The following is a 118,400-nucleotide window of genomic DNA, read 5'->3' as shown; positions in this document are numbered from 1 at the left end:
TGAAAGATGAGTGACTGAGTGAGCCAGTGAGTGAAGCAGTGAGGAAGGGACATGGAGGAAGAACCAGTACCAAAAACAGCATGATCATATGGCTGGGAGCACTTTGATCTGATTACCCCAAAAAGGTCAAGTGCCTGATTTGTGCTCAGGAGCTGACATACAGCAGCAACACATCCTCAATGCTGTGACACCTGAGCTCCAAACACCCAGAGACCACACCTAATACAGCAGCAGTAGCTGCTGCTGCTGGTGGAGACTATTATCATTGTCTTTTACATAGCTGTACACACAAATTACATTTGAATGTAAACAACTTCAAATAATAAGCAGGTATAGATAATGAATGAATACACTTCATTAGTCAGCACCAGAGGAAGAACCTGGGCCTGAGGCAGGAGTTCAGGACAACCTGTGGGATCTTTTGGACAGCCGAGTTTGTTAGTATTATTAACATAAGTATCATTTTGTTATGCAAAAAAATAGCAAAAAAACTTGCTTTTTGTTTTAGGTGCCACTCAAAAATCACATAGTGCAACAGCAGATGCAACTGTGGAAATCCAGAGATACAGTACCTGTCTGAGCCCTACCTCTCCAGAGGAGAAGACCCACTCCATTACTGGGCTGCAGCTATGTATCCCCCTCTTTTTTGGATGGCCAAGATATACCTTCAAATGCCAGCTACATCAGTGCCATGCGAGCGGGTCTTCTCCAAAGCTGGAGAGGTAGTGAGCCACAAAAGGAGCAGATTAAAACAAAAAAAAATTAGATCATTAAATTAGATTCAAACACAAATGCCAAAGTCACTGAAATACACCATTTATAATATAAAAAACAAAGTTGCATAAGAACCGGCATCAAAATACTACGGATACAATTTTACTATTACACATATTTGCCTCATCAAGGCTGCCTGTTGTACAAACATCTTTAAATATTGTATAATGCAAAGACAAACACAATGGCACACCTTTGACAAAATAACTTTTATTAAAGCCTCAGAGAAAAATAGAATGTGAGAGCCATTAAAAGTCACCAACGATCTTCTCTTAGCCTCAGATAATGGACTTGTTTCAATACTTAACCTGCTAGACGTTAGTGCTGCATTTGACACTTTTGACCACAGCAGAGAGTGGAGCATGTGACTGGAATCAAATGAACAGCGTTAAAATGGTTCCAGTTCTATTTATCGGACAGATTCCAGTTTGTTCATGTCCATGATGAACCTTCCACACGCACAAAAGTTAGTTATGGAGTTCCACAAGGTTCTGTGCTAGGACCGATTCTGTTCACCTTGTACATGCTTCCTTTAGGCAATGTTATTAGGAAGCACTCTATTAATTACCACTGCTATGCAGATGACACTCAGCTGTACCTGTCTATGAAACCTGATAACACAAACCAGTTAATCAGACTTCAAGCCTGTCTAACTGACATAAAGGATTGGATGTCCAGTAACGTTCTACTTTTAAATTCAGAGAAAACAGAGGTTATTGTATTCAGGCCTAAAAACATCAGAAATAACTTTTCTAAAATTGTAGCTACTTCAGATGGCATAGCCCTAGCCTCCAGCACTACTGTGAAAAACCTTGGAATTATTTTTGACCAGGACATGTCCTTTAACTCACACATAAAACAAATCTCTAGAACTGCATTCTTTCACTTGCGCAACATTGCCAAAATTATGAACATCCTGTCTCAAAATGATGCAGAAAAACTAGTCCATGCATTTGTTACCTCAAGGCTAGATTACTGTAACTCATTACTATCTACATGTCCCAGTATCTCCACAAAAAGCCTCCAGTTAATTCAGAATGCTGCAGCCAGAGTCCTGACAGGAACTAGCAAGAGAGATCATATAACCTATATAATCATAAGACCTGACTTTTGACAAAGCTTATAGTTAGGGCTGGCTTCAGGGAACCCTGAACCATCTCTTATTTATGCTGCTATAGACCTAGACTGCCCAAGGACCATCGGTGCACTGAGCTCCCCTACCCTAACCCTCTTCTCCCTTCCCTTCCCCTCTCTTCTCTCCTCACCACCATTGAATGTCACTAACTTTCTGCTTTCTCTCTCCCCTAGTTTGTGCTCTCTCACTCTCTCTCTGTACCTTCTGCAGGTGTCCCAGGTCCTGGAGCTGTACATTGATGATGTGCAGTTACTGGCCCCACCAACCTGCAGTGTCTATTTGTTGTTTATTGTTGCTGTTCTTTTCTCTCTCCTCTATCCACTCACCCCAACCAGTCGAGGCAAACTGAATTCCTACATGAATTGAATTGATCAATAAATTAAAAAAACAGAGTGCATTTTAATGTGGCCTAACTATTCACGCAAAGGTCCCCAACTATAAAGACTTGTAAATTGCATGACAGTAATTAGGTAAAAAAATAAAAATAATTCTGGTCAGTAACCTTAGCCTGATAGTCGAAACAAACTAATTGGCCAGTAAGTGACTAAGAATTTATGTATATACTTTGTATAAGCTAGCTGTCAGTGTTGCCAACTTAGCGATTTTGTCGCTATATTTAGCGAGTATTCAGACCCCTCTAGCGACACATTTATAAAAAAGCGACTAGCGACAAATCTGGCGACTTTTTCTGGTGTTACTGGAGACCTTTGGAGACTGATGTGTCTGCACTGCACCGTTCTTACACTTCTCAACTTGCTGCATCAGCTGCAGCAGTTGGCCCCTCCCCCGTCTCAAAGCACTCACAGGCGGCCCAGTCCTCTCGCAGCAGTCCCTCCCTCCCAGCTGCAGTCAGAGCAGGAGATGTTCACGCCTCCGCGTCCCGACTGCAAGTGAATCGCGCGTGCGCGAATCCGCCGCTGGTTGTAAATGTAAAATGTTATGTACTGATGCATGGCACAATAAAAAAATAAAATAAAATAAAGTGTTCTTTGTCTAAAATAAATCACTGCATTTTACTCAAACAGCCTCAGTCATTTACCTCATCCACTGTGTGGATGCTTCTCTGTGACATAAGCATAAACATCTAGCTGGCTAGTTCATCATGTCTCAGTCAAAACTGTACACTCAGAAATACAATTTACTCAGGCTGATGACATCAGAATTCTTTTTAGAGTATGTAGATAAATAGGTTAAGCAAGACAAATGTAATTATTTCTGAGAACTTATTAACTGCAGGCCGTCGTCCTACATTATATGGCACAGTAAGCCTACAAATATTTTGAGTGTCCCTTATTTCTTATAAAGAATCAAAATTGTCTCTTACTTTCCATCTCTGAAGTTGGCAAAAGCGTCCATCACAATTACATGCATGTGCCATGGACATTATGCAAATTACGCGATGACGCCATTTGGCGACTTCTAGCGACTTTTAGGACAGCCAATAGCTACTTTCCTTACTGACAAGTTGGCAACACTGCTAACTGTCTATAGCTTTAGATAACGCACGTGGCAACATAAAGACGTGTATAATAAAGTGTGGACAACTAGCATTACTTTTTTATTATTACAGGCATAATTTTAGTGGTTATCAACTAATAAAAGTTAGCGAGTGTAAAAGACGTTGTTGCCAGTGCGGATTTTTTTTTAAATGCCCACACTCCGTAATTAAAAAAACGTAATTAAAGTGTAATTAGCTAAACCTCACAAACGCTAATAAAAATTCAATACTAACTTGCAATCCACAAGTCATGAGCTCCAGGGGTAGAATGGATTTATGGGCAGAACGCTAAAAAGGCAAAGCATTACATATCGTAGAAGCCAGTGCTAAGTCAATACAAGAAAATACTCCCGTTAGAATGTCAAACCATGTAGACCTCTAGTCAATCAAGCATACTCAACAAGTAAAAGACAGGATTAAATTTCTTATCCATACACCGAAACAGAAGGTGGCAGTAATACATGCCAACCGTACTTAAAACACAAGAAGAAGAGGAGGAAGAGGAAGAAGAAGAGGAGGAAGAAGAAGAAAAAGCAGCAGAAAAAGCAGCTGCAGCAGCAGCAGCAGCAGCAGCAGCAAGTTCAGCCAGTGACGGTTAAATCCTGTTATCGTGCACGTTTAGAGCTAGGGCCATTTGAAATGCTAATGTTAGCATAGGTCAGTTATGTCTTCCCCCACTAGCGCTGTACGGGGCATTCATGGACTTCTTTTGAAACTCCACGAATTGCTGTCAGACGAGGACCCCCGAGCTGCAGCTTTGAGATGTCACGATATTGTCGGTGACTTACGACAGGAGTGCCTTCCAACACCAACGGAGAATGAAATTGGTAAGACGGTAAAGTTCAAATTTAATGTTAGTGTTGCTTCTGTTTTTGTCCAGAGTTAAAAGATGTTTAAGGATAATATTCTGTGTAAATTGTTAGAAGCTACTCATCAGTTCGTCATACAAAAAAAAATCACAAATGTCGGCAAGAAACATTGTTCTTTGATAATGAATAAAGCTTGCGGAAGTATGATATCGTTACTCCACTGCACTATTCAAAACAAAGAATTATGATCACGCTGAAGTTCTTTTGTTTCGAGGTTTCAGTTTCTGCAGATAGATGATGTAAAATTGTATCAAAAACACCTTTTGATATTACAGCCCAGAACTGACAACAAAGTCACAGTAAGTCTAAAATTTATCAGAAGACTGAATAGTCAGAGTAGTAAGATGTGCAAGATACTACTGTTCAGTACATTTTTCACTTTTTTCACTATAACAAGTTCCCAGGCTATGACGAATTATTAACTAAACTACCTGCCTTAGGTCTAACCTAACCATCCTGTGGATACTTTAAGTAGTATAATAGAATATCTGAATAAACCAGAAGAGAAAGCTATACAATATTATTCTGCTAAATAAACTCAGACTAGTTTTGTTCTGCCTACCTCTTTTCCCATAAGACATAACTTCAACCGCTTTTTGTATTGGACTGTGGTCTTGGCTCCACTCTGGTGCTTTGCTCCTCTGCTTTGTTGTCTGCACAGCTGCTGTATACCAGCATTTGGTTTTTAACTTCTAACTAAAGAATAAATAAACCCCCAAATGACTTTTTTCAGCTGAAAACCAGTGTACATGGGTATTTAGTAGGGCTGTTGATTGATTCAGGTCCAAAACTGGACATTTTAGTGCACAGTATTTTAAATCTACATATTGTTACAAATATGTACAGGAACTGACCTCTTCTGCCAGAAACCCAGCTACTGCAGTTTAATTTTGCTATTTGATGGTCTGGTGGCAGTTGATGGTGGTGGCAGCCATCACTAACCACCAACCATGCCCCACCCCCACCTCCTATAAAACTGACGTCTCCTGCAGATGCAAACTGTTGTGAGATAGGAGTTGGAATTTAATACATTCAGTACAGTACAGTAGTTAGATTGTTAGCATAAATTATTTTAGTGTAAATTTGTACTATTTAATTGGCTTGGTAGAAATTTTATGCAGTCTGGCTTTTTCCAGCTTCAGTAATTATAGGTTAACTTTAGCTGTTAGTTCAATGTTGTCTGTTTTAGGTACAGTGGGTACGGAAAGTATTCAGACCCCTTAAAATTTTTCACTCTTTGTGTCATTGCAGCCATTTGCCAAAATCAAAAAAGTTCATTTTATTTCTCATTAATGTACTCTCAGCACCCCATCTTGACAGAAAAAAACAGAAATGTAGAAATTTTTGCAAATTTATTAAAAAAGAAAAACTTAAAAATTTAAAGGGGTCTGAATACTTTCCGTACCCACTGTAACTTGGTTAGCACTGCCTTGGCTCCAATAGGTCCAGCTTTGGGCATTACTGGGGCTGGACCCAGTTGCTTGAATTGATATGGCTGGGGATCACTGTTGTCTTCCACTACACAACCTGCTTTAAGGTATTCTGGAGCAGAAACGTCCACCACCTGAAAAGATCTCTCTGTAACATACGTGCCCTGTGACTTTTCTGTCCTTGATGATTTTTCTCTGGACAGAAGATGTCACACTGCCCAGCTTCTTCTTACAAATCCACCCCCTTTCTGCCCTATGCCCACCTTATTGACATTTTTTTTAAAAAACTTTTTTTTTTTTTGTGCTGTAGCCCAGAGATAGTCAATTTCCTGTCATATGACATCCTCACATTTGAAAAGAAGCCAGAGCGTTTTTGGTACTTTTGCTTGACAAATCACTCAAAAGATTATGAAAATAGTTGCCAGTTAATTTTTTGAAATATCAGCCTATTGATTAATTAACAATCAAAATCCAATGTTCCATCTTGTTAATACCATTTTCTTAAAGCTTTACAGATATCTTTATTGTTCTCAAAAGACTATGGACTGCTCAGCTTTCTCAGGAAATCTAATCTGTCTGATGAGGTAGGTATTAAGGAAAAGTTGGTAAACAAACTGTGAAAAAATTTTCTGTGAAAAGTTTTTGTTCTGACAGATGTTTGTTTTTCAGCTCAGAGACACCAGAGTTGAGATCTTAAGTTTTTTGGAGACATTCTTGGACAGGGTTTCAAGAGTCAAAGGTTGGGAGAAGACTTACTCAGTTGACATAAGAGTAAGTTGTCTTGTTCTACAAGGAAATCATTTATAAAATGACATGGCAGTTAGGTACTGGTTGTTTAGAATGACAGATGTAAAAGCTGTCCAGATTGCACTAATGAGAATGAAATGTAACGATGGTACAGCTGAAAATGGATCCTAAGTAAGATGCCTCTGTTTACCTAATTTTTGTCTTCCCACTTCATGGGTGACCTAGAAATTGTTCCAAAAAAAAGTTTTCTTTTTCTGTTCAGATAACTGAATGAGTGAGAAGGCTAAAGGAATTAGATATGATTGAGAAAACAAGATACCATCTAGGGCAATATATATTATATAAAAAGGACATTATTTGTTTATTTATTTTTATGAAAAGTATGTTTATAAATATAAAAACAAGACCAGATATCTGTTTTAGGTCTGTGTTTTCAAAATAGTTCCATGTAACTGATACTTTTGCAACCAAATATTAGCTTTCATTTTCATATTGTGGCCAAAAACTAGCCGGGAATGCTTTGGTTGTTTGGTTTGATTGTTTCTAAAAGATTGAGCAAATTATGTTACTCTAGTCATAGAAAATAAGAACCATGTGTGCTTTGCATTTGTATCAAGCAAAAAAACAACCATGACATCTTACACTGGAAATATGTCTCACACGAGTACACAAATGCAGGTGCATCACCTGAAGCACAAGTACTGAACAAGAGCAGGCCAGCCTCTTCTGTTTGGGTTAACTTCCACTCAAGACAACCATAGGAATGCTTTGTGCCTCAATTGGCCAGTATTGCCTTCTGTAGACTAAGCTTGATTAATTTGAATGGCTTCATTGTTGTTGTACATGCTGTACAACTACATTAAAGGTGTTACATCTAAAAACAGTAAATGCAGAGAAAACACACAACATAAAAGCAATATATATTGAATTAAGATGTAGCTTATGGTGTATGCGACGAAAAAAGCTGCATCATACATTTGCATTCATGGCTGTGATGGTCCAGGGGAAGAAACTGTTTCTAACAAATAATGTACAATTAACACTTGATTTTAGTTAGAATTCCCCACTGCAGAATTTCTGTGAATAAATCCTCAGAAATAGTCAGACAGGTTCTATTTAAGTGATTTCTTGATTCAACAGGTCTGGCAGTAATCAGACCTGGGTGTGGCAAGTGAAATTTAAGTTAGCTATTGTAGCAGCAGAGTCACACACGCCAGCCCTAACTATACCCAGTTTGGGCGGCCACCTGCCTCGACCGGTTGGCGTGAGTGTTGTTTATTGTTGCTTTTCTTTCTCTTCTATCCTCTGTGTGTGTGTGTGTGTGTGTGTGTGTGTGTGTGTGTGTGTGTGTGTGTGTGTGTGTGTGTGTGTGTGTGTGTGTGTGTGTGTGTGTGTGTGTGTGTGTGTGTGTGTGTGTGTGTGTGTGTGTGTGTGTGTGTGTGTGTGTGTGTGTGTGTGTGTGTGTGTGTGTGTGTGTGTGTGTGTGTGTGTGTGTGTGTTAGTGTGTTAGTGTGTTACCAAATATATATACCATATATTACCAGCACAATAACAGGCCCTGAGCACAAGATCGATAGAGGCCGGGGTCTACCACACCAGGCAGGACCCCAGGTGCAGGCTGTGCAAAGATGCCCCTGAGACAATCCAGCACATAACAGCAGGTTGTAAGACGCTAGCAGGCATACATGGAACGCCATAACCAAGTGGCCGGCATAGTGTACAGGAACATCTGTGCCGAGTATGAGCTGGAGGTCCCAAGGACAAAATGGGACACACCTCCAAAGGTGAGGGAGAATGCCGGTCGAATGCCTTCTCCAAGTCCACAAAGCACATGTGGACTGGTTGGGCAAACTCCCATGAACCCTCGAGCACCCTCGAGAGTGTGTAGAGCTGGTCCAGTGTTCCACGCACAGGACAAAAACCGCATTGTTCCTCCTGGATCCGAGGTTCGACCACCGGCCGGATCCTCCTCTCCAGCACCCTGGCATAGACCTTCCCCCGGGAGGCTGAGGAGTGTGATCCCTCTGTAGTTGGAACACACCCTCCGGTCCCCCTTCTTAAAAAGAGGAACCATCACCCCGGTCTGCCAATCCAGGGGTACTGTCCCCGAACGCCACGCGATGTTGCACAGGCGTGTCAGCCATGACAGCCCAACAACATCCAGACACTTGAGGTACTCGGGACGGATCTCATCCACCCCCGGTGCTTTGCCACCGAGGAGCTGCCGAACTACCTCAGTGACTTCGGCTTGGGTGATGGATGGATCAGCCTCTGAATCTCCAGCCCCTGCTTCCCTTATGGAAGACGTGTTGACGGGATTGAGGAGATCCTCGAAGTATTCCTTCCACCGTTCGACAATATCCCCAGTCGAGGTCAGCAGCTCACCACTTCCACTGTAAACAGCGTTGGAAGAGCACTGCTTCCCCCTCCTGAGGCGCCGGACGGTTTGCCAGAATTTCTTCGGGGCCGACAGGTAGTCCTTCTCCATGGCCTCACTGAACTCCTCCCATACCCGAGTTTTTGCCTCCATCACTGCCTGGGCTGCAGCACGCTTGGCCCTGCGGTACCCGTCAGATGCTTCGGAAGTCCCACAAGCCAACCAAGCTCGGTAGGACTCCTTCTTCAGCTTGACGGCATCCCTTACCTCCGGTGTTCGGGGATTGCCGCCACGACAGGCACCCAAAACCTTACGGCCGCAGCTCCTAGCCGCCGCGTCGCCGATGGAGGTGGAAAAAATGGTCCTTTTGGGCTCAATGTCCCCAGCCTGGTAGAATCTGGTAGAAGCTCTCTCGGAGGTGTGAGTTAAAGACCCCTCTGACAGTGGGTTCGGCCAAACATTCCCAACAGACCCTCACAGTACGTTTGGGCCCCATGGGGCGAGACCCAGCCACCAGGCACTCGCCTACGGGCCCGAACCCCAGGCCTGGCTCCAGGGTAGGGCCCCGGCTTCGCCATGCCGGGCGACGTCATGGTCCTTGTTTGTCTTTCCATAAGAGGTCACTGAACCGCTCTTAGTCTGGTCCGTCACCTAGGACCTGTTTGCCTTGGGAGACCCTGCCAGCCCCAGACAACATAGCTCCTAGGATCATACGGGCACTCAAACCCCTCCACCATGATAAGGTGGCGGTTCAAGGAGGGGGCAATTAATAGAGTGCTTCGTAATAAAATTGCCTAAAGGAAGCATCTATAAGGTGAAGAGAATTTGTCCTAGCACAAAACAAATTGGAATCTGTCCGATAAGTAAGATTGAAACCATTTTAACGCTGTTCCTTTGATTCCAATCACATGCTTCAGTCTCTGTAATAAGATGCTGTGGTCGATCGTGTCAAATGCAGCACTAAGGTCTAGGACAAGTAGAGAGATGAGTCCATTATTTGAGCCAAAGAGAAGATCATTGATGATCTTTAACAGTTCTGTTTCTACTATGATGTACTATGATGTGATCTAAATCCTGATTAAAAATATTCAAATAGTTAATTTCTGTGTAATTTTTAGAAATAAATGGTAGGTTGGATATTGGTCTATAATTAGCCAAGACTCCTGGATCAAGACTAGGCTTTTTGAGTAAAGGTTTGATTACTGCAGTCTTAAAGGCCTGTGGTACGTAGCCTGATACTAGAGATAAAGTCTAATAAAGATGAGTTAATTAATGGCAGGCTGTCTTTAAGCAGTCTAGTTGGAATGGGGTCTAAGTGACACGTTGACGATTTCGATGAAGCTGAAACTGTTGACGTGAATTCAGAGAGATCTATGGGAGAGAAGCAGTCTAAACATAACTGAGGTCTTACAGATGATTCAAGAGCTACTGTAGTAGAAGATTATGGCAGGTATAGGAAGCATCTGCTGAATTTGATCTCTAATAGTTGTGATTTTATTTGTAAAGAAACTCATAAAGTCATCACTGCTGAGAGCCAAGGGAACACTGGGCTCAACAGAGCTGTGACTTTTTGTCAGCCTGGCTACAGTGCTGAAAAGAAACCTGGGATTGTTCTTATTTTCCTCTATTAATGATAAATAGTATGCAGTTCTGGCTTTACGGAGAGCTTTTTTATATGTTAGTAGACTGTTTTTCCAGGCTAGAAAAATTTCCTCTAAGTTTGTGGAACGCCACTTCCTTTCCAGCCTTCGTGATGCCTGCTTTAAGGTGCGAATACATAAACTGTACCATGGAGCTAATCTCCTCTGAATCGCTAATTTCTTTTTCAGAGGGGCCACAGTATCAAATGTTTCGTGCAGTGAGGCTACTACATTATAGTGTATCATACACTGTGTTGTGGTACAAATGACAAGCAGTTGTGGTGCAAGTGGGTAGAAAAGCTGCAGTTTGAACCACTACCACTCTATAAGTCCTTTATATGTGTGCTAAACTGTATTCTGTGCCATGCTGGGGGGCGGTGGCGTCTGGTGAAATGTAGAGAGAGATAATGAGTACTGGTGTGAAGTCACATGGTAAATACTAGGATTTATGAATAGAAATTGCTTCTAGCTCAGGAGAGCAATGGTTCTATATATCGCAGTGAGTGCACCTGTCACTGTGTACAAAAACACACAGACCCCCTCCTTTGCACTTACTGGTGTCACTTTAGCTTTCTTGCTCTTACCAATGTGACTAATGTAATTCACTCCTGTTGTTTTATGATCTCTTTTGACATCCTCCACTGCACTGACAGTCAAAATATATGTTCCATGTTCTGTTCATTGATTTAGTTTTTTGCCTCGATATAAGGTTTGTCGGTTTTCAGATAAACAAAATTAAAGCCCCATTATTTGTTTACTAAAATCTTTTAATTGTTTATTATAAAATGATAGCATTTTAAGAGTGTCATACAAGTTAAAAACGACACATTGGAACCTCTTGAATTATCTTGACATTTCGTACTGAGCCCTGTGATGGACTGGTGACTTGCCTTTCACCCAAAGAGAACTGGGATAGGCTCCAGCAGATCCCCGTGACCCTGGCTAGCAATAATATGATGGATGGATGGATTTCATACTGACTGTCATGTTAGAGGGCATCATATCTTTTTCTCTCATGTTACATGGGAGGGAGTATGAGGCAAGTACAAGAAATGAGAATGCATTTCAAGATGATGAGAACCTGACTATATATATAAATAATTATAAACGTTTGTCATTACAACACAATACAATTCCGGAGCAGCTTTGTGATTCCCAAAATTCTGTGTATTCTCCCAATTTTTATTTGTGTATTTATTATTATTATTATTATTTGTTTTGTTTTTTTAAATGTAGGACACATGCATGGCTATGTATACACGGGAAAAAGTCGCAAAATGTAGGACTGCAGTGCTGGAGCTTCTTATTAAGGTTGGTTGGTTGGTATAATTTTCTTTGTGTTTCTGCAACTCCACAGTCCAGTCATTTGAAGTTTTAGACTTAAAAATTCTTAAAATGCTTTGAATACAGTTTTGGTCGATTTTCAGAATACTTAAGCTAAATGGTAGTTATTTCTCAAATCTGCTCATATTTATGGTGCTGTAAAAAACTAAACATGCAAAAACTGGTAGCATCTGCAAACCTTGTCCTCTCAGAATAGATTGGAAAACACTCAACCAGCACGTGGTGTTTGATATAACATAGGGTCTCTTCAGTAAGTCGTTGTCTGTTATAAATTCAACCATGTGCAAGAAATGCTGAAATTATCTACTAGCTATTGGTAAAAAGCACTAGTGTCATATCAAGTCAGACAAACAAAACTGCTGTCAAACAATATTGTTCTATGTTAACACTGGGAGTTTCACCAAGGCCAGCTCCAGTGACTCACTCCTACTGCTCTACATACTACTGCCACTCTACACATACATTAAAAATTCCAAAAAAACACTTGCAAAGTATTTTTTTTGTATTCAGCATGAATACTCATCTGTATACTTCTCAATCAACATACATTTTTGCCAAAGTGGAAGTAAAATAGTCTTCTGAATTCAAAATGGTTTAAAGAGGTCTTAAGAGTTATATTAACTCGATGAAACCTTTAGAAAAATGAAACCTTTAGAAACCACTGCTCTGGCCTGGGGAAGTGATCCATTATTAAGACTTTTCTATTTCTATGATTTTGAATATGCATTTGCATATGTTTGATATTAGTGAATATGAACTTTTGTAATGAAACTAGATTACACACATTTGCTTCCATGTTGGTTTGATATTTTTCTTTATATTTTCCTCTTCATAGGTTCTCCAGATAACAAAGGCTTCCAGTGTTACTGCAGACTTCAAAGTCTGTGAAATATTCAAAAAATATTATGGTGAGCTTTGTGAGAAGAGCAAACTACCAGATTCAGGTGAGGGTTTATATGATTTTCAGCTCTGGTTTAACATTGTAAAAGGAATTATGTTATTAAGATGATTAAAACGTAAATCACTGAAACATCTTTTTTTTTTTAAATACTTTTGGAATAGTACTTGGCAAAATCTATGAGTTGCTGGGAGTTCTTGCAGAAGTTCACCCCAGTGAGATGGCTAGTAACTCTGACAGACTCTACAAAGCCTATCTAGGGGAGCTAAAGGAACAGGTTTGTATTACAGATTATATGACATTGACATAACTCATATAAACTGTCTTTATTTTTTGCTAAATAAGTTTAAAAAGGGGCAGAACGGTGGCTGAGTGGTTAGCACTGTTGCCTCACAGCAAGAAGGGCTCCCATCCCATCAGGGACCTTTCTGTGTGGAGTTTGCAGTGTGTGGAGATTGCCCATAGAAGTGAGTGTGTGAGGTTGTTTGTCTCTATGTGGCCCTGTAATGGACTGGTGACCTGTCCAGGATGTACCCCTGCTTTTCACCCAAAGAGAGCTGGGATAGGCTCCAGCAGATCCCTGTGACCCTGGTTAGGAATAAGCAGGTACAGATGATAAATGGATGGATGGAAGTTAAAAAAAGTATTTTTTTCAGAAAAAAAGTCAGCTTTGTCAATGTGCCATTAGCACTGTGTAACTCAAGGTTCTTACTGTTACAAATCTCGTCAATGGGATAATGGATTGGACAGTAATGCATGGAAGCACTTTTCCAGTCATACGCAAAATCAATATAGTACTGCTAAAAAAAAGTGGGAAAAACAACTATATTGGAGCAAATGTATAGTAATGTTTTAGCAGAAATATAAACTCTGGAAACATGTTATTATTCCAATGTGTATGCACTAAATATAAGATTGCAATAGACATTCTCAATAGATTAAGTACAATTTTCACCTGACAGCTACCATAGATACTATATTTAGTTCTTGCACAGATAGGCAGTAAAAAGTAAGTATCATCATGGACTGTTCAGATCAGCTTCAAAAATCATTAATCATAATTTTGAAATGTCATTATAGTGCATGGTTTGGAGAGAGCAAGAGAGACAGAGTTTGTAATATTGGTTATAAGTCAGAGTAAACACAGAATGAAATCATAATGAAAACCTGCTAAGAATTCAGTATGAATATGCAATTGTTCAGCATTCAATAAAACATCAAATCAGGTATCAGACCAGCTTTTTTTTTTTTTTTTTTTCACATAAAAAGTGAAAGCTATTGCCTTCTGGAAACTGTGGCTTGCAGTAAAATGTAACTGGTTTTAAACAGCTGACCCTAGTTGAAATGACCAGGCTAGTTTGTAGTAAATATTATGCTAGATGGGTCCTTTTGTTCAGTTTTTTGGTCTGTAGAAAAACAGAACAAATCTGTAAATTTCTTTTGTAGCCTCCAACTCTTGTTGCGTTGGTATGAAAAACTGTTTCTTTGGAAATTTGAATATGGCCATTGAGAAATAGGCTGGTTTATGGTTTTGACTATATATAATATATATAATATATTTCCTCAGATGACCTCTTCAACAAAGGAACCAAAACTTTTTGTCGTTGCTGGATGTTTGAGAGGAATCACTGCCCTAATGGTCAACTTCACCAAAACCATGGAAGAAAGTAGGATGTTGGTCATAATTTTTTGCTATATCTTTTTGTTTCATACTGACAAAAAAAAATCCTAGCTCTGTTTCATGTATTATAGTGAGTGTCTAATGTATGTTATCTGACTTGCAGACCCAGCGACTTCTAAAGAAATTTTTCAGTATGCCTTGAAGGCAATCAGTCCACAGGTAAATATTATCGTGGGTGCAAATAGTCCTTTACAATTGTGACAAGGGAAGTGTAATGTGTAAGGCACGGTAACAAAGCTTAGAACATTTAAGGTACCAGCTGAATGTGACAGTTGTTGCAGTGAAAGCTGATTTTTGTAGTAGATCTTGTTGTTTATGCATTATTGGGCAATGTTGAATCCCAATGAAACTGACACAGTACAAGTTTCACACTTATGAAAATAGTTCAATAGTCCAAAGAGAAATTGTTTTGATTGCATTTTATCTATTTTACCTCTTATAATTACTTGTTTTTTTGCATTTTTGTTATAGATGGAAATGACTCGCTATGCTGTCACATTTGGTAAGACCTGCCAGTGCTATAGCATAGCCGACTAAAGATAAAACTCCATAAAAAGTAATATATTTTTTGCTTCTGTTTCTTAAACAGCTGGGCTTAGATTATTTGCTAGACATGCATCCCAGTTCAGTAGCTGCCTTATGGACCAGTACAAAACATTGTTTGAGGTTATGTCTAAGCTCTGTGGACATATTAATGCTGAGATGAAGAAGACAAGTTACTATGCACTTGAGGCCTTCCTCAAACAGGTAAGGACCTCAAGTCTTGTCCATACAGGCATAAACACATAAACCATGTATGCCAGACTGACCAGCTTATACAATGATTAAAATAACATGGTTCAAATTTATTTATGATTTTTTTTTTTTTTTTTTTTTTTCTCAGGTTGCAGTACTGGTGGCGGAAAATATTGATGAACACAAAAACAAATTGAAGTTCTTCATGCAGAAGTTCTGCAACATCATTAAGACCATGAATTCAACACACAAAGAACTGTCAATTGCAATAAGAGGATATGGATTCTTTGCAGCTGTATGTTTGCTGTTGGTCTAATTGTCATAACAGCCAATATTTATCTAACAACAAATAGGCACATTGATTATTTGTTCTATTCTGTTGGTTCGTTGTAGATTACTTTTCAAAATAATTAAGTTTGGTTTCCTCTGGGTACTTCCTCCCATACACCCAACGAATGTAGTTTAAGCTAATTGGTAACTCTAAATTGCCCCTAGATGTAAATGTGGAAGTGTAAGTATTTTTGTTTGTGTCAGCCTTATGGTAGACTGCTGTTCTTTCCAAGGTGTACTCCACCTCTTTCAGCTTGGGTTGGCTTGAGCACCCCGTAGCCCTGGATATACCAGGATAAGTGGTAGATGATGGATGGATGGATGGCTGGCTGTTTGGTTTCAAATGCCATCCATTGAAGAATCTTTAATCCCCTGCTGTGGGTGTGAGTGTGGGCATGTGTGGTTGTCTGTCTATATGTGGCCCTGTGATGGACTGGTGACCTGTCCAGAGTGTACCCCTGCCTTTTGCCTGAAGAGGGCTGGGATAGGCTCCAGCAGATCCCCATGACCCTATATAGGATCATGGGGATGGATGGATCATGAGTGATTTCTTTAAAGGAATACTTGAGTTCATCTTACAGCTGTTCTTGTACAAATTAGAAATCACAAAAAGCAAATGTTTTCTTTTCTTGTTCCTCTATAGCCATGCAAGAAAGTTTGCCCACAAGATGTGGACTTGATGTACACAGAGCTGATTCAGCGATGCAAACAAATGTACCTATCTGAGTCTGACTGGGAAGAGGACAGCTTCTACCAACTGCCCAGCTTCCTGGATTCTTTAGCCAGTGTCCTGATTCACCTGAACAAGGTAACAAACTCATGGTCTTTTATTGACCTTAACCAAATGTTGATGAAAAATGGTACCAAAAATCAAGCTGACAACCATAAGATGGCTATCTCTTAATGAAGCATTTCACAAAATTTCAATGTGCTGAAGTAGCAAGAAAAACTAATTATACCCTTATTTTAATATTCATACTTGTGCTTTGTGCCCATCGTCTCAGATTCCAGAGGTGTACACGCCACTCCTGGAACGTCTCCTTGTGGTACAGATTGACAGGTACCCCCAGTACAGTGAGAGAATGCAGATTACTTGTTGCAGGTCTGTCCTTAAGGTGCTAGTGGCCATAGCCTCTAAAGGACCTGTACAGTGGAGCTTCATTAGTTCTGTGGGTATGTTGATCATAAACACAATGGATTTGTGTCAAATGCCAAGATCTTTAACAATGAAACATTGTCCTTATGTTTCTTTTTCTTTTCTTTTTTTAATGCACATTGAATCTAAGCATTGTAAAGCCCAGTGAGGCTGGAGCAGAAGTCAAAGGCTTCTTAAATGCCGTTAAACAATCTGATTATGACAGCATCTCCTACAACATTTATGTTTACTTCTTTTTCAGTGCACCAGGGGTTGATTCGAGTCTGTTCCAAACCAGTCATACTTTGTGAGGTCAGAGGCACTTTTTTTTTTTCAAACAAATAGTGTTTCATACACAAGTCTATTTTAATATGTGTGTGTGTGTCCTTCTATTCTCAGGACAAAGACGGTAGCAATGGTACCTCACTGCCTTCCGAAGTTCGTGCTGGAAAATGGAAAGTTCCATCTAGTCAAAACTACACTGATCTCTTTAAAGAACTTTTAGACTGCGATCAGTTAAAGGTAAAGCAGTTATTTGTAAATCTCCATCAGCACCTTTGAGAAATGGAATGTGTAGCATATGTAGCTTTAGGGTGGTTATTTAAATTTAATCTTAGTACTTATGAATGGTTTTGTTCACATTTATATTAGGTATCTCTATTAGTGCCAGTTCATAATTCTGTGAGATTTTGTTTCATTGTTATCCTGTTGCTCTTATCTAGCGATCTTCAACCCAATCCTGAGAAACCTGAGAAAGGGTGGTGGTGTTTCCATTTACATAAAGAGAAAATTCCATGCCACCATCATATCATCAATATCCCTTAGTAAACAATTTGTCTCCTCCAGAACTTCAAATTTCACAGCCAAAAACTCAATCGTGTCACCATTGTAAGATATTATAGACATCCCCTTAGCAAGTAGTGAGGCTTTGCCATCTTTGAGTTAAATATCTGTCTGCTATTAATTTTAAAGAAATTCTTCTTGTAGGCAGTTTTAATTGGGACTAGTTATCTGCTTCAGACAACTTTAAATTTCTTTGCGATTCTTTTAAGTTGATAAAACGATCGCCCAACTCGCCCAAATCTTAAATGTCCAGAGAGTTCTTCTCTTCTGGATTTATTTATTCCTCATAAATATTCAGATATTGGTATTTTTGCTAATGACATGAATGACCACTGTCAGACAAGCCAAACTCCCTAAGCCAAGATCACAGATTTTTAAGGCTTTTAAAGCTTTTAACTGGCAAAAGATTTTTCTCATAGATGAGGTTGAATTAGCTTGGAAGTACTTTCATGAGGCTTTTATAAGTATTATAAATAAGCATGCTCCTTTTTGTAAGTTTACAGTGAAAGCCCGGAAAAATCCCTGGTTTTCCCTGCAGCTATCCAGTCTGCAGAAAGACAGGGATGCTGTCTGGGTTAATATCTCCAGCAGATTGGCTGACTTTTAGACAGCTTTGAGATCGTTTTACTTCTCTTGTTAAGAAACCCTAGTCTGACTTTTATTTATCCAAAATCACTAGTAATCTAAATGATCCTAAATAATTTTGGAATACAATAAAGTCTTCATATGGGGACTTAATCATGAATGAGCTGCCAGCCAGCATTGTGAAAGACTCATGTTACTTAGTTGCTTTAATGAACATTTTATTTCTTCAGGTTCTTTGTTGCTGTTATTATATTCAGTCTCAAATCAAACAAATGATAATGAGCCTTACTTCTTTTCACCAACTACTGTAGGGGTTCAACACTTTGAGTTTACTCCCATTACTTTAGTGGAGGTTCATAGAGCTTTGAAACAACTGGATCTTATTAAATCTGCAGGTCCAAATAAGGTTGATCGTTATTTTCTCAAATTGGCAATGGACTTTATAGCTGAACCTCTGACCTACATTTTTTAACTTAAGCCTTTCTAACGGTGTGATTCCAATGACATGGAAATCTGCTTATGTGTTACTTCTGCTTAAAGAAGGCGATGCATCAGTTACCAATAATTACAGGCCTATTCCTAAATTATGTATCTTAGCTAAGGTTCTAGAGAAGTTTATTAATGAACAACTTAGACTTTTTAGATGTAAATGGTATTGTGTCACAGCATCAGTTGGGTTTTAAAAAGCCAACATCGAACAACTGACTTTATTAAGCTTGTAGACAACATTATTGAAGCACTTGACTGCAAAAAACACTGTGCAGCTCTATTTATTGACTTGTTTTTGACACAGTTGACCGGGTCATTCTGGTGAATAAACTTTGTAGTGTTAGCTTATCCAGACATGCCGGCAGTTGGTTTTCTAATTACTTGTGAGCTAGAACTCTGTGTCCACTTTGCAGGGGTTTTTTTCATCCTTTCTTCCTATATCAAAAAGTGGTGGTCCCCTATTTATCTTCACATATGTGTATAATTCAAAATCAGTATAACCTGCGCTATCACACTATACAAATGTCTATTCCAAACATTAGAGGTGAATTAGGTGAACAAGATCTTTGATATGCAGCACCTATCTCCTGGAAAGATATTCAGAAAGATCTAAAGCTCTCAGTTGGTTACACTGGAGGTATTTGTCTTTTAAAAGATCGATAATTAACCTTGGACAATGTCATTTTTTAAAATTTGTGTAGATTGATGTTTCCTTTTTGTTTTTTGTTTTTTTCTATTTCTACATTGTGTTTCTTTGATTGGTGTTTGTTTTTTTTTGTTTTTTTCCAATAAGTAGTACATTTTATTTCTGTCTTTTTTGTTCCTCTGCAGGACTCTGGATTTTTGGATGGAGCTTTTGAGAGCCAGAATGCTGCTCTTGTCTCTTTGAGCCATCTCCTTTATGATGAGTTCATGAAATCAATTCTTCGAATTGTAGAAAAATTGGACTTGTCTGTGCGGAAAGTGACAACAGGAGAGGAGGTGAGATATCACTATCAGGTCCTACTTTGACTAAAGTTAATTGATATTCCTTTAGTGACTTCCTGCTTCTGACGCTTTTCTGATTGCTCCTGCTTTTGCCAGCTTTACTTTGCTTTTATTCCTTTTTATTTTTATCCATTGATTTTATAATACACTTTTAAACATTATTTTTTTCCCTCTTTTAACTGGACTTGAACTTTTAGTGAGGATTTTTACTTTTAACTGATCTGCCTGATCTGATCTTGAATAGGAGGGGAAGACGATGCGTTCACATTTCCCACAGGGATCTGATGGGGGCAAGCTTGTCCTCGCTGTGACAAGCTAGTCTCTGCAGCTTATTGTCAAAGCACAGAGTTCTGCTGATTTTCTGAAATCTTAGTGGTTCATAGTGTTTCTGAAAATCGTACAACCACTGTGATCATTCCACAGGCAGCGTGTGGACTCCCCTCTAGACCTGTAGTCTCCAGCCAAAATCAGTAGCCTAATGTAGGCAGGGAGATCTGTGGAGTCCATCCCGGTCCAGTTTCTTTCTTACTGTGCAGCACCCAATCTCTGTTAACAGATTGAATGCAGAATCCACGTTCTGGACCCTCACGATGGTGTAATGCATCGGATGTAAAGTCACGCCTCTCTCAGGCTGAAAAAAGGGAGTTCTCTCTGTGTTGGTGGGAAACCACACTTTTCCTTTTCTCCCAGTCCACTCAGATTCAGGATCCTCTGAATCCTCATTGCTTTCAGTGGAAAAAGCTGGAGAGGATGATGAGGGTGCTACAACAAAATCAGGACTATCCTGAATCAATGGTGTGAGAGGGAAAAGATTCTGCAGCTTGCTGGAGGGGTCAGACTGTAATAATTTCCAAAACTTTGGTACAAGTGAAGCCACTACTCATGGTGCTTGCTGCTCTTCTCACCATGAAATGACCAGCAGGATGGCATGCCAGTGTTTAAGTCCACTTACCTTGTTTTTGTTCAGTCTGTACTTCTCCCCATCAGAACGCAGCAGGTGCAGGTGTGTTTCAACTACACTCGCTTTGTTTTTGTTTGCTAAGTGTCGAGTCTTTGTTCTCTGAGAGCTGAGGTACATATTCTGAGGCACCATGTTTGACACTGGGGATGGTGTTTTTAGGGTTGAAGGCTTCTCCTTTTTTATGCCAAATGAAGGCTACATCATTGTGGCAAAACAATTCAATTTTTGTTTCATCTGACCATAAAACAGAAGACCAGAAGTCTTCTTCTTTGTCCAGATGAGCATTTGCAAAGGCCAAGCAGGCTTTTGTGTGCCTTATCTAGAGAAGTGGTGTCCTCCTTGGTCTGCGTCCGTGGAACCCAGCAGTGTGCAGTGTCCGCTGCCACCAGCAGAGCCCAAATTCATCAGGATGGCCTTGGTGGTGATCCACAGGTGTCACTTTTGGCTTCTGACCACGTCCTCTGAGATTTTTCACAGTGCGGAACGTCTTGTATTTTTTAATAACACTTTGCACTGTAGCCACTGGAACTTCAAAACATTTAGATATGGTCTTATAGCCCTTTCCTGACTTGTGAGCAGCCACAATGTGCAGCCGCAGGTCCTCAGTGAGCTCCTTTGTCTTAGCCATGACTGTCCACATACCAACAGCAGAGAGCTTCTGTTTTTCACCTGTTGAGTTCATTAAAACAGCTGTTCCCAATGAATCAGGGTAATTAGGATGCTTTAAAACAGCTTGGACTATTTGGAATGGCATAGAACTTTGGATTTTCCTATAGACTGTGACAGTTTGGAAAGGGTATGAATAATTTTGAACATGCCACTTTTTGTTCAAATGTAAATAAAAGCTGAGAAATATTTTTTTTCCACAATGATGCCTCTTGTACATCGTCTTATCTTTTGGGAGAAGCCTGTGTCATTTCCGGTCAAAAAAATAAACTTGCTTTGTTGAGAGCTCCGATGTTGTTCTTGGGATCTGTTGGAGCCACTCTACCAGTTTGGGGGTCACAACCCGAGGGGGCCAATTACCACGGGGACCACTGTTGCTTTTACATTCCACATCGTTTCTAGTTCTGCTTTCAGCCCTTGGTATTTCTCAAGCTTCTCATGTTCCTTCTTTCTGATGTTGCTATCACTTGGGATTGCTACACCTACCACTATGACCTTCTTCTGCTGTTTGTCCACCACTACTATGTCCGGTTGGTTAGCCATCACCAGTTTGTCGGTCTGTATCTGGAAGTCCCATAGGATCTTAGCTTGGTCATTCTCCACCACCTTTGGAGGTGTGTCCCATTTTGACCTTGGGACCTCCAGCCCATCCTCGGCACAGATGTTCCTGTACACTATGCCGGCCACTTGGTTATGGCGTTCCATGTATGCCCTGCCTGCTAGCATCTTACAACCTGCTGTTATGTGCTGGATTGTCTCAGGGGCATCTTTGCACAGCCTGCACCTGGGGTCCTGCCTGGTGTGGTAGACCCCGGCCTCTATAGATCTTGTGCTCAGGGCCTGTTATTGTGCTGCTACGGTTAGTGCCTCTGTGCTGTCTTTCAGTCCAGCTTTTTCTAGCCACTGGTAGGACTTTTCGATATCAGCCACTTCTTGTATCTGTCGGTGGTACATACTGTGAAGGGGTTTGTCCTGCCATGATGGTTCTTGCTCTTCTTCTTCTGCATCAGGCTTCTGTTGCCTGAGATATTCCATCGCTTGGGGCCATCTTCCTGATGTACTCATGGATCTTTGCTGTTTCATCTTGGATGGTGGCTCTGATGCTCACCAATCCACGGCCTCCTTCTTTCCTCTTAACGTACAGTCTCAGGATGCTGGATTTGGGGTGAAGTCCTCCATGCATTGTGAAGAGCTTCCTTGTCTTGACATCAGTGGCTTCTATGTCCTCTTTTGGCCAGCTTATTATGCCAGCCGGGTATCTGATGACTGGCAGGGTGTAGGTGTTGATGGCTTGGACCTTGTTCTTCCCATTTAGCTGACTTCTTAGGACTTGCTTTACTCTCTGTAGGTATTTGGCTGTGGCGGCTTTCCTTGCGGCTTCTTCTTGGTTCCCATTTGCCTGTGGGATTCCAAGGTACTTGTAGCTTCCCTAAACATCTGCTATGCTGCCTTCTGGAAGTTCATCTCCTTCAGTCCTGACAACCTTGCCTCTCTTTGTTATCATTTGACCACACTTGTCCAGTCCGAACGACATTCCAATGTCGTTGCTGTATATCCTGGTGGTATGGATCAGTGAGTCGATGCCTCGCTCATTCCTGGCATACAGCTTGATGTCATCCATGTACAGGAGGTGGCTGATGGTTGCTCCATTTCGTATTCGGTATCCAAAGCCAGTCTTGGTGATGATCTGGCTGAGGGGGTTCAGGCCTATGCAGAACAGCAGCAGGGACAGAGCATATCCTTGGTAGATGCCGCACTTGATGGAGACTTTATGCAATTGAGGTTGAGGTTGGCTACTAGGTTTGTTTTCCACAGTCCCATTGAGTTCCTTATGAAGGTTCTTAGAGTCCTATTGATGTTGTATAGCTCCAGGCATTCCAGGATCCATGTGTGAGGCACTGACCCGTAGGCTTTCTTGTAGTCAATCCAGGCGGTGCACAGGTTGGTCTGTCTGGTCTTACAGTCTTGAGTGACTGCTTTAATTCAATTCTATTCAATTCAATTCAATTTTATTTGTATAGCGCCAAATCACAATACAAATCATCTCAAGGCACTTTACAAAAACTAAAACTAAAAACCCAACAATTCCCTTATGAGCAAGCACTTGGCGACAGTGGAGAGGAAAAACTCCCTTTAACGGAAGAAAAAACCTCCAGCAGAACCGGGCTCAGTTTTGGCGGCCATCTGCCTTGACCGGTTGGGGTGAGTGGATAGAGCAGAGAGAAAAGAACAGCAACAATAAACAGCAAATAGACACTGCAGGTTGGTGGGACCAGGAACTGCACATCAGCGATATACAGCTCCAGGACCAGGGACACCTGCAGAAGGTACAGAGAGAATAGAGAGAGAGGAAGAGAGCACAAACTAGGGGAGAGAGAGAGCACAAGGTTAGTGACATTCAATGGTGGAATATACATGAGGTGGGAGGAGAGAAGAGAGGGGAGGGGGAGGGGAAGGGAAGGGGGGGGGTTAGGGTAGGGGAGCTCAGTGCACCGATGGTCGTCGGGCAGTCTAGGCCTATAGCAGCATAACTAAGGGATGGTTCAGGGTTGCCTGAAGCCAGCCCTAACTATATGCTTTGTCAAAGAGCATCTACTAGTAGTTGATGTTTTGCTCCCCTGGTGTCCTTACTCATTCCTTTCTGGGCCCCGCTCATGTATTGAGCCATGTGCTTACTCATCCTAGCCGCTATGATGCCTGAGCTTCCATGTTGTGCAGAGGCAGGTTATCGGGCGGTAGTTGGATGGGACTGCTCCCTTTTCGGGGTCCTTCAGGATCAGGACTGTCCTGCCTTCAGTTAGCCACTCTGGGTGAGTCCCATCCATTAGCAGCTGGTTCATTTGAGCTGCCAGGCGCTCATGGAGTGCAGTTAGCTTCTTTAGCCAGTAGGTGTGGATAATGTCAGGCCCAGGTGCTGTCCAGTTCTTCATGTTCAGGTCTGCCAGCCACTGGGCATTGGTGTTATGTGATGCCCCCCTCTCCTATATGTTTTTCCAGTATTGTTCAGTCTCCAGCCTTGGTGGGTCTGTTCTCCTGTTACTACCCTGCCACTGAAAGTACACTTTGAACGTTTCGGTGGAGAACATCCTGTTTATGAAGCACCAAAGTCAGTGGCCTCAACCACTGAGCTATCCAGTCGCTTTTATGCATGCGATATGGCCTAAAAAAAATTTTTTTTCACATAAAATTCGATATACAAGTTAAATTGATTTGTTTTTTTGTTTTGTTTAGTTTTGTTTTTGTCTCTCTCTTTTCTTCCCGCTGTTAACTTGGGCCCTCTGACATTGTATCTCAGGCCACTGATTAGTAGTCTTGGCTTTAAAATAGATGCTGACTTTAAACTGGTTAGCCAAATTTATGCTCTGGTGAAGTCCAGTTTCTTTCACTTAAGTCACTTGGCCAAATAGACCCCAGGTGTCCAGGCAGGACTTTGAGATGGTAATCCATGCCTTTATCACATCTCGGCTGGACTACTGTAAAGTGCGCTTTATGTTGGTGTTAGCCAATCCTCTCGCTCACGTCTCCAACTGGTGCAAAATGCTGCCGCACGCCTCCTAACTGGAGCGCGGAAAAATTAGTATATTACACCGATCCTGGCCTCACTCCACTGGCTGCCTGTGTATTTTAGAGTTCATTTTAAAATTCTTTTTTTAAATTTTTAAATGGTCCTGCACCGCCTTACCTCGCTGAACTGCTCCACCCTGTCCGCTCACTCAGATCAGCTGATCAGCTGCTGCTTGACTACAGAAATCAAGGAGGAAGCTCAGAGGAGATAGAGCCTTCTGTGTTGTTCCCCCTGTGGGAATCAACTGCCTTTGCACATTTGACAGGCCCTTACACTCTCCATGTTTATATCCCGACTTAAAACCCGCTTTTATTCTCTGGCTTTTGGACTGGCATCACTTATTTTCTGCTAATCTTTTAAAGTTTTTATTTCTTTATTTATTCGTTATCTACTTTGCTTCTTTTATGTGCTTATTTATTGTCTTTGCTTATGCTGTACAGTACTTTCTGTCAGTTGTGCCTGTTCTTAAAGTGCTTTACAAATAAACTTTATTAGTATTATTATTATTTTAAACATAATTCTGTTACTTTCTCTGTTAATCTGTGGCATCTCCTTGTTTATCAGGCTCCAAATGATGCTGCCCATGTCCTGCCTTCTTCTGATCCCACAGCTCATCTGGTCCCTAATAAGATCAAAGACTTCATGGCTTTTATTAACCTTGTAAACTTCTGCAGGTGATGGAGACACAACATACATGCTCTTAGGCACAGAAAATAAACAGCACAGGTGTTCAACATCTGTGACAGTGTTTGTCCTTTTAGTAAGGAACTAAGCTAGTAGATAAAATCCTGACACATTACAGTCTAGGGGTCTGATTTCCTAAGAAGCCAAATAATGAGCACTAAATTGCATGTGCACTTTAACAGATTGCACTTTTACTTGGAAAATGTCTTGCGGGTGATCAACTAAAATTACTTGAGCAAATAACAACACATGCAAACCTTGTGCAGACTGCCCTATTTAAATGAGTTTGGAGCGCTAGAGGAAAAGTACGTTCAAACCGACTGAAGTAGATGTGAGGCAAATAAACATGCTGGCACATTACAGCAAAAAAAAAAAAACCCTAACTTTTTTTAAAAACAAAACTATATGGGATGGTGTCTGCTCAAAAGTAAATGTCGAATGTGGGGAAAAAACAGCAAGAACAACAGATAAACTCAAGAGAAGATGGCAAAATTTAAAGCAAAGGCCAAAGGAAAAATTGGCTTGTAACAAAGCATCGGTGAACAAAATGGGTAGGGGGATAGAAAATGCCCCTAAGCAACCTTGTGTAGTGGGTGCAGCTTTCACTGACCGATGAGCAGGTGATGGAGTATCTGGGTATGACTCCCTGGAGCCAACTGCAGAGCAAGTTTTGCCCTCAAAAAGCTAGACCTTCTTTCCTGAAAATAAGTTACTTATTTACAATAAAAAATTAATATGCCTTCAGGGGAAAATATTAAGAGTTGTCCAATTTAAACTCAAGAAAAACATTTTATTTAATGAGCAGTTTGTTCATCAGGCGTTTTACCTCTTCTACATCTCCTCCTTGCTGCAGCAACAGCAGCCATCTTTGTGCATTGTAACGCGGGGGCCAATTAGCACCATCTCTTCAGATGTATTTAATAGCAGACGCAAACAATGTCAGCAAAATTACTTTCAGGCTTGGTAAATCACATTGCCTGTACTACATTAACCAATTTGCATCTTCCCTGCCCATTATTTAGCACCATAGGGTATAAATGCCTCATATTGTATATGCATTAAGTCAAACGTACTAAATGAACAGCAAAACAGCAGGCCTGCTAATCATTTCATTTTAAACAGATGCAGTTCTGCTGCACGCTATTTTTTTGCTATCAAGCTTGCACACGTTTTTATACATGCAAATGTAGGTACTTAGGCACTGTAGTAAATCAGGCCCTAAATGTCATAAAAATGTTCAAATTCACAAAAATTTGTGTGCATACTATTCGTTGTATATACTTAATATTTACAATTTATTTTATGCACAAGAATGTAAACATCTTTTTTTTTTTTCTGCCTCTGCAGTGAGTTGCTGCTAACCAAACATGTAGAGTATTTTGAGTCTTGGATGTATCCCATTAGCAAGGAACTTATCCTCCACTCCATACAAAATCCACTTGTCAGTGGCTTTTACAAGTTGCTCTGTGTCACCATGAAAATTGCCAAGAAAATCAAGTATTACCAGGTAACATTGCTTTTTTTTTCTGTCTTACAGTTTTGTTGTTTTACAAAAAAATGCATTAGGTTGTGTTTTCAGCTTTTTTTTCAGCATGTTCAGAACACTTCATGTGTAAACAAGACAATGAATATTGTATCAAGACTGTAATTATATGATGATATGGTATGGGAAAAAAAATGAATACTGTGTAGTCAAACACGAGCATACGATAATTGAATGTTGAACAAACTGAGAGGAAAAATAGTGTCATGCAGTCCCTCCCCATAAGGAATTTAAAATAAAACTGAACTAATCTTCTTTTAAATAGGGAGTGGACCTGAGAAACTCTACATGCCCACAGAATGACACAGTAAAAATTGCTTGTTTTGAACTCCTTTTGAAGTTTGGAAAAGAGGTAGCTTTTTTTTACACATTTTCATGCGAATGTATTAGCTAAGATCGAAGATCACCATAATTTTTAATGTGTAGAAAACTTAAGTGAAATGTGGTTTTCCAATAGGTCTGTGTGAAAATGAAGCAGTACAAAGATGAGCTGCTAGCATCCTGCTTGACATTTGTCCTGTCCCTGCACCACAGAATTGTATCTTTGGATGTCAAAGCCTACTGTCCTGCTCTTGAGGTGGGATCCTTTTATGTTTGTCATGTATTTGTAAGCTACATGAAGATGGCTGAACACTGTGAAGGAACATTTTCCCAAAAGTCAAAGGAATATTCAAAATGAACATTTTCCAAATGAAAAATGTCTTTCATTTGGAAATGCCCCATTTTCATTTTCAAAGCGTTGTACATAAATTTGGAGGCCTGGCCTTAGTGTTGCAGCCTGCTGACTGGTCTGGCACAGTCTTAGGAGCCTTGTCTGAGTGTTCAAATTACAGTGTAGTTCCCTCTGATTCACTGAAGGCTAACAGCTACTTTGTATGAATGCAGATAAAATACCACCAAGTACTCTGTGTGTGTGTGTGTGTGTGTGTGCGTGCGTGTGCGTGTGTGCGCACGCGTGTGTGTGCGTGTGCGTGCGTGCGTGATCTAGGTGGCTCTAATATTGGGTCTGAGCCATGTTCCGTTAGCTAATGCAGCCCTAGATGCACTTGAGGACTGGTCCTCCCACATTCCTTTGGAGACTATGCAGCCCTGCTACTTCATTATCCTGCCTCTACTGGATGGTTACCTTAAATCCACCTCTAACAACAGTAAGACATTTTAGTGTTAGGTATTTAAGCACATTTGTTACTGAGATGGACAATTTTGTCAAAATTAAAATGCTTTCGAATATATCAAATATTAATTAATTAATGTGTTGGGATTTCAGACAAGAATGAGAGCAGCTGGGAGGTGATATCATCATTGTCTTCAAGAAGGGACAAAGGATACAGCAGAGTGATGACAAGGCTCCTGAAGCAATCCAACCAGCTGCCTGTGGTAATGATTGGGGAAAATGTAATACACACTTCATTATTCTGAAATTAATTTCTCACTTTAGTTTCACAGATTTTTGCATAGACCAGCCCATCTTCTACTATAATACCAAAGTTTACGGTTTGTAAATAATGTAATTTTACACATACTATGACAATATTGAGTAATTTAGAGTTATTTTGTGGGATGGTTATGTTCAGTTAAACTGTGAAGGAAACTGGATTCACTGCCCCTTTTCAAAATAATTACTAACAAAGCAAACTGAGAGAACTGACACACTGCATTGGTATTAGGAAAATACAGTGGGTACGGAAAGTATTCAGGCCCCTTTAAATTTTTCGCTCTTTGTCATTGCAGCCATTTGCCAAAATCAAAAAAGTTCATTTTATTTCTCATTAATGTACACTCAGCACCCCATCTTGACAGAAAAAACCAGAAATGTAGAAATTTTTGCAAATTTATTAAAAAAGAAAAACTGAAATATCACATGGTCATAAGTATTCAGACCCTGTGCTCAGTATTGAGTAGAAGCACCCTTTTGAGCTAGTACAGCCATGAGTCTTCTTGGGAATGATGCAACAAGTTTTTCACACCTGGATTTGGGGATCCTCTGCCATTCTTCCTTGCAGATCCTCTCCAGTTCTGTCAGGTTGGATGGTGAACGTTGGTGGACAGCCATTTTCAGGTCTCTCCAGAGATGCTCAATTGGGTTTAGGTCAGGGCTCTGGCTGGGCCAGTCAAGAACGGTCACAGAGTTGTTCCGAAGCCACTCCTTTGTTATTTTAGCTGTGTGCTTAGGGTCATTGTCCTGTTGAAAGGTGAACCTTCGGCCCAGTCTGAGGTCCTGAGCACTCTGGAAGAGGTTTTCTTCCAGGATATCTCTGTACTTGGCCGCATCCATCTTTCCTTCAATTACAACCAGTCGTCCTGTCCCTGCAGCTGAAAAACACCCCCACAACATGATGCTCCCACCACCATGTTTCACTGTAGGGATTGTATTGGGCAGGTGATGAGCAGTGCCTGGTTTTCTCCACACATACCGCTTAGAATTAACACCAAAAAGTTCAATCTTGGTCTCATCAGACCAGAGAATCTTATTTCTCATGGTCTGGGAGGTCCTTCATGTGTTTTTTGGCAAACTCTATGCGGGCTTTCATGTGTCTTGCACTGAGGAGAGTCTTCCGTCGGGCCACTCTGCCATAAAGCCCCGACTGGTGGAGGGCTGCAGTGATAGTTGACTTTGTGGAACTTTCTCCCATCTCCCTACTGCATCTCTGGAGCTCAGCCACAGTGATCTTTGGGTTCTTCTTTACCTCTCTCACCAAGGCTCTTCTCCCACGATTGCTCAGTTTGGCTGGACGGCCAGGTCTAGGAAGAGTTCTGGTCGTCCCAAACTTTTTTCATTTGAGGATTATGGAGGCCACTGTGCTCTTAGGAACCTTGAGTGCTGCAGAAATTCTTTTGTAACCTTGGCCAGATCTGTGCCTTGCCACAATTCTGTCTCTGAGCTCCTTGGGCAGTTCCTTCGACCTCATGATTCTCATTTGCTCTGACATTCACTGTGAGCTGTAAGGTCTCATATAGACAGGTGTGTGCCTTTCCTAATCAAGTCCAATCAGTTTAATTAAACACAGCTGGACTCCAATGAAGGAGCAGAACCATCTCAAGGAGGATCAGAAGAAATGGACAGCATGTGAGTTAAATATGAGTGTCACTGCAAAGGGTCTGAATACTTATGACCATGTGATATTTCAGTTTTTCTTTTTTAATAAATTTGCAAACATTTCTACATTTCAGTTTTTTTCTGTCAAGATGGGGTGCTGAGTGTACATTAATGAGAAATAAAAGGAACTTTCTTGATTTTGGCAAATGGCTGCAATGACAGAGTGAAAAATTTAAAGGGGTCTGAATACTTTCCGTACCCACTGTATATGCAAGTTCTATTCACTTGAAGATCAATCGATGGAGGGCTGAAACATACTGCATAAGTATGTAAACATAAGTGATTTGTCCGATTTTACCTGTGTCCAAATTTTTCCACTTTATTAGTTTACTTTATATGCTGCCACGTAAAGTCAAATCAAAAGTTTTATCATAGTTTTTTTTTTTGCAGTTAGAGTAAGAAGGATATCATACTGTTTTCGCTTTGGTCTACAGACTTATGTAAACTGCCATAATGTGTGCAGATATTTACACACCGCAAAAATGATGGGATGGTTGTTACAGGAGTCTTTTTTTTTTTTTTTTTTTTTTTAATAAATCCTTTAAAAAATGTTCCTCTAGTTCAGCTTTCTCAGGCTGTAGAGTAGCCCCTAGTGATAACATTCTAAGGAAATTCTTAGAATTATGGGTATTTCCAAGTGGACATCCTAGTAAACTTAAGTTATTCACAAAGCATCTTAACCCTTAGAAGAGGTTGAAAATTGTTATGAGGACAACTTAGGAGTTTCTTAAGCAGATGTGAAAACGCTGGAAAGGCGAAGAGGAAGAAGAAATGTAACTGAATAACTGAGTTAATCAAACATGACAGATCTTTTAGGAGTAATGTTTGTCCTTTATTATACATGCACTCATGTTACTGACTAATTTTACTACTTACTGTACTACCTGTTATTTTCTCTACCACACCACTTGAATTTCCCTTCAAAGATTAATAAAGTTTATCTCATCTCTTACCCCGCACAAACATGCCACAATGAGAGAAATGAATGTCAAACAGATATTTGGGAAAATGTAACAAGGCAACAGTGGTGACTTAGGTCCATCACAATCTTCCATCAGCAGTTATCACGCAAACAATTAATACAGCACTCTATGAACCCAATATCGTGACATAATTCATTTTGTTTCCACTAGACATTCATATCTTGCAGGCTCACAAAATGTGTGGAGGCATGCAACAGGTTCAGCCCTGCCTCTTGACTGAGATTAGAGTTTTTATCTTTTCATTGCTAAGAGTTGCTCTAAAATCACTCCTAAATCACTCTCAAGACTCATAGCTAAAAGTTTTTAAGCTAAGTTAGGAACTCTCTGTGATGATTCTTAGAATGTTTATGAATACAGCCGCTGAGTTCTTGTATCTGAACACAGGGTGATGCTCCACTTGCCATGGTCAGGCTCAGGGTGGTGAAATTGCTTGGTCGCCTGGGAGGAAAGCTGAACAGGAATCTTGTGACTGGTAAGCACTAGCACAGTCCTTACAATGACATTTTCTTTATTTCATCCATGCTCTTGAGCAGGAGTGTCAAACTGCAGTTCTTGAGGGCCATTGCTCTGCTTGTTTTCCCAGCTCTCCCTGCCATACCCACTGTTAAGCTGGATCAGATGTGCGATCAGAGTCTGCAAAGGCAGGGATAGTTGGAAAACAAGCAGGACAGTGGCCCCCAAGTACTGCAGTTTGACATCCCTGCAATTGAATGATGTTTCAAGAACACTTAAACAAGTGTCAAGTGTTGGGTGTTTTTTTTGTTGACCATTTGTTTTGGCATTTAGTGGCCTCATCAGAGGATGGTTTGAAGAAATGTGTTGCCTGGGACTCCGAGAAAAGGCTGAGTTTTGCAGTGCCATTCACCGATATGAAGCCAGTCATCTACCTCGACCCATTTCTGCCTCGCATTAGTGAACTGGCTCTATCCACAAGTGACAGACAAACCAAAGTATGTCATGTAACATGAGGTTTCCGTGTCAGTTGCAGTTCAGCCTTAATTTAATACAGAATTTTGATATAGATATAACATACTTTCACACAGTAGAAAAAATTATATTATAATTAAATGTCTTTGTTTCTTGATACAGGTAGCAGCTTGTGAGCTGCTCCACAGCTTGGTAATCTACATGGTTGGGAAGAGTGCTCAGATGGCTGAAGAGAAGGGTAGTTTGCCACCTATGTACAATCTACACAAAAGGCTGTTTCCTTTGCTACTACGTCTGTCCTGTGATGTTGATCAGGTGTGTCTACTCCATCAAGGTAGTTGCCATAGATACAGTTCCAACCAATCACTGAATGCCTTATGAAAAGGGTTGTGATGATGAGACACATTGGTTATTATATGGATAAATCCAAGGATATTTGTAAAAAGTTTACAAAATTAGAAGTTTTTATCTCTTATTACACCAGCTTCACATTAGTTGTTTATTTTAATTTTATAACAATTCAGGCTAAATACTCCCGATTCTCCCAAGTTACTATTTCACACAAGCAAATGTGTGAATGTGCAGAATGTAGTTCTTAGACTTAGACTTAACTTTATTAATCCACTAGGAAAATGTTGTTCTTAGAGTTGCTTGTACAAAGGTGAGTAATGAATACAGTTTTATGAATTTAATAATAAATGTAATAATTTCATAAAATTTAATTAAGGTAACAAGACAGCTCTTTGAACCACTCGTCATGCAGCTGATTCACTGGTTCACAAACAACAAGAAGTTTGAAAGCCAAGATACAGTAGCTCTCCTAGAGGCTATACTGGTAAGTGTTTAGAATTCATGTAGGATTTTATAGGCTTGGCATTCAAACGTCTTAAGATTTTGTACTGTTGTGGCCATTTGAAGTATACACAGTGTTTTAATTGAGCTTTCAGACATTTTGGCAGTAATTTGGTTTTGTGTAATATTTTCATTTTTGTCCAGGATGGTGTAGTGGACCCCAAGGACAGCACTCTGCGTGACTTTTGTGGCCGCTGCATTGAAGAGTTTGTCAAATGGTCAGTCAAACAAACCGACCCCAAGCAGCAGGAGAAGAGCCCTGCTAACATGAAGTCTTTGTTTAAGCGGATCTACAGCTTGGCCCTCCACCCCAGTGGGTTCAAGAGACTTGGTGCTGCCTTAACATTCAATAGTATCTACAGACTATTCAGGTATGACTGTTTTTTTTTTTTCTTTTTTTTTCTTCTTTTTTTTTCTTTTTCTAATTTTCAATTTGCGAACAAGTTCTGCAGATCTGTTTGTAAGAGCTCAAAAAGAAGATGGGAGATTCAGACTGGTTACTCTTGCTTAATAAGAATTGTATAAAAAGTTGGTCTGGCCAAGGCCACCTCTATCTTTGGCTGTAAGCAACTGCTTTTAATCTATGGGGTGACTGTTTAAAGCCTTAAACATGGGTTTCGATGCGAAGAGTAGAACAGATATAGGAAGCAAGGTAGGACTGTCATCTTACGTTTATTCAGTCAGCCATCTTGTAAAGTCTTTTGTGCGTTCCAGTAGTAGTTTAAAGGGGCAATCTATGAAGTGTGAAAGATTTAGTGTTGAGATCGTAGTAGTATTCAACCTTCTGAGCACCCCTCACACCCCACTCCAGGTGTGAGAAAGGGTTTAAAGCAAATCACAATTCCCTGTCTAGATCCAGTGTTTAGTTTGTCCATTCTGGGCTACTGTAGAAACATAGCAGTGCAACATCACTACCTCTGTGAATGGAGAGCCACTCCATATGTGCAATTTAAAAGGCTCAGTCTGAAGATCAATAAAATGCAACAATAGGTATTTTCCAGTGATGACAGACTAATCACATCATGATTTTCCACCGTTTACTAGTTCATAGTTCGGCTCTTCAGATCACAGGCCAACCTGTCTCCGCCCTGCCTGATGTGAGTTAAATATAGATTATAGATTTGAATTAACAGCCAATAACATAAATCCATTTTTTTTTTGTTCCCTAATTCATATTCAAGCCAGGGTCAGGCTTGACCCTTGTGCACTGTTTGAAAATGGAAGCATCCACTAAAATAAACTGCTGTAAAAATATATTTGATAAATATATCTTTTAATAAACTTCAGTTCTGATCAAAACTACTAAATGGATAATAAAAGGATTTGAACTCTTTAAATGCCAATTTCATAAGTGATGCCACGAATTAGGGGAAATAAAAACAAAATTACTTATTTTCAATATAAAAAGTGATTGAGACTGGATATTTTTTACCTTATCACAGTCTTGAATATGTCAAAGATTAGTACCAACACTGATGCATTGTTAGTTTTTGTGTAGCATCAGATTTAAATTTTTTGTGACTAATTTACTGTTGGTGGATGTTTTTGGCCCATTGACTGCCATTATAATGACATTTTTTTGACTGCACATCCATGACACTGTAATCATGCATTCTTAATGGTTGGTGGTTTCCCCTGTTGGAAAGAAGTAAAATTTGTGATTTTTTATTGTTGAAAACTAAGTGGCCCCATTAACCCTTTACACAGGCCTGTGCATAGAAAGCTTAGTTTCTGGCTTTTATATGGAGTTTTATATTAACTGTATCAGCATATTATAGTGTGTGTGTTCAGTCTTTCCAGCAGGACTTGCAGGATATCACCTCCTGCCCGCCACAACAGATGAAAGTGCTGGCTGTTTTATTTATTTTACTCTTTCACAGAAAACAATACACTGATTTAAATTTTCTAAGACACTTTTTGTTTATAAAAGACATATGTAGGAAGGCGTGCCTGATCAGGAATAATCATGTGATTTACCTGAGAAGACAAAAATCTGAATAATGAGCTGCATAATGAGCCTTTCAGTCAGGAATGTGGCTGAGAGGGAATTTGTGCAATGCAATGCAGATGCAAACGTTTGTCATCTGAGCCGCCTTTTTCCTCTGACGAGAATGTAAACTCTTCATTGCTGTCTGGAACCATACGAAGCGCTTCTTCACGTGCCATCATCCAAACACTCAGAAAAAGTGATTGTTTTCAACTTGAATTGTCTAGTACAGTGATTCTTAACCATGGGGCCGCGGCCCATTCTTGGGCCACGAGCACCAAATAGTGGGCCGCAAAAAACTTTCAGTTCTGCACCTGTGGGCAGCGAGGGCTGCGGGACTGCAATGCAGCTTCCCATCACTTGGTGGCAGTGAGTCGTCAGCCAGTTGTTTAACAAGCTCCAATAAGCAGCAGCAGAAGAAGTCAGTTCCAAACGTTTGGTTGAAGATATGGAGAAGTTTTTAAAACGGGGAAAAAATGAAGATGAAAGTGATGCCAACCCCTCTTCAAAGGCTAAATTTGTGCACAAGTACAACCCTGACTATAAAGTTCGGCTTTGTGAACAGTAGCGAGCCAGAGCCCAGTGTGTTGAGTGTGGGATAACGCTATCCAACGAAGCACTGAAGCCTTCAAAATTAAGGTGGCATCTAGAAACCAAACATGCAAAGCTAGTTGGAAAGCCGTTTTTTTTTTTTTTTTTAAGAGAAAAGAAAATGGGCTTCAGATACAGAGAAGATCTATTGTGTCACTGCCTAGCGACGCTAAATGTGCTTTGAAGGCCAGCTACCTCGTAGCCAGACGTGTGGCGCAGAGTAAGAAAGCGTTCACCATAGCGGAGGAATTGGTTCTGCCTGCTGCTGTGGACATGTGCCGTGAGATGATCGTTGAAGCTGCTGCAAAGAAGCTGAAGACCATCCCACTGTCAAACGACAGTGTTAGTCAACATATTGCTGACATGGCCTCAGACATACAGCATCAGCTTCTGGAGAGAATAAAAAATGGCCAATTCTTCTCTTTGCAGCTAGACGAGTCAACTGATGTCACAAATGCTTCACGGCTGCTGGTTTTTGTTCGCCATCGCTGGGACAGCAGTTTGCAAGAAGACATACTATTTTGTGGAGAGCTACCAACTCGAGCTACAACTGAGGAATGTCTTCGCTGCATGGATAACTACTTCTATCTAAATATTTTTGGAATTCTCATTTATGTGTTAATAAGCTTGAATTGAGCCTTTATATTTGTTCTTGTAGCAACTTGATTTGGTATAATTGCTAGCCTGTTCAGTGCTGTTGTATGTGCAGGTTTACATACACAATAGAAAATAAATGTCTTTGAGATGATCACAATGTATCATATTTATTTCACAAGGTTTTAGCTTGTTAAACCTCAAGTGGACTTGATTTAGTTACTAAATACAAATCAAACCAAGACTCGGATCAATTGAAATGAAAGTGTTAATATTTGAATGGGCCCTGGGCCACTTTGTACTGGGAAAATTGGGCCCCGAGCTCAAAATGAAACAAAAAGAACCCCTTGTCTAGTATTCGCTGAGATTCTGGTTGTTTTATTTACGTGTCTGTGAAGAGAGATGCCAGAGAAGACAGAGTGCACCCTGTCGGTTTTCTGTATTTAACAAAAGCACAGCATTTTGTTATGAATGTATACAAATAAAAGTAGACTCTACAGATTCGAATGATATATTGGTCTTATCTGTACGATCAAAACTGACAGAGTAATTTAAGTTTTTCAGCATTATCAGAAGATGTCACGAAACGTGCCAGCGTGTTCATCAACCCCTGACGGTTAAAACAGCATCTATACTTGAAAATAAAATCTTGGTCTGAGAGTTTTCAGAAATTATTTGAGAGAAATTTGGATTTTGCAGATTTAATAGCTTTCTGAAAAGTAAAATGGGATTCTCTAAGAACAATAAGGCACCTGTAGTTTGTCCATTGCGTCCAGTGCCATTTGTGTTCAGCTTGTATGCAGTTTTGCGAATGGAGTCTAAACCAGGAGGGTTTTTTTTTTTGTTTTTTTTTTAATGGTGCGTTTAATTTTCAAAGGGGTGATGTTGTTGGGAATGGTTAGGCAGGTGTTATTTTAAAAAAAAAGTGATGTATGTATTGGTGTCAAAGCTTGCATCAGACTGTTTCGTCGCTGAGAGATCATTGGCAGTCTTGTAGGCAGCAGCAAAATCCTCACAGGCCGTGCAGGTGACATAACGAACCCAATGGGCCAGAGCAGGTGTAATAGACGGGGCAATGAGGAGGAATAGTAGTGAAGGTCAGAGATTTATGATCCAAAAAACATGATTCTCGAATCTCCATGTTCAAAATAGTGAAGCCATGGGAAAAAAACAGGTCCAAGGTGTGGCCATGAACATGTGTAGGACTGTGCACCCATTGAGAGAAGCTAAAGGACTCCATGAGGTTGCAGTAGTCATTAGATAGCGGTTTACCAGGGCAGCAGATGTGAATGTTAAAATCACCAAGCAGTAAAATGTGGTTGTACATATGTTTCCCCAGGAGGTCTTCAAATTCACTTAAAAAGAGATTACACTGAGGAGGTTGATAGATGAGAACACACACAACTGAATTAGCCAGGTCAGTTAAAAAAGAGCAGTTGTGAGGAATGAGTTCAGAGTAAAGTTCCCCCTCTTTGGTACATGTTTCAGTAATAAACAGAAAGTCCAGGTCCCAAGAGACAAAAAAGTCGTGTAGAATAAGTCTTACTTATCAAGGAACGCACATTGACTACTGCCATCCTGAGTGGTAACGGATCGCTCTCTAGTTGAGGTCCTTTGTTCAACTAGTACTAGGATGTACTCCATACTGCCAAATTCATGGAGGCAGAAACACCATGGTTGAGAAAGCTAGGAACCAACAGGCTGAATCCAACAGCAATGAGGAAGTGTTTCCCACGTGTTCCGTATCGGATTACCGGTAGATTTGGCCACTCCAGTTCTTAATTGAACGGCAATGCCTTCGCGTTTACCACGTCTTCGGCAATGTTTCCTGCAGGAAATGGAGGTGAGTTGTTGGCATATGTGCTCCAGGATATTTAACCAGGACAGTGAATGGTGCAGATGAAAACCATTCTTTATACCATAGGTGGTAACTGAAGTCCTAATATCTAGTAGCATCTGTTGATCATATACAAGGGTAGTGGTCGACGTTTCAACCATAAAAAAGCAGAAAATACAGAGTAGGCACCCGGGCAAGAAGAGCAATAGATGGCCAGCCAAACACAGTGGCGCCATCTTAGAAAGTCTTTAATTATATAGTGTCATGGATGTGCAGTCAAAAAATGTCGTTTTAATGGCAGTCAATGGGCCAAAAACATCCACGAACAGTAAATTAGTCAGAAAAAATTTATTCTGCACAAAAACTAACAATGCATCAAAATCAGTGTTGGTACTAATCTTTGACATATTCAAGACTGTGATAAGGTAAAAAATATCCAGTCTACAATCACTTTTTATATTGAAAATAAGTCAGAACTGAACTTTCATGCAAAAAGAAAAAGTTGAAAAAAAAATTTATCTGATATATTTTTACTGCAGTTTATTTTAGTGGACATTTTCATCCCGAACATAACGAAAGGGTAGTGAATTTGCCCGCAGTGTATTACAAAATATAGATTAGAATATAGAAAATTTCTAAATCAGATTTTGAAAATTTATTTCAAATTAAGCCAAAAATCATTCCATTTGCTGAAATATGGTGAAAGTTATGGCCAAATTAAGAGTGAAAAATTACCCTTGGTGGATGAAAACATCCCCAACAGTACATAAGGGCTAAGGACATCATTATGTAACTTTTAGTTATACAGTTTCAGTCTGCTTGTAGTCTTATGCTGGTTTTCACAATCTGTCTGAAGCACTTTGAAACTTCATTCATAAATTAAGACATTTTCAGTTTATTGCCTAACAAAGCATCAAATGGCTAAAGTATCACATACCCCTGTAGTTTCAGTGATTCTCAATGACATTCTCAATGTACCTCAATTCTGCAGCACTGCAGTAAAGATTGAAAAATTATTCATATTCCACCAAGATGGTCAGTAAGCTACAAGTAAAATTTTATCAAACCAAGCCGTCAACACAGAACAAACTGGTCTCTCTGCAGGCGGTTGTGAGAATAGTGGGAAGGGACCGTCCTTGAAGCTCTTTTTGTGCAAAGCAATGATTACTGCACGTGTTGACTGATTTCAAGCACCACCCTCATTTTCTCCTTCACACTGCAAGGGTTGATCAGTCACTAAAACTGCTCTCCAGGGCAGACAGGGCATCCTGCAGTGGGTGAGACTCATGGTCCAGCATAGATGTTAGTTTAGCCAGGACCCTTCTGTCCCTCATCTCCCTCACTGAGTCCAGAGGACAGCCCGGGACAGAACTGGACTTCCTGATGGCCTTGTCCAGCTTCTTCCTCTCGCCCTCCGTGATGCTGCTGCTCCAACAGACCACACCGTACAGGATGGCTGATTCCACCACAGAGTCATAGAAGGAGTACCCCTTTCACCCTAAGAGACTGCAGTCTCCTCCAGAGACTGGCTCTTCCTTTACAGTGTGTCTGTGTTATGATTCCAGTCCAGTTTGTTGTTCAGGTGAACGCCCAGGTGCTTATAAGAGTCCACTCTCTCAATGTCCATTCCCTGGATGTTCACTGACGAGGGGAGAGTAGACCAACGTCTGTGGAAGTCCACCACCATCTCCTTGGGCAGTGGGGGAGTGTCAGGTGTCCAGGTGTCGGGGAGAAGGCATGCAGCTGCGTGGGGGGAGGAGAGGGTGATTGATCAAACCTAAGAAAATGCAGATTTAGATCGTTAACCCACTGCAGATCCCTCTGAGCTTGTGCATGGGGTGCTTTGAAGCCTGAGATGGTCTTTAGGCTCTGCCACACCCCACTCATGCTCTGCTGCTGCAGCTGCTCCTCCATCTTCCTTCTGTAGCTGGCCTTTCCCTATCTGATCTTCCTCCTCAGCTCTTTCTGTACAGTCCTCAGCTCCTCCTTGTTCCCTGATCTGAAAGCTCTCTTCTTCTCCTTCAGGAGAGATTTGATATCACTGGTAGTCCACGGCTTGCTGTTTGGAAAACACCGTACCGTGGAAAATACTATAGCCTACCATGTTGTTTGTTGTTGATATTCTTAGGCCCTGTTTTGCATTGTGTTTGCTAAGTACTACTATCTATTTGTCTCTGCAGGGAGGAAAATTCCTTGGTGGAGCAGTTTGTCTTTGAGGTTCTTGTCATTTTTGTGGAAAGTCTGGCTCTTGCTCACTCAGATGAGAAGTCTCTAGGTAATAGTTTATCACTTCAGCTTTATAGGCAGGACACATCTAGTCATAACTAAATTAAATGATGTCAAATGTATAAAGGAGTTTTTATCAGTGATAATTTAAACGTTAAAAATAGCCTTTTTTCTGCATTCCCAGTGTTTTGGGGTTTTTTTTTTCATGCTACATTGCAAAAACTACAGTGTTTTACTACTTGCTTGTAATTGTCATTTGAGTGGCATTTATTATTGGTATTGTTTGGGTCTTATACTGAGATAGAGGCATTGTTGTACATAACTGAAAGTTTTCTTGCAGCTCAAAATATATGATGTCTTCTTTCACCCTTTCATCCATAGGTACGCAGCACCAATGTGGCTGTGTCATTGACCATCTGAAAAGAATCATTACCCACAAGGCCCCCAGTCTCAATCAGCACAATCCTAAGCGACGTGTTCCAAGGTATTCTGTGTACATGGGCATCTGCAAACAATAACATATGTTTTAAAATGTATTTTTTCATTAAAAAGATAAAATTAAATTTAGCAGTCAGGTATATTAAGCATTATGTCATAAATAAATCATTTCCTTCCCACCACTACGGGTGGTGTGTGTGTCTTCCTTAATCTAAAACATAAAACTTTAAAACTATATCATTAAATACGTTTAAAAATTCCAAATGTTTTTTTTTTTTCCACTTTCTCTTTGTTCAGGGGTTTTCCGCCTGGTCAAAAGCTGTGCCTGCAGGATATGGTGTCATGGGTGTTGAAACAATGTGGCCGATCTCAGACTGAGTGTCGCCACAAATGCATGGTACTCTTCTATGAGTTTGTTCCTCTCCTTCCAGGTGAGCAATACTGTCAAGTCTCTTACCTGCCAGGGTTAATGCAAATTTTAAAAAAATGTTTAAAGGTGCAGTGTGTAAAATGTTAAAGGTTTATCAACATCTATATTGCAAAAGAGAGTGCCTGTCATCTTGAAAACAAAATGTGATTTCCCCATCATTGGTCAGCGTTTGGTTTTCCTGTTCTGGGCTACTGTAGAAGCATGGCAGCACAACATGACTACTGCTGAGATTGTTAAAGTTGGGAAGATTCCGAGGTCTTGGATCAATATTAGTACTGCCTTTTACAACTGTAGTAAGCCATGCAAACTATATCCAGATTTCATCAGAACTAGCTGTCCTCCAAACTGAAAATGATCCCTGTGAACTCATCTCACAGCCACTGCACAAAGAGACCAATCTGTCCTGCAGCAAGGATGGCTCAATTTGATGGAGAGTATTTTCACCCTGTGAGGGCTATGAGGGCACCTTCTTAACTGGTCACTGTGTGGAAAGATGGTATGGGAGGTGTTGGGAGAGAGGCTGGTGAAATCAATGAGCTTAATACCCAGTGTGTTTCATAAAATGAAAACGTATGGGAAGCATTAAGGCTGTAGATTGTTGCCTAAACGGTTAGAATGTGGCCAGCTTGTACTCATATCCTCTAATGCATTATTCCACCACTAGATGGGAATTACTTTTAATTTTCACTGCTAGACTGCACATAAAACTAGCTATATTAAAATTTACACTATAGTCAGAAAACTGATAATATAATAACACTTGATTTGCATTTGCAGTTTGTACATGTGTAGGGACTTTTAAAAGACAGTCAGTAGTTAGAGTAGTCCTCAACAGAAACAAAATGCATTTATTCATTCTCATTTAAATGCATTTGTCAAAAGTAAGTCACATCTTTTCGGTGGCTTTAGAAAATGTAATGGAATTCTTAAAAACATTAAACCAGAACTATTGGACAGGATTGAGATCACTGTTAATGGGGTCAGAAAAACATTTAGAGCTACAGTGGTGTGAAAAAGAAAGGAGACCTGTTTTTGTTTGTTTGTTTTTTTTTAGCCTGGTGCAGGTTACACAACTGCTGGAGCAGCGCAAACATACAGTAACATGGTAAAATTACTTATTTAAATTTTTTTTTTTATTATTTGAAATTTTTTGATGTGTGTGTGTAGGAAAGAAATCTCCATCTCAGTGGCTGGATTGTATACTGAAGGATCATGGCACGGATTTCCTGATCTCACAGTTTGAGGGTGGAGGTCTTCTCTCCCAACCCACTCTCAAGGACCTTACAGGGCCTTTCAGTGTCAGAGCCACCATGCAGTGGATGGACCTATTGCTGGCTGCCTTGGACTGCTACAGCACTTTCATCCGCTTACACATAATCAAGCCTCAGCACATTCCAAGTAAGTCCTAAATGTGCAAGGGGTGACATTTGTGCTGTTTTTAGCCATGATGAGATCTTACTGCTTATTTTTCTACATCATATACTTGCTCACATGATGTTGCCATGTAGTAATTACTGTGATACACAGTTGCAAAACCATTTTTTTGTCGTTATGACATTCTGACATTTTCCATTACCTATTGGTAATTAAGGAAATTGATCTTCTCAACTGCTCCCTGAGGCCTGTCATCATTTACAACATATACATCAGTGTTCTGTAGGTTTCTTTATTTAATAGTATGGAAAGTTGAAAATTGTTTTCACAATGTTTCCTTGTCTACGTACCCTGATGTAACAATCTGATTTTCAGTTTTATATCTGTTGTGATTATCTCTTCTCATCATTCTAAAATAAAAGACCTTTCAAAATTGTATTGACCGTTCTGTGTTCTCAACAAATGTTTTTTTTTTTCTCCCCCCCCCTTAATCACCAAGTCTCCAAAGACAAGTCAAGTTTTCTGAAAGCTGTAAAATTCTTTTTGACTGAGCTGGCATTGTATGAGCTGACAGCAGCAGAGAGCTGTTTCCCTCATAGTGAGAAGACCTCTCACTTAAGCCCAAGAGAAATGGATCAGTACAACTACAGCAAATGCACCATCATTGTTCGGCTGCTGGAGTTTGCCACAATGATTCTTGTCAAAGGAGACCAGGAGTTTTGGAAGGTATTACTGAATTTAAAAAACTCACACCAAGAAAGACATTTTTTTTCCTTTTGAAGGTGTGTTTTATTCACTATTGCTCTTGCTGACTTTATTCACAGCTTCTGGAGCAAGATATTTTTTGCGCAGCTTTTTTTGAGCTAACTGCGCTCGTGGTGTGTGAGCCTTCGGCTGTAGGTTTCAACACAGCAGATGTGGAGGTAATGAAGAACCTACCAGAGGTTTGTGTTCCTCTGCTGAAAGTCCTGATGACCTCAACATACCACAATCATATTGAGAGCAGCTTGCAGGCAAAGATCTCGCAGAAAAGGTATGTTCATTATCTTTGAGTGTTCTGCTTTACTGAAACAAGAACAAGCTGTTATTTAATTGAATGTGGTTATTCAGTGTTGCTTTTTTAATACATTCAGATGCATACATTCAGATGCATATCTGAATGTATTGTATCTGAATCATTAAGTATCTGAATCTTTTTTTTTTTTTTTTTTTTGCATTGTTTTTTAAATGTCATTCATAGTGTGGAGGAATTGTGTGCTGTAGACCTCTACCACTCTAGCACTCTGAACTGCTACTATCAGATGGAAAGGGTTCTGTTTTCTTGTAAGCAGATCAACAAAGCTGGCTTCCTCAGCTCCATTCTGCACAGCCAGGTAGTGGCACTGTTCAGAGCCGTTTGCAATACACACACTCATATCTATACATTTCACGGACTCCTTTATTTATTTCCAAACTACACAAATATGCACAGAAGACAATAGCAATTAAACAAATGAATATGCAATTGAATTTGCAATACCACCATCTACTACAGTGTTCATATGTGCCATATTTTAAGTGCAATATTGCAACTATTTTACTACCTGAACTGAACAGTTAACTAATCCGATCACTTATGTAATGTTTATACTCATTTATATTTATGCCTATGCTTTTTTTTTATGCACCTTAAGACTTAAATTTTCTGTACCCTGTGCAATAACAGTACAGAAACTATATATGCCTAATTATAGACTCAGATTTGATAAAGCATGAACTCATAATAAGCTTATTTGTGCCATCATTTATCAATTAATAATATGCCATGCAGTTATCATAATCATCAAATATCAAGTAATACATTAACTAAGTACTGATGATTTATTTTGGTTCAATATATAGATATTATTTAAATATTTTCATACAAATGCGTATTGTGTATTGTCCAATGTTTATTTTATATTTCCTGAAGGATTCAGGCTATGCCTTATCCCTTGGGTCCCGAGTTCTAATCACAGTATTTAAAGGCATAGCACCTGGTGAGGACAGGAAGGCACTTCCATCTTTGGACATAAATAGCAGGAGGGTAGCAGATGGCCTTCTTCAGCTTTCCTTTGCTCTCAGTCAACAGGTCAGTGCATAAAACCTGAAAAAAATGTAATTACACTTGGGAACACATTTCCGATGTATAGTTTGGAAAATAACGAAATGTACTTAGTTTTTTTTTTTTTTTTTTTATTAAATGAAATGGTTGATTTAATAAATCGCATTTTTTCCTTTATTGTGAGTTATCAGGTATCTACTATTGATCTCCTATTATTTTACAGAGTGAGCAACTAGTGGACTTTCTGTTGAACACTATCATGCTTTCTGTGCCAATATCTGGAAGTCACGGCCACAACTTCTTTAATTTTTCACATGGCGAGTACTTCTACAGCCTCTTCCAAACGACTATCAACACTGAGCTGCTGAGAAATCTTGACATCATAGTACCACGCCTCATGAAAGCTTCCTCTCAGAATCCCAGCATGGTAGTTTTTCCTTTTTTATCACACTTCATTCCTCCATAACACAATAGCCCCCAGCTAGAGACGTTAGAGACAAGATATCTCAAGAACACAATGAGGGAATTTCTTCAAATTTGTTTATCTTGACTCAAAGATGAACTAATTCTATTTTGGTAGTCAAAAGTCAAGATTACTGTGACCCATCCCCACCCTTGTACTTCATCCCATTCTTGTGAATGCAGTATGTCAGGAATGCATTTTGGGACTTTCTTAAAATTTGGCCCAATTGTATACTTGGGTTCAATGATGAACTGGATTAAATTTGATGGTTAAAGGTCAAGGTCACAGCTTATTCTTGTGGACTCAGGAATAACTTGAAGAAACTTCTTTAAATGTAGGGGTCTCATAGTCAGTCGTCTTGTACATCTATGTAAAATGTAAACCTTGGCTGGTTGGCCGAGGCTTACAACTGCAATACAGTAATTCTAGGTAAATTTCTTTTCTGAAGATGTTTTTTTGTTATTATTTTTTGGGGCAGTTTTTGCCTTTGATAGGACAGTGGACAGAGACAGGAAATTAGGGGAGAGAGCAAGGGAAGACATGCTGGTTATATGACGGCCGGCTCAGGGGTTGAACTGGCGTCCCCTGCGTATATGGACGGGCGCACTACTTCTACACCACCAACAGCCCCCTTTTCTGAAGATGTTTTAATGAAATTTTTTATCAGCAAAAGAACAGACTGTCCAGTATAAGTGCACACACATACAAAGGAATGATGTGTTTGTGTTTTTAATCAGGTGAGTGTGTTGTTGAATGGCATGCTTGACCACAGCTTTAGAGAGCGCTCTGTGAGAAAGACACAGGGAAAACAACTAGTTGAAGAAGTACTAAGAAGGTGGAATAGTCTGCAGATGTGGTGGGAAGGAGAGTCTTCCACTCCAGAAAGCAAATCTGCTGTTCTCTTGCTGCTTTCCAAGCTCCTACAGGTATAAGCTCAAATTTGTACTCCATGTTAAACAAGTCTGGTAAAATGTAATATGTTAACATTCAGAAAAAATATCATTTATGTGTTCTGATTGAAAATAAAAAAAAAAAAGGTTTTTAATACTTTCCTTTAATGTGTATTTGTTTCATGAACATGTTTTCCCTTTCTCTCATCAGATTGACTCCTCTATCTGCTCTAGTGTCAACCATGAAGTGTTCAGACTGGTGTTTTCCACATTCACTTTGCTGCTGGGTGACAAAAATCTGCCACTGAATCTTAAGGTAATGGAGCAGGTATATGTTTAGGCACAGTCTGTGCATTGGATTACTGAATGATTTTAACTTTTCCTCTTTGAGCTGTTAACTAATTTTAATTATTCTTAAGTATCTGAGTGCCTGATTTTCTCATCTGCACAGAGTCAGGCACTGTTGGTGCTGCCCTTCTTCACAACCCTCCCAGAGCAACCATTGGCTGAGCTGCAGAAAGCTCTTGATGCCTTCGTAGCTTTGAACTTTCCCATGCAGTCCGATGAGTTTACTAAGGGCACTCTTCAACACAGCAACTACGTAGACTGTATTCGAAAGGTGAAGTCAGTCTTATTACGGGCCTGTAATGTAGTTCTACTGTAATGAATCAGAATAAGAATAAAATACATACAGAGCCACCATTTTTGCTTTAATGTTATTGAGTGTACTCTCCCTTTGTTTGGAAAATAAATTGTATGGATGACGTGTATATGATGATGATAGATGGAAAAACCCTTTAGCTTAGCCATGAAAATAGGTATTGGTAGCAATTGCTGTTCAACAAGCTTACTTTTCTGTCTTTTAGTTGCTCGATGCCCTGGAGCTTTCTCAGAGCCCACTCCTGCTTCAGTTGCTGGCAGGGATTCTGTGTCGAGACAGAAAACACATCATGGAGGTGCAATTCCAATCCTGTTTCCAAAGAATTGCAAAGCGGTAAGTAAAGCTTTCACAACCACTCTTCATTCATTGGAGAAAGTGAGGTTATATATTAGGGATTCTGTCTTTCTTTGTTAATGTTTGGTGTAGTGTTTTGAAATTGAGGGGTTGAACATAATGTGTTTCATTAAAGTACAGTTATAGAAGCTATATTGTGTCCATTCCTTCTGTTGTTCGGTGTCTGATTAGGCCAAGCAATGAACGACAGCTACAGCTACTCTGCACAGTATATGAAATGATCAAACAGGGAGATGTGAGCTACATGCTTCAGGCCTTGATGGAGAGAGTTCTGCTGCCTCTGGCCTCTCACTGTTGTACCAGGGCCCTGAGTGACTTCCTTGTGGAAAATGTCTCTGGCATATTTGGCTTGCTGAGCAGTCGCTTCACCAAGGTTTGGTCCTTAACATTGTCACATTCACAGATGTATTGGTACTACAAGCTACAATCTGCACCCACTCTTATTTATTACATATTTAATAGACCAATGGCTTTTGATTTTGAATATTAGAATTATTATTTCATGTATTTTATTTTTATATTTACATGAAATAAGACATGTACAACAGAATCTGAGAAAAGCAATTATCTTTTTTCTTTTTTCTCTTCTCAATTAAGTTTAAGAAAAGGAAAAAAGGACTGTTACTGCCACCACTGTTTGGTGACCTGTATAGTGTTTTTACAAATCTGTTTTTCCTGTACACACTATAACATTAAACCAGCAATTATAGACTCACACACACTGCATTACAGCAATACACAATTTAATTAAAGACTAATTGCAATCAATTTCAGTCAAGTGAAAAAGAATTTGAAATTCAATTGGTGAAGAAAAACGGCTGTTACAAGCTTATGGAGCTCCTGTATTCTCGACTTGCCCAAGAAGAGCTTTACTCCAAGGAATCCCGCATTAATCAGGCCTACTGTCATTCCGACAAGACAGAGGGAAATGAGATGTCCAAGACCCTGATAAAGTAGGACTCATCGACATTAAAAAAAAAAAAAAAAAAAAAACATGACATGAAATTTATGTAAAATTTCTCTATTTATCATGAATAATTATTGTATTCGTTTTATAATAGGTCATGTTTTGAAGCCTTTACTGAGAACATGGCTGGTGAGACCCAGCTCCTTGAACTCAGGAGACACTATCACTGTGCTGCATACAATTGTGCCATCGCCGTTATCAGCTGCATCTTCAAAGAGCCCAAATACTACCATGGCTTTCTCTTTAATGAGAAACCAGAGAAGGTATTGGCAGGCTTCTATAATTATTTCTAGTTCCATTCAACATTTCAAGCTTCCTCTTGATACAAGGTGGAGCAACACATCGCTTATATTTATGTGTTTTCATGTTGTTTACTCCATGAGCAATGAGTGTCTTTTTCACTAAAGAAAGAACTTAATTGTTTCTAGTGTGTTCAACTTTTTCTTTTCTTGCCCAGAATCAGTTAATTCTGGAAAATATCATTGATGTTGACAGGACGTACAACTTTCCAATTGAAATTGAGGTATGGTTTAGTTACTTTTTCATTATACTAAGAATTGCAGCAAGCAATATGGGTTTATTGATTTTTTTTTTTTTTTTCTTTTTTTTTGTCAATATAGGTTCCACTTGAAAGAAAGAAGAAATACACAATGATTCGAAAAGAAGCAACAGAGGAGAATGAAGGTACCCACAAGAAAAAAATGTTTACACTTTCAAAATTTGTTGCAAAAATAATGACATTTCACTTGTATGCCTTAACCCTCAAGGGTTGACAAACGTGCAAACATGCGTTTTGTGGCGTCTTCTCCAGATACCACAGAAAATAACTTAAATTACTCTGTCAGTTTTGACCGTACAGATAAGAGCAATACATTATTTGAATCTGTAAAGGGTCTAGTTTTATTTGTGTAAACTCAATAACAAAATGCTATGCTTTTGTAAAATAAAGAAAGCAGACACGGTGCGCACTCTGTCACCTCTCTTCACAGACACATAAATAAAACAACCTGAATCTCAGCAAATACTTACCTCAAAGACATGAGAAATATATGCATAGAAAGCTTGAAATGTCTACTTTTAAAAGAAACACTTCAAAACAAATCATCTCTTTTTATGTAATACATATGAAAGTAAGGAGCGGTATGGTTTCTTGTCTCACCTCATTATAGCTAATGTGATCCCACCTCACACTGAGCGCACTATTCATATGGAAATGATCTGAGGTGAGCCAGGCACACCCCCAAGAAATGGCATAAAATGTCAAGCTTCATCATAGAATTTACTCACTTTTTCTGTGTGTTTGGATGATGGCATGCTATGCAGGTGAAGAAGCACTTTGGATTCTGGACAGTGACAAAGAGAGTGTACTTTGTCCTCAGAGGAAAAAGGCAACTCAGAAGACAAACATTTGCATCTGCATTGGATTGCACTAATTCCCTCTCAACCACATTCCTGACTGCAGGTTTTCTCAGGTCTTTTTCCTTTCGGCTGCTCCCTTCAGGAGTCGCCACAGCTAATCATCTGCCTCCATTTAACCCTATCCTCTGTATCCTCCTCACCCACACCAACTATCCTCATGTCCTCCTACATCCAAGAACCTCCTCTTTGGTCTTCCTCTAGGCCTCGTTCCTGGCAGCTCTAACCTCAGCATCCTTTTACCAATGTATTCACTGTCTCTCCTCTGAACATGTCTAAACCATCTCAATCTGGCTTCCCTGGCTTTTTCTCCAAAACATCTAACATGAGCGGTCCCTCTGATGTACTCATTCCTGATCCTATCCATCCTCGTCACTCCCAGAGAGAACCTCAACATCTTCAGCTCTGCTACCTCCAGCTCTGCCTCCTGTCTTTTTCTCAATGCCATACAACATACAAAACCATACAACATTGCTGGTCTCACCACTGTCTTGTACACCTTTCCTTTAATTCTTGCTGACACTCTGTCACACATCACACCTGACACTTACCTCCACCCATTCCAACCTGCTTGCACGTCTCTTCACTTCTTTTCCACACTCTCGGTTGCTCTGGACTGTTGACCCTAGGTACTTAAAATCCTCCACCTTCTTCACCTCTACTCCCTGTAATTCAATTCAATTCAATTCAGTTTTATTTGTATAGCGCCAAATCACAATACAAATCATTCAAGGCACTTTACAAGAACTAAAAACCCAACAAATCCCTTATGAGCAAGCACTTGGCGACAGTGGAGAGGAAAAACTCAGTTTAACGGAAGAAAAAACCTCCAGCAGAACTGGGCTCAGTTTGGGCAGCCATCTGCCTTGATCAGTTTTGGGGAGTGGATAGAGGAGAGAGGAAAGAACAGCAACAATAAACAACAAATAGATACTGCATGTTGGTGCAACTGCACATCAGCGATATACAGCTCCAGGACCAGGGACATCTGCAGAAGGTACAGAGAGAGAGAGAGAGAGAGAGGGAGAGAGCACAAACTAGGGCAGAGAGAGAGCACAAGGTTAGTGACATTCAATGGTGGAATATAGAAGAGAGGGGAAGGGAAGGGAGGGGAGGAGAGGGTTAGGGTAGGGGAGCTCAGTGCACCGATGGTCCTCGGGCAGTCTAGGCCTATAGCAACATAACCAAGGGATGGTTCAGGGTTACCTGAAGCCAGCCCTAACTATACGTTTTGTCAAAGAGGAAGGTTATAAGTCTAGCCTTAAAAGTACAGAGTGTCTGCCTCCTGAACCCAGACTGGGAGCTGGTTCCACAGGAGAGGAGCTTGATAGCTAAAGGCTCTGCCTCCCATTCTACTTTTGAAAACTCTGGGAACCACACTGAGAGCGAAGTGCTCTATTGGGGTAATATGGTAGTATGAGGTCTTTAAGGTATGAAGGAGCTTGATCATGAAGGGATTTGTATGTGAGAAGAAGTATTTTAAATTCTATTCTGTATTTTACAGGAAGCCAATGAAGAGAAACTAATATAGGAGAAATATGATCTCTCTTGCTAGTTCCTGTCAGGACTTTGGCTGCAGCATTCTGGATTAACTGGAGGCTTTTTATGGAGATACTGGGACATCCAGATAGTAATCAGTTACAGTAATCTAGCCTTGAGGTAACATTTGCATGGACTAGTTTTTCTGCATCATTTTGAGACAGGATGATCCTAATTTTGGCAATGTTGCGCAGGTGGAAGAATGCAGTTCTAGAGATTTGTTTTATGTGTGAGTTAAAGGACATGCCCTGGTCAAAAATAACTCCAAGGTTTTTCACAGTAGTGCTGGAGGCCAGGGCTATGCCATCTAAAGCAGCTATAATTTTAGAACTGAGGTTTTTAGGCCCAAATACAATAACCTCTGTTTTCTCTGAATTTAAAAGTAGAAAGTTACTGGTCATCCAGGCCTTTATGTCAGTTAGACACGCTTGAAGTCTGGTTAACTGGTTTGTGTTAACAGGTTTAATAGATAGATAAAGCTGAGTGTCATCTGCATAGCAGTGGTAATTAATGGAGTGCTTCCTAATGACATAGCCTAAAGGAAGCATGTACAGGATGAACAGAATCGGTCCTAGCACAGAGCCCTGTGGAACTCCATAACTAGCTTTTGTGCGTGTGGAAGGTTCATCATGGACATGAACAAACTGGAATCTGTCCGATAAATAGGGCTGGAACCATTTTAACGCTGTTCCTCTGATACCAGTCATATGCTCCAGTCTCTGTAATAAGATGTTGTGATCAATAGTGTCGAATGCAGCACTAAGTTCTAGGAGGACAAGTATAGAAACTAATCCATTATCTGAGGCTAAGAGAAGATCGTTGGTGACTTTTAACAGTGCTGTTTCTGTACTATGATGTGTTCTAAATCCTGATTGAAAGTCTGCTTAGCAACAGCTTTTTCTAGGATCTTAGAAATAAATGGTAGGTTGGATATTGGTCTATAATTAGCCAAGACTCCTGGATCAAGACTAGGCTTTTTGAACAAGGGTTTGATTACTGCAGTCTTACAGGTCTGTGGTACGTGGCCTGATACTAGAGATAAATTTGTGTAGTAAATGTAATAAAGATGAGTTAATTAATGGCAGGGTGTCTTTAAGCAGTCTAGTCGGAATCGGGTCTAAGAGACACGTTGATGATTTAGATGAAGCAACTACTGATGTGAATTCAGAGAGATCTATGGGAGAGAAGCAGTCTAAACATAACTGAGGTCTTACAGATGATTCAAGAGCTACTGTAGTAGAAGATTCATTTATTGCAGGTATAGGAAGCATCTGATGAATTTTATCTCTAATAGTTGTGATTTTATTTGTAAAGAAACTCATAAATTCATCACTGCTGAGAGCTAAGGGAACACTGGGCTCAACAGAGCTGTGACTTTTTGTCAGCCTGGCTACAGTGCTGAAAAGAAACCTGGAATTGTTCTCATTTTCCTCTATTAGTGATGAATAGTATGCAGTTGTCTTTACAGCAAGCTTTTTATATATGTTAATAGATTGTATTTCCAGACTAGAAGAATTTCCACTAAATTTGTGGAACGCCACTGCCTTTCCAGCCTTCGTGATGTAACCTCACCATTCTACTTGAGTCCCTCCCATTTACACACACGTACTCTGTTTTACTGCGGGTAACTGGGTCTTCTCGGGTGAATCACATGGTCACACATCATGATTATTCATGATCAGGCACGCCTTCCTGCATATGCCTTTTCTAAACAAAAAGTATTTTATAAAATTGAAATCTGTATTGTTTTCAGTGAATGAGTGAACAAGATGACTTTCACATCATTTTGAAACGAACACTCTATAAGCTAAAAGATGAAAGACTTAAGATTTTTAGTTTTTCACTAATCATGCATAAACGCTGTTTTCTCAAAAACACAATCATGTATGAACATGCTGCTCACATATTATTGTAGCCCAGTTTGTGCTGATTACAGTGTTATCAGACTTTAGCCATTAATATGTTTAAAAGCAACTGAAAAATGCACAAATGTCAGGACATGTCAAAACTTGTCTAGGACCCTAAAACACCCTAAGACCCCAGAGGGTTAAATCCAATAAAAATCCAAAATGATGGGTCTGACAGATAATGGAGGACTACAGAGATAAGTCCCACTCCAATGACTCATTCCAACTTTTTTAAGTTGATGATATTTGCTGATGTGATTTATGTTGTCATTTCCATAGAAGCTCCAGTTTATCTGGCTTCCCAATCATACATGGCTGACAGCAGTCTGAGTGAGGAAATGAGTCAATTTGATTTCTCTACCGGAGTTCAAAGCTTTTCCTTCAGCTCCCAAAACCCAGAAGGACAAAGACGTGTTGTTGCAAAAAGAGTTAGTCAGGTAATTTCATCCTATAAAACTAGTTTTTGTGTGTGTATGATGGTATTTACATAGTTACAACAATAATTTATAAACTGAGTTTGTTACAGACAAAAGGGTTTTGCTGGTATGTTAATCTAGGAGACGGAGGATACAAATCCCTCCCAGGAGGCAACAGTGGATCTGGAAATGGATGAGCTCAATCAGCATGAATGCATGGCAACCATGACTGCTGCGATTGGACACATGCATAGAAACAGGATAACTCCCCAAATTGAAAAGGTCAGTGTTGAAGATTTGATTGTCTCTTAATGAAACTGTTTTTAATTTTGTCATCTTTTTGTAAAAGGTTTAAAGCGTCCTTTAAAACCTGTTAGGTACCCCGCCCCTTTTTTTGCATACGGCCGAACAACACGTAGTCAAATTGAACTAGCTGTTGTTCTTACATTTTAAGAGTTATATTGACGACCTTGGTGTCGTTTGAAGCAAAATCGTCCTGGTTTTCTATCGGCGCGCTGGAAAATGTGAAATATGACTCCCCTCCCCCTCTAGCGTCGAGCGCTGCTTGCCCAGTGTTGTCAAGGCAACATTTACATGAGATGTTGCGTCATCTGGCACGAGGTATCATATATTGTTGTAAAGGTCTCATCATTGGCTAAAAGATGCGTCAGTCACCATTTACAAACAATGTGACTGGCTGATTCTACTGTCAATCGAAGTTGGACTATGCCCCCTGACTGGGATTTTCTCTGAGGATGTGAATTCTATTGGTTTTACCGTTAGTTACGCTGTGAAACGTAACAAACAGGTTTGATTGAGGCCTCATGCGATTCACAGAAGCTTGCTATGTCAAACTTTATTGAATAAATGGCGAAATAAACCGTAAAACGAAGCGGATTACGGCTTTTTATGAGGAGGATGATGGATTTATGGATTTACTGTACAGTATTACGTCTTTTGGACTAAAACGTGGGTGCACTTTGTTCTATGGATTCTAACGAACAAAACAATATGCAACACTCCATATTTGAGTACACATATGAAGTAATGCGACAGGAAGGTAAGGAGCAGCGTATTGTACTGTATATGTACTTTTTTTTAAATATTAAGAAACTGTAGTCGCTGTGATTATTCAATCCAAAATTGCTTTATGCCATTTGAATCCTAAAAGAAATCCTAAAACCTTAAAGTGAGACTTTAAGGTTTTATTAGACATAAAATTTATTAGACTGTATCCACATTTTCTGACGATCTTTTTGTGACATAACTGGACATACAGTTATCGGAGCGGATCCACTCCGGGGGTGACTAAATAGAAAACCTGACACCACAACCAGCTTATATCAAATATTTGCCTTTACACATAGTTAAATATATACGTTTTGATTTTGTGATTTAGTCTTTGTCTTTCTTTACTAGTATTATCTATAAATATAGCTGACTGTACCACATAAGATGTGTCATTCAATACTCTGTTTTGTTCAATGAATGAAACGCAGATAAACATGCCCAGTGAACTTCCTCCATGGATGAAATTTCTACATGGAAAACTAGCAAATCCAGCAACACCTCTGAATATTAGATTGTTCATCTCAAAGCTGATCATCAACACAGAGGAGGTGAATGATTTCATCTGATCTTTTCATCTACACAAATGTATAGTTTTTGCATTGCATTAATGAATAAATGAAAAGATAAATAATTATGCTCTTGTATCTTTTCCAGGTTTTCCGACCTTATGCTAAGCACTGGCTCGGGCCACTTCTGCAGCTCATTGTCTCTGAAAACAATGGAGGAGAGGGGATCCATTTTATGGTGGTGGATATTGTGGTCATGGTGCTCTCATGGACAAGCCTGGCCAGTCCCAAGGTTGCTGCTACTTTTGTTTTAAGAGCAGAAAATATATATCGCAAACCTTTTTTCTCTTGGCCTGTTCTCACACCAATATTTGTGGTGACGTTCTTGAAAAAATTCCAGCACATTACATTAAATCAGTTGCTATTGAATGTATATTGACAGGATGGGCTATGTAGAACATTTCTAAGGGTATTGCAAATTTTCTTTACTCATTCTTGCAGTGTATTATTGTATAAAATTGCTGTCAACCAATAGTAACAGTATTTTGAGGTTGAGTCATGGTAACTGGACTTCTAGTTTTAAGGTCAAAACGTTTCACTACTCATCCAAGTAGCTTCATCAGTCTTCAGGGACTTCTCCTGGACGAAAAGCCGGCCCTTTCATCTATTCACAAGAAATTAAGGAACACATCAAATGTCTTCCAGGGAGGACACACTCTGCACCCAGTTGGTGAATCAGAGGGGTCACATGAGCCTACCATTAGATCCTAACAACCCTCACCTGAGCTCACTTCGATTGTTCCAACTCAGGATGTGGGTCTAATGACTCTCATCCCATTTACATAGTTCACCTAATGAGCCTATGGGACTAGGGGTGGATTGAAACCAACCTGAAAGATAAAATGGAGTGTCCATAATAGCTTTCTCTTAGACTGATGTACCTACTCGGATGAATAGTGAAACGTTTTAAGTCCAGTTGCCATGACTCAACCTCTACATAACTTCACCTGGACAACTGAGAATCTTTACAGAAATAGTTACAGTAATTTGTTTCTTAGGGTAACCCCAGAGATGAAGTGCTTGCCAACCGGCTATTTGAGTTCCTGATGAAGCATAGCTTCCACCCAAAGAGGGCTGTTTTCCGACACAACCTAGAGATCATTCGTACTCTGGTAGAGTGCTGGAAAGACTGTCTGCATGTGCCATTTAGGTAGTACATACTAAACTGTCATATAACGCAAGCTCAGTGGAAATACCCAGTTCTTAACAGAATACAGGTCTGCAATACTAAGAGTCAATCATTGTGTGGTTATGTTAATAAATAATCTGGAGAATATACATCTGATAGGGTCTATACCAACATAACATATACTAACCTTGCCTTTTGATCTGAGGCATTCAAACTACAGTATGTTATCCTTTTTCTGATTGTATTGCAGTGTTCCAGAAATCTCTTATTGCCCTCATTTTCAGGCTATAAATCCCACGAGAGTATAAGTCACTTTTAGCAAAAACAGCCTTGTTGAAGAGAAAAAAACATAAGTCGCTTCAGTGTATAAGTTGCATTTCTAATTATACTAATTATAGTCTAAATTAGCCTATGAAGAATGTAGGCTAGGCATAACGACAAGCAGCAGTACAATGCAAAATTTATTCTTCTGTGTCAAGTAACGTTAAACAACTGCTCCAACATCGCTGTGCAGGAAATGAAACGGTGCCAAGAGTGCCACCTAATGCCTAGCGACCACTCATCAAAATGAATCTAAATACACACAAATAAGTCACTTCACTATATAAGTTGCAGGATAAGCCAGAGGAGTAAAAAAAAAAAGTGAAACGTACAGTATAGTCCGGTAAGTACGGTATATATCCATGAATAGATAGTTCTTATTTAAGAAGGGCCACTCATAAGTAAAGTATGTTTTTCATGATTTAACTTTTTTTTTTTTTTTTTAAGACTGAGTAGAAGAAAAATAAAATTGAGCCTTTTATCTTCATCCCAGTGTTATCCAGTTATAAAATGCAAAAGGAGTGCTGTATTTCAGCATTTTTTAAATTCAGCAAATGCTGTTTTAGCTTCCACTGTTTAACCTATCCATGGAAGAGGCACATTAGAAAGTGATAATAATTCTACCTTTTTTTAGCATATAAGCATAAATCCTGTATTTGCTTTTTTCACAGAAGTGTAATGGAGATGAAATGACTTTTGGCTTTCTCTTTTCTGGACCTTGTAGTGTGCTGTATGAGAAATTTTGTGGCACCAACTCAAACAGCAAAGACAATTCTGTTGGACTTCAGCTGTTGGGAATCATCTTGGCCAACAACCTCCCTGCTTATGATTGCACATGTGGGATTGAATATGACAGGTGAAACAAAGTGTGCAGTTATAAGCCAGTGATCTGTGTACTGATCTAGCAGCTTTTTTATTTGAAACCTTAATTCCACTTCTTTATACAAATGTAAATCTTTTAAAAAGTTAAAAACTGCATATTCAGGTATTAAGTAACACAACAGCCCGGAGGAGAAATAAAGTTTATACTTTCTTGACAAGTATGTGTTCACATATTGCCATCTTGACAAGTATCTTTTCTGCATTTTTTTTTTTTTTTTTTTTTTTTTTTTTTTTTTTTTTTGCAGGTACATCCAGGCTCTCACCAACAATCTGTCCTTTGTAAGGTATAAAGACGTCTACTCAGCTGCTGCTGAAGTTATCGGCCTAAATCTGAAGAATATGACTAACATGGACTATGTATGACCCTTTTCCTATTTTTGCTAACTATATTATTTCATTTTATGCGTATATCTGATGCAGACATTATCTGACATGTAAAGGAGCATTTATTTTCATAAGTCAATGCATAGATAAAGTCAACAGATGCATATCTCAAAGATTTCTTCAAGGGTTGTCTGTTGTTCACAATATTCTTAACATTTTGAACATATTACATTTGGTACCTGAGAATCTTGGATATAAAGAGGTTGCAGATTGGTTGGTGAACCACCTCAATTGGTCCCTCTCAATGTGGAGGAGCAGCAGCTCTACCCTAAGCTCCTCCAGAATGACTGACCTACTGATGCTCTCTTTAAGGGAGTGCCCAGCCTCCCTGAGGAGGAAACTCATTTCAGCTGCTTGTATCCAAGATCTCATTCTTTCGATCACGATCCAAAGCTTATGACCATAGATGAGGGTAGTAACATAAATTGACTGGTAAATTGAGGGCTTTGTCTTATGGCTCAGCTCCCTCTTCACCAAAATGGACCGGTACAATGACCGTATAACTGCAGACAGCACGCCAATCCACCTTTCAATCTCATGCTCCATCCTTCTGTCACTCATCAAAACAGACCCCGACATATTGAAACTCCCCCATTTGATGCAGGAACTCTTTCCTGACCCAGAGGGGACAGTCCACCCTTTTCCAGCTGAGAACCATGGCTTTGGACTTGGTACTTATTTTCATCCCAGCTGCTTCACACTCTGTTGCAAACCACCCCAGTGCAAGCTGAAGGTCCTGGATCAATGAAGCCAACAGAACTACATCATTCACAAACAGAATCAGTGACAAAGGGCAACCCTGGCGGCGTCCAACTTTTTAAGAAGGCTGGCAATGCGAGCCAGACTCTCACTCCAGTTTTACAGGGACCAGACAGCCCACAGCAGCAGGACTCGGACGCCATACTCCCACAGCACCCCCTACAGGAATCCCCAAGGGGCACAGTCAAATGCCTTCTCTAAGTCCAAAAAACATGTGGACTGGTTTGGCAAATTCCCATGGCCTCTCAAAAACACTGGCTAGGGTATAGAGGAAGTCCAGTGTTCTACGACCAGGACAAAAATCAACATTGTTCCTCCTGTTTCAACTATCAGATGAATTATCCCCTCCAGTACCTTGGCGTAGACTTTTCCATGGAGGCTGAGGAGTGTGATCCCCCCCTAAAGTTGAAAGCCACCCTCTGATCCCTCTTCTTAAAAAGAGGGATTACCACCCCAGTTTGCCACTCCAGAGGTAGTGTCCCTAACCTCCACATGATATTGCAGAGGCGTGTCAGCCAGGACAGCCCCTCAACATCCGAAGACTTGAGGAACATCATCCCCATCATCCTTTACTTCTGATCTCCACCACTGTGTTTGAGGAATGCTGCCATGACAGGCACCGATGGCATTATTCCTTATTCTTGACATGGAAAATTAAAAATAATGTATCTTTAGGACTGACAAGATGTGATCGGACTAACAAAAGACAGTCGCTCAAATAGCTCTATCCAGACAGTGCCAGTATAATAAGACTCTGCAGCCTATAGATTTTATTCTGAATTGAAGATAAATCACGAGTAGAGATTGCAGTCCTTAACGCTGACTGATTGATCTTAAAAACAATCATCAGTAAAGAAAAATTATTGGCAATTGTCAAACAAAGATTTTTATTTGCTACTCCTGATGCAGATTTTCAAATGATTGTGCTCCAATAAGCATTAACTGTATGAATGAGGAAATGAAAAGGCCTGTCTGATAGCTTCTGCAGACTTGAAAGGAGGGAGGAAACACAGAAAGAAAACCTGCATGCAAACAGTTATTCTGTGTCATATTTGAGTTTGAATGATCTCTATTTCTGGAACAGAAAACTGAGTTTCCCTCAACTCAGGGGCAAACATCTCTGAGCCTAATGCTGATTTGAACAGGTCTTTGACAGGGTTTAGAGAAAAAAATAAGTTAATATATTATAATAGCTAATTAAAATGTGTGATCTGAAATTTAAATGCATTATTTTACTGTGGGTGGATTCTAAGTGTCTTTGTTTACATTTTTATTTATTTATATATATTTTTTTGTCTCTGCAGCATCAAAAACTTCTCAGTCTTGCTGAAAGTCAGATTACAAACTTGAAGAAAAAGAATATGGATGACAAGTTCATTATTTGCTTGAACAAAGTGTCAAAGCACTATCCTCCATTTATGGATCGGTAAGTCTAGAAATGACCATGTGTATTTTTCAGTGTAAATGAAGTAATTTTAGCATTTTTATGCATGTTGTTCATGAACCTACCAGGGGACTAAAACTAACCTCTCCAATTAAGTCAAGTTGTTAAGTGGCCTTTCCAGGCAACAACTGCTTTATTTATTTATTTAATTTTTCAGGTTTGTCCATTATGTGCTCTTCCTCTTGCCAAAGTTGCATGGCATCTTAAAGACTCTTTGTTTGGAGTGTGTGCTGATCCGGGCTGATTTTATTCCGGATATCTTTCTGCAGCTGAAGACAACAGGTTTCATTCAAATGATGAGCCACAGGTTAGTCTAACTCTAAGACTGCTACAACTGGCAAAGTTTTAGTCTTTCTGAACTGATAAATGGTTGTCAACTTGTACATTGCATATCTTTATAAAATTTTCCTGATATATTAGGATATTAATTAGTAGAAATGAAAAACACGCCTTAATATTGTGCTGCAAACGTGTTTCTATACATTACTCTTCCTACATTCAGGGATGAAGTAAGACAGAGAGTATGTCTAGATCTTGTTCACAAGATTATTGGCCACCTGACTCCAGCTGAGCTTCAGGAGCTCTTAGGAGATGTGACAGCTTTTGTTTCCCATCCTTCACCTGCGTGCAGAGAGAGGATGTATGATATCCTCATGTGGATCCACGACAACTACAGGTACTGTGATTTATTTTTAAGTTTCTTGTGAATATCTATACTATTGTTCACAAAAAGTACATATACAACCAGTATAGGACCTGAATGCAGTAGTTTAAATTTATTTTCAGTAATATTGGTTTGAACCCATGAAATTATAATTACCTTGTTTTCTATAGTCCTTGGACTGCATTATTTATTTATAATGATAGACTTCCTTTACAACAATTATAAGTTCTCTGATGTAAACTTTAACTATATACTTTTTTTTTTGTTTATTCTTTCAGCGATGCAGAGACCATGAAGGATGTCACCTCTGTAGAGATTTTCAACACAGCTAAAGAAACATTACTTAAGGGACTGTCTGAAGAAAACCAAGGCCTTCAGTAAGAATCCAATATATCTCATTTCCAGATTTTTATTTATTTATTCATTTAATTTTATGCAAAATGTTATTGTATCTTATATTGTGCAGGAAATAAACTATTCACATTACAGTATGCTATAGTTTAATCAAACCAGCCATCCTTCTCCATTATGTTTACAGGCTTTATGTTCGTAACTTTTGGAGTCAGGAGAGGCGCCTTCCCACTGGAACCCTTGACCGAATGTTGGCTGTGCTTAATTCACTGTACTCATGTCAAATAGAAAGCCATTTCTTAAGCTTGGCTACCAATCTGCTCCTGGAAATGACCAGCCAGAGTCCTGACTTCAAACGAAATATGTTTGAATATCCTCTATCAGAGTGTACCTTCCAGGTCTGTGTGACACATCTGTTTTACTCTGGGTCTATTAAAAAGTATCTATGATGTGATTTTTTTTTTTTTTTTTTTTTTTAATTTACATACTATCTAATATAAGAGTTTTTATATATATATATTCCCATTATTAGTTTACATATATATATATATATATATATATATATATATATATATATATATATATAAAAATTTCCCTTCTCACCCCTATGGGTGGTGTGTGTGTGTCTTCCTCAATCTCGGGTCCTCTACCAGAGGCCTGGGAGTTTGAGGGTTCTTTGCAGTATCTTAGCTGTTCCTAGCACTGCGCTCTTCTGGACTGAGATCTCTGATGTTGTTCTTGGGATCTGTTGGAGCCACTCTCCCAGTTTGGGGGTCACAGCCCCAAGGGTGCCGATTACCACGGGACCACTGTTGCCTTCACCTTCCACATCTTTTCTAGCTCTTCTTTAAGCCCTTGGTATTTCTCCAGCTTCTCATGTTCCTTCTTTCTGATGTTGCTGTCACTTGGGATCGCTACATCTACCACTACGGCTTTCTTCTGTTGTTTGTCCACCACTACTATGTCCGGTTGATTAGCCATCACCTGTTTGTCAGTCTGTATCTGGAAGTCCCACAGGATCTTAGCTCGGTCATTCTCCCTCACCTTTGGAGGTGTGTCCCATTTTGACCTTGGGACCTCCAGCCCATACTCGGCACAGATGTTCCTGTACACTATACAGTGTACAGTTGGTTATGGCGTTCCATGTACGCTCTGCCTGCTAGCATCTTACAACCTGCTGTTATGTGCTGGATTGTCTCAGGGGCATCTTTGCACAGCCTGCACCTGGGGTCCTGCCTGGTGTGGTAGACCCCGGCATCTATGGATCTTGTGCTCAGGGCCTGTTCTTGTGCTGCTACGGTCAGTGCCTCTGTGCTGTCTTTCAGTCCAGCTTTTTCCAGCCACCGGTAGGACTTTTCGATATCAGCCACTTCTTGTATCTGTCGGTGGTACATGCTGTGCAGGGGTTTGTCCTGCCATGATGGTTCTCGCTCTTCTTCCTCTGCATCGGGCTTCTGTTGCCTGAGATATTCACTAAGTATTCCATCGCTTGGGGCCTTCTTCCTGATGTACTCATGGATCTTGGCTGTTTCATCTTGGATGGTGGCTCTGATGCTCACCAGTCCCCGGCCTCCTTCCTTCCTTTTAGCATACAGTCTCAGGATGCTGGATTTGGGGTGAAGTCCTCCATGCATTGTGAAGAGCTTCCTTGTCTTGACATCAGTGGCTTCTATGTTCTCTTTTGGCCAGCTTATTATGCCAGCGGGGTATCTGATGACCGGCAGGGTGTAGGTGTTGATGGCTTGGACCTTGTTCTTCCCATTTAGCTGACTTCTTAGGACTTGCCTTACTCTCTGTAGGTATTTGGCTGTGGCGGCTTTCCTTGCGGCTTCTTCTTGGTTCCCATTTGCCTGTGGGATTCCAAGGTACTTGTAGCTCTCCTCAACATCCGCTATGCTGCCTTCTGGGAGTTCAACTCCTTCAGTACTAACAACCTTCCCTCTCTTTGTTATCATTCGACCGCACTTGTCCAGTCCGAATGACATTCCAATGTCGTTGCTGTATATCCTGGTGGTGTGGATCAGTGAGTCAATGTCTCGCTCAGTCCTGGCATTACAGCTTGATGTCATCCATGTACAGGAGGTGGCTGATGGTTGCCCATTTCGCAGTCGGTATCCGAAGCCCGTCTTAGTGATGATCTGGCTGAGGGGGTTCAGGCCTATGCAGAACAGCAGCGGGGACAGAGCATCTCCTTGGTAGATACCGCACTTGATGGAGACTTGTGCTATCGGCTTGAGGTTGGCTACTAGGGTTGTTTTCCACAGTCCCAATGAGTTCCTTATGAAGGTTCTTAGGGTCCTATTGATGTTGTACAGCTCCAGGCATTCCAGGATCCATTGAGTCGTAGGCTTTCTTGTAGTCAATCCAGGCGGTGCACAGGTTGGTCTGCCTGGTCTTACAGTCTCGAGCGACCACTTTATCCACCAGTAGTTGATTGACCAGTAGTCCATTCTCGGCCCCGCTCATGTATTGAGCCATGTGCCTACTCATCTTAGTCGCTATGATGCCCGACAGGAGCTTCCATGTTGTGCAGAGGCAGGTTATCGGACGGTAGTTGGATGGGACTGCTCCCTTTTGGGGGTCCTTCAGGATCAGGACTGTCCTGCCTTCAGTTAGCCACTCTGGGTGAGTCCCATCCATTAGCAGCTGGTTCATTTGAGCTTCCAGGCGCTCATGGAGGGCAGTTGGCTTCTTTAGCCAGTAGGTGTGGATCATGTCAGACCCCGGTGCTGTCCAGTTCTTCATGTTTGAGACCCTTTCTCGGATATCTGCCGTTGCGATGGTTACTGGTTCCTGTTCAGGGAGGTTGCTGTGGTCTGCTCTCAGGTCTGCCAGCCACTGGGCATTGGTGCTATGTGATGCCTCCCTCTCCCATATGTTTTTCCAGTATTGTTCAGTCTCCAGCCTTGCCTATATATACAGTGGGTACGGAAAGTATTCAGACCCCTTAAAATTTTTCACTCTTTGTGTCATTGCAGCCATTTGCCAAAATCAAAAAAGTTCATTTTATTTCTCATTAATGTACACTCAGCACCCCATCTTGACAGAAAAAACCAGAAATGTAGAAATTTTTGCAAATTTATTAAAAAAGAAAAACTGAAATATCACATGGTCATAAGTATTCAGACCCTGTGCTCAGTATTGAGTAGAAGCACCCTTTTGAGCTAGTACAGCCATGAGTCTTCTTGGGAATGATGCAACAAGTTTTTCACACCTGGATTTGGGGATCCTCTGCCATTCTTCCTTGCAGATCCTCTCCAGTTCTGTCAGGTTGGATGGTGAACGTTGGTGGACAGCCATTTTCAGGTCTCTCCAGAGATGCTCAATTGGGTTTAGGTCAGGGCTCTGGTTGGGCCAGTCAAGAACGGTCACACAGTTGTTCCGAAGCCACTCCTTTGTTATTTTAGCTGTGTGCTTAGGGTCATTGTCCTGTTGAAAGGTGAACCTTCGGCCCAGTCTGAGGTCCTGAGCACTCTGGAAGAGGTTTTCTTCCAGGATATCTCTGTACTTGGCCGCATCCATCTTTCCTTCAATTGCAACCAGTCGTCCTGTCCCTGCAGCTGAAAAACACCCCCACAACATGATGCTCCCACCACCATGTTTCACTGTAGAGATTGTATTGGGCAGGGGATGAGCAGTGCCTGGTTTTCTCCACACATATCGCTTAGAATTAACACCAAAAAGTTCAATCTTGGTCTCATCAGACCAGAGAATCTTATTTCTAAAAGTCTGGGAGTCCTTCATGTGTTTTTTGGCAAACTCTATACGGGCTTTCATGTGTCTTGCACTGAGGAGAGGCTTCCGTCGGGCCATTCTGCCATAAAGCCCCGACTGGTGGAGGGCTGCAGTGATAGTTGACTTTGTGGAACTTTCTCCCATCTCCCTACTGCATCTCTGGAGCTCAGCCACAGTGATCTTTGGGTTCTTCTTTACCTCTCTCACCAAGGCTCTTCTCCCACGATTGCTCAGTTTGGCTGGACGGCCAGGTCTAGGAAGAGTTCTGGTCGTCCCAAACTTTTTCCATTTGAGGATTATGGAGGCCACTGTGCTCTTAGGAACCTTGAGTGCTGCAGAAATTCTTTTGTAACCTTGGCCAGATCTGTGCCTTGCCACAATTCTGTCTCTGAGCTCCTTGGGCAGTTCCTTCGACCTCATGATTCTCATTTGCTCTGACATGCACTGTGAGCTGTAAGGTCTTATATAGACAGGTGTGTGCCTTTCCTAATCAAGTCCAATCAGTTTAATTAAACACAGCTGGACTCCAATGAAGGAGCAGAACCATCTCAAGGAGGATCAGAAGAAATGGACAGCATGTGAGTTAAATATGAGTGTCACTGCAAAGGGTCTGAATACTTATGACCATGTGATATTTCAGTTTTTCTTTTTTAATAAATTTGCAAAAATTTCTACATTTCTGATTTTTTCTGTCAAGATGGGGTGCTGAGTGTACATTAATGAGAAATAAAATGAACTTTTTTGATTTTGGCAAATGGCTGCAGTGACAGAGTGAAAAATTTAAAGGGGTCTGAATACTTTCCGTACCCACTGTATACTTTGTTTCAGATCATCAAACAAATTTAAATATTAGTCAAAGCTAACACAAGTAAACACATTATGCAGTTTTTAAATGAAGGGTGTGTGTGTGTGTGTGTGTGTGTGTGTGTGTGTGTGTGTGTGTGTATACACACATATACATATACACAAATATATAAATATATATAAATATAAATATATATATATATATTATTTTTTTTTTTTTTTTTTCCTTATAGGACTACGTGATTGATTATAACTGGCGCTTTAGGAGCACAGTGATGACTCCCATGTTTGTTGAAACTCAAAGCTCTGAAGACCCAGAGAGTGTGTCAGCATCACAACCTATCATGAGGGGGAAGCTCCGAGCCACCCAAACTTCCCTGGAGTTTACCCAAACCCAAACAGCAGGTATTGCATAAATCTGTATCCCCCATATTAAAAGAGCAACATACGTTAAGGAGTGTTACAAAACTGGTGCTATCTTGAATCTATTATTCCCAAAGACATTTCTGTAAATATTCAGTAGCATAGAAAAAAAATAGCTACCCTTTGTTGTGTTTTGATATAGTGTATGTATTTTCATAGTAAATCAATTTCACTGTAAATTCTATTGTTTGGTTATATTGTAAGTATCTGGTGAAAAAATACTGTTTTCTACCCAGGTCGACATACAGCATACAACTGGCTGACAGGGACCAGTGTGGATACACTAGCAGAGTACACACTTGGTTCTGAATCTTTGTCTTCATTGTTGGTATTCAATAAGAAAGCAGAAAGGCAGGAAAGGAGACCAGTGGGAGAAGGATTTGGCCTTAGGCGCCTTAGTCTGGCAACTGATGAGATGGACAGTCACACAAGAGGTTTGTTTTAAAAACACACACCTATTTAAATATGGAGCAAGCTCCACTTCAGAATTCCAAGTTTCCAGTTATTACACATTCATAACTAGTTGTGCCATTCATAACTAGTAACATGCCTTTGCATATTGGACAAAAACTTTTGTGTTTATAAGATATCCACTTTTTCTAGATAGATTTAACACTAACACATTACTTGAGTATCATACTAAGGGGTTAGGAGATTAAGCTTTATATCGAATATAATAATTTTTTTTTGGTATTGACTGTTCCAATAGTCATTGGAGTTTCAAAACCGACAAGGCTAACCAATAACTTGGCCCTGTAAAAGGTCATTTCCGGATCCTTATTTTAGCATGATAAAGTGTTTTTACAGGATGACTTCCTTCAGAAATTTGTCCTGCCAGTCACACCTTTCACATGATCTGTTAAACCCTGCAGCAATCTTAAGCTATATTTAGTTAATGCAATTACATCAAAATAAATTGCACAAATTCTTCTCAATATTATATATAGGGAAACTGCATACTGTGTCAGACATCATCTGGAGTTGTACAATGCATTATAATTTTGAAATATAGGCTGGTAATGTAAATATCTTTTTTCAATCTGTGGGTGAACAGCAGAAAATGAGCAGCTTAATAATATCCTAAGACTGAGGCGCAGATTTCTCAAGGACCAGGAAAAAGTCAGCTTGAGTTATGCGCAAAAAGAGATCCGACAACAAAGACAGAAAAAGGTATCAAACGCCCAACAAACAATATAGTGATCCATATATATCCATAGCGCACTGAATCTTTGAAGTGCTGAATGACAGCATAATGCCTTTTTAAGGTTGGCCACTGTATCATGTCATGTCATTTGCTCTCTAAAAAGTGAATGTTGCTTACCAATAATCAGTCATCATAATGGTTGCCCCACAGCAAGAAAAAGCTGATCAAAAGCTGCGAATAGAAGCTGAGGTGACTCTCTACCGTAACTACAGAGTGGGAGACTTTCCGGACATTCAAATTCAATACAGTAGCCTCATCGCCCCCCTACAGGCATTAGCTCAGGTAAGACTACTACTACTTTGTGTCCTTCCTTCTTGCAAATACACCAATATAAAAAGAGACAAAAATTAGATCACTTCCATCCTTTGTTTCTTTAATCCATGTTCCCCTAGAGAGACCCAATTTTTGCCAAACAGCTATTCACCTCCCTGTTCGCTGGCGTCCTCCAAGAAATGGACAAACATGAACCAGAGAAGAGCGACGGGATTAAAGAGGAGCTGCGTAGCACCATGAATGCATTCCTGAACAAGAGTACACTTTGTTTCCCTCCCTTTATAGCATGTGTACAGGTATGATCATCTGTTTCTTGACAAATAAGACTATTGAAATGACTACAACTTGTTTGTTTGGCAATAACCATGTTCACATACCATGTCCACTACCTACAACATCTGGTCTGTCCTGCATTATCATTTGAAAGACTTTGAAATACTGCCTTCCAACTCTGCAGCAGGTGGCACTATGGTATCAGGTTTCAGTATCACTTGCTCACTCTCACTGGAAATGTCTTCCACAACAATAATTTACATTAGATGTTAGCACAAGGTAGCTTTCACAATTGTGACCATTATAGTTTTTTTTTTGTTTTTTTTTTAGAACTTAAATTTTATTTGGATTTATTACAACAACAAAGCATTTGCCACATGGGTAACAAATTTAAGCACTTCAGAGGGATATTCAATGAAACACATCCCGCCAATTTTTACAGCAGGCTCTGAAGTTTCTCCAGCACAAAGTCTAGGGTCCATCGCGGCTACAGTGGTGTGAAAAAGTGTTGGCCCCCTTCCTGATTTCTTTTTTTTTTTTTTTTTTTGCATGTTTGTCACACTTTGTTTCAGATCATCAAACAAATTTAAATATTAGTGTGAAAGATAACACAAGTAAACATATCATGTAGTTTTGAAATGAAGGCTTTTATTATTCAGTGAAAACAAAATCCAAAACTACATGGTCCTGTGTGAAAAAATGTTCAGCGAGCCACAGCGTGAGCCATCTACAAATGATGAAAACATGGAACAGTGGAGAACCTTATCAGGAATTACCCCAAGAGCGCAGCGACGACTCATCCAAGAGGTCATAAAAGACCCCACAACAACATCCAAAGAACTGCAGGCCTCACTTGCCTCAGTTAAAGTCACTGTTCATGACTCCACCATAAGAGAGAGACTGAGCAAAAATTGAGTTCCACGACGAAAACTGCTGCTGAGCAAAAAGAACATAAAGGCTCGTCTCAGTTTTGCCAGAAAACATCTTGATGATCCCCAAGACTTTTGGGAAACTACTCTGTGGACTGACTAGACAAAAGTTGAACTTTTTTGGAAGGTGTGTGTCCCATTACATCTGGTGTAAAAGTAACATCGTATTTCAGAAAAAGAACATCATACCAACAGTAAAATGGTGGTAGTGTGATGGTCTGACTTTGGAGTGGCCTAGTCAAAGTCCTGACCTGAATCTGATTGAGATGCTGTGGCATGACCTTAAAAAGGCGGTTCATGCTAGAAAACCCTCCAATGTGGCTGAATTACAACAATTCTGCAAAGATGAGTGGGCCAAAATTCCTCCACAGTGCTGTAACAGACTGATTGCAAGTTATCGCAAACGCTTGATTGCAGTTGTTGCTGCTAAGGGTGGCCCAACCAGTTATTAGGTTTAGGGGGCAAACACTTTTTCACACAGGGCCATGTAGTTTTGGATTTTGTTTTCCCTTAATAAAAACCTTCATTTAAAAACTGCATGATGTTTACTTGTGTTATCTTTGACTAATATTTAAATTTGTTTGATGATCTGAAACATTAAGTGTGACAAACATGCAAAACAAAAAGAAATCAGGAAGGGGGCCATCTTGGTTTTGCCTGAAAGTGCTTGTGTTGGGTCATTGACAGAAATGTGTTATATAATTTAGTTATCAGTTTTTTTTATCCCCTCCTCCCTTTTCAGTTTGATCTAGTGAGTTCTGTATCGATGTGGGGTTTAATTTATTTTTCTATTCCTTGTTTGTCTGGTCAAAAAGGACCGTAACTGTAAATATCTAAAGAAATCGAATTTTTGGAGTTTAAAATTGACTAGTTAGTTGATGTAAAAACACAATCCCATGATCAGCCCATTTTATAAAGGCCTTATCTAAGGTAGCAGGAGTGAAGGTCTTCATATGCCCAATACTTAAGAGAGCTGAAAGTGTTTTCAGTAACTTAATACCATATGCCCAATACTTAAGAGAGCTGAAAGTGTTTTCAGTAACTTACTTGTACTTTGTTCCAAATCTTTAGTTTGGCTTTAGTTCACAATGCCATAGCCTTAATTGGAATGTCCAGCAGTACGTGTAGCGGCACATTGTTTGGTTGATGCTCAGTAAATGGCCTTATACTTGTATAGCACTTTTCTACACTCAAGTGTACTCAAAGCGCTTTTACACTTGTCCATTCACCCACTCGCTCACACAAATACTCACACATTCATACACCAGTGGAACAGCCACCGGGGGCAACTTGGGATTCAGTGTCTTGTGGTTGTTCACTACTGTTCTCTAACAAACCTCTGAGAGCTTCACAGAACAGCTGCATTTATACCTAGATTAAATTACACACAAATGGACTCTATTTACAAATTAGGTGACTTCTGATATATTGCTCTTATCTGTACAATCAAAACTGATGGAGGAATTTAAGTTTAAGTAATGCCACAAAAGACGCCGGCGCATTTGTTGACCCAAAGAGGGTTAACATTTATATTTCACCTTAAAAACTGTTTACCGTGTCAATGTTTGGTATCTGACTAGACAGTTATATTTTCATTTTGACATACTCTTAACACATTAGCCCCAAATACACAAAAACAATAAATCTGAGTTCAGACACTAAGTTCAGTAGTTGCTTCATTTCACAAAGGAAAACACTCTTATGTAAATTTGCAAAAAGGTCTCTCTCTATCTGCATCACCAGACACCTTCTAATTTGTGTAGTATTACATGTGGATAATCTTTTCTTTTTTTTTTTTTTAAATCTTTTATTAACTCTGGTTTTACTTGGTCTAGCAACATCAAGTAAATACTGTTTAATTTCACATCACTTCAGCCTGCAAGAGAAGTGGTTTTCTCTTGGATCCAGCTACAAATTACAGCACGTTTCATTCCCTTTCTTTGAAGTTTTGCCGACTTCATCAAACAACAAGCTACTGTAAGATATGATTCAAGCAGATATTTATCTAAAAACAGACAAGAGCTCTTGGTGACCAAATAGAATCATCAGTGCACAAAACAGATATCCTTCATACTACTCCTTTTGTCATAGACAAACATGATGTTAAAAACAATAATTAATGAGATATGGTGCCTCATTCATAGAAAACCTCATCTATTCAGAAAGTGCTGGGCTTTCTGTGACAAGTCTTAGACTGTGGGCTCCAATTTTCTCTGATAAGGACTGGCTGTTATTTTAATGTATCTCACACAAGTCATTTCGTGCAAAGGGACCAAATAATGTAACGAATTTAAATATGTACACTTAATGAAGGTTTATTATGTCTAGTTTATGAATATCATAAACCATTTTAATAATTTGGGGCACCGGATCCTTTTTTGGCGGATCAACCAGTCAATTAATGAGTAATACAGGATATCAGTCTACAATCTGAGGGAGAGTTCTCCTGATTCATTGACGTATTTACTGTGTGAAATAACATCAATGATGCCACCCATGTCTTTTTAAGATTTATTCAGTTATATACATGGTATATAACATATATACAAGGTATACATTTACATTGGGGGAAATGGAGGGAGAAGTGATCTAAGAAATTAGCTGAATTAACGAATAAAACATAAGTCTAATCATAGGTTGTTTGCAGTGGTGGAAAAGAAATGTGAGATGGTCAGCTGCAGGACAGCCACAAGCAAGAAGAATGTCTTCGTTCCTCCTATGCTGGGCAGTAAAACAATGGTTCTCCTCAGGGAGAGGGTCTCTGAGTCTGGAAATCTCTTAGCTTTCTTTGAATCTGTCTGGAACTTTGTCCATTTCTGTTCACTTTGGGGTGCTCAGTTCCCCAGAGTTCAGTTCCAAGTGTTCATTCTCAAGTCTGCTTCAAGTTCCAGTTCTGTGGTTCGGTTCTTGTTCTTTTCTCTTTCTCGGGTGTGTATGCCTGTGTAATGTGTTTTTGTGTCTTGCTGTGCTGGACGGGGGAATCCATCTGGTTCGTCCTTCATTGCGCATAACACGATGTGATTGGTCCAGGAAGTTCTCCATATTTGTTTCAGTCTCCTGACTGTGATGGACAGTCTCACTAATCTCTGAATCAGGAGATTACTCTATTCTTTAAGTGTTGTATGTTTTAAGACCGTTTTTTTAAGATGGGAACAATTTCTTTTTCCACCCAGCAAAGTTTAAACACATGACAAACTTAATAACTAATCAAAGTCAGTCTGAATAGTTCAGCAAAAACATAAATGAAAATTAATAAAACTTCATAGTTATATAAGCAGGAATAACATAAACAATAGCACAGCTACTATATCACACCTTAGTCTGATAGTGATGCTCTGTAGGTCTGGTCACACATGTTACATGTTTATCAACCAAAGCAGGTATATAAGGACAGGATATGAAGACTAGTTCATAAGTCACCGTATAGGTTTCAGGCCTTGCCTGAAAAGGGAATAGTCTTAAGGTATTTATGGCAGGAGGTGAGCAGGGGGAGTCTGTTCGTTAAGAGGGGTTCTCTTTGTGAGGGGCTGTTGGCCTGCTCTTTGTCAAACGGGGAGTCTTGATATTGCAGTACTTGTACCATCCCCGGTTGATTATCTTAGTGGGTCACAGAGTTTCATAGTCATAAATTGTCAGAGGATATAACTCCTGCCTCAATCAGGAATGTCGATCATATTCTCCTGCCTTTGGTTCACTACATCTGTGTCACAGGACAGAATGACAAAAATGAATACTAAATATAACAGTGTCAAGTGCAAACATGTACCAAGCCAGTGTGTCAATGTGTTTTGTCATGTGTGTTGGATTGTAGTACAGTTTTTTCTGGAATGTAGGCTAAAACAAAAGTGTTGATTCTGTTTCCACATTACTCTTTTCTCTATTCATTGTGTTTTCTATGGTGTACCATACTTGGCCCTTGTTATATTAGAGGTTTTGTATTTATAGAAAAACACATTTTGCAAGATGGGAGATCACCAGTGTTCATCTTTGTATACCTGCCTACAAATGCTCCAGATACTGTAGTGCCTTGCTTTTATATAGCTTTATTATCATATACAAAATGCTTATTGAGGCTAAGCTTAAAGCTGATAAACTGTCTATATTCTGCTGTTTGTTTTGTTAGGACATGTGCTACCAGCATAAAGCTTTACAACACCTTGATCCAGCAGCAATCAGCTCCACTAGCCTGGTGAGTATGCAGCAGCCATCAGGCATCCTGCTCCTGGAGGAGAGTTTGCTGGATACCAGTGTCCAAGATGAACCACCAGCCAAACGGTTCAGAGGACATCAAGAAGTCCCCAGAGACATCAATAAATGGATTCACCTTGCAAGGTATTACAGTGCTAGTTCTATATTTGGTTTGTGGTGGAGTGTACTAAGTGAAATGCTACAAATTAAAATGTATATTTAATATACAAACCTTTCCTGAAGGTGTACTTGTGCAGATGAAACTGTTGAAACGGTCTTCCCTATTCAGTACATACTCATTGTACCTGGGTTGACAAAACTGTATGTAACTGTAAGCAACGGGTGTTGCAAAATTTATAAATGGATCAATGCACTGATCCTCTTAGGTCTGTTTTAGCACAAATTTATTTTCTATTGTTTCCTTTTTTTTCTAGAGGGACACTGATATACATTAAATGTGGACTAACATAATTTGTCACGATGTTACTATCAGGAGTGCCATTACCTTTATAAACCAGTGATTTTTGGATCAAGTTAATTAAGTGTAAGTCTATCTGTGCTCTTTTTATTTCTCTGTTTTCAAGGCTTTACAGATCTTTGAACAATTATGATGTAATGCGCAGTATCTTTGGTGGTAAAGTTGGGATGAAGTCAATCACCTGTGATGCACTTGAGGCTGAAGCCAACAGTGACTTTGCAGAAGCTGTAAAGCTTTACAATGAGGTATATACGTCATGGTTTCATCTGCAACACTTGAAAATGGAGTAAATATAATGTAGAAATAATAATCACAAAATTTATTATGATTATGTAGCATGTCAGTGCACATGATTAATGTATATTATATATTTCATAGTAATGTAGTATTAGTCATCCAGGTTTGATAAAAGGCTGAGAAGAATGCAAATTTGTCTTTACTGGAAGGCTCTGAACACTGAGGACTGGAGTGATGGAGAGCCCACTAACTCTGAAAAGGACTTCTGGGAAATGGCAGCTATGCAGTGCTACAGTCATCTGACAGAGTGGAAATCTCTTGAGTACTGTTCCACTGTGTACATTGATGAAAATTCCCCACCCAACCTCGAGAGGATGTGGTCAGAGCCTCTATACCAGGTGAAAGAAAACACATTTTACAGTTTTGGAATTTTCAGTCGTATATCAGTAATGGTATCTGCCAGGTTTTAATTCCACCTAATAGGGAATTAAGATTGCTTTATGGAATCTCAGCTCTCCATCGCATGCAGATTTCTTTCCCACACTCTTTAGTAATGCACTACTGTTATTGGGAGTTAAAATTCACCAGAGAAGAAAATGAATGCCAACACTCACTCCAAACTTTGTTTCAGACTTTACCTGCACTTTGAAGTCTGCAGTATAGCTCTTTCTTTAGGGCAGCATTTTCACTGGTGTTACACTAGGTGTTGTAGTTTAGTGTGAACATAAGCTTTTCTACTTTTTCAGAGGTAGAAATATTATCTCCAATTGAGTCAAGAGTGTCATCTAAGGCTAGTGACTACTTCACAAAATCACAGTAAATATACATATATAAGTTGGTATAAGTCGCAGGACAAGCCACAGGAATAAAGTGTGACTTAAAGTCCGGAAAATACGGTAATTATAGTGTTAAAGGTGTGGATAGGGACACAGCCATGGGTGAAGAGAGTAAAGAGGGCAGGGCTGAACAGTCTTGTGGTGCACTAGTGTTCAAGAGTATGATGAATGCCGTCAGGATCCTAATCATGACATTCTGTGGCATGTTAGTATGAAAGTTCATAATCCATGAACAAAGTGAGGTGGAGATTCCAACATTAATGAGTTTGATAACCAGTTTATGGGGGATTTAACATTACAGCAGAGCTGAAAGAGCTGAAATCCATGAAGAGAATCCTAACATTTGTGTTAGGGTTAGGGTAGGGACTAAGACAGGGCTGTATGAAGTGCCATGGAGATGGCATCCTGTGTGGATCTGTTTGCTTGATATGCAAACTAATAACTGTCTCTAGAGATGTTCTCTTTGGTATGGGATAGTATAATCTTCTCAAAGCACTTCATAATCACTTGGGTGGTAATCACTGAAGTTGGTGATGGCAAACTTTTTGGGCACAGGAATAATGGTGGTAGCTTTGGGGCAGGTGGACATTGCAGCTAGCTTGATAACGTCCTGAGGGATGGTGTCATCCAGCCAGGTCTTAATGTCTTTACACACCAGGAACAACGCGAAAAAACTTTTGTAGGCGAATGAAACGCACCACAACAGGTCACATCAAACGTGATGCGAATATGCTACTGCAGCTTCTCAAAGGTCGCGCTACAAATAACGGATTCCTCATCCAGCGACGATGACCTTGTGCAGATTTTACTAAACAAAAGCATAAAAAAATAAAATGTGTGTTGGACCCAATAGAACAGTCGCTATATAATAATCCCACTCATCATGCAGTGTTTGTCAGTAACTAGTGTCTCTATTTTAGCAGGATAGTAACAGAAAATGTGGTGGCCGTATTCTGTCATGATTCTCAATTAATTTTAATAAACTGTAACGTTATGTTTTACATTACTAATTATTGTAATCTATTAATAATATTAAATGTTGTAAGGTTTTGCCTGTAGATGACTGTAGCATGAAAACTAAAACTTGTTGGCAAGGGGTTTCACATAGTTAATGCAAAATACTCAGTAGGATATAAACAGACTGCTGTCATAGCGAAGCCTTGCAGCTGTATTTTTCCATACATTGTCCTTATACTCATTGCCTTTGTAAGAACAATCTTATCTGTTCAAAAAATATTATTGATGCACGAAAACAAATTCTTAGGAAATTCGCCTCTGGTGTATAAAGGCCTGAAATAAATGTCAAACATTTCCTCACGCTGCGTAACATAAGCCTTATTTTGTTGATATTGTTGATGAGCGCCTAACTGTTTGCTAGAAAGAGATTTGATTAAGTCGGTTGGTAGGGGGGCTCTTGGCTTAGCAATGCCGGCCACTCCTCTTGCTCTGCCTCTGCCTTCTTCTCTTCTCAACATCACTTCTTACTAGTCCTTGTCTGTATGAAGGTAGCATTGCTGGGCTTTCCAGAACATAAGATTTCTGGTGGGATTGAGCTCTGTTATTCAGAGGTCCACTAAGGAGGAGATCTGCTTGCTCATAACATATGAGTATATATAACGTATATGTCCTTTGACTGTGTAGAATGAAAGTCATGAAAAGATATTTAATAATAATAATTAAGTTACCGCTGTAACTGGCTATCAGTCTGTATGTTCATGTTTTTTCTCATTTGGGGTAAATCGTAGTGAATTCCCCAATTCAGCCTAGGTGTAAGGAGGGAGGGTGTGTTGAGGACCACACTTAAATGTGAATGAAATCCTCCAGCCCTGTTTTGTTATCTTAAAATTGACGTCCCCCTACACAGCAAAAATCACCAGTGATGAATAAACTCTGTTAATTTAACACCGTGTATATACTTCTATCATCTATATATAAAAACATTTTAGTGTTGATTTAACACTGGCTATTTTGCTGTGTGCTGTTTACCCGATGAGCATGTACAAATTGCACCTGCCAATATGTCGATACATGTCAGTAAAATGTTTTGCTGCCGAAAGTCAGTTTTCTGACTATAGCTTAAATTTAATTTACTTAACGGGTTTTTTATGTGCCGTTTCACAGTAAAAAAATAAAGGTAATTGCGACCTCAATCTCAGAGCACATCTAAGTGGGAGTGAACTCACATTTCCTGCACGAAAATGCATTGTTGTTCACCTTCACTAACACTTCTCTATTGTGCCTGGGTGTTCATGTTGCTGTAGAAAAAAGCAGTGTTATTCATTCAAAAAGTATGTCATATCAAAATAAAAAGATATGTTCAGTCAGGTATCCTGACTTCTCTCCTCCCACCTTTTGTCTGTGAGCCATCATCCTAGTAGGAGCAGTTCCAAAACTCTCCTGCAACTTGACCACCATAAGGGAGCATGCAAGCTTGGTTTGTCTTCCCTTTTTGTTTTGCTTTGCATTTTTCTTCCAATTTAAGACCTACACCACAGGTCTCTAACTTCAGGCAAGTCCAGTTAGCACCTATGGCATCTACGGACTTCTGAATAAATGTTATTGTATAATATAACATGATAACAGCATTGAAGAATGACATATGCTTAAAGTGCTGTGGTGATCCAGTATACAAGATGATGAAATGTATGAAAGTATTTTTCATGAAAATGTCTGTTTTAAACATTGTTACAGTTACCAGTTAAATGCCCTGTACTGCTTTCTAACATGACTTTTGTGCCAGGAAATATACCTGCCGCACATGATTCGAAGCATGCTAAAGCAGCTACAGCTGGGTGAGGGGGACCAAACTCTTCTCAGCTTCATTGACAAAGCCATGAAGGTGGAGGAGTGCAAAAAGCTCCTGGAAAGTCATTACAGCCAAGAGCTAAGCTTGCTTTACATCCTGCAAGAGGACTATGACCGTGCCAAATACTACATCAACTATGCCATTCAGCTCTTCATGGAGGTCAGCTGTTATACTTTTTTTTTTTTTTTTGGTCCATACTACTAACTCTCCAGAAGTACGTGTAGAATATACAGAAATGGTTATTTGGGCAGAAATTAGGCTAATCTCTTTGTGTCATCTAGAGTTATGCCAGTGTGGATACACTGCTGACTCAAAGTCGGCTGACCACTCTGCAGTCAGTGCAAGCCTTAACTGAGATTCAGGACTTCCTGCTGTTCATCAAAGGAGAGGGTATGTTGATGCTGTCTTCAAAACTCAATGAATGTTAAAAAAAATGGAACAGTTAAAATATTAGTTTCTACTCTTCCCTAAATGGGGTTTTCTGTAAACTTTTGCAGTCATGCAGAATAATATCTGTTTGCTATAGTTTGAGTGCAATTTATTGTCTTTCTTTCAAAATTTAGTAAATTTCTTTATGTTCATTAGTGTCTGTGGGCTCCATTAAGCAGCTGATCAGATTATGGAAAGAGCGATATCCTGATGCTAAAGTCGATCCAATGAACGTATGGGATGATATCATTACATCTCGGTAAAAAGAACAGATTTTAAAGATATTACTTACAAATCTTTTGTATTGTGAAATAACAAAATGTGACAGTCTCAATCTTGATCTCTACTGTTCAGATGTTTTTTCTTGGACAAGATTAGAGAAAACCAGAGAGGCAACATTCCCCTTGACAGTATTGACGTGGATGTTTCAGAAGACCCAGCATGTGTAGTTGATACACTGGTAAATGACTGCAAGTTCAGCATGAAGCTAAAAATGGCTAATAGCGCATTAAAGCAGGTGAAGAAACAATTTTCTTTTGAACTGTGGAAATTAGTTTTTGTTGTCATGTGGTAAACTCTAGCATATCTTTGACACACTAATTTTGTTTCAGAATAACTTTCCCGTTGCTACAAAGTTGCTGAAGGAGCTTCATCGAGAAGCCAAAACAAACAGAGGCTGGTTGATACAGTGGGTCCACAGTTTTAGCTGCTATAACCATAAACGCTCGCAGACCCAGGATCCGATGGAGCAAATCAACGCCATGCTAAAGATTATCCCACTTCTGGGTAAGAAAGGAAAAGAACTGATCTTTATTACACAACCAAGAATGACAAACACCTATAAACATGAGTACTGTAGGGGAGACCGGGTATGGTTGTAACACTTTTTGCTTCAATACCTCTAACTCACTGAATTTTTGAGTTAGAATTCTCAAACTTTTATACAGAATACCCACATTTGTTGACTACAATTCAAGCGCCTGCAAGAGTATCACAGACCTTGTGAGTTGATGTCAAATACATGGTGTTCCTTTGTTACAACCTACCCCACTACCGGGGTAGGTTGTAACACATACTGGGGTATGTTGTAACAGTAGGCAAAAAAAGAAAAAACAGAGGCCACACAATGTGATAGTCTTCAAATAGTCTTTAATGAGGTTTATTGAAATCAGAGAACAATCCAGAACAATGTCTGTCTCTTTCTCAGTCAGTCAGTCAGTCCATACTACAGGTCTGCTGCCTGAGTCAAATAGTCAGCCAACTTTTTCTCTTGCATCTCAGAGAAAACATTGTTGTTGCTCCGGTAACCTACACTGTGAAGGTCACTGGACCCCTGGTCTCTCAGCTTCTGCAATGATTTGGAGTATCTGCTCAGTGTTACATGGCAGATCCCATGTGCCTTCGCAACTGATCTGACTGACTTGTGCATATAGTCTGCCTTTCCTTGTGACCTCATCAGATGCTACTTTTAAAACATTGGCAGGCACACCTCTGTCAGTCTTTCTCTTCCACTGCCTAGGCATTCTGTAAATCTATTAAAATGAAGAAAGTGGTGTTAGTTGTATGTAAGGGGATGGTTGTAACACTATTTAAAGATGTGTTACAACCCACCCCTGTCAGCCATTGTTTAGCTAACTGTATTAGCTCAGTGACTTGAAATTATCAGGGAAAAAGTGCATCACATTTAGCCTGAGAAACCACAACTTCATCTAATGTAAGTCATATGATTATAACTGCAAAAGTTTAAGTACTAAACAAATTTTTTTTCTTGGTCAAAATAGCTACTTTTTTATCTCAAAATCAGTTTTTTTTCTGTAGAATCTGCATGTGTATGTTTCCAGCCTTGACAACTACCCCGTGCGATTGGGAAGGAAGCAGACAAACACTGATATGATCATATGCCTCCTACCTTATCCCTGATTGGTGGAAGTGGTGGTGTTACAACTCTCCCCATGTTACAACCATACCCGGTCTCCCCTACTCTAAAAATATAATAAAATATTAGCTCTACTATGGTAACTTTTCTTTAATCGTATTTTCAATTCACATTTAACTCACACCTAACAACAGGTGGAGTTGGAGTGGGCTTCAGTAATTGCCAATCAAATCAGTTCCTCTTATTCCCTTTATAAAGTACCACATAAAACCTGCTACATAGCTAAGCAGACAGCTATCTGTCCCATCCCAGGCACAGAGCCCAATGTGTGTTGAAAGACACCTGTGGTACGTATTCCAAGTTATATGTTGACTTTGCAGTCACCTACAGTGGGTACGGAAAGTATTCAGACCCCTTTAAATTTTTCACTCTTTGTGTCATTGCAGCCATTTGTCAAAATCAAAAAAGTTCCTTTTATTTCTCATTAATGTACACTCAGCACCCCATCTTGACAGAAAAAAACAGAAATGTAGAAATTTTTGCAAATTTATTAAAAAAGAAAAACTGAAATATCACATGGTCATAAGTATTCAGACCCTTTGCAGTGACACTCATATTTAACTCACATGCTGTCCATTTCTTCTGATCCTCCTTGAGATGGTTCTACTCCTTCATTGGAGTCCAGCTGTGTTTAATTAAACTAATTGGACTTGATTAGGAAAGGCACACACCTGTCTATATAAGACCTTACAGCTCTCAGTGCATGTCAGAGCAAATGAGAATCATGAGGTCGAAGGAACTGCCCAAGGAGCTCAGAGACAGAATTGTGGCAAGGCACAGATCTGGCCAAGGTTACAAAAGAATTTCTGCAGCACTCAAGGTTCCTAAGAGCACAGTGGCCTCCATAATCCTCAAATGGAAAAAGTTTGGGACGACCAGAACTCTTCCTAGACCTGGCCGTCCAGCCAAACTGAGCAATCGTGGGAGAAGAGCCTTGGTGAGAGAGGTAAAGAAGAACCCAAAGATCACTGTGGCTGAGCTCCAGAGATGCAGTAGGGAGATGGGAGAAAGTTCCACAAAGTCAACTATCACTGCAGCCCTCCACCAGTCAGGGCTTTATGGCAGAGTGGCCTGACAGAAGCCTCTCCTCAGTGCAAGACACATAAAAGCCTGCATAGAGTTTACCAAAAAACACATGAAGGACTCCCAGACTATGAGAAATAAGATTCTCTGGTCTGATGAGACCAAGATTGAACTTTTTGGCATTAATTCTAAGCGGTATGTGTGGAGAAAACCAGGCACTGCTCATCACCTGCCCAATAAAATCCCTACAGTGAAACATGGTGGTGGGAGCATCATGTTGTGGGGGTGTTTTTCAGCTGCAGGGACAGGACGACTGGTTGCAATTGAAGGAAAGATGAATGTGGCCAAGTACAGAGATATCCTGGAAGAAAACCTCTTCCAGAGTGCTCAGGACCTCAGACTGGGCCGAAGGTTCACCTTTCAACAGGACAATGACCCTAAGCACACAGCTAAAATAACAAAGGAGTGGCTTCGGAACAACTGTGTGACCGTTCTTGACTGGCCCAGCCAGAGCCCTGACCTAAACCCAATTGAGCATCTCTGGAGAGACCCGAAAATGGCTGTCCACCAACGTTCACCATCCAACCTGACAGAACTGGAGAGGATCTGCAAGGAAGAATGGCAGAGGATCCCCAAATCCAGGTGTGAAAAACTTGTTGCATCATTCCCAAGAAGACTCATGGCTGTACTAGCTCAAAAGGGTGCTTCTACTCAATACTGAGCACAGGGTCTGAATACTTATGACCATGTGATATTTCAGTTTTTCTTTTTTAATAAATTTGCAAAAATTTCTACATTTCTGTTTTTTCTGTTAAGATGGGGTGCTGAGTGTACATTAATGAGAAATAAAATGAACTTTTTTGATTTTGGCAAATGGCTGCAATGACACAAAGAGTGAAAAATTTAAAGGGGTCTGAATACTTTCCGTACCCACTGTACATCCTATTTAGGTTCATAGTGTGTCATGATAAAATTAATGTCACATAAATACATGTATAGAAACAGGATGTTTCTATAGATGCCAGTTGAAACAGGATTCACATCTGATCTGGAACCATCGATGAAAAGAAATTTGACTGCGACCCATAAAATATGACCTAAATCAATCTAGGACAGTCCCAGAAACCCCAACAACAGGTTCCAAATGACTAATTAAAGCATGTGGTCAACAGTGTCGAAGGCTGAACTGTGATCAAGTAAGATTGATGAATTGATGTGAATCGAGAGAGATAAGAAGGTAACAATAAGTCATTGACAACTTTAACCAAGGCTGTTTCAGTACTATGCAACTTCCTGAACTCAGATTGAAAGGGCTCAAATAGATTATTGACCATTAAATGATTATGTAATTGAGATGAAACACCTTCTAAAATTTGTATTCAAGTGTTTGTGCATATATGGGCATATTAAATGGAGAAACACCTCCAAAATACCAAATATGGATGTGGCAGTTGCGCTGTGTAAGTGATAATTGTTTGAATGATGTGGTGTGTGAGTTCGTATAAACTCTCTACTGTGCAAGCATGGATGTTTGTAAGGAATAAGGTTGTGCACATTAAAATACAGTGTAATGACAGTCTCTCCTCTAACAACATAAAGTACTCTAGGGCCTGAAATCACTAGGGGAACAAACAGAAATGTCTTCAGCCAAACTGGTTATTTCCACAGTGATTTGTCCAATGATAAAGAAACTAGCAGATGAATTATAGATGGTTCACGTTATGGCTGTACTAGCAGAGATTTGCATACATATATTTGATAATTTCTAAAATTAACAAAATTATGTTATATTATTTAACAAGGACCTTTATTTAGGAATTGCACCTTGTAGTCACTTCTATACAGATCACCTTAATTGCAACTAAAATGTTTTTTTCTAATTTCATTTGTGTGCAAACAAACACATTACTTGGATTGTTCTAATTATCACACATAAGTGCAGTAGCATTTGACATGCCTGTTGATGTGTTTCATGTCAACTATTTCTTCTTTGCAGAGGACATTGAGGCTGACTGTCAGAGTGCCACAGCTAAACTTTTCAGGCACCAAAAGATACTGGAGGGTATGTCTTTCCACATCCTGGCAACAGCTGTAAATCAGAGCCCCTCAATCCTGGGAACTATTGAACCTGAGAAAGCAGAGAGAATTATAAGGCTTTCTAAAAAAGCTTGGCCTAATGAAAACTCAAAGGTATTCAATTCTTATTTTCATTTAAAACTACTTAAAAATGCAATGTACTTTGTGCAGGTGGTATTTTTCACCTTTTTTTTTTTAAATTGGTTATCCAAATATGGTGTGGTGTAATTTGTAGGAATTAAACTGTGAACTGAATTATAAAAGGATGTGCTTTTGCAACTGCTAGCCAAACTTAGCTTATATTTAGAAGTGCAAAAAAGTGTATTGATCAGAGATCAGGGTATTTGGCTGCTAAAAGCTATTTATCCTGCAGGTTGTGGAAGTGGGATTGCAGGTCCAAGCATTGAAGTTGTTGTGTGATGCTACCAGAAAGGCTGATGAAGAGCTACAGTCTTATACTCAGGACTGTGTGGAGACCAGCAGCATTGTAGATTCCTACATGGCTTTGGCAAACTTCTGTGACAAAGTACTACGAAAGGAGGAGCAGGGTGAAAACAGTGAGTGATAATACTAATAACTAATTGTATGCTTTTTGGGGAAATTATGTTACTGTTATTCAACAAGAATACATTTAGCAACAGGCTGCCCTTTAGGTTCCAGCGCATACTGTACATGTCCTACATGAAAAGATGAATGCTACCTTTAGAGCACTTATAGCTATTTATAAATATTTACCACATCTGGGTTTTTAGGGTTTTTCTTTGGTACTGCCTTAGTGAAGTGGGGTTTAGTTCAAAAAGTAGAAAAGTAGACTATTCTCCTATTGGATGTCTTCATTAAAGAAATGACAATAAATAAGCAATAAATAGTTACACAGTAAAAAATGGCTAACTCGATATAAACAGTATAATGGTGTATTCTTTCTCCACATTTTTTTATTTACAGAAAATCAATTTCCGGATCTTGTGACAGTGCCTGTTCATGTAGTACAGGGCACACTGAAAGCACTGAAGCTGAACTCGGAGGAAGCTTACCTAAAGTTCCCACGTCTACTGCAGATCATTGAGCTGTACCCTGCTGAGTCACAAGACCACATGATGAAAGAGGTTTGTGTGTGGAGACCTGGGACCTAAATAAAACCTCTCCCTAGTTATTTGAATATGCCTACTGTCCGACATTCTTTTTGGGCTTATTCGTCGCTGCTGTCACGAGCAACCTCATTTGGATTTATTTAAATATTCTGTAATGTGCGTGCGTGCTTGTTTGTTTTAACTGGTGAGAATACTATATGCTTTCTGTGTTTAGTTGATGTCAGTTCCTTGCTGGATGCTGATTGGCTGGATCAGTCAAATGGTTGCCCTGTTGGACAAGCCAGAAGCCGTGACAGTGCAACCCTGCATTGAGCAGATAGCAGAATGCTACCCCCAGGCACTGATATATGCTTTCATGACCAGCAGCGAGAATTTCCAGTTTGAGGACTCGGCTATAGGACACCAACAGCATGAATTTGTCAAAAGGTGAATATTTTAGAATAGAAACAAATCACATTATTTGATAAAAAATTTGTATTTTATAAATTTCTGTTTCAATAGGCTCAGGAGCATAATGGATAGAGCAGGACCTGTGAAGAACTTTGTGAATGCGCTGCATCAGCTTACAAATCCTGATATGATTTTTAAGGTAATAAGGTCAGCCAGGAATTAATCAAGCTGCCACCTTACCGTTTATTGGCTGGTCACTGATTATCTGATTTTATTTACACAGGATTGGTGGGAATCTGTGAAAAATGAACTAGAAAAAACAAGCTTTGACAAGAAGCAGATGGCCATGATGTATGACAGCATGCACAATATTCTTGGGGATCACAACACAGATGGTCATGGAAGGTTTCACAAGAAGTTTATCCATGTTTGTAGTTTTTATTGACCTTTCAACCTCCAAAAAATATATATAATATGTACAAAAATGTACTTTAGTAGTAGTAAGGGGTAGTAAGGGGCTATGAAAATAGTCAGGTGTATATGTTAGCTTGCTGACTATAATGTTCTAGCTGCTTTTACAGATTGATGCTGCAGAATGTTGTGCACTGCAGTAGAATGCATACTTGATGATTAACATTATACACACTGGGTAACTATCATAAAAGCTGGCTTCACCTAGGGTGCAAGCTGAAAATGTTGAGTCTCAGTGTATGCACCATCAACTGATCTAGCTCGCCACACTAAAATAGTTAGTAATAAAGAATAAAATGAGTAGTAACTTAAATTAAGTTTTCATTTATTTCATCAACTGATATATGTTTTTCTTCCCCTTCTTCCCCTTTTCAATTAGCCAACGTTTCATTCATTTTACACTACACAATTATTTAACTAAATTACTATTTATTGGTCAGAAGTCTGATAACCTTTACATGGTTTACATTTACTGGATATACATTTTGTTCAGGGACAATTTTTCTGACATGCAACAAAAACTTTAGCAGTATATGTGTAGGTCATAAGCATCAAAATGTATAGTAGTATGGTATACTACAGATATTTTTTCCTTGATTTAACAGAAATTTGCCAAAGAAGTGGAGAAACTGCTAGGACCTAAAGGCATCAAGCTATTTGAGAAGAGGAAAGACAAGAACTTTGTGCGAAGGGTGGATGACCTGGTAGCATCCATGCGTGGATTTCAGCCTGAACCTGGGAACCTGAAGGAATACTCGACCTGGCTGAGTGGATTTAAAGCCGACTTATTCAGCAATGAGCTGGAGATCCCAGGTCAACTTAAAAACTCATTTTAACACTTCTGGACACTTTTTAAACAATCTGGAATGATAGTAATTAGAATTCTACAACTGTTGTAAATACTTTGCTTATGTCAAAATGTTTTCATCATATTCTAGGGCAATATGATGGCCGATCTAAACCTTTGCCAGAATACCATGCAAAAATAACTGGCTTTGATGAAAGGGTATGTTTATTATGGTTCACTGTAAAATACGATAGTTTAAAGCCTAACTGAATCCTATGTCTGGCATATAACCATTTCTGATTTGGCCAGTATATTGGTGTGACTTTATATCCTGCAGGTAAAGGTGATGTCCTCTCTTCGTCGCCCCAAACGTCTGATCATCCGTGGGGATGATGAACGGGACCACCCCTTTCTTGTGAAGGGTGGGGAGGATCTTCGCCAAGACCAGCGCATTGAGCAGCTTTTTGCTGTCATGAACATTTTGCTGAGTCATGACACTTCCTGCACATACAGAAGCTTACAGCTCCACACCTATCAAGTCATTCCCTTAACCACAAGGTTAGTAGAGGGCTTAGTAAAGCAAAATCAAACTTATTTCCGTCAGCCACTTGATAAGCGATTGTTTCACAATAAAACGCAACATGGTTTCCAGAATACTAAATAAATTTTATATTAATTGTATTATTTTTTTAAATATTTATTTGGGAGTGACAATGGCACCACTATTTGAGACTGATTTGTGTTATTATAAGATATAACCAATTTAATAAAGTCTCTGATTTTACAGAATTGGTATTATTGAATGGCTGGCGAATACCTGTACTCTGAAAGAGTTCCTGCATGGCACAATGACTGTTGAGGAAAAGAAAAGTGCAGGGAGGTAAAGTATATACATTTCACTTTATTAAGCTGGATGTCATCCTACTGCCTACTGATGCTGTGATTTGCTGTGCAGTTAAAAGAGAGATACTTTTATCAGTTATTATAAATTTGAAATCTTTTTGAATCAATTTGAAAAAATAAAATATTGAAACTTGTCAATGTATCAACAACAATCAGACAGTGCTCTACAAATTAGTGGTATTTCAGAGAGACATCTTCAGCTCAGCTGGAATAGACTAATACACTCCACATTTGCTCTGTTGTAGTAAAATGAGGTCATCTCTTGTGTAGATTTTTCTCCCGACAGTAATATCCACATAGGTCGTTAAGCAAATGGAATAGTAGTTCTCAAAAATATATTAAAAAAACAGTGAAAATTTCAAGAGCTACAAGATTTTGCTGCCATCTACTCAGGCACAAATACTAGAGTACTGCACATAAGATAAGATTTAATACCTGAATGGAATTTGGTGACATTTATGTATTATATTTACAGGAAGAAACATTTCACTAAGGTGATTTTTTTTTTTTCAATGGCTATGCAGTTTCATTGTTTATTGTTTTAGTAAATTATGTTATTTCTTCTTTTGAAGGTGTGCTGAAGACTACAATAAATGGCTCTCGGCTTTTGCTCCAAATTCAAACATACGCAATATATATGGTCTGGCTTACAAGTAAGTCTCCTGAATGTAGGTTTTTGTCAGAAAACAAGAAATACAGCAATTATAGTATTATGCTAGTAATTACTACATTAGTAACAAAATAACATTAGTCACGAGTATGAACGCTGCATTGTTTAATACTTTATACGTATTTGTTCTTTAACAGGAACGGGAAACGGGCAGAAACAGTCAACAACTTTATGAAAGTGTCGCAACATGTGCCCAGTTATCTTCTGAAGTAAATAAGAAATTTCTGTATGAAGAAATGCTTATGTAAATTAACCCTTGCTCTAAGAGTTTCTGTCCTTTTGAATTTGTAGGAGAGCTTTTCTGAAAATGTGCAGTACTCCTGAGGCCTTTCTTTACTTGCGATCTCACTTCATCTGCTCTCATGCTTTGCTGTGTGTGAGCCACTGGATCCTAGGTATTGGAGACCGCCATCTCTCCAACTTCATGGTCAACATGGAAACAGGAGGCATGATCGGCATCGACTTTGGTCATGCATTTGGTTCAGCCACACAGGTTATTCAGTCAAAGCATTGGATTTTAAAGGAGTGTTGAAGTATTTGGCTAAAGTGGATATGGTCTAAAGTGGTGGAATGATCAATTTAATGACATCACTATTCACAGAGATATAGTTAACAACTACTGTTAATGACATATTTCACACAATCCATCATTACTATGTTACTAGTTCAGAGTGAAGTTATATACTGTATTTTCCAGGCTACTGGTTGCACTAGAATATTAGATTATAGCTAAAACGGCCCCGTTGAACAGAAAATAACATATAAGTTGCTATGTGTATAAATTGCATTTCTAATTATACTAATTATTGTGAAAATTAGCTTTTGAAGAATGTAGGCTAAGCATAACCACAAGCAAAATTCATTCATATTCACATACAAGTCACTTCGCTATATAATTTGCACAACAAGCCAGAGATCTAAAAAAACACAACTTAAAGGCTGGAAAATTTGATACTGATGGGGTTCAACACATGTAATAGTTTGGCTGTGAAACTTTTAGGTGGGGTTGTGTGTAGCTGTATAAATATGAAACAGGGTACTGTGGGAAATGTGTATTTCTTTTATTAATACATTTCTGTGTGAAGTCTATCAAATATTTCTTCACAGTTCCTCCCTGTGCCTGAGCTCATGCCTTTCCGGCTTACCAGACAGTTTGTGTATCTAATGGAACCCTTGAAGGAGTCCGGCTTGATCCAAAGCATCATGATTCACAGCCTGAGAGCCTACAGGGCTGAACCAGACCTCCTGCTTAACACTATGGATGTATTTGTGAAGGAGCCCTCGCTGGACTGGAAGGTAAGCAACAAAAACACACATGCTAACACAATTCGATTAACATGGCATATCATTGCATTCTTGGTCAAAGGGTGTCAAACAAGTGAACTGTAGACAAAGAAGACATTTGGCCAAAATCTCTAGGGTAGGGTGATCATCAAATCACATCAGAGTTGATCTAGAGGTTGAGTCATGGTGACTGGACTTCTAGTTTTAGGCCGAAACATGTCGCTACTCTTCTGAATAGCTTCATCAGTTTAAGAGAAAGCTGGTATGGAAACTCAAAATTTTTCCTTCAGGTTGGTTTCACTCCACCCTAGTCTAAATAAGCTCTTTAGATGAGCTAAGTAAATCGGGTGAGAGCTGTTAGACCCACACTCCTGAGTTGGTTTCACTTCACACCTGGCCTGAATAGGCTAGCTGGTGAGGGTCATTAGGCTCTAATGGTAGACTAGTGACCCCTCTGATTCACACTGGGTGCAGTGTGTGTCCTCCCTGGAACACATTTGAAGCAATATCCTTAATTTCCTGGGAACAGCTGAAAGGGCAGCCTGGTAGATTGAAGACAGGTTATATCTGAGCCCTCCACCCCTGTTAAGGGAGGGTTTTTCCACTTGAACATGTATAGCTTCTTTGACACTCATTTGTCCTCAAATGTTTCCTTTAAATCCAGGTGCACAGCTGACTGTGGTCCTAAGGAGCTGCTCCCTGTGCTGGGCCATCGTCAGCAAAAACAGGACACTCATATACAAATTTTAGATTATTAGATAAAACACCAAGATTTTTAACTGGCTATTTGCCAGGAAAACAGAGCAACACAGTATATAAATCAACCAAAACAAAATAAAATGCTTTCTGATTTAAAGTCATTTAAAGACTAAGAGTAGGATAGAATGCGCAATCCACAACTACAGCATGAAGCAATGAGGCTTTGTCAGGATGTCTGCTCAGATACAGTTCTTAAAGACAGCCAGCATATGTCACTCTTCTGACTGTGTCAAATGCTTCGAAGCAGTGTGTGGTTCAGTGGTTCATACAGCTTTGATTTCACACTCATTACACACAATTAGAACATTAACAACACACAGATGCTGTAAGTATGAGACTTCAGGGTCACACACAGCAAAGTGCCTTTTTTCTTCTTGTAAAGAAACTCATAAAGTCATCACTGCTGAGAGCTAAGGGAACACTGGGCACTGTGCACTGTGACCTTTTTGTCAGCCTGGATACAGTGCTGAAAAGAAACCTGGGATTGTTTTTATTTTCCTCTATTAGTGATGAATAGTATGCAATTCTGGCTTTACGGAGAGCTTTTTTATATGTTAATATACTGTTTTTCCAGACTAGAAAAAAATTCTTCTAAATTTGTGATTTCTCTAAATTTTTGCAGCCTATGTGATGCCTGCTTAAAGGTGCAGATCTGTGAATTGTACCACAAAACGACCAAGTAATTTAATTTCAAGAATACCAGTCTGTCCATTTAGAAAGCACAAGTGATAGCGAATTAGTTTCATCTTCAAATGCACTACATTTGCAATAGCAAAGCAAAAGCAAGACAACCCACAAAAAGGGAATCATTTTGCATGTGGTGGCCACAGACACTGGCACATCCATACTTGTAATCTCAAGAAGGTTTGCTGTGTCTTCCAACACAGTCTCAGGAGCATGGAGTAGATACCTGAAGAACAGTTGAATAAATTTACATTGCAGTTTGTAATTTGTTGTATGTTGTAAAGGGTAAATTTTAGTATTGAAATTCTGATTCTTATTACTATTACAGAACTTTGAACTGAAACAACTGAAGAAAGGAGGCACACAGATGGAAGACATAAACACCAAGGAAATCAATTGGTATCCTTTACAGAAGGTGAACTTTGCAAGAAGAAAACTAGAGGGAGCAAATCCAGCTATTATCACCAGGTATGCTGTCCTAATTACTTTGGGATTGATGAAACTGAGGATAGCATACACTGCAAATATACAAATATGGATGCAGAAGTTTGGGAACTGTAGCACATCAGTTGCTTGTTCGAAAAACAGACTTGACACAGACATAAGGAAACTCTTAAGGTAACAGGGGTCTTTTTATCACTCAATCAATCAACCTTTATTTATATAGCACCTAACAAGAACCTAAGTTGACCAAAGTGCATTACAGAAATAAAAACAACTAACTAAAAAAAAGAATGGATATATACAATAAAAAAGAAATATAAAATACACCCAAAAAAAATGAAAAATGGTAGCGTGATGCTCACTGCTGTGTTCTAAAACCAGACTAGAATTTTTCAAAACTGATTACTTTTCAAAAATGAATGCAGCTAGAAAAACTATTAAATGTTCAATTTTGATACCATAGGTCAGAACAAGATCAAGGGTGTGATTAAAACAGTGTGTGGGTTTATTAACATTTTGAGTGAAACCAATTGAATCTAATATAGAATTAAATGCAGTGCTGAGACTGTTATTTTCAGCATCTACATGAATGTTAAAATCTACCACTATAAGCATGAAAACAACTTTTTTCAAAACCTTTGATAGGAACAGTAGTTGGTATACTGGTCTAAAATTTGACAGAAGTGCAGGATCAAGATTAGATATCTTGAGAAGAGGCTTGACCACAGCATGCTTGAAAACATCTGGGACAGACCCTGAGCTGAGGTAGTTGTTAATGAATGAGAGGAGACATGGCCCCACTGTGCTAAAAACCTGTTTAAGCACTGTGGATTGAATAACGTCCAGAGGGCATTTGGCTGGGGACAGCCACTGGACCACCTCAGAGAGGAGAGGTAGGGACACTGGCAAATACCTGCCGTCTGGGGTAGCCGGTCGGAGCCACTTGTAGCTACACTCCAGAGAGCGATGGAGATCAAAGATCCCACATTCCGTGGGTACTCCATTTAAGGAAGAGCCAGGATTATTAACACAAGATGCCAAGAAAGCCTCAAAATTGATGAGGACTCCTCCTCTCTTTCCTCTCTGGTGCCTCTTGTTGTGAGGCAATAGACAGTCAGGACGCCGCATATAGGCCGGTACAGACGCTACGAAAAGTGGTGGTGACTTTGAATGCCTACTGTTAGCACAATCAGGCAAGTTGTTCACAGAATCTTGTATTTATAACAGGCAATCATACGACAGCCGTTGTATGACACATCGTAAATGACAAGCAACATAAGCACAATTATCAATAGCAAACTGAACAAAGAAGGACGGCAGACAATACACAGCAGTGCTATCTTTTCACTTTTCACTGCACTGAAACACAGACTGGGGGAGGAAATATTTTGATTTACAGACCCCAACTTTACCTTGGTGTTGCAAAGGGAACAAGGGCTGTTTCTCTCAGGGAAGGCATTTCAGGATTAACATTAGGACTCCCAAACACTTAATTACAGTTCAGATAGTTCATTTCACCATTTCACTAAGAGTGAACTCAACAAACTTGCTGTGTTTAGAGCAAAAACTTGAATTTCAAATTGATGTTTTTCATCTGAAACAAAGGAACTATCTGTAACTTTCATACGCTTAATTCCTTCTTCAAATGTTTATTTCCAGAATACCTAGTATAATTCAGCTATTTTGTCCATCTCTACCCTTTTCCACCCAGGAGGTTTCATGACTGCTTTGGAGCCAGTGCCTAATTTTGAAGAGTTTTTTTGCATTTTTAAAGAGTTTCTTTGCATTTTGACTGTCAACTGGCTTAGGGCCAGGAAAACTGGTTCTAACTTGGCACCACCTACATTAGGAGTTGGGTTGGGATTATCCAGTATTCACACAATAAAAAAATTATATTTTCAAAGAAAAAGTAATATTTACATTAGCTGCTTTGTCTGCGTGGTATTTGTGTTCCATGTGATGTGACAGAAAGACAAGAGGAGAGTGGGGAGAGATAGAAGAATTTGAAAATATAGATAAAATGGAGTATGTTGCTGTGACATTATTTTGCTGTGATTAGGGTTTTTTCATAAACTGGTTTGCTGAAGCCGTTTTATTACAGTTATTTTTGTTTTCCTTTTGGACATGCTTCATGTGAAGCAAAGTTTCTTTTGATGGAGGGAAGGAGATTAACCTACTGTCCTGTGGCAGTGTAGTTACTACTGATGCTGTGCTCACTGTTTGGTCAGCCAGCATGTCACATGGTCTCAGGTATAACAATGGAGAAATGGAGGTCTATTCTAATGAAGTTGTTCTGCCAGTATTTTAGTTCAGAAGATGCAGACACAGCAGAGCTCAATGGGACGTATACAGTAATTACGTGGCTCTTTGGTAGCTCTCCAGCCCATGGAAAAGCAAACTTGGTCGCAAGTTGAACCAGCTCTGGATCTAGCACCATCTCCTCCTCCTCTTCTTCTAGTCACCATCACCCACCTTGTTATTTTGTTTTATGACATGTGGGTTCCCAATCAGGAAGTATTTTTTTCTGTTTGTAAGCCACATCGGAATCAGCTACAGACAAGCTACAAGAAGAAGCCTACTATCCAGGAAGTAGCAACAAAAAGAATAACAAAGAAACAGGTCTAATAGTGCCCCTGGTCTAGGTATAATATACAATAACTTAGTTTTGTTTAGGTGCAAAATAGTTGTTAGTAGTGGTTGACCTTGATGCAGCTTAGACACAGCATGCCAAGAAGTTGAAAACCTCTGCTTCACTTAGAACAAACAAAGTTCGAAGCCAAACACCCAGGATTTCAACCAGATTGATAATTCGTCTACTTTGAATTATCAATCTGGTTGAAATTTCTGTGCATCAGATTCACTTGATGCAATCTGTCAACACAGACAAAAAGACACTCAGAACTAGTTGAAAACACAGTCACTCTCAAGTAAGCAACAATTGGGCCATTATTAGATGTCGGTTGTGTGTATTTCTTGCCTTCAAAAATTTAAAAACTCTTTATGTGATCACCAAGGTTGAGAGGCTGCCATTTTGGCTCCCTGTTCCCCTTTGTTCTTATCATGTTGGATTTGGAAGTCCAGTGGGCTTCAAAGTTTGTCGTAACACAACTATGGGGTTCTGTAATATGTCCAAACCATGTCAGTCAAAACAAGACTGAAATGCCAGGAAACTTCAGATAAAACTCTTGCCTTAGTGCACAGAATGGTTGAGCAAAACTTCATATCCCTACAGAATATCTGCTGAAAGTGTTGGCTGACACAAGAGAGTATACAAGTATACGGCCAGGACAGGTTTATTTGTTCGACCAAGACTACAGGCTACCTGCAGTCTTTATAACCACTGAGCCACTGAGTTACACAACATATATACAGGTGAATGTATATTGGTCAGCAATCTAATTAGTAAGTTACCTGTGCTTTCTGCTTCCTGGATTTCCCTGCTGAAATACTAAATAATGTCATGTTTAACACATCAGATGTCTTTGAGTCCTCACAGGTAGGCTGCCACGATGTCTGTGGTAGAACAAAACGTGGGGTAATGTATATATGAAAATTTCTCTCACATTCATATACCTTCCAAATGATTCAAAATCCAAATTTACAGCTCATAAAGTACTTAATCCTCCACAGAAAGCCCCAGAGGGGGGATGTTCAAAATGGGTCTTAGGAACTCAAATGTATGTATGCACTACACAGGGGAAACCTCTGACATCTACATACATGCTATGTGACTATCTACACCTATCCAAATATTTTGGCACAGGGTATGTGAGGACCTATAATCTTGGTTAAGACACCTGATCTATGATTCAACTTCACTTTGCTTATTAGGTGATACAAGCGACGTTGCAGTGATGCAAACACACTTTATGTGTTCTTTAAAGTGCTAGGCATCACAAATAAAAAACTATTAAAACCTACTCCTGGATCATATTGGCTTGGAGAGAATGTCTGCTTCATCAAAAGATCAATTTGTTGTATTATAATTATTCTGGACCCCAGTAATCAATTCCACTGCATAGTGGGGGTAGATGGTTGCAGCCTTGCTGCTCTGAGTTCTGTGCAAGTAGTGTTGTAGTTATGATGGCCCTGGGGCACTCAGTTGCCTCCAGGGGGGTGGGAGGCTGTGGCAGCTGCACCGGGTTGGCTGTGTGTGGACTCTGTGGGTTGGGGTTTGGGCGCTGCAGGTATTTGTGTTATGCTATTGGGGGTGGGCTAGATGACCTCACTTCCTGGGATTGGCTGGGCTTTGGTCTTGGTTTGGGTAGCTAGTGAGTGTGAGAGGGAATACTTACTGATTATTTAGGCTCTCGAATGAGTTATAACTGAGGGGATGGGGATTGATTCATTTAGACTGACATTCTTCCTGCTGCAGACAGGTTTCAGTAAGACAGTGGATGTGTATAACTATGTCAAGAATGTATCAGTTGAATTAACAGGAATCTTTTACTATTATTATTATTAACAATATTGTATTGCACTGTTATCACTGACAATAGTAACGTTTCACATTGTATTGCTATCACAGTATAAGCATTATTATTGTCTATATTGTATATGCATCACTGCAGTTGTTGCTCTTTTTCTCTTCTCTATCTACTCTCTCTCTCTCTCTCTCTCTCTCTCTCTCTCTCTCTGTCCCTTCTATTCCTCCACCTCCTGATTTGTCTTGTAGCTAACCTCAGCAAAATAAACATGATTTATTCAACAAAAGGAGTTGGTTCAACACCTCTTGGGAAAGCAACTCTGTTGGCTCAACTATTGGCATCCAGATCCTTAATACTGTATGGCAAGCAGCTGGACAGAACTGGTTAAAAAAAAATAGAGAATGGCCATCAGGTCCCTGGACTTGAATGTCCTTAAAAATCTATGGATAGATTAAAAAAATACTGTAAAAGTAAATCTAAATTGTTTCAAAACATGGAGAGATGTACAGGAAGAGTAAAAATCCCAAATCAGAACTAGTAAGAATTTGAAACTCAGTCCCTAGTTAGGTTTTTGCAACAAACACGACACAACAATAGAACAATACACACAGTGGCAGTACGAAGAATAAAACTATAAATCAGCCGATAAAATATAAATACAGCAGCAGGTCAGTGATGTTCACATCTCTGTCCTCAGCAAAAAGTCTTTCAGTTCATGTCTAAAAGGGACCCAGTTTAAATATCCTATCAATTTGCAAGCTCTGACATTTGCTAATAAGGGGTACCTAGGTACTAACTTAGTTAGATGCCCAGACTTTACACATCAAAATTACAGTTTATTATTATTTTCGCTTATTTTTGTTTTTAAAGTGCCTGAAATGTAACAATGCATAAACATTAAAAAACTTTTTTTTTTTTTTTATGTCAGTCTAGGTAGAGAAATTGCCCCATTGGTTTCTATCTAAAATACTACAACTGGTTTTCAACAGGTCATTTACTGATTTTACTTTTGTTTTTGTTTTTTTTTTTTTGTTTGTTTGTTTTTTTGTCAGCGAGGAGCTGAAGCTGGGCTTTGAGAAGGACTCTGCCTTCAAAGGGATGCTGTCTGTGGTTTTGGGGACTAAGGAGCACAACACTCGTGCTAGGCTTCCAGCTACAGGTTTGTCAGTGAAGAAGCAAGTAGACTGTCTCCTTGACCAAGCTATGGACCCCAATGTGCTTGGTAGAGCTTGGGTGGGCTGGGAACCATGGATATAATTCTGTTCTTTGTGAAATATTTCTAGTTATTTTCACTAACTGGTACTGGCATATTTGAGTCATACAGATATACAGTTAGCACTATGTACGTAATGTCAGGAGATGTGTACAAGAAATTTGTGTAGTGATCCTAAAAAAAATCTTGTAATCTCAAACAATTCTTTTTTATCAGTGAAAAGTTTGTGTGGCAAGATTATATTATACCAAACGCCAACAACTGAAAATGAAGAAATCCAAATTTAGAACAGAATGGAATATGGTGATTGTATTACTTTAAGATAAATTGCTTTTAATCATCCAGTATGGGCATAAAAAGCATCATTTTGCCACTTAGTGCATGTGTACTCAATTTGAAGCAAACAGAATCATTATGTTGTTAATGATTGATGTCTTATAATAAAGTTTTAAACAGCAGAAAGCAGCTCCATAGTGATAAATTTACACTGTAAAAATGTTGAAATATCAATGGAAAGAAGCCACACTGTATTGTAATTTAAATGCTCTGTACCTTGGTGTTCCTTAACCTGTCCACACTCACGTGCATGTGCAAGTCAGTGACATATGTCCATCTTATTCAATCAATCCTTCATTTATTTAAGCATCAGATTTAGAAATGTGCAGCACGGTGATGTAGTCCCTGCTAGCTGTTGCACGATAGCTTCGGAGAAGCCTCAACATCAACCTTGGCTGATGGTTCAACTGAGACATACAACTAACTGAAGCCCAGTGTTCATGACCAGCCAATTCAAATTGGTTTTTCCCACTAAGTGACACAACGCTGAAAAACTGACTCAGGAGTAGTGACCATAGTCAAATGTATTCCTGAGCCATAGTGTGTAAATCCTGTTTGAAGCCACTGGCTAAAGATATACATAAAGAACAAATAGAACAGCTTTTTTTATTTATTTAATGTTTAGTAGATAGGGACCAGTATGTTTCATGAGCTCATGTCACACACAGCAGCATTTATAATCAAAGCTAATTCTCAATGTCTGTCCCTAGTTAGGTTTTTGCAACAAACATGACACAACAAAATAACAATACACACAGTGGCAGTATGAAGAATAAAACTATAAATCAGCCGATAAAACATAAATACAGCAGCAGGTCAGTGATGTTCACATCTCTGTCCTCAGCAAAAAGTCTTTCAGTTCATGTCTAAAAGGGATCCAGTTTAAATCTCCTTCCAGTTCTGAAGGTAAAGTGTTCCATGCTTTGGTGCCTTGTGCAGAGTTTTGCAGTTTGGTTGTGATAGGCTAAGAGTAAGATAAAGTGTTGGCAAGATCTGACATCTGCTAATAACAGGATTACATAGTTACAGATTATTTAGGCTCTCAAATGAGTTATAACTGAGGGGATGGGGATTGATTCATTTAGACTGACATTCTTCCTGCTTCAGACAGGTTTCAGTACGACGAGTGGATGTGTATAAATATGTCAACAGTGTATCGGTTGAATTAACAGGAATCTTTCAACAGACAAGTGACATGGATTCAGCTGTCTAATTTATCAACAGTGAATCTCTTTTGATAAACTTGATTGACAACTAAATGTTAGCATATTTGTGTCACGTAAGTAGCAAAAGACTCTGGACCCAAACGTGCAGACACAGATACACAAAGTCTTTATTTATATTTAATTCTAAATCAGGAGAATTTCTGGTCATTGATGTGGATGGAGAAGTGAACAGCATTTGTTGGGAGCACAAAGAGAGCAGAAGTGGGTAGCAGAAATCCAGGAAGGCATGGGGAGACCTGGTAAGCAGCGAAGTGTTCAAAGAAACTCCAGAGGGAAGCTTAAGGAGACCGCAGAGAATGGTGGAATGGTTTGTGTCAAATGAAACACAGTTTACTACAGGTGGCAACAATTTCCTCACTATAAATGCTGGACATAGTATGTTAATGAAGAGACATCACATTTCATGTTGGTTTCTCACAGTATTAATTCAATTTCAATTCAATTCAATTTTTATTTGTATAGCGCCAAATCACAATACAAATCATCTCAAGGCACTTTACAAAAACTAAAACTAAAAACCCAACAATTCCCTTATGAGCAAGCACTTGGCGACAGTGGAGAGGAAAAAACTCCCTTTAACGGAAGAAAAAAAAACCTCCAGCAGAACCGGGCTCAGTTTGGGCGGCCATCTGCCTCGACCAGTTGGGGTGAGTGGATAGAGCAGAGAGAAAAGAACAGCAACAATAAACAACAAATAGACACTGCAAGTTGGTGGGGCCAGTAACTGCACATCAGCGATAAACAGCTCCAGGACCAGGGACACCTGCAGAAGGTACAGAGAGAGAGAGAGAGAGAGGGAGGGAGAGAGCACAAACTAGGGTAGAGAGAGAGCACAAGGTTAGTAACATTCAATGGTGGAATATACATGAGGTGGGAGAGAAGGGGGGGGGTTAGGGTAGGGGAGCTCAGTGCACCGATGGTCCTCGGGCAGTCTAGGCCTATAGCAGCATAACTAACTAAGGGATGGTTCAGGGTTGCCTGAAGCCAGCCCTAACTATATGCTTTGTCAAAGAGGAAGGTTTTAAGTCTAGCCTTAAAAGTACAGAGAGTGTCTGCCTCCTGAACCCAGTCTGAGAGCTGGTTCCACAGGAGAGGAGATGGTTGCTAAAGGCTCTGCCTCCCATTCTGCTTTTGAGAACTCTGGGAACCACAAGTAGGCCTGCACTCTGAGAGCGAAGTGGTCTATTGGGATAATATGGTACTATGAGGTCTTTAAGGTATGAAGGAGCTTGATTATGAAGGGATTTGTATGTGAGAAGAAGGATTTTAAATTCTATTCTATATTTTACAGGGAGCCAATGAAGAGAAACCAATATAGGAGAAATATGATCTCTCTTGCTAGTTCCTGTCAGGACTCTGGCTGCGGCATTCTGGATTAATTGGAGGCTTTTTATTAAGATATTAGGACATCCAGATAGTAATGAGTTACAGTAATCTAGCCTTGAGGAAACAAACGCATGGACTAGTTTTTCTGCATCATTTTGAGACAGGATGTTCCAAATTTTGGAAATGTTGCGCAGGTGAAAGAATGCAGTTCTAGAAATTTGTTTTATGTGTGAGTTAAAGGACATGTCCTGGTCAAAAATAACTCCAAGGTTTTTTACAGTAGTGCTGGAGGCCAGGGCTATGCCATCTAGAGTAGCTATAATTTTAGAAAAGTTATTTCTGAGATTTTTAGGCCCAAATATAATGACTTCTGTTTTCTCCGAGTTTAAAAGTAAAAAGTTACTGGTCATCCAAGCCTTTATGTCAGTTAGACAGGCTTGAAGTCTGGTTAACTGGTTTGTGTCAACAGGTTTAATAGATAGATATAACTGAGTGTCATCCGCATAGCAGTGGTAATTAATAGAGTGCTTCCTAATGATATATCCTAAAGGAAGCATGTACAGGGTGAACAGAATCGGTCCTAGCACAGAACCTTGTGGAACTCCATAACTAACTTTTGTTCGTGTGGAAGGTTCATCATGGACATGAACAAACTGGAATCTGTCCGATAAATAGGATTGGAACCACTTTAACGCTGTTCCTCTGATACCAATCACATGCTCCAGTCTCTGTAATAAGATGTTGTGGTCAATGGTGTCGAATGCTGCACTAAGGTCTAGGAGGACAAGTATCGAAACAAGTCCATTATCTGAGGCTAAGAGAAGATCGTTGGTAACTTTCAACAGTGCTGTTTCTGTACTATGATGTGCTCTAAATCCTGATTGGAAATCTTCAAATAGTTCATTCCTGTGTAAGTGGTCTGATAGCTGCTTAGCAACAGCTTTTTCTAGGATTTTAGAAATAAATGGCAGGTTGGATATTGGTCTATAATCAGCCAAGACACCTGGATCAAGACTAGGCTTTTTGAGTAAAGGTTTGATTACTGCAGTCTTAAAGGCCTGTGGTACGTAGCCTGATACTAGAGATAAATTTACCAAGTCCAATAAAGATGAGTTCATTAATGGCAGGGTGCCTTTAAGCAGTCTAGTCGGGATGGGGTCCAAGAGACACGTTGATGATTTCGATGAAGCAACTACTGATGTAAATTCAGAGAGATCTATAGGAGAGAAGCAGTCTAAACATAACTGAGGTCCTACAGATGATTCAAGAGCTACTGTAGTAAAAGATTCATTTATTGCAGGTATAGGAAGCATCTGCTGAATTTTATCTCTAATAGTTGTGATTTTATTTGTAAAGAAACTCATAAATTCATCACTGCTGAGAGCTAAGGGAACACTGGGCTCAACGGAGCTGTGACTTTTTGTCAGCCTGGCTACAGTGCTGAAAAGAAACCTGGGATTGTTCTTATTTTCCTCTATTAGTGATGAATAGTATGCAGTTCTGGCTTTACGGAGAGCTTTTTTATATTTATATTTATATTTATATTTCCTCTAAGTTTGTGGAACGGCACTTCCTTTCCAGCCTTCGTGATGCCTGCTTTAAGGTACGAATGTGTAAATTATACCATGGGGCTAGTCTTTTCTGATTCACTAACTTCTTTTTCAGAGGGGCTACAGAATCAAGCATTTCACGCAGTGAGGTTACAGCGCTGTCAACAACATGATCAATTTGGTAGGGAGTGGGATTGAAGCAACTGCCCTCCACTATGTTTATACTTGGCATAGATGTAAATAAAGATGGAATCATTTTCTTAAATTTATGTAGCCCTTCTCATTACTGCTCAGATAAATGAGCGGACCAAAGTGGGTTCGTACTAAACTATAGCAATATGGCGTACACACAAATGTATGTATATTGAAGTGAGTGGAGTCTGACAAGATGTATAATTCCAATCAATAAAGGAAAATATTTATTAAATGCCGAATATACGCCATAGAGTGCGAACGGGCACTTACATTACACTCTCTTTAACGGAAGTATCCAATTACATGGACCCAACAGTAAGATATCCACTTCCACTATGCTAACTGTACACTGACAACTGATATAGACAAAAAAAACAATAAGTGTATTATTACCAGCTTGCAATTTACTGATTTTTGTTTCACTAATACCACTTACCAAATACCACCCCTCCGTTAACGGCCACTCCTCTAAACCGTGGCTACAATATGCACATGCTCAAACACAATCAATTTATATAACAACATATCCCCTTGCCTCATTAAGGAACAGGACTTAACAGTTGGAGTTAAGATTCTTTACAACACTTCTCTGTTAACACGGTATCACACGGTAACTGTGGGTTTACAGATTGACCTGCTCCCTCTCTGTGAACGAAAGGCTTAGCTTACCTGTTGGCTACAAACCATCATATATAAAGACACCGATGCACAAAAAAGAAATAAAACTTAAAGCCGGCTATATAAAAAAAAACAAACGTTGCAGGCCTGGTAGCAGTTCTCTTTAAGAGTCTTTTCCCATTCGGTAGTCAGTCATTACTCACGATACCGATAACTTGCAAACTGTAAGCAGCCGTTGCTGTTTCAGCCACATCTAAGATGTCGTCCTGTACACACGAGCCTCCCTCGTAGCCCAGAGGAACCACTGACTTTACCCAGGTCGCCAGTGGTGCTATCTGGGTGCGTTGATCCCTCGTCGGCTGCTTGGTGGAACCACAGACGTGTCTGGTAGTCTGAGACACCAACCACGCAACATTCAACAGTCTAGGTTTTCTTTATATCAGCATCAACGAATGCAACGCCACTGCACACGTCGCTTTAATCTAGCTAGCTTGCACCTTCACACCAGCTAGCTTCACCCACACTCCAGCAGTGCTAAGCCTATAGTTGAGGCACTGCACTCTATCAATCCCACAGCATAGAGAAAAGCTCCGCGTTTCTCAAGACAATCTTTAAATAACAACACTGACGTTTTCGTAGTGTTATGCAGAATTATATCTAAACTCTGTTTTACATATCACTCCCCAGCAGCTCACGCCGAACTCCCCCGTTCTCCCTCTCTTCTCCCTCCCTTTCACTTTTTTTCTTCTTTTCAACTCCCGCGATAACTTCACAAACTCTCATACATTTTCCCATTGTCCTTTTATGTACAATGTAATCTTATTATATTCTATTTAGTATGCTTCTGAAATGTTTTTTTTTTTTTTTTTAATCATGAGCTTAACCATCTGTTTACTTATTGCTGAAAATTAACTGTCATTTTGAAGTGCAATTCAGTGATTCGGAGATTCTCCCGGGTTACATTTATTAACAGCGTTGTCGGATAAACATCTGCTGTAGTGGAATTTTCTTCCAAACGCTGCATGATCCATCATTTTAAATTCAAAAGTTATTAAAGAATGATCTGACAAAACAGGATTTGGGGGAAAAACTATTAGATGTTCAATTTCGATGCCATAGGTCAGAACAAGATCAAGGGTGTGATTGAAACAGTGGGTGGGCTTATTAACATTTTGAATGAAACCAATTGAATCTAATATAGAATTAAATGCAATGCTGAGGCCGTTATTTTCAACATCTACATGAATGTTAAAATCTCCCACTATAATAACTGCATAATAATGCAGTTGTTTAACCAGTAACTCACGTTTACCAGGTCAACAGTTTCTGGGGGGTCACTTCTACTACTCTATCACAGTTACTATACCATTCTCAAAGCTACATTCTTTTACAAGCAGTGGTTTCTTTTACAAGCAGTCTCAGCGGTGAGAAAGCATATAATAACTTTTAATCCTTACAGATCCTTCCTTTCACACCGAAAGGTGTGAAAACAGTAACAAAAGTATCAGTGGCATCACACATGAGGTAGAGATCCCCTTTTACGGGATGAAAATCAATGTAAGTACAGTGCACCTTTATTCAACCAATGTCTCCTCTAAGTCCTCGTCTTCCCATTGTAAATCATATGACTGCAATAGTGGCATTTGCTGTCCTTTAACCTCTTGTTGCTCTTTGGTATAAGCTGTAACAATCAAACAGTTAATCAAGGTTCTCAAACAGGGGATACAGCAACACCCACAAAGGACTATAACAGCCAGGAAACATGCAATAGAGACAAGAAGAGACATGAACAAATTTTATACTTGCTAAAACGGGAATCAAACCATGAACCTCATGGTTCTCCGTCATCCATTATAACATGAATTCATGTATCCATGCGCATCTAAAACTTCATAAATAGGAATACCAGTTGAGAATGAATAACTCACTCCCTCTTCCTGTTTGGTAAGCGTGAAGGACTGACGAACTAAACGAAACTGAATGTTAACACCATCGCCTACAGGCTTTCAGGACAACCAGTCATCAACCTGCATGTGTGTGTGAGAGATCATGATGAAAATTCACACTCAAAGCAATACTGAGTTGCTAATCTTAGCATGGATATTATACCTTGATGGTGGCCAGCTAACATTAGCTAGCTGTCAGCTGTTTTGCTAATGAGGGAACACTAATGAACAACAAGATAAATGTTTATCTTTTCCACAGATAAATGTGAATGTGAAGTGTGGGAATGATTACTTCTATTATATTACAGCTTAAGGTACAAGGTAGTATTAGATTGCATTTATCATATTATGGATTAAACTGTTAAGGCATTATTACAGTATAATCATGAAGCATTCTAGTATGTGTGAAACAGTAGTAGTTTAGACATGAACTTGTTTTTCAATAATTGCAAGGTTTCCCACAGGACGAGAAATAAATTAGACATAACATCAGATAGGATGTGCCTGGTGCTTTTGTTGTTGAACTCTGTCTTACAGGGCAGCTTGACCTCTGCCAGGAGGCATAGCAACAGGGGATATCTCGGGACATCCCAGCGTTCTCAACCTATGGGAGAAGAACACGCCAGCTTCCTAAAGATTGCACATTTCATTCTGTAATATTATCACTGGGTCGAAGGAAGAATAGTCAGTCAGACTTCGTGCCCTGACAGAGACTGTTATTGGTTAGGGAAAGTTTGACCCAGAGCTCTGCTCTGTAACTGCTTTATTCAGTGTGTTTTATTAAACGGCTAATTTGAGACCACATTCATCTCCTCCGTTTTATCAATCAAACGAACACGCAGAACTGAGGGAGAAAATTCCAGTTCCAACAGAAGGTAAATGGATAATATGGGAATGAAACCACTCTGCCAATGACTCAAAACTGTGGACAGGACCCAGCTAACAGACAGCTAATTAGCACCACCACAAAGAAGGAGGAAGCCTGTGTTAGCAGTAGTAAATAAGTCAGTATCCCTCCATGGAACTTGCTTGGAGCAAATTCAGGTAAACATATGGGAAGACAGACAACAGGTAGAATCGAGCACCCGGAGAGAAATGAGGAAACTGGTTGGCATGCACTGCCATCAAACAGGGGTGTCTCTTCAACCACAGGCATGGACAGTGGCAAATGGTCTAATACTTGTATTGCGCTTGTCTACATTTAATTGTACTCAAAACTTGTCTATTCGCCCATTCACTCAAACCAGTAGAACCACCGGAGGCAACTTGGGGTTCAGTGTAGAGTAGAGTCTCCCCTAGTGCCAACAGGAGACTCCCATTTTTCCCCAACTTTCACCTCCCCAGACCCAATCTAACACCCCATTTTCTTCACTCAATCCAAACTCCTGAATTTCACTGACAAGACAAAGAACCTTGTCAATACTGGAATCTAGCTCGCACCATGTCCAACTCCCATATTCTCTTAACCTCCCCCATCGTTCAGCCCCCTCCACTCCACCATGCCCGATAGCCATAGCTATCGATCAAAAGTCGCCACGCCTCCTCACTGCCCATGAACCATCATGTCTTTGACTCTGACTGATATGTGCATGTCTAGGCTGTAATATTGGTATCAATAATGTTCTCCCCCAGAAAAAGTCAGGGCCCATGGAGTTAGCCCTTTCAATACCTGTAATGACAGGTAACAGAAAAATGGTTAAACAGATGAGAAATAGAAAGAGTACAGTTGCTAACTTATTGCATGCCAACCTCAGAACATACCCGTGTCTTCTGTTATCTCTGCAAGGCTAGCTCTACTCAATATTAGATCACTACTTAGCAAATGAATGGTTGACAATGTAGCTGTGGCACCATTCTCAATTTGGCAGTTCCAACAAATGTTAATTTATGGAACAAGTGTTGAATAGACAAGAAAGGCACAGGAGTTGGTGCCATCTTTAATTCTGTATTTCAGTGCAAGGAAATTACATTACCAGTCCAGGGTGTACCCCTGCCTTTCACCCGAGAGACAGCTGGGATAGGCTCCAGCAGATCCATGTGACCCTGGCTGGATGGATGGAAATTACATTTGGTGATTTTAGGTCTTCTGAATATCCCATATTTTAGTAAAAGGTGATCCAAATTTCCTTTTTGAATCATTTATAGATCTCCAAGATACTAAGATAATAATAAGTTTGCCAAACTGCTGTGAGTTATCTGCACTGACTACAACTTTTTTTATCATAATGAGATTTTCACATAACATTGACAGTGATGCCAAAGAACTCTTTGCTCTACTTTGGCCTGTCACACCATGTGAAAGGGCCTACACACACTCAAGGCCATACTGTAGATCTGATCATCTCTAAAGGTGTTGACATATCTTCTCTTGATGTTAAGGATTTTTCTGATCATTTCTGTGTGTTCCTTGACTTTCAGATCATTCCAAATCATCAGGTAATCTCTGTGTCTGTTAAGAAAAGGTACATAAATAAGAATACCAGTGCTTAGTTTCTGGAGACCATAGCTACATTACCAACTGTTGATGCAAAGACATTTGATGAAATCCTGGATGTCCTGGAAGTTTTTACTGGAAAATCTCAAATGTCATGGATGCTGTTGCTCCTGTTAAAACTAAGACAACCTTGAGCCGACAGAAACACCATGGAGGAACACTATGATGGTAAAAGCCTTGAAATCAGAATACAGAAAAGCAGCGTGTAAGTAGAAGAAAAACTAACCTTCAAATTCACCATGAGCTCTACAAACAAAGTGTTTGTAAATTTAACCATGTGCTATTCAGGGCTAGACAGCAATACTTCTGAAATCATTAGTAAGAACATCAACAATATTCAGACTTTGTTTTCTATGGTCAACAGAAAGATTGTTGAGAAAGTGGTTTTTAATGAACTTGGAAATTTCTTGAACTTTATTAGTCTTTGACAAACTTCAATCAGGTTTCTGACCACATCACAGTACACAAACAGCCCTTATTAGAGTGCTAAATGATATAAGGTTGATCACTGACTCAGGCAAGGTGTTAGTGCTAGTCTTACCGGATCTCAGTGCCGCATTTGACATGGTAGATCGTGGGGGTTTTCCAAGATGTCAGTAGTAGTAAGGGGGTTCATTTTGCTGATAAGATCTATATTTTGATATGAAGTTAATAATCAAGGGCCCCTCCCATAATAAAGGGTGTTTTCCCCTATTAAATATGGCCTCCGCCTAATAAAGGGTGTTACCTAATAAATGATGGCTCCCTTAATAAATAAAAGTTGCCTCCCATATTAATAATGGGTGTAGTTTAAAATGTTTTTATTTTAAAATAAAAAATATTAGGGAGGACTGAAGGGTGTTTCCTATAACGCTGCAGTAATGGGAGTGTTTTTTAAAGATAAGTAGAAGTTCGTTTTGCTGTTGGGTGTGTGTGACGTATAGGCCGAAAGGGGGAGTGACCATGCCGTTGGAATTATAAAAAATTAAAATAATTTATCCTGCTAATTTACATTAAAAAACATATAAACCATTAAAATAATTTCTGCTACTCCTTTTTTAAATCTCGTGGACGCCATTTTAGTGCCATGTCATAGTGACGTCAGTAGGTATAAGTGCGCCTCGCTAGAGTTAGCAATGCAATGCATTAGCATTCAGACCGCAGCATCGTCCACACCGTTTGGGCTACACTGAATCGCGTAAAACAGCGGAGAAACATGTTCATCTTTCACAGAGGTAAGTCTTGTCTATATACCATTTTAGCATTATAGAGAGAGAGTGGTATCTTTTGTATTGAACGAAAATTAATGTTGGCATAATTGGAAAAAGCGTAACATCTGACAGGTGACGATCCAAGCTGCCTGCGCGAGAGCAAGTCATTGTCTAAACCTGGTGTGTAGTTTTCTTTACTTTTCATTCATTAGCAATGTTCTTAACATTAGTACATGTAGTGATAATGAAAAAACGAAATACGTGTTTCGCCAGGTGATGAAAATGCAGTGACGGGTTTGGTAAATGAGCATGTGGTTGATGACGTTAATAAAGGTGAGAGATTATTTTTGTAAATGTTTCTTTTATGTAGTCGTGAGTCTAGAGTGTTGTAAAAACGGGGACGTTTTAAGGTGAATATAGACGTTGTATGTGATGTTATACGATGCATTTAGGCCAGATTACAAGATCGTCCTTTTAAAAATGGCGCCTAATGACGTGTTTATTTTTACAGAAAATGTACCGACGAGTCAGCGGCCCAGAAAAAGTCTAAAAAAAAGACCCAGAGAGCTGCTAGCAGGTAGGTAAAATGCTAATATAGAACATTCGATGTTTAACTGGTTTTTTAACGTTTGAGGGTTAATCTACAGAGGAGGGCGGAGTTCATACAAGACACGTCCCAGCTGCAACGGTCAGCTCACGACAGGGGGCGCTTGCACCGCCAGGTCAGCAGAGAGAGCTGCAGGTACCCAGGAGCCGTGCAACATCCAGGGGTGGCCAGCAGAGGGAGCCACAGGTACCCAGGAACGGTGCTATATCCAGGGGTGGCCAGCAGACGGAGCTGCAGGTACCCAGGAGCCGTGCAACATCCAGGGGCGGCCAGCAGAGGGAGCCACAGGTACCCAGGAACGGTGCAACATCCAGGGCTGGCCAGCAGAGGGAGCCACAGGTACCCAGGAACAGTGCTATATCCAGGGGTGTCCAGCAGAGGGAGCCACAGGTACCATTGAATAGCACAATATTCATCATTGAGCAGCATAACGATGATGGAGGTAGGATGAAATAATGTATTTCAATGCTATCTAAATACAATGTGTATATATTTATATACTGTATTTTTAAATGTGTGTGTGTGTGTGTGTGTGTGTGTGTGTGTGTGTGTGTTTGAAGATTTGCTGGGGTATAAAAGACTGAAATACTCTACAACACCCGGCACAGATGAGCACAAACAGCCTGCTTCTGAGACCTTTCAAGCAACACAGCTCCTGGAGAATCTGAATGCTGCACAAGCATACGAACTGCAGGACATCTATTCATCATCAGGGGCATCTCAAGGTGATGTGAATTTGATATCTTCAAGTCTGTTATACAGTGACTGTGGGTCAGGACATAACTTTGTACATACAGCAGCAGCAGCAGCAGCAGACACTCATGACTCGGCCGATGGTGGTGGTTTTGGTGCTGGTATAGAGTTATTTGATATTCTAGATGATTATTTGTCCTCCTTACGAAATACAGCTACAACCAGTGGGGCTGCCAGCTCAGAATCTTCTTCTTCTTTTTATCTGAGACAAATACTGCTGTTGTTTACACAGACATAGCATCACAGAATAGTGCCGGTGAACACACTTCTTCATCTGAGACAAATACTGCTGTTGTTTACACAGACATAGCATCACAGACTAGTGCCGGTGAACACACTTTCTTTCTATCACAGCCCAGCATAAGCCTGCTGTCAGACATCAGGGATACTCTCAGAGAGAATGGTAAAAAGCTTGATTGTATACATAGAGAGATAGTGCAGGCTCGCTCAGAGTGTGCACAGCTAGGCTTATATTTTGTAAACAGTGCAGAACTAGGCCTATCACACATGATCAATACACATAAAGTAATGACTACTTTTTTAGACAAAACACAATAATTTCTTAAAATGGACAGGGTCATCAACCAGAATGACAACAACATGTCTGCAGATAGTGAACACCCTAATTTGAACATGTCTGCAGATAGTGAATACCCTAACTGGTCCATATTACATGCTAGATTCCAACGCAGGGCTGCAGAGATTCGTGAGAAAGATGCTTATTTCAGACAACTATTGAACATCCCACCATCACCACCACACTCTGAATATCGTAATATTGTACTATCACCATCTGAATTCCTCAATTGGTCTGAAAATACACGTATGAAAACAGAGCAACTCAAAAGAAAAATCGAACAATACCTTCAGACTTCTCTGGCTAAACGGGGGGTCTTATCAGCCTCCACAGCTACAGCTGTGGATGCCACAACATTAGCCACAACATCAGCTTCCACAGCTACAGCTGTGAATGCCACAACATTAGCCTTAGCATCAGCATCATTAGCTAGTGAACAGAGTGTGGATGTGCTTGATCAGAACAGCAGCTCTGATGGTGGTGTTGGTGGTTCGGTTGGTACAGCAAGCTCACAGCTCCCTTCATCTAGTTGTTGTTGTTGTTGTGCTGGGTCAGCAGTCGATAGTTCACAGTGTGGAGCAGGAGCCATCAGTGTTAGGAACATTCCTATCTATGATGCCTTGGAGCTAAGACAGCCGATTAATTTCAGCGATATAGACATAGACGACAATCCACAGGGTGTGCCAGCGTTAATCAGGGAGAGGTTGGTTGAAGTGATAAATAGAGCTACTGATGTATCGCGAGAGGGTAGTGTCTTAAACATTCTATTGAGGGGTCCATCATTGGTTAACGATGTGCAAGTTATTTTGAGGTCAGAAAATGGTTATGACATTGATCATTTTACAGACGAGGTATGTCAGGTGATACAGAGTAATGATGAGTCGCTGACTGATGATGGTCTCGAGTTTGTTGTGAGTGTGGCACAGCAGCATAGCGGCGGCGGCACTAGGTTGAAGCTTGGTCGCGTTCCCTATGATGAAATTTTGGCAAGAAAGGGTAGGCATTTGTACACACCAAATAATGACGGCGCAGAGAATAATTTGTTACAGCATGTGTGTTATTCGTTCAAAAAATCCCTCTATGGTTGATGCTGAAATCTTACACAATGCTAAAGAACTACACAAATCAGTAGGGCTTCACCACACACAGCAGGTATCGTTTAGCCATGTTGCTAAATTTGAGAGAGAATTAGGGGTGAAAATTCAAATTTTCCATCATAGCGGGGGTAGAAAACAACCAGACTGTTTTCAGACACACGTGGCGCCTCATCCAGAGACTATATGGCTGTATCTTTATAATGAGCATTATCATTTGATAGCAAATCCTAGGGTTTTTTTTTGGGGCATCGTATGTTTGTGAGTATTTATTGTTATAAGACATATGAAACCCCGCTAAAACATTGTTGTAAACACCTGTGTAATGTTTGCTTTACAGCTATGCATACAGCATCCAGGCCCTACTGTTAAATGTGATGACTGTAAACAAATCTGTAAATCCAAGCAGTGTTTTCAGAACCACAAATTACAAGACCCAGTTCACGGTATCATACCTTGTAACACTATGCGTCACTGTGATGACTGTGGTATGATATACAGACGCTCCAGGCAAAAAGCCGAAAAGCACAAATGTATAAAGCCTCGATGTGATCACTGTAGAGCCCTCATAGGAGACGGGGTACACAGGTGTTTCATACAACCTACACCGCCTAAAGAAGATGATGAGACATCCCCTCCTAAATATATTCTGTACGACTTTGAAACTAGATACAGGGATGGTAAACATGAAACCGTTATGGCATGTGCCACTGTGATGGATGAGATGGATCCGTTTCCGTCTTGTTTCAAAGGTGTGATTGTGTGGCAGGGTTTGTCAGATCTTATCGCCGTAAAAGATATAGAGGTCATACTTTTATAGCACACAATGCCTCAGGTTTTGACAACTATCTAGTGCTTGAATATTTTGTACGCCAGCGCATAACTCCTTATGTGATTATGAAAGGGAGCAGAGTAATTCTGATGTATGACAATGACTATAGTCAACGGTGGATTGATTCCTTCAGCTTCCTGCCTATGAGTCTGTCTAAAACACCTGCAGCTCTTGGTTTTGAGAATGAAATAGGGAAGGGTTATTTCCCACACAAATTCAACACTGTTGAGAATGAGTTTTATGTAGGATCTTACCCGGAGCCCAAATTCTATGGTTATGAGCAAATGTCCCAGAGTGAACAGGTGAAATTCATGAGCTGGTACGACATTGTTAAAGACACACGCTTTGACATGCAGGCTGAAATGGCTCGTTACTGTCGCAATGACGTTAATGTGCTGCGTAAAGCCTGTGTGATCTATCGCGATGCATTCATGCAGTGCACCCAGGTAGACCCTTTTGCTTTCACCACACTGGCATCAAGCTGTATGGGTGTGTTTAAGACGCTGTTCCTGCCTTACAATACTCTTGCTCTCACGTACGATGGAATGTATCTGGAGTGCAATAAAGCATTTTCAGATGTATCTATCCAGTGGCTGGAATTTGTGGCTTATTCTGAAAAGCGAGTCATTAGACACGCACTCAGAGGTGGTGAGCATAAGGTAGGAAGTTACTGTGTGGATGGGTTTGATGAGGCTTCAAACACGTGTTTTGAATTTGCAGGGTGTTACTATCACAGATGTATAAATTGCTATCCGCAGGCCTCTGCTGATAATACTGGTGTTTATGCACAGTTTATCAACAAGGTGGATGCTCTGAGGAAGCGACACGGCCTCTGTGTGGTTGTGATGTGGGAGTGTGAGTGGAAGCAGTTGATACAATCAGATCCAGCTGTTCAGGCCTTTCTAGCCAATTACAAGAAACCTGAACGGCTGGAGGTAGGACAAATGCTATGAAGCTCCTGCATGTGACAGACTGTGCAGCTGAGGAAAAAGTCCACTACTACGATTTCACAAGTCTTTATCCTACTGTTCAATCCAAGAAAGATTATCCAATAGGCCACCCTGAGGTGATTGTGGGTAATTTCGACAGTATTGAGAATTATTTTGGTCTTGTTAAATGTACTGTCTTGCCGCCTAGAGGGCTCTTCCATCCTGTTTTGCCCTACAGATGCCACCACAAACTAATGTTTACTCTCTGCCGAACATGTGCTGAGGCCCTGAATCAGGTTGCCGAGTGTATGCACAGCGACGGTGAGAGGCAGTTGTCTGGTACCTGGGTGTCTTTTGAGCTTGAAAAAGCTATTGAAAAGGGCTATCGGGTTCTTTGCATTGATGAGGTCTGGCATTTTCCAAAAAAGAGCAACACTCTCTTTAAAGACTATGTCAAGACATTCCTAAAATGCAAGCAAGAAGCATCTGGCTATCCAAAGCACGTCAGAATCGAGGAGGAAAAGCAGAAATATGTACAAGACTATTTTGTTCATGAAGACATCAAACTCGATCCTGACAAGATAGCCGTCAACAAGGCAGTCAGGAGCTGTAACAAGTTACTTTTAAACTCCCTATGGGGGGCGTTTTAGTATGAGAACCAGTCAGGGGTCGTGTGAGTTGATTACAGAGCCTGAGAGGTTCACAGAGCTGATGTTTAATGATTGTATTGATGTCAGACAATTCTGCTTCATTTCTGATGAAATTGCTATGGTGCAGTGGAGAAATGCTGATGACCGAGACGCTAGGGTGGCTGATGTGAATGTTTTCATAGGTGCAGTGACGACGGCTCATGCAAGGCTTATGTTGTACGAATTACTGGATAAGCTGCAACAGCGGGTCTTGTATTGTGACACAGATTCTGTAATCTTTACGTCTAGACCCGGGGAGTGGATGCCTCCCTTAGGTCCTTACCTAGGGGATTTAACAGATGAGCTGGGCGGTGAGGAGGATGATTTTCCTCACAAACTTTGTATCCGGGGGTCCCAAGTGTTATGCTTACCACACACATAGAGGCAAGAGACAGGTAAAATGTAAAGGAGTCACATTGAATTCTACTAATGTGACCGCTGTGACTCATGAGTCACTGGTGGGTCTTGTCAAGGCATTTGTAGCTGACCAGAAAACAAACATACATCTCACAGCTGTAGCAGACACCATCAAAAGGAATAAAACCAAGCTTCATTTGAAGAACGACACTGTTGTGAAGAAAGTCCGGGTCGTGTACAACAAGCGTAGGGTCTTGTCTGATTTTACCACATTATCTTATGGCTTCTGAAATAGAGTTTGACAGCCGTCTTTTACACCCGTTCAGCATGATTGTGAGTGGGCCGTCGAATAGCGGAAAAACTATTTTTGTCAAAAACATAATTGAAAATGCACAGTGGCTTATTTCGCACAAAATTGATAACATCGTATATGTATATTCATGCTGGCAGCCTCTGTATAATCAACTCCTAAAGATTAGAGATATAAACTTTGTCAATGGTCTGCCTGAATCACCGGGGGACGACACCCTCCTCCCTCCAGACAAAATTAACCTCCTGATTATTGATGATCTGATGAATGATGCCAGCGGCAATTTGGAGGTTCAAAATGTTTTTACAAAATATGTACATCATAGAAATCTTAGTTGTATCTATCTAGTACAGAATTTGTTCATACAGGGCAAGGCCAGTCGCACAATTAGTTTAAACACTAATTACCTAGTGTTATTTAAGAACCCCAGAGACAAATTCCAGATAATGCTGTTAGCCCGTCAGATGTATCCCGGTAACACCAAATACTTTTTAGAGGCTTTCAACGACGCCACAAGTGCTCCTTATGGTTACTTACTCATTGATTATAAAGCCAAAACACCCGATTGTTTGAGACTCAGATCGGATCTGCTCTCCACACAGCAGGTTGTCTACATCCCTAGAAATCTAAAGTAACAATGTCACTCCGTATGCAGAGAAATTTGGCACTGCTGGAGTTATTGCTTAAATCAGGACCAAAACAGCGTAGACTCATAACTAACAGCGCCGACGACTTTATAAAAGCATTGTGTGAAATAGCTCTCAATGTGTTGAGGGGCCATATTCCACTCAGTGACCAGCAGTATAAGCAGCTGAAAAAGCGAAAATCTGTCATCAGACGCATAGCAGATAGAAAACTGGCTAGTTTTAGAAAAAGAAAGCTCATCAATCAGTCTGGTGGTTTTCTACTCCCCTTACTAGGTGCTGCAATTCCCTTTATAATCAGCCTTATTAATAACAGAAGATAGATATGGAGCATACACACAAAATGTATCTGGTGCCACACAATCAACTGGAAATGCTAAAGCAGCAGCAGCAGAGCAACGAGACCATAAGACAGACGACACAGAATGAGCTCGACCGGGAAATGTCACATGTGTTACAATTACCAGACGCTGATGTTCACGAGAAAGCTAAAAAGTATATGGCTATTCTACAGAGATATTTGTCGCTGGTGAAACAGGGGGAGCGTGAAAAGAATGTGCTGACACTGTCTCTACCACCATCACCACCACAACCACCAGGGACTGCTGCTGCTGGTGATGCAGGTGGTGAGGGTAGTGTGAAAGATTTGGTTGTGCAGGATGTACTGAATCATATCCCCCACAGACAGAGGAAAAATGCAGAACACATTTTGTCAACCCTGTCCAGGGCTGGAGATGCAGTTTCATGGACGGACCAGGGTGAGCTCACTATCAATAAGTAGACAATTTGTCAATTGACAATTAGGGGCACACATCTATATGATTTGATTAAAAGAGTTACAGCCCCGTACCGGGTGTCTGCAAGCATGGTGCCACTGGGTTGGACTCAATTTTTAAAAACACTGGCAAGCCTAAATGTACCATTAACTGCTGTATCAAACACTCAGGCCCATAGAGATATTGAAGAGATTAAATCTGGTAAGAACTATACTCCTCCTCCTCCACACCACAAACACAGCCACCATCATCATTTCATTTCCAGTAAAGCAAAAAAAAGCAGCCCAGACATACTTGTACATAGATCTAGGAGGGGTGCTCAACGCAAAACTAACCGAGCATTCTGGGTACAATACTAATTTTTTTATTGGAATAATTTTTGCTGTGACTGTTTTTTTTAAAATAACTTCTATCTATGACATTATTGAATGTTTATTGATCTGATGAATTTATTTGTACAATGATTATTTTCATGCATTATGAATAACAAAACATACAAAGTATTTTTACTCTTTTTTCTTTTTAAATAACTTTATATCTATGACATTATTGAATGTTTATTGATCTGATGAATTTATTTGTACAATGATTATTTTCATGCATTATGAATAACAAAACACACACACACACACAAAGTATTTTTACTCTTTATTTTTTTTAAATAACTTTATATGTATGACATTATTGAATGTTTATTGATCTGATGAATTTATTTGTACAATGATTATTTTCATGCATTATGAATAATAATAAAACACACTATGGCAATATGTATATTGAAATGTCTTTTTTTATTATTATTATTAATACTTTATACGTGTCATAATAGCACATTGTACACATGTAAAATGTTGCTGTACAGGTACAGGACTGATTCTGTTGACAAAGCGTAAAACCATGGCATCAGATCAGAGCTATATTTGTCGATAAATTTTTTTTGTAAGAAATCCTCTTTTGTACATGCCGGAGAAAAAATACACAGTGTTGCCCGCACGTTATGGAGAGGGGCGACTGTACCTGGGTGTGTGAGTATAACACTCTGCGGGCATTTTTAATGAGAAAGTTGGATATATGTTTGAAATTTATGTGGAGAATTGCCATAACTGTCAAAAAACCAGGCCTGATGATCGACTGTGAAATATACGGCCAACCAGTGCTCGCCTGGCAGGTAAGACGGATCTGTGTTGACAATCAAAGCAGCAGGTCGTCGTGAAATTTTGAGTTTGACCAGCTGATCGCACAGTAGCACACCCAGAAAATGAACATTTTTACTAATTATCCTTCTGACGACACAAGTCAACTCAATTGTGTTCATATCCTGCTGTGACTCAATAGTAGTCCACCAGCACCTGTCTGCTGTTTGATATCTCGATGACTGAATCAAACACTGCATAACAGATCATGTTAACGGTGCGCTGGAGAGGCGTTCGGAACCTCACTTCCATCCTCACATTCCCGGTCTTGATCAGGGACACATTACTACCACCACCGCCGTCTGGTTCAAGGTTGAAACAATACAGGGTGTAACCATTTCCAAATGCTTCTCTTGAAATGGCTAAGGGCCTGTCTTTAAGATGTCTGCCTGTGGCTTGTATCATTTGATAATATTCCCTGACATACTGTCTTCTGGGAAAGTGTGGCTGCAGCGGCTTTGCAGGGTATGTATGTCCGTCAACATAGAGACTGATAAACTCTGCATCCAAATGTTCAAAATTAAACGGATTTCTGGCATAGCTTCCGGTGTACGATTCGTTGTCGACGAATGTTACTACGATAAATTTCGGCACCTGCCCTATGTAGAGATTCTCCTGGTTGCAGACTCTTGTTCCTGCAGGGACTGAGAATGTTTTCAAGGTCACTCTGTCTATGGCATATTTTACATTACTATGTTGAAGTACACGCCCATGTGCAAGCCTTAGAGTTGGAGAGATTGAGACTTTCTTAACAAAAAGGCTGGCTGTCAGGATTTTCACGGCATATTGGGTATTAGGCGCTGCCATTAGACAGAATTCATCTTTTGAACGTATAAATTTCATAGAGATGTCTATACTGTTGAGCAACAATTTCGCCTGAAAGAACAGATCAGCGTGTATGGGAGCAATTAATTCCACAATCCTGCTGTTTTCTGTATATGCGCCCCTAGTGTTCAGCCCTATATTGTTCCCATCCAGGGCCACAGCGTTCATATGGCCGGGCGTGTCCATAGCAAATAGAGCGGTACCAAACTGTGTGGCAAGACTATCCGGGCCATAATTAATTAAACATTCTATAATTCCTCTGTAGGGATAAGCATTAGACGCTTGGGTAATTAACCTATCTCCGAGCATTACATCAACCTGGGAGAATAACGTACAGCCTGGGTAATTAACCAGCCCCACATCCGCGCCGTTTGCAATATTGGTTCCGTCTGGATTTGTGATCTTTATACGCAGATACAAATGGGTGTCGTTCAAATCCAAATAGTTTTCTCCACTTGCACTTATGAAAAATTCCAGCGGCCCTGTATCGGTAATGGCTGAGACCGGCGGTATTTCAACATAACTGGATCTCTCAATGGATGTCTGTGTGCATGGAACTGTGAAGAGGTTGAGCTCTGATTTTACACACTCGGCTGATTGTTTGTGGATGAGCGACATGTTTTAAAATATGTCTTGATGCGTCGCTCTGTGCTTCTGTCCGCTTGTTTTCTTTCTGACGGTGTTACAGCGTCTACCGGACTTTTTAACCTCATTCTTCTTCTTCTTAGCTCTGTATTTCACAGCGAGAACCCCGGGTGGTCTCTTAATCCCCCTGTTTGTGTAGACACTCACTACTGCCTTCCCGTAGAGAAATGAGATATATTCGTTTTGGTCGTCCTTTAATGTTATCTGTATAGTGTCTAACACTGGGTTTGTCAGCTGTACGTAGTGTGGCTTGTCAAAAGACAATGTGCGTATTTTGGCATTGCTGTCCCCTGATATGTTGACGCATCTGAGCAACGGCACGTATGAATCCCCAACCAACTGATAATCTATGATGTCTGAATATATGAAAATATTATATAGTCCTGCATGTATGTCTGCTGCGTATGGGGCTATAAATGACTTATTATTAATAGGAATAGTTACTTGTTTGTCCGCCTCAAATCCTAGTATTTCAGCGAGGCGTCCTTTAAATCTCACAGCAGTCCCCGCTGTGCCTGTTATGGAAATTCTGCCGGTATGGTTATTATACCACATTTTTAGGCCCACCGCATGCGATAATTGTGTCCTACATGCAGTATTGAATTCATGTACAACTGCATGTATGGCCTCATAGTGAGCCATAGGTATTGATATTTTAACATGTTCGGTACTCTGACCCTCTTTTATCCATACTTCTGCATCGTCTTGGAGAAAGCGGAGCCATGTAGCCGGATAGTGGACCTCGCTGATCCCTACTTTGTAAGGTTCATCTAAATATATGGTCTTGGCCAGTTTTGTTCTATAGTTCCATATTTTATTGTTTGGATAGATGTGGGACGATGCGTTGCTGGGGAGCGTTATATAAAAACCCGTGTTTCTCTTATTCATTCTCTCTCTCTCTCACTCTCTCTCTCGTCTTCACCCTTTGTTAGTTATGTCTCTTTTGAGAGTTTAACTCTTTCTCCCTGCTTTTTGAATCCCTCTTTTCTCATTATACCCACAACGTCTTTTGCAGCTACCCATGTATTAAATTTTTCAGGCCAGCCCACCCATTTAACCAGCATTTTTTTCCCACGTTTGGCCAATATTTTCTCTATTTTATAGGGTTTGTTTTTATTTATGATTACAGGCTGCAGCTCTTTATGATAAAATGATCCTCTCACAACCTCCCCAGCCAGGTCACACAATTTGTATACAGTAGGCACCGTGGACAGTCGCTCTGTGATGGTGAAATATTCGTCTGTGAAAGTTTGCTTATAGCCTTTACTAAACAATCCTCTGTGCTTTGAAATTCTAACTGTGTCGCCCACGTTGAATCTAGCACGGGTTGTTTCAACCTGTGGCTGGTACAGCGTTTTACGCACCAGCCTCTCATTGTTTTTATCCACACTAGCGGGTGTTCTTTTTATTGATCTGTGATATGAATTATTATATGCTTAGGAGCATATCATCAATACAGTCAATGTATCTATGTGTATTGACAGATGTCAAATAACGCCACATTTTGCTCTTCAGCGTGCGGTTAAAACGTTTGACCACACTGGCTTTAGTCTCATTCATGGTAGAGAAATGTTTAATGTTATATTCTTTCATCAGCGTCTTGTGTTTATTATAAAATTCTCCCCCGTAGTCCGTTTGTAGCTTTACAGGTACACGTCCTTCAGATAATATGTCCCTGAATGCCTTTGTGACAGCAAGGCCCGATTTTGTCTTAAGACATCTGACCCACGCATACTTGGAAAACACATCGATACATGTCAAAAGGTATCTAATGTTATCATTTGCAGATGAGTATTCGCTCATGTCGACGATGTCTGCTTGAAACTGTTTATCAATACCGGGGACCAGCACTCTTCTTCTGCTAAAATTCTTAAATGCAGGGGCATGTAGAGTATACGTGTCTTGGGAAATTAGAAATTTTTTAACATCGGATAATGCAGGACTTACTCCTGTTTGCTCCTTCACGGCTTCACGAACCTTGTTAATACCGGCTAAG

At 39.9% G+C, this 118,400-nt stretch overlaps 1 protein-coding gene across 3 annotated transcripts; it reads left to right on the top strand.

Moving 5' to 3' along the window:
* Window positions 1-3,934: 3,934 nt before the first annotated feature.
* On the top strand, window positions 3,935-96,380 carry prkdc (protein kinase, DNA-activated, catalytic subunit). Of its 3 annotated transcripts, none has more exons than XM_026327234.2 (86): window positions 3,935-4,234; window positions 6,214-6,290; window positions 6,376-6,477; window positions 11,707-11,781; window positions 12,650-12,758; window positions 12,877-12,989; window positions 14,280-14,379; window positions 14,497-14,552; window positions 14,865-14,895; window positions 14,983-15,140; window positions 15,277-15,423; window positions 16,102-16,266; window positions 16,463-16,631; window positions 16,856-16,905; window positions 16,993-17,115; window positions 19,342-19,491; window positions 25,254-25,363; window positions 26,721-26,880; window positions 27,182-27,268; window positions 27,374-27,493; window positions 27,905-28,064; window positions 28,184-28,293; window positions 31,381-31,468; window positions 31,783-31,946; window positions 32,086-32,238; window positions 32,651-32,758; window positions 32,920-33,146; window positions 39,965-40,059; window positions 40,392-40,494; window positions 40,746-40,879; window positions 42,046-42,276; window positions 42,752-42,978; window positions 43,077-43,285; window positions 43,493-43,625; window positions 44,204-44,362; window positions 44,559-44,762; window positions 45,536-45,724; window positions 45,900-46,004; window positions 46,140-46,307; window positions 46,555-46,682; window positions 46,875-47,076; window positions 47,478-47,656; window positions 47,765-47,933; window positions 48,128-48,193; window positions 48,291-48,354; window positions 52,812-52,969; window positions 53,090-53,230; window positions 54,448-54,567; window positions 54,674-54,817; window positions 55,584-55,735; window positions 56,760-56,891; window positions 57,163-57,274; window positions 59,365-59,486; window positions 59,662-59,811; window positions 60,007-60,180; window positions 60,447-60,545; window positions 60,707-60,917; window positions 65,292-65,463; window positions 65,718-65,915; window positions 66,539-66,651; window positions 66,836-66,967; window positions 67,078-67,254; window positions 72,284-72,492; window positions 72,933-73,071; window positions 73,273-73,461; window positions 76,640-76,864; window positions 76,987-77,095; window positions 77,291-77,393; window positions 77,489-77,651; window positions 77,746-77,920; window positions 82,090-82,283; window positions 82,543-82,726; window positions 83,115-83,275; window positions 83,475-83,686; window positions 83,762-83,849; window positions 83,934-84,077; window positions 84,727-84,934; window positions 85,060-85,127; window positions 85,246-85,466; window positions 85,696-85,788; window positions 86,384-86,464; window positions 86,619-86,690; window positions 86,773-86,974; window positions 87,589-87,777; window positions 89,537-89,676; window positions 95,132-96,380. In XM_026327234.2, exons 1-86 carry the CDS (start codon window positions 4,072-4,074, stop codon window positions 95,334-95,336), a joined length of 12,321 nt encoding a protein of 4,106 aa, XP_026183019.1. In that variant the 5' UTR covers window positions 3,935-4,071; the 3' UTR covers window positions 95,337-96,380. The 3 variants fall into 3 exon arrangements, with proteins under 3 accessions (XP_026183019.1, XP_026183018.1, XP_026183020.1); XM_026327233.2 differs by having other exon boundaries at window positions 66,536-66,651; window positions 95,132-96,379; XM_026327235.1 differs by lacking the exons at window positions 83,115-83,275; window positions 83,475-83,686; window positions 83,762-83,849; ... (9 more) ...; window positions 89,537-89,676; window positions 95,132-96,380 and having other exon boundaries at window positions 66,536-66,651; window positions 82,599-82,726.
* The last annotated feature ends 22,020 nt before the right edge of the window (window positions 96,381-118,400 follow it).

Source organism: Mastacembelus armatus, chromosome 23 (genome assembly GCF_900324485.2).
Source record: "Mastacembelus armatus chromosome 23, fMasArm1.2, whole genome shotgun sequence".
In the NCBI taxonomy this organism is placed as follows: Eukaryota; Metazoa; Chordata; class Actinopteri; order Synbranchiformes; family Mastacembelidae; genus Mastacembelus; species Mastacembelus armatus.
The sequence above is the reverse complement of the archived record's forward strand: the minus strand, read 5'-3'. Positions and strand labels throughout refer to the sequence as shown.

Excerpts from the sequence above, each read along its gene's own strand:
- prkdc (XM_026327233.2), top strand. The coding sequence starts at position 4,072 with ATGTCTTCCCCCACTAGCGCTGTACGGGGCATTCATGGACTTCTTTTG. Across the intron at positions 60,918-65,291 it reads TATCAGAGTGTACCTTCCAG|GACTACGTGATTGATTATAA; the intron begins GTCTGTGTGACA and ends TTTTCCTTATAG. Across the intron at positions 84,078-84,726 it reads TTCACAAGAAGTTTATCCAT|AAATTTGCCAAAGAAGTGGA; the intron begins GTTTGTAGTTTT and ends TTGATTTAACAG.